This window comes from Nelumbo nucifera, chromosome 1 (genome assembly GCF_055504915.1).
Source record: "Nelumbo nucifera cultivar China Antique chromosome 1, China Antique-T2T, whole genome shotgun sequence".
Taxonomy (NCBI): domain Eukaryota; kingdom Viridiplantae; phylum Streptophyta; class Magnoliopsida; order Proteales; family Nelumbonaceae; genus Nelumbo; species Nelumbo nucifera.
In genome coordinates this window covers 175,877,005-176,021,183 of record NC_142649.1, presented here as the reverse complement: position 1 = coordinate 176,021,183, position 144,179 = coordinate 175,877,005, and the positions used below count along the sequence as shown (strand labels likewise).

Below are 144,179 nucleotides of genomic sequence, written 5' to 3'. Positions count from 1 at the left end.
TATGTGAGACACCTCTAAAGATTTCTGGCATGTTGGACACTGCTTGACAAGGCATCCCTGTTGTTCTGTCAAGATATGTCGGATACACATTGGACTCATGTAGACTAGTCTGCCTTCATTTACTTCTAAAATAAAATGTTGATAAAGCCATGCCACATGCAGTTTAATTGCAACATTATTTAAATTCGGCAAAAAATAATACAGTGCATAAGTGCATATGCATGTAGAAGCCTATTTACATATATGTGTGTATAACAATGCTTATAGTTCTAGATTTTGGAGCCTTCTTGTTTCTATGTCAAATGTGAGGCCTGTTTATTTCCACAAATCAGAGCAGAAATATTTCCACATTCGTTTTGATGACCTGGAAGCCCAAGATGGGCTCAAGGTGGTGAGTAAGAAAACAATGAATGAGTTTTCTATTATCAACCAGGAAATGACTGTGGTTGTGCTTTATGAAGGTAGGAAATTGGTGTGCAGCAAGAAGGGAGGGGCGGAGGGCACAGTTAAAGGTCTTAAGCATGATGAGAGGATGAGCAAGAGAAATGATGATATGATTAGGATGGAGAAAGGAGGGAAGAGAGAGGGAGAGTAGGGTCTTAGTTAAGTGAGAGGATGAGCAAGAGAAGTGATGGTGAGGTGGAATGGAGGAGAAATGGCTGCTTGAAGAAGTGAGGAAGGCTGGCCATTAACCCAAAGAGACCCTCAACCTTATTTTGGAGAAGGACAAATGCTCCAGATGGGATCAATATTCAACAACAAAAATGGTGGGAGAGGAAAGATGTGTTTCATTCCCCCATCATCACCTTCTAGTATAATTGCAAATTTTCTATGAGGCTTGTTATTCATTTGGTTGTTGAGTCACTTGAGTGTGGCCTTAGGTCCTGAAAATGAAGCAACTCTTCATTTTCAGGCTTTGGTTACAGAATGACCACTTACAGGGCAGGGCAGGTTGATGTTCATATTTGTCTTGGTTTGGGTCTTAACTGTAGTAGTAATTTTCTTTTTTTCTTTTTACTTTCTCTTTTCAATAAATTCATTCTTGTTATAAAGAGTACCCTAACAAAAGATAATTACTGTGTATCCAGTCCACAATCTCTGTTTTAAGTATGATATTTTTCATAAAATATATCTTTGGTTAATTGCTTTTTTTTTTGAAGCCCTGAGGCTAAATCCATTCAACAAGGAAAGCTACATTTCACTCCCCAATAGATTTGAAATAAAGGAAGGAGGGGAGGACCAAGAAATTGTACTGAGTACAGGAAAGAGCAAACTTGGCCGGTTTATGAACTTCATTATTACACCTTCTTGGACTGTAATGGATAACACAACCATTGAGCTGATGAATAAGACTGCTACAGATGGCAATCATGTGTCGAATCCACCATGGTGGCTCACTGTTGTCCACCAATGATAGACTTAGCATCATTTTCAAAGACTGCTGAGAAGTTTTGATTTATGGCCATCTTCAACCCTTCAAAGGGAGCCCAAACTTCCGCCAAAGCTGCTGGGAAGGGGTCAAGGGGAACCACTCTAGCAAACTGGCACTGACCCTTATAATGGCCATCGTCAACCCTTATCATCTCTTATGATAAATGATCCAACTGTTGAGAAACTGTCTTAGGCAAGAGGTGAGTCTGCATGGGATAAGTAGGTACTCTCTCTAAAGTAGAGTGGATGAGAACTGTCTTGGAAAGATTTCATGGATTTCTAGACACATCATATCCGAATAAAATATAAACAGAAGAAAACACAGATTTATAGAAAATTTAAGCAACTTCTTTAAAACTACATAACCGATTAAAGAAATCCCCTTTAGAGAGTGTTCAAATCTTTGGACCAATGGAGTGAAGTATTCAAATCAATACCAACTCCGTATGAGTAACAAGGGAAGATACCAGACAATAGTGTTGGAAATTCTAACCAGGCAGTTTTCATTTACACAAGAAACCCATGTCAAAATGTTCCTTCATCCTTCAAATTCATAAAATTGATACACATAAACTTCCAAGGGCCTGTTCGTTTTTTGGATTTTGAGAGGGGGAAAGTTGGTCAATGGGATTTTGGTTCCCATTGACCAAAATACCCATGTTCTTTTTACAGATTTATGTGGGGTCCGTGGAAAATTTATTTTCCCTGGGTATCACTTACCATCTTCCAGGTGGGTAAGTAAATTTCCCACCTAGGGGGAAAGTTGCCAACACTTGAATGGGATAAAATTGCCCCATTTAATAATGGTTTTTTCTGGCTAAAACGGTCATTGTCTTATTTACTTGGAAACTAAAAGAACATGGGTAAGTACACGTACTTGGGTAAGTATTTCCCAGGAAACACTTACCCTGTGATGCAGTACGGGATTCAGACAAACTGAGTAAACATTTACAAAGTTGGTTTTAGAAGACCCATCTTAGTATGCATAGGAGGAGGATGATGCAATACGGAAGAAAGATAATAAGTTCTATGCATGTTGGGACCACTCCAAGACACATAAGAAGCTAGGATGATGTTATTGATCCAACCGAGTAAACAATTACCAAGTTAGCGCTAGGATGGAATTTCTATCTTAGTTCGAATTTACCAAGTTAGTGTCAGTACGGAACTTATATCTTAGTTCGTAATTACCAAGTCAGCGTTAGATCGTGATCCCTGAATTTTTGTTCAATTAAGACTTTATTTTTGAGGAATTTTAGTAGGATTCTATTATGGAGTGTTTCCATAGATTATGAAACTTTCTTGTAGGAGCTATAAGGGTGTAAGTCTTTATAAAGAGTAGCTAGGGCAAAGCTAGGGGAGTTTATGTTGATTTTCTCTCAAGTATTTAGTTAAGAGTTGTTCATCCTGTTTATTTTGGCTTTTGCTTTTTTCCTTTGAAGCTTCTCTAAACATGGTTTGTTTCCGTATTGTGCCACCCTGCTAAGTAACTCCCCGAAAAGCGAATGGGGCCCCAATGTTTTCTTAATTGATAAAACAACTGCCCGGCTATCTTGGGCTCAAAAGCCAAAACGACCCCTTTGCCATTTTTGGTATTCTCACCAATATGGTAAAATTTCCCTTCTATTTTTGCTGTTCTCATTGTTCTAGAACTTGTGTGAACTTTACATCTAAAATACATCTCACTTAAAATTGCATTTAATGTTGCATAAAAATCTAAAATACTAGTGTGTATTTGACATAGGTTATATGGAAATTGGATTTGCTCCTCACAGAGTGCGCCTCACACCAACCTCACAGCACGTTGCAACCGTGCATTGGGAACATCTCCCCGTAAATGACAACTTACAAGTACAGAGATGTTTCTGATGTGCCACTCCAAGTGCTGTGAGGAGTAAATCTGGATTCAGTTATATGGGTCACAAAAAATGCAAACCAGGAAAATTGGATTGGAGGTATTTGAAGCTGAAAAACTAGGAAAATCATATTGTAGTTGCCCAAGACAAGTGAAAATATGATTCATCATCTGCACTCTAGATAGATTTTGTACGTTTCATTCACCTCCCAATTATCTGGAAGTCAAGTGTCAACCCAATCCTTTAATGGCCCATATAATACCAAAAAATGTAATTACATGAGAAATAGCTAAAGCATAAGATTTGACTCTTTCTTTGGGAAAAAGAATAGAAAATTGTCCTAAGTACATGCATCAGAACCTAAAGTCAAGATGATCTATGAAATGCAATCCTGTACTAGGGCAAAACATGCAGAGTATCAAAATAAGTAGGGATAAAACTTTCTTCCCCCTTTTTGACGAGTCTAGAGCTCCCACTTCACAAATTTGTGATCAACAATTTCCTCCCTGAAAGTAATATCTGCACCATATTGAGCAGCCCACAACCTAAATGTCAGAGTGCCCTCTAAAATATAAAAAGAAAAAGAAACAAAACTACATTATTTTGATGTTTCTTCCTTTTAATGAATTTTTGATGTTACAAATAGAAGGGACAAATTTAACACCTCAAATTGCAAGGGATGATCTGATTTACCTGAATATTAATATATGATTGGTTATTGGTGATGGATCTGTGATTAGTGATGTCTATCACGCAGTCAGGTGTTGTAAAGGAGCTGAGTTATCTGATGAGCATGGGTGCTACACTCTATAAAAGGAGTGTTGGTCGACCCAAAAACATAGACCATTGCACACAACACATCTCTCTCTTTGTTGAGTGTCGAGTTTCTGAGCATCATTCTTTGTGGTTCGCAGAGGTCTACTGAGCGATTGTTTTATCGTGTATATGCATGCTACACCAAATCATCTTGGTTTTGACCAGTTTGACTTTTGAATTTCAAATTAATTTTTAAATGTTTTCTTTTCTTATTTTGTGTTTCTTCTTCTTTGTGTCTCTTCGAATAGGTGCATAGTTCGGAAGAGACTTCTCTCTGAAAGGACACTTTTGTGTCCATTTGGGTGACTGAGAACACTCTATAAAAGGAGTGCTGGTCAACCCCAAAACACAGACTGTTGCACACAACACATCTCTCTCTCTCTCTCTATCGAGTGTCGAGTTTATGAGCATCATTCTTTGTGGTTTGCAGAGGTCTAGTAAGCGAGTGCACGCCTACCAGTGGTCTGTGGGCTGTTGCCGACTGATTTGCAATCACCCGGGTGCACCGTAGGGGCAAATGCGATTTTAAGGAGAGTGACTAAGTGGCATGACTCAAGCCTCCTCTCTACAAGTTCTCAGTTTCACAGTTTTGCAAGTTCTTGATTTAGAAAGTGATTACCGATAAATTTTATTCTGCTTTCTTTACTATTTTCCAACAAAGATAGTATGCTAGCTGTTGCCCGGCCCCATGTGGACATGAATGCTCATGAGGAAGAAAATTTTCTGCAAAATTTGGTCTACGCTTGTTTTGATGCTGGTGAGGTTGATAAATTGGTGAAGGATGAATAGGTGGACAAGAGAAGATTGGAGAGTTTGATCTGGGTCTGACTTTGGTGCATCCAAGAAGAGCCCTTCCTACGGCCTACCATGAAGAATGTCCTTCTGATGATGGAAGAGACTATAGAGATACCGGTTCCACCTAAATTTTCTTCTTTTGTAAATGTCTCCTAGGCCATCTCAGAGTTGGGCTGTCAAGCCTTTACTAATAAACAAAGAGATTATAATGGAAACTCCTCAATGGTTCCTTTTGTTCTCTTCTTGCCTTAATTATATCTAGTCCTTGTGGTTTTCATTAATATTGTTTCTGGGTATTTCGATTAATATTGTTTCTGGGTATTTCATTAATATTTTCATGTGTTAGTCATATATAAAATAATATTCTAGCCTTTCACCATATGTAGTATACACATGAATATATGGGATTGCAACTTCATGATCTTCTTAATTATTTCCTTTTTGGTTGTGTTGGTAGGAGCCACAGTAATGCCAGAAGTAAAGATTTATCGGAAATTAAACTAGTTTTGGTGGGTTTTAGCCCTATTGAGTTTCCACATGAACATGTCTTTAAGGTAAAAACTGACTTTTTGGTAGTTAGTAACTAGCCAGAATTTGGGGTGGCAAATGGGTGGATTGGGTGTGGGTTGAGCATCAAGCCACCTATATTGACCTACTAACCCATTTGTCACCCCATGTCAGTGGGTAAAAGCGGGTCACAAGTCACAACCCACTCTAACCTTGACCCACCCTAACCCACCCATTTGGCCCTCTAATTCAATTATTCAAAATTGACCTTTTTTTTTACATTTTCTCTTATTCTAATTGCTCGAACGCATAAAATTATATATTTAAACTATAAAAACCAAAAAACATAAAAAATCAATTTCTTTAAAATGAAAATAAATACATTAAACACAATAAATGGCAAAAAAATATATTTACCATAAAACATTAGAAAGTGCAGAAAAAACTTAGAAAATAATAAAAAATTTAAATAAAAATATAAAAGAGAAATTGTGAAAAACATAAAAAATTAAGAAAATACAAAAATGCATCAAAACTATAAAAATTGCAAGAAATGCAAAAAAAAAAAAACAAAAAAATGTACAATAAATGCCAAAAATTGTAGAAAATGCACAAATTGATAGAAATTACTAAAATAATAATAAAAAAATTCAAAAATATATTTTTAGACAAAATTAAAAATTGTAGAATAATAAATAAAACAATAAAAATCAAAATATTATGTATTTCAACTAAAAACAATAATCATAGGAAAAAGGCACAAAAACAATAACAAAATTTTCAGAAATTATATACCTCAGATAAAAATAAAAAATATAGAAAACACATAAAATGATAATTTTTTTTCAAAAAATATATGTTTCAGCCAAAGATTAGAATTAAAATAAAAGAAAACTTGCAGAAATAATCACAAAAAATTGAAAAAATAATAATAATCTTTTATTCATTATACATTTCAACTAAAACTGATATATCAAAGGACAAATTTCTTAAATTAGTAGCTAATTAACAAATTGTATCCTTATTGTTTAACTATTGCTTTGGCGTACCCCTAAGTTTTCTGACAATTGACTAACTCTGTCCTAACATCCATTAATGTTCCATCAAAATTCATACACATGTGACACCACGTACTTAACGTATAATTTTTTAAAACTCAATACTACCCTCATCCCTCTTCAACATTGTCTTCTTTGACAGCCACTCCACCGATAGCAACAACGACATCACCGTTGGTTCAACACTGAAAAAGAAAACTAAAAACAGAGTAAGGTTGTGCGTGTGTTAATCACCTGCGTCGTGGCCTCTCTCCCGCAATCAAACACATCAACTGATGTTTAAACCCTTCAGACGGCTTTTTTCAAAGAACTCAGCATACGAGTTCCACTTCCTTACGGATCATTTCTCATAACTTGGATGTCTCCGTTCGATGAATTGCACCCCAACAGGCCTTGTAACATGTGTTTGGTGACTGAAAACCGCTCTTCTCATTCTCATGCGCATGCTCTTCGTCGACTTGGTGTCTGTCTCCATAAATGAGTCAATTAGAGTAGATAAATCAGCATAGTTCAGCTTAGAATCAACAGAGTTCAACACTACCATGTCAACTTTGTCCCTTGAAAGGAACAAAAATTCGCTCCCTTCAAGGCTTCAAACTTCTCAAATGCACACAACTCAAGAAACTCAATGCCTCCTTTCAAACTATCAATTATATCTTAGAAGGACGGATTACTGACTTGAATCTTCTTGAATTTCTCCTCATGCTTAATTTGAAAGGAATACAAATGCAAATGTGCAGAGGAAGTTGCAGGTCAGTAATACAACAGGGGCATGAAATCGGTTTTAGCCGGAAGTTGCAGCAACACTTTCTTTGCTTCAGCTCAATCCACGTCTTTGCTTTTGTTGATGATTGCCTGCCAACTGGTTTTGGTTGGGTTGGTTCCACTAGCGACACATGCGGCACTTCTTGTAGGCGGTTTGGGCGCGTGATGCCACCGATGATTGCTTGTCGACTGGTTTTGGCGAGGCCGGTTCCACCAGCGACACAGGCGCCACTGCTTGTAGGGGGTTTGGGCGCATGATGCCTCTAATGTAACCGACCTAGCATTCCATCCTTCTTCTAGTGGTTCACAGCGTTCAGCTCTCGCAAGGCCTCTGATCCTTTTCTTTATCCGCCATCAAATCCGTATAGATCAAGGGATTTTCATTGTTGTTGTTTCATCCCTTTGCTTTCTCTGCCATCAACTTGACGGTGCTCATTGCTGCCAATGTTATAAAGGGGGTTAATGACGATGATAGACATGGAACAAGGAAGGAGTTGCCAATGTTTGAGGAAAGATGGATAGGATTTAATAGAAGGGTAAAAATTGACATTTCATCATAAAAATCTCAAAAAAAAGGCTATGACGGTGCTTCCCGGATCAGATGTCTGGTCTCACTCAACGCCATCTTCTACTATGTTCAATCACCATAATCCTCTCCTCTGCTCAATTGCTAGCATCAAGATCACACCAGGGTTGTTGATTTAAAGCTTGGAGAGAAGTTCTGTAACAACTTTGAGCAATGGTAAGAACGACATCATCGACTTGAGAGATCCCTAAACAGTGGCAGGGAGAATGGTTTCAACAACTTGTGGCGGCGACTTGAGAGAGCCCTAAACGGCGATTGAAAGAACAACGGGCAACAAAAATCTTGGTCGTTTTGAAGCTTGCTTCAACTGCAACCCTAACTGAAACAAGGGATAAGAAAACATCAAAAGAGAAAAAAATTTTGAACAGAGATAAAAATGGAAGGTCAATGGGTAATCGTCAAGCCAACTCCACCCTTACCCTAATGGGTCGAGCGGGCCCATCTTGACCCACTATTAGAATGGGTGGATATGGATGGGTGAATTCCGAAGTGGGTGAATGGGTGGGTTTCGAAGTGGGTGGGTCAAGTGGGTTGGGGTTAGAATTGCCAATCCTAACCAGAATTATTTCTTTTTGATAATATGCAACTACAGATCCTTCAAGGAATTTATATAAAAGGTTAATATGTACTGCTTGTTGGGGTCCTACCTAATAAACTGACTAATTAATTAAGGCATTAATATAATATAAATTGAAGATGTGTGGTTAATATCATCCAATAGAAACTCTTCCTAAGTATTTGATGATAGCTAGAAATACCTTTATACTACAATTTATTTATTTCCTTTGGTTCTAACCGGAAACACTATTAAAGTTAATGTTCAAATCATCGTTATTCTGGGATGATGTTTAACATCTTACTAGCGGAGGGGCCCCTACAACGCAGGGGCTCACTCATAAATTATCAAGCTTGAGCTCGATTCGAATTAGAGGCTTGAGCTTGAACTCGACTCGAGTAAAAAGCTTGAAAGTTCGAGCTTGGCTACCTTTGATTGTAGGTCTCCCTAGCAGTCAAGGTGCCGAACCGTGGTCTCCGTAGCAGCCAAGGTCTCCTTAGAAGTCGAGGTGCCGAGCCGAGGTCTCCCTAGCAGCCGAGGTGTCGAGCTGAAGTCTCCCTCAACTGCTTAAGTGTTCAGCTGAGGTTTCCCTAGAAGGCGAGGTGTTGAGCTTAGGTCTCCTTTAGTTGGCAAGGTGCCGAGCTAAGGTCTCCCTCAATTGTCGAGGTGCTAAGCTGAGGTCTCCCTCAGTGGCTGAGGTGCTGACCCGAGGTCTCCCTCAATGTCCGAGGTGTCAAGCTGAAATGGCACCCTATGTACACACTTGATCAGGCTCATGAAACCTTTGATTGCAAGTCTCCCTAGCAACCGAGGCACTAAGCCAAGGTGTCCCTCAATTCCCGAGGTGCCAAGCTGAGGACTCTCTTAGCTGCTGAAGTGTCGAGCTGATGTTTGCTTAACAGGCGTGGTGTTGAGCTGAGATCTCCCTTAGTTGATGAGGTGCCGAGATGAGGTCTCCTTAGTTGTCAAGAGATGCTGAGCTGAGGTCTCCCTTAGTGGCCGATGTGTCGTCGAGCTCGAGCTCGGCTTGAGTCAAAAGCTCGGAAGTTCGAGCTTGACTACCTTTTGATTGCAGGTCCCCTAGAAACCAAGATGCTAAGCCGAGGTCTTCCTCAATTGGAAGAGTGGCATTCTTATAATTTCTAAGAAAAAAAAGCAAACAAGAGAGAAAAAATCTTGTAATTTGTAAAGAAAAGAAACAAAAATTACTATTAGATTCAATTTCTTACATCCTGAGGCTTTCTTTTATACACATTCCAAATTAATATATTTATATTGATATTTCTATTTTTTTATATATGGCATAGGTGGGTAAAACTTTTTGAGACCGGATTTTCTGCGCCAAGGACTTAGTGTAAAACTCAATTACTTTCACATGTATTGCTCTTTACATTTTGACAAAGGAACACCTGCTACATAGTGATTGGTTAGTGCAGGAAATTAAAAAGAGTGCAAAAATCGGGGCTCCGTACTTAAAGAGGTTTTCAAGCTCAAATTGCATATGCTTTATCTAATAGCGTATATGACTGAAAGATTGACTCTTATTGCATGATCAGAAGCTATTTGCCAAAATAATTTAACACATAAGTTCACTTTGGTGCCCATTAGGAGTGCTTTCAAGTTACTGCTTTTGGCGTCCACCTGAAAAGCCTATAAACAATGTTTGATGAAAACTCCAGAGAGAACACAACGACTACTGTTCATCCACTTACATGGCTCTCAGTTGAAGCTTCTACCTCTTTATGAATTGGGCTCCGGTTTTGCTTTTGTCAAAATTTGAATGGGGTCGGCCCGAGAGCCCAAAACAGTGTAAAGTTGGGCTTTAAGCCCAGCCCATGAACAGGTGTAAGCTCAAGCAGTTCAAAAGTCTGAATCTTATCGGCTCTGAATTGGTTCTGGGTCTATATAAATGGTCAGAATGCGATCTAAGACGTCTTTTGACCCATTTATGGCCCATTAAACCTACTGCTTGGGCCATAATTCTCATTTTATTAAGGTGGGGGTATCAGGTATGTATGTGTTTACGCACATAATTCCCCTAACCTTGGTGAAGTCACGGCCCTTACCAATTGAACCAATTGGCACCTTCTAATTATGATAATATTTATGTGGACCAAATTAAAATTAAGGGTAGATATATAGAGCACATTTTAAAACTCTTCAAAGTTCAAACTCGTCCAACTGCTCAGACACAACAGAACCTGCCCGAGCCAGACAGGGACCAAATAGTATTGGGTTAAGCTCGGATTGGTTTTGAGTAAGTAAACTTGGGTCTTGGGCTTGACCATACCTGATACTAGGGGTGTCAATTGGATTGGATTTGGCCCAATCTGATTCAGTCTAATGTGGGTCCATTACAAATGGATCAGGTTCAATCCAATTATATGAATATTTTGAACCAGTTCAATTTAATGTCTGGAGTGTGCAATATGTTTAAATTTGTTTTAATTTAGATAAATTCTAACTCAAACCCACGCCATTGACACTTATATTCCTAACTTCTATTAGTGGACCAGAACCAGATATTTGGCTCAATCTCACCTAATATTCGGATGGACCAGGTCCAATCCAGTCCAATAAATACTTTGGATCATTAAGTCTGGACTGGTCCAATTCAGTATGTCTTGTTAGTCCATTCAATCCGTCCAAATTGATTTTGGTTTGGATAGGATCCAATCCAAAAATTAATCCATTCACACCCCTAGCTGACGCCTAGGGTAAGAATATATATACGATGATGATTGATGAATACTTGAATAGTAGTATTTCTAATAACCAAGTGGCTGAATAAGTGAATAGGCAATTCCCAATGCCCCAGCGAGGTCTTTCGAAGGTGAAACTTCAGGATGCATTCTCCCTCGGAAGCAGCCTAATTAGCTAGCTAGAACAACTCTTTTTGACTTTTCTTTTGCAAATTGGTAGTGGGTGGTTTGTTTTAAGTTGGTAGAGGCGTAGAAGAGCTACTCAAAGGGGTCAAAGTATTCCTTGTGGCCTATATGCATGAAAAGGACGGAGGTTTTAGTTTGTAGATGCGAGAGGATCAACACTCAAAAGCATCAACCTGCCTTTGAAGACGACTTCAATCCCTTATCATCTAACCATCCAAGTTACGTAGAGGAGGAACCACGCTAATATCCACGTCTTAATCAAACATCATTTATTTATAATTTTGCATCATAGCTGTACGACTATTGTTTTCAACTTTTAATAGTAAAGGGTAAGTTTTTTAAACCATTCTTATAATTTAGTTAATTGGCTAAGTGTAACTGTTTAAAAATTGACTGATGCTAATGTTAGTGTTCCTGACAATTGTCTAGTTCTATCCTTACATATGTGACATCACGTAACCATTTAAAATTTTTAAAACCCAATGCTACCCTCATCTCCTTCCTCTTCCAACCTTTCTCTATCTTCCTCCGCCAGTCTCCGTCAACACCAGATCACCATCGATTTTAAACCTTGCAAATCATGGCCCGACTCCAAACTCTCTTCGATCCAACAGCAGAAGCCATTGATGCGTAAGCAGCGCCATCGAAGAGATTGACGGCAGCGGAGTTCATGCCAATCTGGAACGAGATTTGACCTGCGTTCACTCCAATCTCAATAGTTTGCTTAAAATCCAACCGCTGAAGCCCGATGACAAAAGAATGGAGGTCATCCATTCAGATCTAATAGCTTCTTCAGACCATCCATATCTTCGGTGATAGCAGCTTTTTAAATCGTCCACATCAAAGATTCTAACAAACTGATAGCGCAGCTGCTACTTGAGGTTGTCACCGACTCGAAGTTGATCATGAATTCTTGTCTGCCCCAAAACACTGATGCTCGATATTTACTCTACCTTGAATTTGATGAAGATGAATTTGATTTATGATTCTTGAGTGAGCTCGAATCTAGAATGGACTCTATTTCTCTGATTAACTCTATGTTCTTCAATAAAAAAAAAGGTCATTTTTAGCGATTGGTTCAAGAACCCTAACTCAGAGATAGAGGCCTTGTTGTACAGGTACACTTAGTTTTTTTTGGAGTTTTTAGGGTTTATTTATGGTTCAGTTTTAACTAAAAATTTGGAGATTTTTGAAGGGAATCTACCAATCTGGTGTTTGAATCCGGGGAGGAATGGTGGTGAAAATGATGAAATGGAAGCCATGGCCGCCTCTGTTGCTGAAGTAATTTGAGGTGAAGCAGTTTTGTTAAGGATGGAGGGGTTTCAGGTTGGGAGAAGAAATAAAAAAAGGAGAAAAAGAAATATAGAGGAAAGAGAGAGGGAGAGATAAAAAAAGGTTAGAGGGCAAAGGGGTGTTAGACAGTTTTGTATGCCCTTAGTTCCAATCAGTTTTGATGTACTTTTGACATTTAGTATAAATAAATAAAGTACATGTTTGATTCATGTTGTGTGATATATTTCTGTATAAGACCCTTAAACTGGACACTTAATGAGACTCGTGTTAGTTTAGAACATTCACAGTCGTTGGATAAGTCTGGGGAGATTTATCCTACCAAGGCTGACACTGGTGTGCTGCCAAGTGTTGGGGTGGCTTGTCTAAGCCGCTAGGGTGAAACCCAAGGTACATGCAGTGTAGGATTAATTGAATCCTTGAATCGGACCAGATTTCCAGTATTGCCCTGGACCTTGGAGATTGATGGGCAAAACTGGAAAGTTACACCTGACCCCTAGACTCGATTATGATACTGCACTAGGTGTCGGATTGGGCTGCCTTTGATATGCCAATCAGTGAGATCCTTAGTGGGGGTCAAAACATGGGTATGTTGGAACAGCCTGAGAATTCATCTGAGTGGGTGATCATAGTGACAGGATTAGCCCCTTTGTCGGACAAAGGTAATGATCGGGGATGCACTCTCTCTGATGGAAACCAAACTGCCGGCAGTTGATTTCAATCGTTGGAATTTTGTTTTTGCAAAATTTATATATATACATATATGGTTTCAAAATGTCTGCAAATTGTTTTAATTCCCGGGATCCATGTGAGTAGAGAGAAACATTGTTCCTTGCAGCTGAGGGAGAGGTCCTCTCTTGTCGGGTAGTGTTTGAACATTATGGACTGAGAGGTTAAGTGTAAGACCATTGAGGGTAATACCTAATGGGCTAATCTTGCATCTGTCCACAGTCCTTGGGTTTTTATAAGATGGCTTGGCCCAGGGACCACTTACTGTAAGTGTTGGGCCCATAGAATCCATGTGATGGGCTCAAGGGGTTCACTGAGCTTTCTAGTTAATTTGGCTAGGCCTTGTAACAAAGGCTGGGTTGAACCCATGTGGCTGATATGTAGATCAATGCTTGGGTCCCACGCCATACAAAGAAGCCCAACTGTGCAACAGTTTGGAAACTTATTGAGCACTGATTACTTATTGGGCCTAAAGCCTATTTCGACCTGGGCTGATATGATCACCCACTTAAGGGGGCGTATCTGGGATTAGTGTTAGCTAAAGGATTAGGGCTCTAACCCTATCCACTCTTGGAGACCAAATTCAAATGTGATTTGAATCTAGTAACCTCCTGATAAGATTGGGAGTGGGTTGACCTAATCTGCAGATAGGATTAAGATTATCCCCTATCCAAATGCTGATTTGGATTGGGATAACTCCTAATAGGATTAGGAGGTTTCTTAATCACTAAGAAAGGAGGAAACCCTAATCTTGAATTACAAGAATTTGACCTAGGGTTTTGTAGTAACTACTTCTACAAGCTTGAGATAGGATCTCATCTTCTTAAGCTGAAAATCTGCATCCACGCCACTTTTAGCCTTAGGAACTCCTCCAACCGCCGCCACCTTACTGCTTGGTTCGAACTCCTCTGAAGGGACGATCAAGAAGCTGGTTCTTGAGATCAGTCTTTGTTGAAATACTGATTTGGTACGGTGCTCTAGGCCTCCAATGGATTCTTGCGAAGAGTTTGGTACGTAGGACGTACACTATTGGTTCTGCCCCACCGTCACTGTGTCATCTTTAACGGGAGCAGATCTTGGATCTTTTTTTGGGCGTGAACACCGACGTTGGGAGATCTTGATTCTCCGTATCAGGTATAACCCTTCCCTTGATCTTTGGTTCAGATCTGGTTTGGTTTGGTTCGAGTAGGTCCTTGAATAATTGATTCTAAAATAAGGGAATACGATTCCCAGTTGATTAAAGGGAGGAAAATTTTGAAATTCGCCCACCTGTTCCATTGTTTTCTTTGCGTCCATAAGATGGATTTCTCCCTCCTTTCAAGGGGGTGCTAGTGTTTAGTCACAACATCCAGAGGAAGGGGGTGATGAATAGTCCCCTTTTATTGGCTACGAGATTCAGAGAGGGCAAACTAAAAAGAACTTCAGAGAGACAACGATGGTCATCGTTGCTGCTATGCATGATTTCTTCAACTTGCAGGTCACCTCCTTGTATTGTTTCTTATCTTAACCCAGATGCTAGATTTGAGATTGGTTCGTTTTTCTCCTCAAGGCAGGTGGCTTATGCAGTGGAGGAGAAGGCAAGTGGCAATTTCTTCAATCATCGTTGCAAGCTCTCTCTTCTTTCTATTCTTTCCCCTTTGTTCGTCAACAGCGACGGTTTTGGCAATGTACCCAGAATGGAGATCATGAAGGAAGATTTGGAAAGCGTTGAGCAGATGGAAGACCTGATAGTAATGACGAACTAGGTAGAGAAGGAGAGAGAGAGAGAGAGAGAGGGGGGGGGGGAGACACAATGGTGGCGATAGTGACTTCATTGTGGAAGTGAAGAGAGAGAATGAGAGAGACAGAGGAGAGAGAACTGTTTGGATTTAACGGAAGGGTAAAATTGAATTTTCAGTCTTTCCATTAACCGTAATGGTAATTTTTTGAAACAATAGGGTAGTGTCAATAGTCAAATAGTAGGGGTATACTTAGTCAATTAGCTAAACTATAAGGGTAATTTAAGAAATTTATCCTTTTAAAAATTATAAAGATCCTTGTACTATGGGGCCTGTGACAAAGACCCCCTATACTTTGTTTAGAGACAAACACCACCTTGTACTATGACCGTGAAATCCACCGTTATAATATTTTTTAATCTCCATACTACCCTTACAGAAATGTTATTCATCTCCCCGACCTCACGACTGCAACGGTGGTATCCCTTTCTATGTGAGTGTTTTAATTCTTCCAGGCCCATCTGTTCACGACTGCTCTTGTGGTATATATGGTGATTCACAGGGTCTTTGCTCCGGTTCCAAGAATATCTGTAAGCCATGTGATGACCTACCGCCACCACTAGCTCTGCTGCTGCCGCCGCAGTCGAAAAAGACGAGCAAGGGTTTATTGGCTTTTGTCGTTATAGGATTAGTTGGGATCTTTTTGGGAGCATGTACTCTTATCTACAGCTTGTGGACTAGAATACGCTTTTTCCAGCAAAAGAAAGTCCATAATTTCGTTCAACCCACCATAACTGGAGGCAATGCTAATGCTGGCACGACAGAAAGCAGTGGTCCATTGAGCGCTCTATCGAGATCATCCACCATTAGGTGGTAGGGCTCCCGAGCGATTATGCGGCAGAGGAGTGGGACCTCTTTCAAGCACGCGGACAGGGCTGAGGAGTTCACCCTATCGGAGCTTGTAATGGCCACCAACGGCCAACTTAATTGCTGGTGATTCTCATGTTTGTGGTACTACAAACTCAAGTGGTGTTTTGATTTGCAGAGGGAGTAACAATTCTAGGCAGTTGGATGTTCCCTCAAGTTCACCATTTGAGTTTTCGAATCTGGCACTAGGATGAATCATAGTTATGCGCTTCGACAACTGAATAAATCGGTGGTTTGTTGGGGAGGAGGGGGAGAATTTTCTAACAACGTTACAGATGGCGTTTCTTTCGAGTTGATTGTCGTTGGTATAAAGTTTACTTGCGGTTTGGTGACGAGGAATTTTTCTCTGTTTGCTGGGGACCTGGATTGCTTGGCAACAGAAGTAATTCTGTCGTGGATCTTCCATTGCCAAATATTCTTCCGAGCTCGTGTGTTCAGGAATGCTCTGTGGTATATATGGTGATTCACAGGGCCTTTGCTCCGGTTCCGGGAATATTTGTAAGCCATGCGATGGTCTACTGCCACCACTAGCTCCGTTGCTGCCGCCGCCAAGGAGTTCACCCTATCGGAGCTTGTAGCGACCACCAACAACTTCTCGTCGGAGAATAAGATTGGAAAGGGTAGCTTCGGGATTGTGTACAGGGGGGAAGCTGGTGGATGGACGTGAAGCGGCAATTAAAAGGAGAGAGACGTCCCACAAGTTGAAGAAATTATAGGAGAAGGAAACCACATTCGATTCGGAACTAGCCTTCTTGTCCTGTCTTCACCACAAGCATCTAGCTGGTCTGGTGGGCTTCTACGAAGAAAGAGACGAGAGGCTTTTGGTGTACGAGTATATGAAGAATGGTGCACTCTACGATCATCTACATTCCAATAGCAATATAGAAAAGAGCAGCACTCGTGGAGGATGAGGATCAAAATTGCATAGACGCCACGAGGGGAATTGAGTATCTTCATGACTACGCCATGCCGCCGATAATTCACAGAGACATAAAATCGTCGAACATTTTGTTGGACGGAAATTAGATGGTCAGGGTTTTGGATTTTGGGTTATCGTTAATGGGGCCAGAGACGAATGGGGAGTATGTAGATGAAAGCAGTAGGAACGGTTGGGTACATTAACCCTGATTATTACAGTCTGAACATTCTGATGCCGAAGAGCAATGTGTATGGGATCAGAGTGGTGTTGCTGGAGCTGCTAACGGGGAAGACAACACTATTCAAGGAGGATGAGGGAGGACCGATTAGTTTGGTGGATGATGTGGTACCCATGGTTAACGGGGGAGAGTTGCAGATGGTGTTAGATAGGAGGGGGTCTTTGTCTCACGAATAGTTATTACAAGGGTAGTATGGGGATTAAAAAATATTATAACGGTGGATTTATGGGTAGCTAACAAAAGGGGTCTTTGTCTCATGATTATAGTACAGGGGTCTTTGTGGCAAAACAAAGTAAAGGGGGCCTTTGTCACAGACATAGTATGGAGGGTTTTTGTAATTTACCCAAACTATTTTTTCTAATTAATGATACAAGGTCAGCAACTGCTTATGCTATTACTTAGCATTGTAAAAATGATTGATTTTAGAAACCACTATCTAGATTATATCTTGCCATGTAGGATTTTGGACTTTCCACATAAGCTGTCACGTGTAACATTTTGTAAATTCATGCGATGTTAAACTCATCATCATTTTAGAAATTAAAGTCCCATATTGTGTACACGTGTAATTCTATATTCCGAATAAAGAGAACGTTGTCATTTGGGGGTCTAGTAGGCATGAGTGAGCACGTAATAGCTGTGTGACACATGTCCCAGTTAATGTGCTTTTCATTCAAACATTTTTGCTCCGTTAGACAGAAATTATCCATTATTTTATTATATTTATCAAAATAATTAAAAATAAAAACAATGAAAAAAGAAAACGTAAATGAGTCCCAACTCCCAACACATTTATGCTTTTCTTTTTCATCGTGTAATTCTATATTCCGAATAAAGAGAACGTTGTCATTTGGGGGTCTAGTAGGCACGATAGGTAAGCACAACGAGTGAGCACATAATAGTTGTGTGACACGTGTCCCAGTTAATGTGCTTTTCATTCAAACGTTTTTGCTCCGTTAGACAGAAATTATCCATTATTTTATTATCTTTATCAAAATAATTAAAAATAAAAACAATGAAAAAAGAAAACGTAAATGAATCCCAACTCCCAACACATTTATGCTTTTCTTTTTCATTGTTTTTATTTTTAATTATTTTGACAAAAATAATAAAATAATGAATAATTTCTGTCTAACGGAACAAAAATGTTTGGATGAAAAGCACATTAATTGGGACATGTGTTACATAGCAATTACATACTCATTGTGCTTACCTAATGTGCCTACTACATCCAGACCCGTCGTTTGGCTAGCTACTAGCTTTTGAACCTTGAAGCATAACAAAATCCAGATTTTTGGATTTTTGAGACTTGACTCATTCAACACTAGAAGTAGAAGCCAAGCAGTTGGTGCATGAAAGCCCTCCCAAATACGTACTAATTAAACGTGGGCTTTGTATTTTGGGCTTTAAAATTTTGAGTTTTCAATGAATTGGGTCTGGTTTGAAACAGGGTGGATTGGAGCATCCCAAATATAAATAGAAGCTAAACCAAATCAATTATTAATTGAGATAATCGGGTCGGATCCAATTAAATCTAATTGTCCCTTTTTTTATAAGATCAAATCCAATCTTGACATCCATAATCACGGATGATAATAACAACTTGAAACTTCAATTTGATAATATAACTTAATAAAAATGACACTAAACAGTTTACTGTTTGTATATGTTGATAAAACAAGTATTTTCTACCAAACCTATCTTTTATGCTGTCTATGAAATTTGTCCTTTTAGAAATAAAATGTAATAAAAATTAAAGGAAAATCAGGAGACATTTATGTAATATCAAATATATAATTGATTCAGGTCTAAATATAATCGGTTTAGAATAGCAAGAACCCGCCCCAATCCAATTATCAATCCGATACCGACTGCTTAACCCAAACCAATTTAAAGGGTTCGGTTCATGGGTTCTACCGAGTCAGCCCGTCCAATTAACAGCTCTATTTATATCACAACTGCTGCTAGTAATTCACGTGTTAAAAAATCTAGTTAGTAGTTACTAAAGGAGCTCACGTGTTGACTCAAACTACATATTCCTTTGAGAACAAGTTTTCAAGAATTTAAAATGACTTGTTTGTTAGGCTTGTAGGTTGGATGGATAGAATCTGGAATCTGTTACCCATCATCGTCAGAATCAAAGCTAATCTTTACGAAGAAAAGCAATCAGAAATCGCGTACGTAGACTATAAAAACATGGAAGAAATAAGCCGCAATTCGCATGCAAAGTCAAAACGTCAAATCGCCCACCTAACGAACCATCTATTTCAAAACTCAACAAATTAACAAAGGAAAACGATAGTTCTAATTGCGTAGTTCAACCCTGAAGTAATTGATATTTTTGTTTTCTTCCCCATATTTGGATCCATATCTCTGAATTGACGACTTGTCTTCGCCAGAACTGAAATTCAAAATCCATTTATTATATTGGGAACGAGGGTATCAAATGAGCTGGTAATTAGGTTGCTGCTGTCTCGACACCAAACTTGGTTCTGAGTCTTCTGACTAACTTAGGTCTAACACCTAATTTGGATTGATCAGCTACGCGGTTTTGGTGTTTGAAATTTGAATAACAGGATCTCTCAAACCATGTTTTTCTCAAACGATGGAAACAAGATTTCGAAAACTGGGGGCCATGTATGTGCTATATATAGGGTTGTAAGTGGAATGTTCAGTTCATCAATCATCATCAACTTTCATTAAAGCTTGAGCTTGGCACACGCCTTCTCTTCTTCTTCTTCTTCTTCTTCTTCTTCTTCTTCTTCTTCTTCTTCTTCTTCTTCTACTCATCTCTATCTCTTTCTTTCTTCTCTTCTTTGTAACATTCTTCTTCCGAGCGTTGAATTAAAGGTATGTTGTATGTATGGCAATCTGTCGCCTCTTGTTGCATGTCTTACACCTGCTCCCCCAGTCCGTGATACCAAAGACCAGACACGGCCGGGGAACAGATCCCCAATTCCTCAATCCTGATTAATTTGACCAAGTTCTGGCCAAGACAAAGAAAGTAGAACTGAAACATCACTGAAAGCTGGTTGAATTTTGATTCATTTTTATGTTCGTTCCAATGGCTTCCTGTCACGGGCAATGTGGTTCATTGTGGTCCATGAAATGAGTTCACATGAATTGAACTCTCTTGGGCTTATGTTTCTTTCATTTTTTTAGTTCATCCCTACTGACCAATTGAATTAATAATGTTGTTTCTTGACAGGTTAATTGCAGAGACAATTGATCAGGAGAGCAAGATAATGAGGATCATGATGAGTAAGTTGTTATTAGCTCTCATACCATTAATCGCCACACTTTGCTTCAAAGCTGTCCATGCGGCACAGACCCCTCCTTCAATAACCGAAGCAACTCTTTATCAAGTTGCTGCTTCTCTGCAAATGTTTGTGGACGAACTCCCTGAACTGCCGAAGCTGTATGGTTATTCCATGCGCTATCGATCTCCTCTCCCTGGTCGTCTCACCATCGGCATGTACCAGAAGAAATGGGTACGTCACGTACAACATATATAATATTGAAATGTATATTCATCACCTCTCAACAATCCTGCTCCGGTCGTTTTTGCATGCTAACGTGGAGAACTTATTGTTTCTATTCTTATGCAGAAATTCCACCGCGACTTGCCTCCCACCACAGTCTTTGCCTACGGGACGTCCCAACAGACCGCCACCGTACCTGGTCCCACAATTGAGACACTCCGAGGTGTACCTACCTACGTAACGTGGCAAAATTATCTACCTCAAAGTCACATACTCCCCTGGGACCCCACCGTCCCCACCGCCATCCCAAAGAACGGCGGTGTTCCCACAGTCGTCCATCTCCACGGTGGAGTCCACGAGCCACAGAGCGACGGCAGCGCCTTTGCCTGGTTCACTTCCAATTTCAAAGAAACCGGACCGGCCTGGTCTAAACAGACCTACACTTATCCCAATGTCCAACACTGGCAATCTCTGGTACCATGATCATGCACTCGGTTTGACACGTGCTAACCTCCTAGCTGGTCTGATTGGCGCCTACGTCATCCGTGATCCTAAATTGGATGCTTCCCTAAATCTCTCATCTGGACCCGAGTTTGACCGGCACTTGTTCGTCTTCGACAGAAGCTTTTCCACAGACGGATCCCTTTACATGAACTTTACCGGCAATAACCCGTCAATCCATCCTCAGTGGCAACCGGAATATTTCGGAGATGCCATCGTAGTTAACGGTAAGGCCTGGCCGTACCTTAGTGTCCAAAGAAGGAAATACCGTTTTCGGATCATCAACGCCTCGAATGCACGATATTTCCGGTTCTCGTTATCCAATGGTCTGCCGTTCGTCCAGGTGGCATCTGACTCATCATACCTCCCCTCCCCTGTTCACACACAAACTATACTCCTGGCCCCTTCGGAGATTGCGGATGTGATCGTTGACTTTTCCACGTCTACAACTAACGAGGCCATCTTGAAGAATGATGCCCCATACCCGTACCCGACTGGATTACCCGTGGACCAGCTAAATGGAAACGTGATGAAATTCATAATTGCACCAAAACGAGCAGGCCCACCGGATAGGTCAACAGTACCGGCAAGTCTAGTGAATTATCTACCGGCGACAACAGAAGGTGCAGTGCAGAAAAGGTACATCGTGATGTACGAGTACACGAGCAATGCAGGGACGCCCACACATCTCTACATCAACGGGAAACGATTGGAGGATCCGGCAACGGAGACACCAAAATCCGGCAGCACAGAGGTGTGGGAGGTGATTAACTTGACCGGAGACAATCACCCATTGCACCTGCACTTAGCTTCATTTCAGGCAGTGAAGGCGCAAGAGCTGGTGAATTTGGACGTGTTCAAGGCTTGCATGACAACCAAGAACGACGCCGTGGCGTGCAATGTGGCGAACCATGCAACAGGGAAGCTGGCTGATATCCCTGCTTATGAGAGAACATGGAAGAACTCTGTGAAGATAGATCCTGGATACCAAACTACAGTCGTCGTCAAATTTAATCTGGTTGACACCGGAGCTCCTTACCCGTTCGACGCTACTGCTGAACCTGGTTTCGTCTATCATTGCCATGTGAGTCTCTCTGTTATATTTGAGCAGATACCAGATAGATTAACCTTTTACTTTTAATTCAGATTGACTATGGAAAATGAATAAATGGGTTACAATTTTTCCTCTATTTTGTGCAGATTTTGGACCATGAGGACAATGCTATGATACGACCACTGAAGCTGGTTGCTTGAAGAGAGTTGCAGAAAGACGATAAGAGAACGTCTTCTTCTCCACAATTCTTGATGCTACAGTTCATTCATAAGTGTAAAAAATTTATATTAGTATATATGGTTGTTTTAGTATTTTAATTTTTTAAAGATGTATCTTTGAAGCCTGAAGATGTATTAAAAACTTTGTATTTTATTGCATTCATTCAAATTAAGGAATAAAGTTTTCTGATCCATTAAAACTCCAAGAATGGTATGATGGATTCCTCTTCTATTAAAACCCCAAAAGTGGGCCGATTATATGTAGCTGACACGGCGCATTGCGATTGGCCAATAATTCTAATGACCCTTGCACTCTTTTTCTTTTCGATTGCTTGGCTATTAGAAATGTTCAATTTATAAAGTTTACCCATTGATCACGGTATTTAATATACATTCTCTAATAAAATTTTTAATTTTTACCTTAATCTTTATTTTGATAAAAAATTGGCATTGAAAATAAAAAAAATTATTTTTATCTTTTATTTGAAAAGAATTAAATTAAACTCAGGAAAATGAGTAAGATCTGACAACGAGTTAAGATTTGCGTCCCACAATGTCCCACAACACATCTCAACCTTGTTTTGAGAACATCTCCTGATGATGTTTCATCATCTGTATTTGTTATTGAGAGATGCTCCCGGGGCATTTGTCAACTCGTTTAGATTAAGTTTTTTTTTTTTTTTTTTGTTAAAAGGAAAATAAAAAAGTCCATACTCCGATAAAAAAGTGCCATGTTGCCTGAGGACATTAAAAGAGAAAACTAACGAAACTGCAGTTCCACTAGTTTAGGCACTAATTATAAGAAAAAAAATACAATGAAACCTCTCTCACCTGATGAACAATCTCTTGTCTTTCCCTCTTCGCTCTCATTCAGGGTCTGGGTTTCAAGTGGTGGATTGTAATAAAGACAAAACGAAGAAAAAGTTAAAAAAGATAAAAAGGAAAATCAAGGAAAAGTGGCTTTTGTATTTTTTGGTTTGTCTTACAAGTTAATATATCTTTTGCTACCCAATGAATTGGGATAGCTCACTTATTAGTTGCTCACTCTAATAATTTTTTAAGAAATGGGTTTTGAGAAGAAGGTTTTGGGGAAGAAGAAAAAAGATTTACAAGGGCTGAAACGAAGAAGACAGATTTGTTTTTCAGCATCTCTTCTTGCTTCTTTAATGTACTTTCACTCTTGGTGGGAAACATCTTGTTTGCTAACCATTTTGTTGATGTCTTTGTTGTTAGAATCCAAGTGCCTTCTTGATGTTCATCATCTAGCTGTGATTAGATAGAAAAACATTGTATCCCATTTTAATTGTTGATAGTGGATTATTTGGATTTTGGTCCCGTGGTTTTTATCCTCACATTTAGGGTTTTTTCCCATAAATCTTGGTGTATACTATTGTTATTTGCCTTGTGTTTGATTGTTTGTTTCATTACTGTATATTTGCAATTTGTTGTTAAAATCTCATTGATTTACACAAGTAAAAACATAAGGATCATTCCCAACACTAACCTACCCTTCAACCGACCACTAACAATTACGTGGTCTTTACCTCCTGACTTCTTAAAGCCTATATTGGCTAATGATTTAATTCAATGATCTTCCCATGGGCTTTTTTCAAAAAAAAAAAAAAAACAAAACAAAACCCATCCATGGGCACTTCCCAATTCCCATGCTTCTTCGCATATGAGTTCATCAACTATGATTGTATTTGGTACCATTGCCACTTCCATCTATTAAGTGTTAGGTTAGTCAAAACAAATATTACGAGAATGTATTTGTTTTTAGACAAATGATTCGAGTTATCAATACAACATTTGGTACCATTGCCCATTCTTTAGTATAGTCAAATTTGATGTTTCTACGTGAACACTCAGTCCAATGACTATATTTTTTTCAGTGAAAGTGGTTAGCAGATGTGATATGACAAGACAATTTCTCAAAGTTTTGTAGTGATAAACTCCAACCGTTTCTTGTAGAAACAACAATAATACCAAATACAACCACATCTAACTCAAAAAAAAAACAGAGAATGTCCCAACAATTTTTACAACTGTGCCCTTCTTAATGGATGAGTGTATAAACTAGTGTGGGTGGGTGGGGGTAGCTCAGACCAAGCCTTGAAACGCCAAGGCCCCATTCGCTTTTCGTTAAATTACTTACCCGGGTAAAAGTAAATGCATTTACCTGGGTAAGGAAACATTTACCCGTGTTCTTTTTTTTCCTAGGTAAATAGGGTAATGACTGTTTTAGCCACAAAAATCCATTATTAAAAGGGACATTTTTGTCCTATTCAAGTGTTGACAACTTTCCCCCGGATGGAAAAGATATTTACCCACATAGGAGATGGGTACCAGAAAAATAAAAAGAAAGTTTCCCTACTCCCCACATAAATCTGAAAAAAGAACATTAATTTCTTGGTCAATGGAAACCAAAATCCCGTTGACTTTCTTTACCCCTCTCAAAATCCAAAAAAAGAACGCCCTATAAGACTATGTTCGGTTTGAAGGAAAAGGTAGGGAAACGAAGGGAAAGACAGGGAAACCTATACAGGGTTTGTAAAGGTTTCCCCACCTTTCCCCTCCTTTCCTTGCATTTTCCTTTAAACCAAACATAGCCTAAGTGTTTGCTTGTTCCTCCCATAGAGAATTATAGAAACAATCTAAGAAATACCGAAACAAATATACTGAGAATGAAAACTTTTAATCTTTCTATTAAAATATTATTTATAATTAAATGATAAGTGTACGGGTCATAGTTGAGCTGGTCTTGAGAGACACGTGGTCGCCTAGTCATCGCCTGGCCACGTTGGCATAGCTCAGTCGAGCTACGCTGTTATTGTGGCCCCCCATCTTATCTTTTCTGCCATGTTATCTACACGTCACACAGATGAGCACAATTGTGGATAAAGAGGTGAGAGGAAGACGACTCCATTGGGGAATGGGCTCTATCCCGAATACCTCGGCAGCTAACCCCATCCCGACAACCCCGAAAGCTCAATCCGACCAGGACATGGATCTTTGGCTATAAAAAGGTACTTTATGCTCAAGGTAAGGGATCCAACTTTTTACACCCGTACAACTACTTAGCTCGGACCAGCATCCTTAGAGCTCGACCCGACCATATACCGCCTCTTACTGACTTGGGCATCGGTGCAATTACCCAGGGATAACTCCTCAGGCCTCTGATTTCTCCTTTCTTGATCACAGGTCTTGAAGTGCGGCCTCATCCTTGTAGCTCGGCCCCACCCTACCAGCAAGGACTATCTGGTTGCTCCCCTCAGTTCGTGCACCACCTCGGATTGAACAACATCAGATTGGCACCGTCTGTGGGAAACACACAAAAAGCCTTTCTAGAAAATCCTTCCTTCCTCATCACACAATCAAGAAAGCAATCAAGATGCCCAAGAACCAGCCCGAATGATCAACAGGCCGATCTCCATCTCGGGAGTCTTGGCATCACAACCCTCCGCATCAAGAAATTCCATACCCTCCAGCCACGGTTGATCCTGTGCAGTTCCGTGCAATGCAAGAGAAGGTTGAAAAGATCTTTGAAATGATGCAGAACCTAGGATCAGCGGTATTGCCCAACAAGACCGTCCCCTTCATGCCCCGACGCGCACGAAGGATGATCCCTGCCTCGAGTACCCCAATGTGCGCCGTGCGGAAAAGGGTATAGCGCGGTCCAACCAAGAAAAGCAAGACACATTAAAAAGGTTGGCCCCCTCCGCCAACTCTCACCGCAGGATGCACCAAACCACATGGATCCCCGCCAAGGAAAGACTCGGTAGACGAACGCCACCTCACATGATCTTCGTCACCGAGTCATGCTCCGTGAAAGACTGGCCGCGCGCCCCAAGGAAATGGCAATGCACACCGCAATCCAGACCATAGGGATAACAAGATTCAGGAACTCCGACAACGCTTGGAAGAGCGAGAGTGCAGCCAAGGCCAGAGAAGCACGTCACTAGTTGTAGATCAGCCCGCGGAACCAGCTACCCCAACCGCCATGGAACCACCTTTCACCCAAGAGATTGTAGATGAGGTACCTCCCACAAGATGGCACTGATCCTGCTGACTACATTGAGGCACTGAAGACTCAGTTAATGTTGCACAGATCTTCTGAGGGCTACTGGAAAATCAATTGTGTCATGGGAGCAGCTGGAAACTCAGTTCCGTGCACAGTTCATAGCAAGTCAAAAGCATTGGAAGACCTCGGCCAGCCACTAGGACTACCTCGCGAGATTCAACAAAGAGGCACTACAGGTTAGAAACTTGAACAAGTCCGTGACTATCACCGCTATTCAACACCGCCTCCGCCCATCACCATTCAACTTCTCAATCTCTAAGAACCTCCTGCAAACCATGGTTGCACTGATGAGCCATGTGTAGAAGTACATCAATGCAGAAGAAGCGCAAACACAACTGTGGGACAAGGAAGGAAGGTCTGACAAGAAAAGGAGAGATACTAAGGAGCGGAAGTCAGAAAGATCAGACTGGGACCATAAGAGGCAAGACCACCGACCTGATGATAGACCACGGACACCCCCGTCGACCTATCGAAACTCAACGCAGCTCAATATGCTGCGGTCTGAAGTCTTGATGCAAATCCATGACCAAAATTACGTTCGTTGGTTTGAGAAGATGAAAACACAAAGCAACAAAAGGAACCACGACAAGTATTGCGAGTTCCATAGAGATCATGGCAACAACATAGAGAACTGCTTCGACCTGTGTAACCACATCGAAGACCTAATCAGGCGCGAATATCCTAGTGGATTTGTCGACAAGAGCAAGAAGTCGACAAAGGAGAAACAGCGCACGGAGAATGCTCGAACACCTCCCAGAGCCCCTCTTGCTAGTGTGATCCATGTCATATCAGGAGGAATCGCCGTAGGAGGGGAGAGTAGCTCAGGGCACAAGAAGTATGCATGATTGTGCGAGACCGACAATCGGGTCACAAAAAGAAGCGCGACCAATCTATTACATTCACCGACGATGACCACCGGTGGATTCAGACCCCGCATGATGATGCTTGGTAATCATAGTCAAGGTTGCCACTTCGAGATACGGCGGATTTTGGTTGATACAGGCAACTCCACTGATGTACTCTTTGAGGACACATTTGAGAAGCTCTGCATCGACAAAGAGCGTCCCACCCCCATCAACACTCCCCTGATGTGCTTCTCTGGGGAGTCCCTCCTACCCACTAGGAAAGTAATCCTTCCCTACTAATCAGACATGGTGACATTACTGTGACGACCATGGTGGACGTCATTGTAGTGTGTTGCCCCTCTTCATACAACGCCATTCTCGTTAGGCCGACCCTTAATGCTCTGCAGGCTATGGTCTCCACATTCCACCTCGCCATGAAGTTCCCCACCGCATATGGCATTGGGGTAGCATGTGGGGACCAAAGAATTATGCGGTAGTGTTACCTGTTCTCCTATTGAGGACCATTCTTAGCTGCGGAAACATTGATGGCCGAAGCTTATGATCGAAGGGACGAGGTGTGAGCACAATGCAGCCAACCTGTCGAAGATCTCATCCAGGTGCCGCTCAACGAAGAAGACCCCGAGAGGATGGTCTAGATCGGCTCTCTCCTAAATGACCGCCTCTGGAAAGAGCTTGTGTAGCTGCTCAGGGACCATGCCGACGTGTTCGCCTAGTCGGCGGTAGATATGTCGAGGATCAACCCCGAAATCATTATGCACTGTCTGAACGCCGACCCCCACTACCGACCTATCAAGCAGAAGAAGAGGAGTTTCGTAATAGAACGATGACAAGTGATCACAGACGAAGTGCAAAAGTTGCTTAACGCCGGCTTCATTTGGGAGGTCAAATACCCCGACTGGCTGGCCAACGTGGTAATGGTGAGAAAGCCCATGGAAAGTGGAGGATATGCAACGACTTCATTGATAAACAAAGCCTGCCCCAAAAATAGCTTTCCTCTACTGAGGTTCGACCAACTCATTGACGCAACAGTAGGCCATGAACTCCTGAGCTTTATTGATGCCTTTTCAGGGTACAATCAGATTCGAATGCACCCCGATGACTAGGAGAAAACAACTTTCATCATTGACTATGGCTTATATTGCTACAAGGTGATTCCCTTTGGCCTCAAGAACACCGATGCCACTTACCAACGGTTGGCAAATGAGGTGTTCAAGGATCAGCTCAATCAAAATGTGGAAGCATACGTCGACGACATGGTTGTGAAGAGCAAAAAGGCCGAGCACCACCTTACCGACTTAAAATAAGTCTTCGGTACCCTCAGGAAGTATAAGATGAAGCTGAACCCAACCAAATGCGCTTTTGGGATTGGATCGGGAAAATTCCTGGGGTTCATGGTGACACAAAGGGGGATTGAGGCAAATCCAGAGAACATATAGGCCATCCACGACATGCAATCACCCCAAACTCACAATGATGTACAATGACTCACTGGTATAGTAGCCGCCCTTAGCAGATTCATGTCCAAATCTGTAGACCGGTGTCTACCCTTCTTCAAAGCCCTCAAGCAACCGATGGACTTCCAGTGGATCGAGGAATATGAACGGTCCTTTTAAGAACTGAAGTGGTGCCTGAGCTCGCTGCCTCTCCTCATCAAGCTGAGTGCAGGGAATGTATTATTGCTTTGCCTCTCGGCTAGGGATGAGGTCGTCAGATCAGATCTTGTAAAGGAGGAAAGTCGGGTACAAAGGCCGATCTACTACACCAGAAAGGTCCTTAGTGGCGTGGAAACCCGGTACTCCAACTTGGAAAAAATGGCACTGTCGTTGGTCACCTCGGCCAGAAAGCTCAAGCCATACTTTCAGGTCCACAGTATTCGAGTGCTCACTGAGCAGCCGCTCAAACAACTCCTCCATAGGTCGGAAGCATCAGGCCGCTTGATCAAAGCGTAGAGCTAAGCGAGTTTGACATCAAATACGAACCCCAACCCGCAATCAAAGCTCAGTCCCTAGCCAACTTCATTGCCGAGTGCACATTCATCGCCGAGGATCCTGCCCCACCGCCGCAACCATGGACCCTACATGTGGATGGCTCATCAAATCAGCAAGGCAGTGGGGTAGGCCTCATTTTCATCGGCCCGGAAGACATGGTGTTAGAGCATGCTCTTAGGTTCGAGTTTAAAGCATCCAACAACAAGGTTAAGTATGAGGTCTTGATCGCCGGACTACACCTCGCCTTAGACCTGGGAGCTCGAAGAATAAAAGCCTTTAGTGCTTATCAGCTAGTAGTCAACCAGATTCCTCAAGCCGAGAACATACGAGCCGATGTGCTATCCAAGTTAGCTAGCTCTCCAAAAACCGACCTCGGCAAGACAACACGGTTGGAAAAGCTGGCCCAACCGAGCATTTCACCGACATCTCTCCTCATCCTCCTGGAACAGCAAGGTCCATCCTGGATGGACCCCATCACACAGTACCTCCTAGAAGGTACACTTCCAGAAGATCAGGCAGAAGTGAAGAGACTCCAGCATAGATCAACCTGGTACTACCTTATCCAAGGTCAACTCAACGCTGCTCAAACACTCTACCCCACCTGAAATGCCTCTCTCCATCAGAGGCAAACTACGTCCTCTGGGAGATCCATGAAGGTATCTATAGGGATCATCCCGACGCACGCACCCTGTCACACAAGGCACTCCGGCAAGGTTATTTCTGGCTGACGATGAAGCAAGACACAGCCTAGTTAGTTCGGAAATGCGACAGTTATCAACGACACTCCAATCTCCATCTTCAACCTACAGTCCCTCTGAAGTTGATCACCAGCCCATGGCCATTCGCATAGTGAGGGATGGACATCCTCGACCCCTTCCCCACTACGGTTGCTCAGAAAAAGTTCCTCCTGGTGGTAGTGGATTACTTCACCAAATGGGTGAAAGTCGAATTCTGGCACGCATTACTACGCGCAATGCCCAAAACTTGTTTTGGCAAAGTATTGTCTGTCGATTCAGTACTCTGTGCGTTCTCATCACAGACAACAAGACACAGCTCACCGACCAAAAGTTTGAGGCCCTCTGCTCCGACCTGAAGATCAATCATCGGACCACCGTTGTACACCGACCCCAGAGCAATGGGCAGACCAAGGTAACCATCCGAACCTTATTGCATGACCTGAAGACTCGATTAGACCAGGCCAAGGGGAGGTGGGCTGAGGAACTACCGAGCATACTCTGGGCATACAGGACTACTTCGTGGACAGCCACAGGAGAGACACCCTTCAACCTGACCAACAGAGCCGAAGCTATGGTACTTGTAGAGATTGGCTCTCCAAACCTTTAGACCGAGCTCTTCTATGAGGACCAGAATGACGAGGACCTGTGCGTAGAGTTAGACGTGATCGAGGAAGCTCGGGATCGAGCACATGTCATGATGGTAGCACAGTAGTAGAGGATGGCGAAATACTACGACACCAAAGTCAGAAGACGTGAGTTCATGGCAAGTGACATCGTCCTCCGCAAAGTCATAGTCTTTGTGCCCGGGGAAGGCAAGCTTGGGCCAAATTGGGAAGGGCCATATAGAGTCACCAAAGTTCTTGGTCAGGGCACCTACAAGCTCGAAGACCTTGATGGCCAACTAATATTGAGGAGTTGGAACACAAGAAACCTTCAGATGTACTATCAATGATTCGATGATAATAAAGAGCACCTTGTTCAAGAAAAGTGTTGATTGCCCGACACACCACGCACCACACAACACACACACACACCCCATTGCACGAGCACCGCACTACACGATCGAGCTACACAATCGCGCTACACAATTGAGCTACACGACCAAGCTACATGACCGAGCTATGCGATTGAGCTACACAACTGCGCTACAAAACTGAGCTACATGACCGCGCTATACGACTGTGCTACATGACCGCACAACACATGTGTAGCTTAGTACGACTCACTAACTCAGCTGAGCCCACAATGCATAGCTCGACAGCATATTGTCGACCAACTTGACTCGGTTTCCCACGGCGTGTGCCTAAAGCGGAGAAGAACGCCCCTACCCATCAAGGCCTGAGGATGGTCAGTCAAACTCCGCTCACTTATCGACTAAGTTGCTTAGAGATAGTAGAGTAACGGCTAGCCCTCGAAGGCCCCAAAGGCTTCCGACACTAGAAACTGAGCTTTCCAAAGATGAGAGCGTTGAATACACTTCTGCTTCACCACTCGGAGGTTGAAGATCTTGGCCAACTCAAACCTCGGCCAAGGCAAGGCCGAGGAACCCAAAGAAAAAAAGAAGAAAAAAATGATTGCACACAAGTTCAGAACCAGAAAATTTCATTAAGTTAATATAGCCAATACAACAAGTGAAAGCTTGGCATACTGAGCCATTACAGGAACAAAAAAAAAAAAAAGATAAAGATAAAGGAACTTGCAGCATTTCAATCCGCGGAAGGGAGATTAGCAGCCTCATCACCACCATCTTCATCATCATCACCGCCTTAGCCCTCCTCATCAACAACTTCATCTGATGCCTAGGGTGTTTTGTCATCATAGACCTCCCAAGTCTGCGTAACATTGGCTAGCTCGGGACAGTGGCGTAGTGCTCTCCGTCGAAAGACGTTGAACCCAACCTCGAAGGAAGCTAAAGCATATTGATCCATGTCTTGTCGAAGCTTCACTGAACCCTTGTACCGCACCACTGCCTCCTCGATGGCCTCTTGCTTCATCTGTTCCCTCTTTGCCCTTTGCTCGGTAATCTCGTGCTTCAAGCCACGGACCAACTCCATTTGCTCGGCTAACCGTGCCTTCAGCTCAGCCACCTCCTTCTCCAGTGCAGCGGATCGCTCCCCAGCCACTTGAAGCTCGGTCAGTTGGGCCTTCACCTATAGGTACTCGGAGTGCTCCTTCTCGTACCATCGTCGCAACTCACGAAGGCGATCAACCACAGCAATGGCTGAGCATGCATTCTATGGACACAAGAAGCATTGTTAGTACGAGGAAACATGCTTAAAACAACGTAGGCAGGTAGAAACTTACCTGAGCCGCTACCAAAATAAGTGAGCACTCTAAGGTGTTGCTCCCAGCCTGTTCGGTGATGTAGAACGTCATCATTCCACGGAGCAGCTACTCAGGAACCCTGGGGGTCTATAGCCCATCCCAGCAAAGGACCGTCCAACGCGGCACATGAATACTAGAGCTGCTATTCCCCACCTCAACTCGCGAAGGGAAGGCAACCTGGCGAGCTTCCCTGGGATCCATGACCACAATTTCCTCGTTGTCATTCCCCTACCGCTGATCTCTTTTTTGGTGACGAGATGCCCTCTCAGAAGCCCTCGGAGGAGGAACTACTTCGGGATGGACCTGCGGTGGTGCACCAGCCTAGTTCTGCCTTTGGCGGTTCTTCTTCATCCAGCATACGATTTCCTCCTCCCTTGCCATTTCTACACCTATACCACGAAAGCACGACAGTGAGTACAAGATAAAAAAAAAGCAAAGAAAGTACGAGCAAACAAAGCAATGAAAAGGATGGACCAGCCACCCTATGCATACGTAGCTTCGTCTATCTCGTGAATCATGTTCAGAGCCGACCTTTCCTTCCAAGTTGGTGAGACCATTGAGGTTGGGGCACTCTCATTCTCCACTTTTGTAGCACGGCCGAGAAGGGAAGGTCCCTGGGATAGTGCACGAAGAAGATAGTTTCCTTCCAGTACTTCACAGAAGAGGGGGCCCTGACTAGCGCTCTGATGTTCTTCCTAGTCGAGAAATAGTAGTAGCCATGCTGGTGATGTTTAAGTTGAAGAAGGAAGCTTACCATACCAGGGCCAACTCGATATCACGAATGGCGTAGTAAGACAGAAGTCCGACCAAAAGCCTAAAGGAGTTCGGCATCAGCTACACTGGCAGTACTCGGTATCATGCAAGTACCTCGGCAACCCCTTCGCTCATAGGAAACCTCAGACCGACTTCTAAACTCTTCTCGTACACACAAATTTTCTCAGGCCGAGCATCGATTGTCATCTCACTGCGCTGCGGGCACCTCATTCGGAATTCCTCAAGGATGTCGTACATAGCTCAGATCTGAGCCATGTCCTCGAGGTTCAACACACAATGCGTGGTTCCAAACTGGCGACCAGCCCACAAAGGAAGCTTGGCTTCTACCCTTGAGGGACCAACCACGACCTCGTCAACCTCGTCTTCCTCAACCTCAACATCCTCGAAAGCCCCAACATTAGACTAATAATCAGACTCACTAGAACCAGAAGAGATAGAAGTTGATGAAATGCCGAGAAAAGCTAACAACACCTTGCCGAGCTATCCAAGCAACTCTCGCAAATGGAAAAGGGGAAATGCCCATCCACCCCTTCTTATAACCCACAGGAACGCGAATCGGCGCTAGATCTACGGTGAGGATCAAGCGCCGCCCTGAAAAAGCTCGAGAAGAGCAATCGACGCGATTATTATCGCATGCGCAAGGCCTTGGGAACTGAAGCGGTGACCTTGACAAGCAATGGTCAGGGCATTAATTTCCGTGGTCCACCCTGTAGTAGCGGTACAACCAACAACATAGATGCTCGAGGTTCGCCCAGGCCCACTGGGTCAATTAGTTCTTCTAGCATCTTTGAGATGCCCAACAGCAAATACCGACTAAAGGAGGCCTTACTGTGCCTCAGAAGAGCACCCCACTCTTCGACTTCAAAACTGAAAGAGTGGTGCTCAGATTCCGAAATTTCAAGTACAAGTTCCTCAGCCAAAGAGCAGAGACCCCGACTTTGTAGCTCGACGCACTATAGCCGAGCATCACAATAGCTCGACACCTCCAAGGCCCCCAACTTTGAAACTTGGCATACCATAGCCGAGCACCATAATAGCTCAACACCTCCAAGGCCCCCAATTTCAAAGCTCGGCATACCATGGCCAAGCATCACAATAGCCTCTACTCCATAGATCGGCACCGCTAAGGTCCCCGACTTTGTAGCTCGGTGCACCGTGGCCGAGCATCACAATGACCTCAACTCCGAAGCTCGGTCTCCCACTGGCAGAAGAAAGCCCTTCCTTGGCACCCAGCCAAGCTAAGTCTTGACTTTGGAGCTTGACACATTATGGCTGAGCATCACAGTGACCTCAACGCTGGAGCTTGACTTCCCCTGGGAATCAGAGAGCCGTTCTTTGGCCCCACCTAGAAGACGGACCTCAAAGCTCAGTTCAACACCATAGTGCTCTATCGAGCTATGTGATCGTGCAACATTCGGACCGAGCACTACCCCTCCTCGGCTCCAGAACTAGGGGAGTGGTATTCGGATTCCAAAGTTAGAGCTCTTGGAGTTGTATAGCTGAAGATGGAAAGATTCATTGACCACGTTCAATATTGCCCGGATCCCAAGATTACGACAGGCGTCGAGGAACACCAAAGGGACTGGATGCTCAACTAGACATCAACTTGGAAGTTCCTCAACTGAGGAATGAATTGGGACTACTTCATTCCTCGACTTTAGAAATAGGGCAGTGGTGTTTGGGTCATGGCTAAGCTGGTCCTAAGAGACACGTGGCCACCCAGTCATCGCCCAGCCACGTCGGTATAGCTCGGCCGAGCTACGCTACTATTGTGGCCCTCCATCTTATCATTTCATCCATGTCAGCTACACGTCACACGGATGAGCACAACTGTGGATAAAGAGGAGAGAGGAAGATGACTCTGTTGGGGAATGGGCTCTATCCCAAATACCTCGGCGACTAACCTCATCCTGACATCCCTTGAAGCCCAATCTAACTAGGACACGGATCTTCGGCTATAAAAAGCTATTTCATGCTCAAGATAAGGAATCCAACTTCTGACACCAGTACTACTACTTAGTTTGGACAAGCATCCTTCTAACTCGTCCCGACCATCTACTGCCTCTTACTAACTTGAGCGTCGGAGTACTTACTCGGGGATAACTCCTTGGGCCTCTGACTTCTTCTTTCTTGATCATAGGTCTTGAAGTGCAACTTCGTCCTTGTAGCTCGGCCCCTCCCTGCCAGCAAGGATTATTTGGTTGCGTGTGTACTACCTCGAATTGAGCAGCATCAATAAGATGTATAATTAATTATTAAAGTTTATTACTTTGCTTTTATTGTCTTATTATATTATTTAAATGCAGGCCCGTAAAGAACCTAAATGGGATCATGCAATGTTTAAAGAAGCTCACTGTTATTTAACTAATGGTTCCATCTTGTCCCATTGGATTGCAGAAACTTACTCCCGTTTCAAGTAATAAGGTAGCTAATGGTTCCATCATTGGTTTCAAGCGTTTTAATTCTAACGCACGTCTCTACTACCAAGCAAAGTGGCTGATATATTCACCAAACCTCTCTGTTATGCGTAGTTTCTTGACCTTTCTCAGAAGCTCACGGTTGGCCCACACCCGCTGAGCTTGAGGGGCGATGTTAGGGATTAGCCACGTCACCCAACCTGACAGGGTGAAAATAGGGACATGGATTAATAGGTATCTCTGATCGGGGTCAGGGAAGGGGATTGAGGTCCCCGCCTCACCCTAACCCCGATTCTATATATATATATATATATATAAATGTTTTTTATATTAAATATATGTGTTGTAATATTATTTCTATATATCAAAATATATTTAAAACATTATTTATAATTAAAGTTATTTATTTATTTTAAATAAATTTATTTTTCAAAAAAATACTATTATCTAAAAAAATTCAGGGATTTGGGTCCCCACGGGGAATCTATTCCCGTTGGGGATCAGGGATGGAGGACAAATTTTATCCCTAACGGGGATCAAGAACGGGAATAAGATTAATTTCAGAATCAAGATCGAAAACGGATATATGATCCCCACCCCAAACCCATCCTTTGCCATTCCTAATTAACAAAAATATGAATAAAAATCAACCAATTTATAAAACTGGGATTCTTCTTGACCAGTTATATGATCGGTTTTTGTTACCACAAACTTTTGGAGTCTAACCGAGCCGGCAGTGAACACAGACTGCCACCCAACGTCTCCTTGTGCTTCTATCCAAATTGACCGTCCACCCAATAATTAGTCAAAAATTTTGATAATGAAGAAAATTCTATATATATAAAAATGCATAAAGTAATTTAATTTCTTTGTTATGGTTATAATTAATGATTATGGAACACAGACTTATCTGATCAACACAACTACACAAGTTTTGGATTGGAGATTGGATAGCTCTAAGAAAGGGGGTTGAAGCAACAGGAAGCTAATGATTAAGAATGGTTTGAATTTGAGTTGGTTGCGCTCTAGCTTTGTTTTTTCTTTGAAAGGGATTGTTCATGGTTGGTAGGTGGTGGATGACTTGATGAAGGAGTAGCCAGATTGGAACCCACACGTCATGTCGCCCAGGTGGCAGGTTTTTCAACGGGATTACTTCGATTTTGTGCGTTTCGTATGCACAGATGGTAGACCTCATATATGTATGATTGTATTCTAGTGGACAAAGAAACCGGTTTCAGTAAGATACCATCAAAGGAATGTGTGGTATCCTTCTATTCGGACCTTCTATTCTTTGAATATATCCTTTAATTTAATGCAAGTTTGATCTTTTAGTTTGGTATTGGGAATCTTCTTCCCTCTAGCAGCCCGTACGCCGTAGTGTGTGGTAGTATTGGGCTACCAAACCAGACAGAGAGAGAAATAGTATCAGCTCAAAAAATCGTTTGAAATTGAGCTGCACTTTCCTAATGAGATGCATTTTCAAGACAACCAATGAGATGCAATTTTTTCTCCTAAACTACCTCCCTCACTTTCTCTAGAATTATCTAGAATTTCTATTTATCTTCTAAATTAGCTCTAATTCCTATTTATCTCCACAATTATCTCTAATTTAGTAGAGAGTTTCTCTCCCAAATTATCACTAATTCCTATTTATCCTCTCCCTACTTTTTTATCAATATCTATCTAAAGAAAGTTTGGATTGAAAAATTTAAGAATTATTTAAATATTCTAACAAAATTATATAATAACTTTAAAATATTTATTAAAAGCACAAAAAAATAATTTTATATTTTTACCAAATACATCAGGAAATTATGTACTAACAATTTAAATTATTATTTTTTGGATTATCAATTTAAATCCTTTTCAAATATTTAATAATTTGTAATAGATTTAAATAAATAAAATTCAAATAACAAAAAAATTAATTGTTTTGTAGATCATTTAAATATTTAAATAACTAAATATTTATCATAACTATATTTTAAATAGTTAAAATAATAAAATTATCTAATAAAAAATTTTATATTTTTACAAAATATATGATGAAATTATGTACTATATATATATAGATTAAAACAAAGTGGTCAAGAAATTTTCTCCTTTTTTTGAATTTTTTATTTTTTTATTCCATGTCATTTTTAAAACAACCAATGAGATGCACTTTCCCATAACCTAAATAATCTATTCTCCTAAAATTTCTCCTAAAATACTTCCCCCACTCTCCAAAATTATCTCTAATTCCTATTTATCTTCTAAATTATCTCCAGAATTATCTCTAATTTAGTAGAGAGTTTCTCTCCTAAATTATCTCTAATCCCTATTTATCCTCACCCCAACTTTTTATAAATATCTATCTGGAAGCAACGGTTCCAAACAAAAATAAAGGCACCATTTTCTGAGAAAACGGTGCTCCAAGCCACACATCAGTAGCACCGTCTTCTGAGAAAACGCGTTGTAACTACAACATCAATGCCAAACATATATTTAAATTCTGTTTTTCTGGATCATCAATTTAAATGTTATTCAAATAGCATTTCTATTTGAATATATTCATAGTGCAATTTATCCTAAACTAATGAGATGTACTTTTTATTCCATGTCATTTTTGGAACAACCAATGAGATGTACTTTCCCATCACCTAAATAATCTCTTTTCCTAAAATTTATCCTAAACTACCTCCCCCACTATCCCCCCACTTTCTCTAAAATTATCTCTAATTCCTATTTATCTCCAAAATTTTCTCTAATTTAGTATAGAGTTTCTCTCTTAAATTATCTTTAATTCCTATTTATCCTCTCCCCTACTTTTTTATCTATATCTATCTAAAGAAAGTTTGAATTAAAAATTTTAAGAATTATTTAAATATTCTAACAAAATTATATAATAACTTTAAAATATTTATTAAAAACACAAAAAAAATATTTTTATATTTTTATATAATATATCACGAAATTATGTACTAACAATTTCAATTATGTTTTTCATGATTATCAATTTAAATGTTTTTCAAATATTTAATAATATGTAATAGCTTTAAATAAATAAAATTCAAATAACAAAAACATTTAAATATTTTATAGATTATTTAAATATTTATCATAACTAGATTTTAAATAGTTAAAATAATGGAATTATGTAATAAATTTAAAAAATTTCTTCAAAGTAGAAAAATAATTATAACATAATATTGAAATTAATAATAATTTAATATATTACAAAACTAATAGTGAAATTATGTAATAATAGTATAAATTATGATTTCATGGGTAATTAAATTCAATAAATAATTAATATGTTAAAATTTAAATATTTTATATATTATTTAAGTATTTAATTAACTAAAGAAATTATGTAGTAAATTTAAAAAAATTCTGAAAAGTAGAAAAATAATTATAACATAATATTGTAAATAACTAATTTCACTTATATCATGTAATAATTCGAGAAAATAAATTTAAAAAAAATTAATATTTATTAATAATAATTTTAAACTCTTAATCTATATTTATTATATAATTATATATACTAAAATTAATATTTATTGTATTTCAGTAATTATTTATTGTTTTTTGTGATAAATATATTTTTAACGATTGCATATAAATTTATTTTGTTTTTTGTTTAATAAAAAAATTTCTAAAACTTTTGGAGATTAAACTACTATTATTGAATTTTTTAAAATTTATATTGTACTTATTGCATTTATTATATTTTTGTTATAACTTATTGATTAATTAATATTTTTAGAGATTAAACTATAATTTGAGATTAGACTATTTATAGTTAATATGTTTTTAGTACTTATTGTATTTTTGTAATTGTTGTAATTGTTGTATTTTTTTTTCATTATCAATATATTTTCAATAATTGTGTATTTTTGTTAGAAATTTTCAATAGTTATTGAAAATTAAACTATTGTTATTTATCAGAGATAAGACTAATAATTTAGCTAAAATTATGAGCATTCACGAGTTGGTTTGGTCTAGACGTAGGCTATTTGGCCAACCAAATTGACCTAGTTAGGTTGGGGAGTTTGTCAGCTGAAATCGGCTGACCTTTTTTGAAAATCAACACACTCAAATTGTTTTGGTTTGGGTCTATTTTCACAAAAGGTTAGTCGATTCAAATGATTTAAACTTAAAAATTAAATTAAATTTTAAAAATTTCAATGCAATTATTAAAAAATTAGATTTATGAAATAAAACATTTTAAACTAAAAAATATGAGAAATTTCTCACTTTTCATATTAAAAATTATATATATCTAACTTATCCAACTTGGTCGACTTGGGAATTTTTTGAACCAAAGCTGACATAAAATATTGAGTTGATCGGGTTGGTTAGTTTCATAAGTTTGATGAATAAAGCTAACTGAAATTAATTATTATTATTTTTGTATTATAAAAAATTTATTAAAAGTACTATATAAAATATGAATAATTATTAATTATTTAAAAAGATGAAAATATAAAACAATTGCATATTCTTATGTGTTTCTATTAGGGTCATTTATTAGAACAGACCTTATAATTTTACATATTTACTTAAACCTACCTTATAGTTTTTATTTAATAAAAAATCTCATATATTTCACAACTTATTTACTTAATCAACCTTTCATTAAGGAGTATTTGTTTTGCCTTTAGTCTCATGATTTTTTATTCCAAAAATACCCTTAGCACTTTTTATATAGAAAACAAAATTAGCCAAATATAGCCAATAAAATGGTTGTGTGTGTCTTATTAAGGGCAAAAATAGTATTTTATTTATATTTTCTTTTGATTAAATTTATTTAAATGAATATTAGGATCAACTCTGTCATTTTCTAGTATCATCTAATGAAAGATTAATTAAATCCGTTGCAAATTATAAGTAGTGTTTTAGTAAAATGCTAACTATATGATAGATTTTAGTAAATCCATAAAACTATAAGAGTATTTTAATAAATGACCCTTTCTATTATTTATCTTTTGTTTAATAAATCCCATGCATCGCACGGACCCCCACTAGGCACATTCAAATCAAATCTACGCCTCACAAATGTCCCACATTCATATTTCACCCTGCATTGGGAACATTTCCTGAATTTGTCGGAGGGAGATGTTCCCAGTGCACGGCCAGATGTGTATGTTGAGAATTCAGATCTATGATTCACAGGGGACGCCGTATAACATCTCCCGCTGATAGTACTAAAACCGATGTTGTCGATACACGGCGGGATATTGTCGGGCGCAAGTGTGAACTCGTGTCTCGTGCGTTTGTGAACTGGAGAAAAGTTTGGCTGCATGGAAGAAAATGGTTTCACCCTTAAACACGTGTTGTCTTAGTCAAGAGTACGATTTTTGTCGTTTCTTGCTTCCAGCGTGGTCCATTAACGATTTTTGGTCAACGATCCCAAAATAATAACACACATCGTCAACCTATTGACGTGCATGGAGATTTGAACCGGTAACACGTGTCATGCATTAGCATGTCACTTGAGTCAGTACTATTTCAGATTAATTCCGGTGAGGCCATGTTTTTGGGCCGGGTAGGCAAAGGCCGAGGGCTGAGCTATGGGCGATTATGCCAATGGTTCATCCAATTCGAGTCAACCACTGGTTGAAAATATTGGTTTGGAAAGGGGTGACCCGACACAATGTAAAGTCAGGCCCAAAGGCCAGCCGGTGAACAGGTATAGTCCCAACCCCCTGGATTGGACTGGAGTCTGTTACTCACTGAGCGCACCTCACACCGATCTTACATTATGTTCTGGGTGTACATCGAGAATTCAGAATACTTGTATTTATTATTTATTCAGAGATATTCTCAATATAGGACGGGATGTAGATGTAAGGTTGGTGTGAGGCGCGCCCTACGAGGAGCAGATCCTAATTCAATACATGACTGGATAGGCTGAATACGTGACAGAATGAGAAAAATTTGCACTGATGCAAAACTATGACAGTACAAATGATTTGAGTGTAAATTCTGACCTATTTTTGTTTCAAATTTTAGCTTATTTTATTTGATTGCTATACAAATGAAGTAAATTAAAACATGAAACAGAATAAAGTAAAATCCCAAACAAAATTAAACAAGAATTTGCATTTTTTACATTTGCACTTCCATGCATTTGTACTAGTGCAAATAAATTTGCACTGCAACCAAACACAGCCTAAGGCTCAGTTTGGAAGGTGTACAAATACAAATTTAAAGTACAAAAACTTGTATTTTGTATGTATTTGCACAGTATATAATTGTATTTGTATTCCCCAAATTGAGCCTAAATGCCAGTCCTACCTAGTACAAAATTGGATTTGATCCTCAGTTCCGTCCTTACATTGTCCTCACAGTCCCTTGCTACCATACACTGGGAATATCTTCCCATGAAAAAAAATACAAGTATGGAGATATTATCCATGCACAGATCAAATTTGGTCCTCACAAAACGGTGCTCATACCGTTCACAACACGAGATCTAATATATTATATCTAGTTTTTCATTACAATTCTAATCAAGTCGGATGTTGGATAGATATTCAAATTTGAATTTGAATCATACTCTTAAAAATCCAATGAATTCTTGTCGGATTCGAGTTGATCAGATTTCTTGTCCTATCTGATCTACTTGCAGCCCTATTTGATATGTTATTATACATGGTAGGGGTTCAGTTTGTTTGATTTACAGGAATAAGAGTTTGGAATTAGAATAGAAATGGGCCATTTAGATTTTCGACTTCAGCCATTTTTGACAGAATAGAATTTTGATTCTCATATTCATGGTGGAATAACATTTCCCTATTTGAGGAAATGGCCATTACTAGCTCTTCCCTTAGGTCAAGTGACTTAAATCTATTTTTGTTTACAGGATGCCAACCTTCATTGAGGGTTGGAGTTTGACTCCACTTCCTGTCTAAAAGAAATAGACAGGGAATAAGTAATTCCAGTCAAATATACTTTCTATCTAATATTAAAGTCAAACCGCACATGTAACATTTACATGAGTTAATGAAATTTCATGATACCAAACACCTACTCAATTAACATTTTCACTCAATCCCAAGTGTTGGATCCAAACCCAAACAATTTATAGAGCCTTCGCTAGTAATGTTGTGATGTGCATATTCTCTCACTAAATTATCATTATTTGGGAAAAGTGGACTTGAATACATTATTAAACTTGATATATCTATGAGTAGGGACCAATAATAGAAAAATACATTATACACTATTCACATGCTTATAAGGGGTTGGGTGTGGGTGTGTACACGTGTCACACCATATCATTTTAATCACATTTTGATAGTTTGCTTAAACCGTTTGAATTTTATTTTTTATTTTTGAACATTTTCAATTTTTATGTTTTGTGTCTCTTTGAATAGGTGGCTTGCCATTGTTTTGAAGGGATATATCTCTCCGTAAAACACCTCTATGTCCATTCGAATGACTAAAAGTACTTTATAAATAGAGTGTTGATCAACCCCGTGAAATAGAGAAACACACAAACACATTCTTCTTTGTTCATTGTCATTCAACATCCTTGGGCATCTCCCATTGGTAATTCACGGAGTATGATAAGCAATTGCATGTTTACCAAAAGCCTGTGGGCAGTTTCAACTTGAAAACCATTTTGCATGGATCTAGGTGCTGATAGGGGGCAAATGCATTTTTATGGAGATTGACCAAGTGGCATGATCCAACACATCTAGGTTTGCAATTTTCTTAGTCCACAACCTGCATCTTCATAAGTGGTTCTGCAACATTGTTGTATTCCGGGTCAAAAACAATAGAATGATGATTTCCATTTTCCCTTCTCATTACTATTTTTACAACACTTGTTGCTTATCTTGGCAGATTTCTTGACTTAAAATTTGCAAAGTCCCATTATTCCATTTGTACTCGTTTCCAATTCTACTTAGCTTTGGCTCTTAGGCTGCGTTTGGAAATGATGCAAATATGTGTGAACGCAAATATGTAGAGTGTAAAACGGTTCATATAAATTACAAAGTTTGATTAATTTTGCATTGACAAATTTACCTTTTTACCAAATTGACTTTTAGTTGTAATGGCTGAAAACACGAATTCCAATAAAACATATGCTTTTTTTTTATCAAAAGCCCACTTGGATGCAAATTTACATCTTTTTTATTGATATACTTTTACATCTTATTATCAATGTAAATATGCATTGGTCTGTCATTTGTCAATATAAAAGTATAATATTGCCAAACACAAACAAAAGTGAACCAGAGTGCAAATTTACCCTGAACCGGGATTTATCGTTTCCAAACGCAACCTTAGAGACTAGATTTGCTAACCAGAAGACATTGATCACATGACACTAAGGAAGCATTCTACAATGTGAATTGTTCTTCTTGTTTATTTTCCAAGAACAAATCAAAACCAACTTGTTTGAAAACAAGTTGTTTCTCAAAACAAGAACAAAAGAAACATGTTTTTGGTTGTGTATGTGTTTTTTGTTTTCAAAATTAAAACTAAAGACATGTTATTGAATTTGGTTTCAGAAAAATATTTTCATTTGATTATTCAACATCATGTTCCATAAATCATATAATTTTTATATTAGCATAACTGTTTTTGTTTTAAAAACCAATATTTTATTGGTTCCAAAAACATGTATTGTTTTTTATAACAAAACTAACTCGGTTTTGAGTTGGACCCTATTCAAATCAAAATCAATTTGGATGGATTGAATGGACCAATAAGATATATTGAATTGTACCAGTACAGACTTAACGATCTAAAGTATTTATTGGATTGGATTGAATCTGATCCATTTATAATGGATTTATATTGAATTGATTCAAATTGAACCAATATCTGGTCCATTCATAAAAGATAATAATACAGGTGTTAATGAATCAGGTTTGAATTGAAAACAATCTAAATTAAAATCAATTGGAATAGATTGGGCCGTCCAAACATTAAGTTAAACCGATCCAAAATGGTCCGAAGTATTCACGGGATTGGAGTTTAGATAGTAGATCTAATTGTCTAAGCTTTAGAAATGGTTGGTCGATGGTGGACGGTGGAGTTGGCCTCCTTGGTGATGGGCTGGGTACTTGTATCTCCTTCTTCTCTCTTCTTTTTCTTTTTAATAAAAATTTTTATTTATTTTCAGAAAAATTATATTAATTTTTCAAATTTCTGAATGAGGGGCCGGGTGAGCTTCGAGAGATAAAAAGTGAAATTCCACAAACGGCCTTCTGGAAGGAAGATGTTACTCGACGTGTGGTTTCAAGTCTTGAATGTGTGTCTCTATTCCTTGATTAGCTGCAATCCAAAAGAACCACGTCAAATGGATCAAAAGCCACAATTTTTTTTTTTCATTTTTATAAGCAAGATCATGTCCACATCTAAAGAACTACATCCACATCCACATCGACTTTCTTCTTCTTTCCCTTTCTCAAAAAAAAAAAGGATGGCTTAACCTAAACGAGTCAATTCTATCTGATGACCAATCCAAACTCGGTAATAGATGTGCTCATAACTTCACTCGGAGGTTTCCGTTTCACAATCCAAGAGTCAATGTTGTCTGCAGACTGATAGAGAACCTTTTGGGTTATGGGTTCAACGGTTCAACGGTTCAACGCTTTATTTTTTTAAGATAAAAAATTTATTAGAGATTGCAAGGGAACTTAGAATTATGGGCCAATTGCAATGCGCCATGTCAGCTACATATACTCGGCCCATTTTATTTTAAATCACAAATGTTTGTTTTACAAGAAGGTACCATATGAGATTATTTTTAACCATTTGAATTCTTTTTGTACATTTAATAGAAAATGAAACCATCGTTCTAGGAGTTTTAATGGATCAGAAAACTTTATACCTTAATTTGAATCAATGCAATGAAATACATAGTTTTGAGTGCATCTTCAGGCTTCAAAGATACATTTCTTAAAAATTAAAATACTAAAACAACCATATACTAATACAGTTTTACACTTATGAATGAATTGTAAAATCAACAATTGAGAAGTAGGCGTTCTCTTAACCGGCCTCCTTTTGCAAGACTCTCCAAGCAACCAGCTTCAGTGGTCGTATCATAGCATTGTCCTCAAGGTCCAAAATCTGCACAAATGGAGGAAAAATTGTAACCCATTTATTCATTTTCCGTTGATTTAATTTGTTATAGTCAAGCTGAATTAAAAGTAAAAGGTTAATCTATCTGGTATCTGCTCAAATATAACAGAGAGACTCACATGGCAATGATAGACGAAACCAGGTTCAGCAGTAGCGTCGAACGGGTAAGGAGCTCCGGTGTCAACCAGATTAAATTTGACGACGACCGTAGTTTGGTATCCAGGATCTATCTTCACAGAGTTCTTCCATGTTCTCTCATAAGCAGGGATATCAGCCAGCTTCCTTGTTGCATGGTTCGCCACATTGCACGCCACGGCGTCGTTCTTGGTTGTCATGCAAGCCTTGAACACGTCCAAATTCACCAGCTCTTGCGCCTTCACTGCCTGAAATGAAGCTAAGTGCAGGTGCAATGGGTGATTGTCTCCGGTCAAGTTAATCACCTCCCACACCTCTGTGCTGCCGGATTTTGGTGTCTCCGTTGCCGGATCCTCCAATCGTTTCCCGTTGATGTAGAGATGTGTGGGCGTCCCTGCATTGCTCGTGTGCTCGTACATCACGATGTACCTTTTCTGCACTGCACCTTCTGTTGTCGCCGGTAGATAATTCACTAGACTTGCCGGTACTGTTGACCTATCCGGTGGGCCTGCTCGTTTTGGTGCAATTATGAATTTCATCACGCTTCCATTTAGCTGGTCCACGGGTGATCCAGTCGGGTACGGGTATGGGGCATCATTCTTCAAGATGGCCTCGTTAGTTGTAGACGTGGAAAAGTCAACGATCACATCCGCAATCTCCGAAGGGGCCAGGAGTACAGTTTGTGTGTGAACAGGGGAGGGGAGGTATGATGAGTCAGATGCCACCTAGTCGAACGGCAAACCATTGGATAAGGAGAACCGGAAATATCGTGCATTCAGGCGTTGATGAACCAAAAACAGCATTTCGCTCTTTGGACACTAGGGAGAAGTCAGAGGCCCGAGGAGTTATCCTCGGGTAAGTATTCCGACGTTCAAGTCAGTAAGAAGCAGTAGACAGTCGAGTCAAGCTATAAGGATGCTGGTCCGAGCTAAGTAGCATTTCGGGTGTCAAAAGTTGGATCATTTATCTTGAGCATGGAGTACCTTTTTGTAGCCAAAGATCCATGTCCTAGTCGGATTGGGCTTTTAGGGTTGTCAGGATTAGGTTAGCGGCCGAGGTATTCGGGATAGAGCCCATTCCCCAATGGAATCGTCTTCCTCTCTCCTCTTTATCCATAGTTGTACTCATCCGTGTGACGTGTAGTTAACGTGGCTGAAAGGATATGATGGGGGCCACAGTAATAGCGTAGTTCGGCCAAGCTATGCCGACGTGGCTAGGCGTTGACTGGGCGGCCACGTGTCTCTCAGGACCAGCTCAGCCATGACCCCAACACTTATCATAAAATTATAAATAATATTTTAACAGAGAGATTAAATGTTTTCGTTCCTGACATATTTGTTTCGGTATTTCTTAAATTGTTTCTATAATTCTCTATGGGAGGAACAGGAAAACACTTAAGCTATGTTTGGTTTGAAGGAAAATGTAGGGAAAGGAGGGGAAGCCTTTACAAACCTTGCATAGGCTTCCCTATCTTTCCCTTCTTTACCCTATCTTTTCCTTCAAACCAAACATAGTCTTATAAGGTATTCTTTTTTTGGATTTTGAGAGGGGGTAAAGCAATTCAATGGGATTTTGGTTTCCATTGACTAAGAAATTAATGTCCTTTTTTTCAGACTTATGTGGGGACTAGGAAAACTTTATTTTTATTTTCCTGGTACCCATCTCCTATGTGGGTAAATATCTTTTCCATCTGGGGGAAAGTTGTCAACACTTGAACGGGACAAAAAAATGTCCCTTTTAATAATGGATTTTTGTGGCTAAAATAGTCATTACCCTATTTACATAGGAAATAAAAGAACATGGGTAAATGCATTGACTCAGGTAAATGTTTATATCCAGGTAAACGCATTTACATTTACCCGGGTAAGTAATTTAACGAGAAGCGCATAGGGCCTTGGCATTTCAAGGCTTGGTCTAAGCTACCCCCACCCACCCACACTAGTTTATACACTAATCCATTAAGAAGAGCACAATTGTAAAAATAGTTGGGACATTCTCCATTTTTTTGGAGTTAGATGTGGTTGTATTTGGTATTAATGTTGTTTCTAAAAGAAACGATTGGAGTTTATCACTACAAAAATTTGAGAAATGGTCTTGTCATATCACATCAACTAACCACTTTCATTGAAAATAATATAGGCATTGGATTGAGTGTTTGCACAGAAACATCAAATTTGACTGTACAAAGAAGTGACAATGGTACCAAATGTTGTATTGGTAAGTCAAATCATTTGTCTAAAAACAAATATATTCTCATAAAATTTGTTTTGACTAACCTAAAATTTAACAGATGGAAGTGGCAATGGTACCAAATACAGTCATAGTTGATGAACTCATGCAAAGAAGCATGGGAATTGAGAAGTGCCCATGGATGGATTTTGTTTTTTGAAAAAAGCCCATGGGCAGATCATTGCATTAAATCATTAGCGAGTATAGGCTTTAGGAAGTTAGGAGGAAAAGACCACGTAATTGTTAGTGGTTGGCTGAAGGGTAGGTTAGTGTTGGAAATGATCCTTATGATTTTTCCTTGTATAAATCAAAGAGATTTTAACAACAAATTGCAAATATGCAGTAGTGAAACAAATAATCAAACACAAGGCAAATAACAATAGTATACACCAAGATTTATGTGAAAAAACCCTAAATGTGAGGATAAAAACCACGTGACCAAAATCCAAATCATCCACTATCAACAATTAAAATGGAATACATTGTTTTTCTATCTAACCACAGATAGATGATGAACATCAAGAAGGTTTTTGGATTCCAACAACAAAGACATCAACAAAATGGATAGAAAACTATATGTTTCCCACCAAGAGTGGAAATACATTAAAGAAGCAAGAAGAGATACTGAAAAACGAATTTGTCTTTTTCATTTCAGCCCTTATAAATCTTTTTTCTTCTTCCCCAAAACCTTCTTCTCAAAACCCTTTTCTTTCTCTAAATATTTTTCTTAAAAAGTTATTAGAGTGAGCAACTAATAAGTGAACTATCCCAATTCATTGGGTAGCAAAAGATATATTAACTTGCAAGACAAACCAAAAAATACACAAGACACTTTTCCTTGATTTTCTTTTTTATCCTTTTTCACTTTTTCTTCATTTTGTCTTTATTACAATCCACCACTTGAAACCCAGACCCTGAATGAGAGCGAGAGGGAAAGACAAGAGATTGTTCATCCAGTGAGAGAGGTTCCATTGTATTTTTCTTTTATAATTAGTGCCTAAACTAGTGGAACTGCTTCGTTAGTTTTCTCTTTTAATGTCCTTAGGCGACATGGCACTTTGTTATCGGATAATACAATATCCTCTGGAACGCTATAGGATGTGAGAGTATCGACTTTTTAATTTTCCTTTTATCAAAAAAAAAAACAAAAGATTGACTTAATCTAAACGAGTCAATTCCTCCTTATAACTAATCCACACTCGTTGGTTGATATACGTTCACGGCTTCACTCGGAAGTTTCCTTTTCATGATCCTACAATCTTATTAAGTTCAAATCAGCCTCGCACAAGATTTTCCCCCACAATGTCACACAGCACATTCCCACTGGGTATTGAGAACATCTCTCCGTGATAATATCATCATTTCTGATATCCAATAGACAGTGGGTATGTGCTGTGAGACATTCCGGAAACATCTATCAATGACAAATTCAGAGATAATGAAACATTATTAGGAGATGTTCTCAATATAAAGGTGAGATGTGCTGTGGGACATTGTGGGGGGCAGATCTTAAGTCGTTGTCAGACTGATAAAGAACCATTTTTCTATGAGTTCAACGGCTCAACTAATTAATCTTTAATTCTTTTTAAATAAAAGATAAAAATAAAATTTAAAGCCAATTTTTTATCAAAATAAAGATTAAGATAAAAATTAAAAATTTTATTAGAGAATGTATATTAAATACCGTGATCAATGGGTAAACTTTATAAATTGAACATTTCTAATAGCCAAGCAATCGAAAAGAAAAAGACTGCAAGGGTCATTAGAATTATGGGCCAATCGCAATGCGCCATGTCAGCTACATATAATCGACCCATTTTTGGAGTTTTAATAGAAGAGGAATCCATCATACCATTCTTGGAGTTTTAATGGATCAGAAAACTTTATTCCTTAATTTGAATGAATGCAATAAAATACAAAGTTTTTAATACATCTTCAGGCTTCAAAGATACATCTTTAAAAAATTAAAATACTAAAACAACCATATATACTAATATAAAATTTTTACACTTATGAATGAACTGTAACATCAAGAATTGTGGAGAAGAAGACGTTCTCTTATCGTCTTTCTGCAACTCTCTTCAAGCAACCAGCTTCAGTGGTCGTATCATAGCATTGTCCTCATGGTCCAAAATCTGCACAAAATGGAGGAAAAATTGTAACCCATTTATTCATTTTCCATAGTCAATCTGAATTAAAAGTAAAAGGTTAATCTATCTGGTATCTGCTCAAATATAACAGAGAGACTCACATGGCAATGATAGACGAAACCAGGTTCAGCAGTAGCGTCGAACGGGTAAGGAGCTCCAGTGTCAACCAGATTAAATTTGACGACGACTGTAGTTTGGTATCCAGGATCTATCTTCACAGAGTTCTTCCATGTTCTCTCATAAGCAGGGATATCAGCCAGCTTCCCTGTTGCATGGTTCGCCACATTGCACGCCACGGCGTCGTTCTTGGTTGTCATGCAAGCCTTGAACACGTCCAAATTCACCAGCTCTTGCGCCTTCACTGCCTGAAATGAAGCTAAGTGCAGGTGCAATGGGTGATTGTCTCCGGTCAAGTTAATCACCTCCCACACCTCTGTGCTGCCGGATTTTGGTGTCTCCGTTGCCGGATCCTCCAATCGTTTCCCGTTGATGTAGAGATGTGTGGGCGTCCCTGCATTGCTCGTGTACTCGTACATCACGATGTACCTTTTCTGCACTGCACCTTCTGTTGTCGCCGGTAGATAATTCACTAGACTTGCCGGTACTGTTGACCTATCCGGTGGGCCTGCTCGTTTTGGTGCAATTATGAATTTCATCACGTTTCCATTTAGCTGGTCCACGGGTAATCCAGTCGGGTACGGGTATGGGGCATCATTCTTCAAGATGGCCTCGTTAGTTGTAGACGTGGAAAAGTCAACGATCACATCCGCAATCTCCGAAGGGGCCAGGAGTATAGTTTGTGTGTGAACAGGGGAGGGGAGGTATGATGAGTCAGATGCCACCTGGACGAACGGCAGACCATTGGATAACGAGAACCGGAAATATCGTGCATTCGAGGCGTTGATGATCCGAAAACGGTATTTCCTTCTTTGGACACTAAGGTACGGCCAGGCCTTACCGTTAACTACGATGGCATCTCCGAAATATTCCGGTTGCCACTGAGGATGGATTGACGGGTTATTGCCGGTAAAGTTCATGTAAAGGGATCCGTCTGTGGAAAAGCTTCTGTCGAAGACGAACAAGTGCCGGTCAAACTCGGGTCCAGATGGGAGATTTAGGGAAGCATCCAATTTAGGATCACGGATGACGTAGGCGCCAATCAAACCAGCTAGGAGGTTAGCACGTGTCAAACCGAGTGCATGATCATGGTACCAGAGATTGCCAGAGTGTTGGACATTGGGATAAGTGTAGGTCTGTTTAGACCAGGCCGGTCCGGTTTCTTTGAAATTGGAAGTGAACCAGGCAAAGGCGCTGCCGTCGCTCTGTGGCTCGTGGACTCCACCGTGGAGATGGACGACTGTGGGAACACCGCCGTTCTTTGGGATGGCTGTGGGGACGGTTGGGTCCCAGGGGAGTATGTGACTTTGAGGTAGATAATTTTGCCACGTTACGTAGGTAGGTACACCTCGGAGTGTCTCAATTGTGGGACCAGGTACGGTGGCGGTCTGTTGGGACGTCCCGTAGGCAAAGACTGTGGTGGGAGGCAAGTCGCGGTGGAATTTCTGCACAAGAATAGAAACAATAAGTTCTCCACGTCAGCATGCAAAAACATCCGGAGCAGGATTGTTGAGAGGTGATGAATATATATTTCAATATTATATATGTTGTACGTGACGTACCCATTTCTTCTGGTATATGCCGATGGTGAGACGACCAGGGAGAGGAGATCGATAGCGCATGGAATAACCATACAGCTTCGGCAGTTCAGGGAGTTCGTCCACAAACATTTGCAGAGAAGCAGCAACTTGATAAAGAGTTGCTTCGGTTATTGGAGGAGGAGTCTGTGCCGCATGGACAGCTTTGAAGCAAAGTGTGGCGATTAATGGTATGAGAGCTAATAACAACTTACTCATCATGATCCTCATTATCTTGCTCTCCTGATCAATTGTCTCTGCAATTAACCTGTCAAGAAACAACATTATTAATTCAATTGGTCAGTAGGGATGAACTAAAAAAATGAAAGAAACATAAGCCCAAGAGAGTTCAGTTCATGTGAACTCATTTCATGGACCAGAATGAACCACATTGCCCGTGACAGGAAGCCATTGGAACGAACATAAAAATGAATCAAAATTCAACCAGCTTTCAGTGATGTTTCAGTTCTACTTTCTTTGTCTTGGCCAGAACTTGGTCAAATTAATCAGGATTGAGGAATTGGGGATCTGTTCCCCGGCCGTGTCTGGTCTTTGGTATCACGGACTGGGGGAGCAGGTGTAAGACATGCAACAAGAGGCGACAGATTGCCATACATACAACATACCTTTAATTCAACGTACGGAAGAAGAATGTTACAAAGAAGAGAAGAAAGAAAGAGATAGAGAAGAGTAGAAGAAGAAGAAGAAGAAGAAGAAGAGAAGGCGTGTGCCAAGCTCAAGCTTTAATGAAAGTTGATGATGATTGATGAACTGAACATTCCACTTACAACCCTATATATAGCACATACATGGCCCCCAGTTTTCGAAATCTTGTTTCCATCGTTTGAGAAAAGCATGGTTTGAGAGATCCTGTTTTTCAAATTTCACACACCAAAACCGCGTAGCTGATCAATCCAAATTAGGTGTTAGACCAAAGTTAGTCAGAACCAAGTTTGGTATCGAGACGAATTGAACACGAAGCAGAAAACCAAACAACTCATTTGATGCCCTCGTTGTCAATATAATAAATGGATTTAAATATTCTTTTCAGGTGATGACAAGTTCTCAATTCAGATATATCGGTCAAAGAAGGGGAAGAAAGCAAAAACAAAAAGAAAAGAAATCAGTTACTACTAATTCAGATTTGAACTACGAAATGAGAATTGAGAACCATCGCTTTCCCTTGCTGAGTTGATAAATAGATGGTCGGTTAGGTGGCCGATTTGACGTTTTGACTTTGCAAGTTGCGTCTAATTTCTCCGTTTTCCAATACAAAACGAATGTCTTAGAAGCAACTTGAATTCTGTCTCGAAGCCCAAACACTATCGACCGATAACGGGTTCGAGTATTGAATCGACGACCCATTTCTTTCTAAGGATAATCTCTGATTCTGATGGTGATGGATAACAGATTCCTATACTTTTCTTCATCCAACCCACAAGCCTACCAAACAAGTCATTTTAAATTCCTGAAAACCATTTACCAAAATGAATTGTTGAAAACTTTGTTTTCAAATGAATAGTTTCTTCCTTTCAGTCAACACCTGATCTCCTGATATTTTTATAACCATTAGTAGATATATTTTTCAACACGTCAAAAATTCGCTTTGGCTCCCCGCATAGGCGCTCTAGATGCTAGAAATATATAATATTATATTTTAAATAATAATAATAATAATATATTATATATTATAAATATATATTTATATATAGAATGCATATTTATTAATTTATAATATATAAGAAATATATAATATATATATATATATATATATATATATATATATATAAATATATGTATTCAGGTCGATATCTTCAGTATGTAGCAACCGCTCTGTGGAGAGCTAATCCGGGGTAATTAGTTTCTAGCAAACTCATTCCACGTATAATTTGGAATTAGTGCCTGTTTGGGACATTTTTCATGCATGGGCTTCTTACTAAGGTGGGTCTCATATGGAAAACTTTATTTATATTAGGTGAAAAAACCGGGAAACTCAGCACATTGGGTGTAGGGCCTGTAGGCTGAGTCGTATCATAGCATTGCAAGGTGGGTCTCATATGGACATTTTTGGGCCCAAGCACAGCCCACAAAGCCCTAAAATCCAAACCTAACCCACTAGGCTGGGTCGGTGTAGGCTTGGGTTGGACCACCCAAATTGCACTCCTACTCTCTCAGGTGGTCGGGTTATCTGAGATGGAAACCGAAACTGATCCAGTGTTAAGCAAAACCGACCTAGTCGATTTGAGTCAGGTTGAGTCGGTTAGGGTCGGTTTCGGCTCTAAGTTCATCCATGCCCCCTATAGCCACCTAGTTTTCTGGAAATATATTTAAAACTGAAATATGTATTTTAGAAATATATATATAATATATAAACAAAAATATACATACAGATATATTGGAATATATATTTTCTGGAAATATATATCTAACATATTTCATAATATATATTTTTTAGATATAGATATTGGAATATATATTTTCAGATATTTCAGTTTTTAGTTAAGTAGGAACTAAATCGGCTCAGTTCGACTCGATTTTGATTTTCATACAAGAAAACCGAAACCGACCTGAACCATCGGTTTATGAATTTGTACAACCTGAAACCGTCCGGTACTGATGAAAACCCAGCCGACTCTGGTTGGATCGGTCCGGGTTGGTCGATTTGGTCGGGTTGGACCTTCTTATGAACTGCCCTACTATATGTGTACTGAATACTCTATTGTAGACATGATTTTAGAAAAGAATGGCGACATGTCTACAGCCAGCAAGGTGCTGGTCCAACAAGGATCATCTCCCCAGTGTTGGAATTTAATTTGAATGTAATTGGATTCATGTTTGGACTTTCGACCAATATTTCAAAAACCAATTTAAAATCCAAAACGGTTTGGCCCTTGGTTTTTCGGTCAATGGCTTGACCATCTGGCCACGTGTCAATGAATCTATTTGACATATTTTGATGTCGGAACAGTTGATTCTTTGGATGTGGATTGATTCACTTTTCCATGTCAATAGGGTCAGTGGATCCACCGTTTGGATTTTCGGATCGTTGATAAAACAAACATTTTTTTTGCAATGTAAGGGTTTGATGTTAAGAGTCTGGATCTGTTAAGAGTCTGGATCTGTTCCTCACACCAACCTTACGATGCCTCCTAGTTATACATTGGGAATATCTCCTGTATTTTGTGTTGTTATTAAAAGGGAGATGTTTTCAATACATAGTGGGATAGGGTTGTGAAGTCTTAATGGGATTTTCTATTTATTCTTTCTACCCATACTCTATCCATCTTGAATCACAGCCATACATCCCTATCTTGTATTGTGAGATGTGCAGCTGCAGTGCATTAGAGTTTACATTTCCACCCCACAAAGAGCTGCCCCACAATGCCCCACAGCACATTCCCACTGTATATTGAGAACATCTCCCGATGATAGTATCAATCCTGATGATGACATTATTGAGAGATGTTCCCTATATACAACGGGGATGTGATGTGATCTCCAATGCACTACAGGTAAGGTGCGGGTAGAGAAAGTAAATAGGAAATCTGGGTTTGTAAGGTCTGTATGAGGTATACTCCATAAGAAGCAAATTTCCAGCAAGACAACAAAAATGAGTTAGGATCTGCTCCTCGCACCAATCTCACAACATGTACCAGTCATGCATTGAAATATTTCCTATAATTTATATGAATGTGTGTAGGTGTGAGGAACCAGTCGAGATTTCTTACCCACTCTCATTATAGAAAAATTGAATAGGAAATCTGCGTGAGGAAGGCTCTGGGGAGCAGATCTCAATTCCTCGTCATTCTCTCCATCGGGATACACGTGTTAAAGGTAAACTATTTATTACAAACAGACAAACTTTTCTTGCCAATTTTGAACGTGACATCCAAGATCGTCAGCGAAAAAGTGTTCCACAACATGAATGGTCCAATTTATCCTGACCACGTTACATGAGTCAAATTTCAAAGAGCCACTTTTACTACTATCTCTATAACTAAAAGTCTCAGCAACTTTATAAATAACAAGGGCATTGGTTAGATGATAAAAGAGATATTCTTAATGCATAATTCTAATATTTTGTGGGTAAAGATGTGAAACAGCTTATGAGTGTAGCAGATTCGTTGGCCAGTAAGCCCAATACTATTAATGCCCCAGAGTATCAGATAAGGTTAATCGGTCCAACCGGTGAAATTAAACCATGAATCGGTTCACTGCCGGTTCGGTTAGACTCCAAAAGTTTGTGGTAACAAAAACCGATCATATAACTGGTCAAGAAGAATCCCAGTTTTATAAAATTGGTTGATTTTTATTCAAATTTTTGTTAATTAGGAATGACAAAGGGTGGATTCGGGGTGGGGATCATATATCCGTTTTTGATCTTGATTCTGAAATTAACCTTATTCCCGTCCTTGATCCCCGTTAGGGATAAAATTTGTCCTCCATCCCTGATCCCCAACGGGAATAGATTCCCCGCGAGGACCCAAATCCCTGAATCTTTTTAGATAATAGTATTTTTTTTGAAAAATAAATTTATTTAAAATAAATAAATAACTTTAATTATAAATAATGTTTTAAATATATTTTGATATATAGAAATAATATTACAACACATATATTTAATATAAATAACATTTATATATATATAGAATCGGGGTTAGGGTAAGGCGGGGATCTCAATCCCCTTCCCTGACCCCGATCAGAGATACCTATTAATCCATGTCCCTATTTCCACCCCGCCAAAACAATCCCCATCTCCAACTCTATCGAATCGAAGAAGTTGGATCCTATCGGGGATGGGAAAAATTGTCATCTCTATTATTAACATCCAAAGAGCAAAAATTTTGCACTTAATTGTGATAGACATCATATTTCCAACTAAAATTCTCTAAGCAGTCACCTTTAAGATCCCCAGTAGTAAACTAAAACCGAACTTTCATTAAAAAAACTGAACCAACTAAATGGTTTCGCACCTTCTATTCCATATCTATCTAGCTCGTTTTATTTTTCTTTCAAAGATCATAAAAATATTAAATGATAAAATATATGCATGGATATGGAATAGAAGGTCCGAAAACAAGGATACCACTCGTTTGATTTGATGATATCTAATGAAGCTGGTTCGATTGTCCATTATTTAGAATTTCAAGACGAGGCCCTAGCCTAGTAGTATTAATTTGTGCATACTAGATTGATTGGAAGCGCAGAGAATCGAAGTAATCCCGTTGAAAACCCGGCCCCCTAGCTTAGAACCTTAGCCAAGTGGAAATTCAGTTCTGTCGTCAAGTCATCCACCACCTACCAACAAGGCAACAATGAACAATTCCCTTTCAAAGCAAAGACATACTAGAGCGGAACGAACTTTAATTAAAACCATATATTCTTAATCATTAATTAACTTCCCTTGTCGCTAGCTTCCAATTATTTTTTGTTTGCTTTTCCCCTTTCTTTCAGCTATATATATCTAATAATCCAAAACTTGTGTTCAACAGATAAGTCGCTGTTTCATAATCATTTATTATAACCATAACTAATTAAGCAATTAATTTTTTATATGGATTTTTCTTCATTATCAAAATGTTTGACTGAAAGTGGGTAGAGGGTCAATTTGGATAGAAGCACAAGATGACGTCGTTGGTGTTTTGAATTTGAAAACACTATTTCTGTTTTTTTTTTTTATCTTTCTTTCTTAGAGGGAAATTGAAACGAGGGAAGCCCGTTTCGTAAACCTGAGGCCATGTTTGTGCTCTCTCTCTCTATCTATGTATATATAGGGCGATGGCTGTAACCTTTTGACATCATTCATTCCTAAATCCTAATTAATCTTGTGCTCGCCACACGCCTCTTCTCTTCTCTCCTCTTGGTCACACAATTTATTGCGCGCGATACGATTGATCAGTACGACCCAGCTGGAAATGATGAAGATTGATCATCATCAATTGTTGTTCGTCCCTTTAGTACTGTTGATGATTGCAGCAAATTTCTTCAAAGTCCAGGCACAGCAGGGTCCCATAAGTGAAGCAGCAACTCTACGTCAAGTGGCTTCCTCTCTGCAAATGTTCGTGGATGAACTCCCTCAAATGCCCAAAGTCTTTGGTTTTTCAATGCGACACCGCTCACCCGTTCCAGCCCATCTCACCATTGGCATGTTCCAGAAGAAATGGGTACGTATTTTAGCTACTACCATGGTTTTTAAAATCGGACCGGACCAGAGAAAAATCAGAAACCGGTCATGACTGATTCAATTTTGCCTCAGAACAGTAATTTTGGCCAAAAACTATTGATTTGGTCAGCAAATCGCTGACCTAGGTGATTAAACCATTTAAATCATTTAACGGTTTTTGGCCTTTTTTATTTTTTAATTTTTTTGTCAAAACAGTTCATCCATTCGATTTGAATGGTCAGACCATAAAACCACCTGAAAACCGAACCCATGAACCATTCATTATCCCATTCGGTTTTAAAAACCTTGACTACTATTTCCTTTATATATATATATATATATATGATCCAACCATGTGGTTTAATGGGGTGGACCATGGGATATTCATGACTTTCTTACTTGTTCTCAATTCATCAATAAATAATCCTATATATGCATGCATATATTATTGTTAATTAACATTTTCTTCTGGGTTTGTGCAGAAATTCCACCGAGACTTGCCTCCCGCCACAGTTTTTGCTTATGGAAAATCTAAGAAGACCGCCACTGTACCCGGTCCCACTATTGAGACTCTCCAAGGCGTCCCTACTTACGTCACGTGGCAAAATCACCTCCCTCAAAGACACATACTCCCTTGGGATCCAACCGTCCCCACTGCCATTCCCAACAACGGCGGTGTCCCCGCTGTCGTCCATCTCCATGGTGGCGTCCATGAACCACAAAGCGATGGTAGTGCCTTTGCCTGGTTCACCTCCAACTTCAACGAGACCGGACCGGCCTGGTCCAAACCAACCTACACCTACCCTAATGTCCAACACTCCGGAAACCTCTGGTACCATGATCATGCTCTCGGATTGACACGTGCCAATCTCCTAGCAGGCCTGATTGGCGCCTACGTCATCCGTGATCCAAAACTAGATGCCAAACTAAACCTCCCATCCGGACCCGAATTTGACCGACACTTGTTCGTTTTCGATAGGAGCTTTGCAACTGATGGATCCCTTTACATGAACCACACCGGCAATAACCCGTCGATCCACCCTCAGTGGCAGCCAGAGTACTACGGTGATGCCATCGTAGTTAACGGTAAGGCCTGGCCATTCCTCAAGGTTCAGCGGAGGAAGTACCGGTTCAGGATCATCAATGCCTCCAATGCACGATACTTCCGGTTCTCTTTATCGAACCGGCTCGCATTTGTCCAGGTGGGATCCGACTCATCCTACCTACCCTCACCCGTGCGCACACAGAACATATTCTTATCACCATCCGAGATTGCTGACGTTGTAATTGATTTTTCCATTTCAACCACCAACGAGGCCATTTTAACCAATGATGCTCCATACCCATACCCGATCGGTTCGCCCGTGGATGATCTGTGCGGAAACATCATGAAGTTCGTCATTGAACCGGGAAGCCCTAGCCAACCGGACAGATCAAAGATCCCGGCAACTCTAGTAAAGTATCAACCAGCCAGAACAGCCGGTGCAGCGAAAAGAAGGTACATAGTAATGCACGAGTACAGCAGCAACGCCGGCACGCCGACCCATCTCTACATAAACGGCAAAAGATTGGAAGATCCGGCGACGGAGACACCAAAATCCGGCACTACAGAGGTGTGGGAGGTGATCAACCTGACCCCCGATAATCACCCGTTGCACCTTCATTTGGCAATGTTCCAAGCAGTGAAGGTGCAGGAGCTGGTGAACTTGGATGCATTCAAAGCTTGCATGACAACCAAGAACGACGCAGTAGCATGCAATGTGAAGGCCCATGCGACCGGAAAGTTGGTGAAGATACCGGAAAACGAAAGAACATGGAAGAACGCGGTGAAGATAGAGCCTGGATACAAAACAACCATCGTCGTCAAGTTTAATCTAGTGGAAACCGGTGCGCCGTATCCGTTCGACGCTACTGCTCAACCCGGTTTCGTCTACCATTGTCACGTAAGCAAACCGCCTCTTTGATGTTTGATCCTAATTTATGTTGCTCATATTTCATTGATTTCTTTACAAATTAGCGGCCATGGCTCTGTTTCTACATTATCTGATCAGTTATGTTCTCACTTTGTGTGTTCTGCTTTTCTTTTACTTAATTGTTGCAGATCTTGGACCATGAGGATAACGCTATGATACGGCCACTGATGTTGGTTAAGTAATCAATTCGTAGAGTTGGCATGGAGAATACAATATAGAACGTCTAATATGTCTGTTAATTCTATTCCTTGGTTGAAAAATGAAAATTATATTATGTATATATAGAAATTGCAATAAGTGCATAATAATCTAAGTGCACGAGTTTAATTGTATTAATGTTAAAGATGTAAGTTTGGTGTCTGAAGGGGCATCCATATATACTTGTATATTCTATTTGTATTGTATTCATTAAAAGTGGAAATAAAATTCCATTTAATATTGCCGAGGTCATCAACTGTTTAAGAAGTAAGAAACCATAGCCCTGACCGATTAATTATATCACATGTATAATTATAGATGTCAGGTTTAATCGCTTTAAATCTGGCCTATTTTATAAGACTGATTAATATTGGAACTGGTCCATGATGTCCCCTAAACCAGACCTGACCATTGAAGGCTCCAAAGAGTCATATTTGAGACATTCCAAGGTGGTGATCGGATCGGCTGCCCAATGTTCCTCAATACATGCAGGGATGGGCTGTGAATTCACATCTGCGCTCAATTACTACAAGAAAAACAACCAAAGCATGACCGCCGCTAGAGTGATGTCTGAAGATATTTAGACACTGATGCGGCGGTCTAACATAATATACTCGGCGGATTTTGTATTTAGACCAGATTTAAATCGGTATAATCTTACAACGAACCGCTCTAAATGAGAAATGCGGGAAATAAAAAAACTCCCATCTCCCGCGCGGATGCCTGCTTCCTGTTCGACAAGACAAAATGTTCCTGCAAACAGAACCTTGCTATAGAGAAATTTTGACGAAGACGATGATCCTTTTTCTCGAACAAAAAAAAATTAGAGGGATAATCATTGTTCGAATAGATATTGGGAAAGAAATCTAGGGTTACAAGTGGTACCACTTGTCCATTCTTCGCTTTGTTCATTCTTCGCTTGAGGAGGGTTACAAATAGTCAATGGGAAAGAAATCTAGGGTTACAAATAGTCACCGGTGTGTGACTCTATAGTAGCAAACTTTGTTCATTCTTCGCTTGAGGAGGGGGGAAGATACCTTTTGATGAAGGGTGATTTGGCCCGACCTAGCGAAAAGGGGACACGTGGACACGACCTTATCAAGAGATGACAGCTCAGCCTAGCATGATTAGTTCGCAACGATTGAGCTCGGGTATTTGATCACCTCGGTACAGGGTCACCTCGGGACAGTCGCCCTAGCAACGAGGCACCTCGGCATTCAACCTAGTTCGAAACTAAAGAACCGAAGTACCAGCTCGAGACTAACAACCCGAATCGCCACGTAATCGCCTCCCACGTAACCAACTCCAGAGGTCTCTCCAACGGATACCGACTTTTCTGAGATCATGATAAGGACTCATACCGACTCCGCTAGAGTCGGAAGTGGGACGATAAGCCTTATCCATATAGTACTCCTTCGGAAGCGGAACGAACTCTATCTCCACATCCCGGAGATCCTAGAGCTCTTTCGTAAGTCCCACGACTACTCGAGTATATAAAGGCACCTACCCCAACGACACAAGGTACGTGTGATTTTTTTGCTTTCTAGCTCTCTAAATTCCATAAGCTTTTCAGCTCGCATCAGTTTACTAACTTAAGCATCGGAGTGACCTCACCGGGTTAGCCACCCCGGGTTCTCTGATACTTTCTTGTAGATTCACCTAGCTCATCGCCCGATTGGAAGCTAGATCATCCTCCAGCAGGGAGCAGTCAGATCGCACTACATCAATTGGCACCATCAGTGGGAACACGATAAAAAAATCATCCCTTTTACAAGTTATCAACTTTCTGAATCAATGGAGTCTTCCAGTTACGCCACACAGAGCAGCGAGATGAACGTCTCCGAGGGGCAACCTCAACTTCCTTCAGTGTGCATTGGCTAGTTCACCATTCCGCTTAGTGCGGCTGGGGTTCCAACACTGACCATGCCACCAAATACCACACAAGTGAAATAGTGAATGCCCCACTTCCCCTAGTGGTAGGCGCAACCTTCTCTGAGTCGTCTGTAGTTCCCCCCGGAGTTGGACAGTCATAGTTCGACGACCTGGGGCAGTGTGAGTGGGCCATCCAGGTCCAAATGCAGCAGGTCCAGCAGTACCAGCAATACATGCTCTACCAGCAGTACTAGCAGCACTTCCCCTCACTGTCGTAGAGCCAACAGCCGGTTCCACCTCGGCACCCGGAGGCCCAACAAAATTAGAATAGACCACCTCGCGTGAACCAGAGCATTCGATCTCCCCATCGAGGCGAAGAAACCTCCCAAGTCCCAGTTCCTCTTAGGAGTCAGGTCTCACCTTGCGGGAGGGGAGACAGTCAAGTCACTCCACTTGCCTCGCAAGGGAACCTCGGAAACAGATATGGAGATACCCAACCTAACAGGGCCAATCTTCCTCGGCAGTTGTAGCAAGGTGGAGGTGGGTCCCTCGCAGGTAGCCGGTTCGGAGTTCTGTGTACGAACTCAAAGCAAGACCTCTCCATCCGTGACAACCAGCCCTAGAATTCCACGAGGAACCAGGAGTTACCTCGCGGCAGAACAGTACCAGAGCATACTGAGATCAGTAGCACTAGTGTCGAGCCGATCAAGAAGCAACAACAAAGGCATCGCAAGGCACGCCATACTTCAGCCCAAAACAACCAACCAGTGAGACCAAACCAACAAGAACAGGCTAAGGTTTAGGAGGAGGCAAGCTCGGTAGCTACAAAGGTGGACCCTCCCCTACTTTCCGAGTCGTCTCCCCTATCTCCTGAGCTCTTGGCGACCCCGATGCCTAAAGATTTTAAAATGCCTCCCTTGGACATGTATGACAGGTCTTTTGACCCTAATGGCCATGTGGATTCCTTCCAGTCCCAGATGCACCTAGCTGGGGCTAACAAGTCCTGCATGTGCGTAGCTTTCCCCACTACTTTCAAGGGAGTAGTTTGGACATGGTATTAGAACCTCGCATCGGGATCGATCAAGAGCTGGTTACAGTTCATGGAGTTATTTACCTCGCACATCCTCACCAGCAAGAAGTGCCCGAAGCCGCATGAGAGTCTCCTCAGCGTAGTTCAGAGAGAAGGGGAGTCAATTAGAAGCTACATCAAACGCTTCAACGACACCTGCCTGGAGATTCCCGACCTAGACCCGGCGGTAAGACTCACAGCAGCCAAGAAAGGTGATGGAGGGTGATTTGGCCCGACCTCGCAGCACGGGTACAATTGAGCGTGAAATTGCTCAAACAGTGACTCAGCGCAACTGACATAACTGCAACTCGGGGGGAGCGTCTCACCGAGTTGAGCTCGGCAACTGGGCGGATAAACTACTCGCCAGAAGCCGTCTTGCATGCATCTCCTCCCTGGGGTAAAGGCACTTCGGGGTGCCCCGAGGTCGGGGTACCCTGACCTTTCTCGATACCCGAGCTCCTCCCGATGGACTTTGGGCCACTCCCCGACGGGAGCTCACCGACCCACCTCTAGACACCCTAGGGTGAAAACACTTCGGGCCAGATAGCTCGGCATAGCTTGCCACAGGCAGCTCGCCGCCTAAGGGATAGCTCGGCACAGGGTAACTCGCGAAAGGGTAGTTCGGCGTACCGCCAAAAGATCTCCTGCCCGACCACTGTACCCGACAAACCTGGGGACAACAGCCATGTCCCTCGTCAGACATCGTCGCACCCGCCACCTTTAAAAGGTGCCTTACACCTGACAGGCATGTACCCTACGACGACCGCCCCGCGCGTGCCACCTCAGCTTTGCCTGTAATGGCTGTGGCAGACTGACAGTGGCGGTTATACCTACCCTGTCAGAAGCCAGAGAGCCTGATACAACAGAATTTTGTTATAAGGGGCTTATTCTCAAGGAACAAGGTATCTTCGAACCACTTGCGCAATCTGCACTCTTAGCCTTTGTCTTTCCTTTGCTTCTCACACAGAATACTGACTTAATCGTCAGAGCGTTCCCGCCGGGCAAACCCCTCGGGAATTCTTCTTCTTCCTCCTCGTTTCAGGTACCTCTCAGGAGCCACGTGAGTGCTAGCTAGGAGTGACCGGATCACGCGACATCAATTGGCACCGTTTGTGGGAAGCGCTTTGAAAAGCCTTTCTCCAAACTTTCACGTCTCTTTACTCTCCAGAAACTCAACACTCATGGCTTCCTCTAGCTACATTGGACGAAGCACAGAGATGGATAACTCCAGGGAACAACCCCAGTTTCCTACTGTCCTCATTGGATAGTTCACCGTCCCTCTCTCGGCGAATGGAATCCCCAGCTTGAATGTGCCTCTTGCAGTGGCACCTGTCGTCGCGCCGCTCTGGAGGACTTGATGCAGTGCATGCGGACCATGAAGGCCCAAATGCAATAGTTCCAACAATTTCAGCTCTATCAACAACATGTGCTGCACCAGGTCTCCCACTATCAATATCAGCAGCACTTTCCCCAGTTACCTCAACCTCAGCTTCAGCAATCGCAGCTTCCCCCTTGGCACGCAGTCTCGCAGCGAGCTAGGTCTCACCGTCAGGAGGAGCACCCATCTCGCCAAGGAGAGGCCCCCCAGAACCCTCCAAGGAGCCAGGCCTCCTCCCGTGGTAGACAAGAAAGATCGGCCGCTCCGACCTCACCATGGGCACTCAGGTCGGGAGGACCTCAGCTCGCCAGGCCCACGCCGCCTCAGCCCTCAAGGCCTGGTACCCCGTTCATGGAAAACCGATTTGAAATCCTGGGTACAAGCTCCAAGCAGGAGCTCTCTGTCCGTAGCCATCACCGGCGGCCTGAGCTGCTTCCTGCACACACCATTCCTGACAGTACAGAAGTGAGCAGCACAAATGCCGAGCCTGCCAAGAAGCAGATACGCCGCCGCCGAGCTCGCCGATCTGCCACCCACGACCTACCCAAGCTCAGAGGCAAAGAAGAGGTAAGCTCAGGCGAGGTCAAGGCACCCATCCTTTCAGTTCAATCCCCCTATCTCCCGAGCTCCCAGCAGTCCCAATGCCTAAAGATTTCAAACTCCCCCTCTTGATAAGTACGACGGGTCATTCGACCCAAATGATCACATAGATGCCTTCCAGTCGCAGATGCACCTAGCAAGAGCAAGTGAGTCGTGCATGTGCATAGCCTTCTCCACCACTTTCAAAGGAGTAGCCCGCACATGGTACCGGAACCTAGCGCCCGGATCAATAAGAAGTTGGGTGCAGTTCGCGCAGGCTTTCACGTCCCACTTTGTTACTAGTAAGCAGTGCCCGCGAACTGAAGAAAGCCTCCTCAACATAGTGCAGAGAGAAGGAGAATCCATCTGGGGCTACGTCAAGCGGTTCAACGATGCTTGCATGCAGATACCACGCCTGAACCCCGCCATGCGCCTCACAGCAGCTGAAAGGCATGACGCACAAAGAGTTCAAATGGCACATGGTCGTTAACCAATTAGCGACCATAACTGACTTTCTTAAACTCACGGACAAGTTCATAGCCACCGAAGAGGAGATCAACCAGAAGGGCGAGAGCGTGCCCAAAAAGAGGAAGAGGGAAGGAGAGTCTTCCAGCCAAGGGGACAGCCGAAAGAAAAAGGATGCAGCTCGGGGGGCAAAGCCAGGTCAGTTGTTTCGAGCTCCTGCTGCGGACCGAACTGATTACACCCCACTGAACACGAAGCGGGCCGAAATCCTGATGGCAATCAAGGACGCTCCGTATGTGAAGTGGCCACCCCATTTGAGGGTAAATCCCAATGAGAAAAATAAGAATCTATATTGTAGCTTTCACAAAGATCACGGTCATAGTACCGAAAATTGTAAAAATCTCCGCGACGAGATTGAAGAACTCATCTGTCGTGGATATTTAAGAAAATTTGTACAAAACAAAAACAATAATAATAAAGCAGGTCGGCAAGGGAAGCACGGTAAGGATGCTCCAGAGTTCAGCAGCAGGCCGGCCGAGCAGTCATAGAGGTAGCCTCCGGAAGAGACGCAGGTCCGGGGCACCATCCACGTTATAGTGGGAGGTTCGATCGTCGTGGGTTGCACTTCAGCAGCAGCTCAGACGTCAGTTCATGAAGCCGCCCAGGAAGAACGGAATCCTCCGAAGCGGCCGAGGACAGAAGAGCCAATTTTCTTCACAGAAGATGATGCGCGAGGGGTCCACTACCCCCACGATGACGCACTTGTGATAAAGCTGAGGATCAATGACTTTGAGGTCAGGCACATACTCGTTGACTCAGGCAGCTCGACAGATATCCTCTTCAAAGCTGCGTTCGACCAGCGTCAGTTGCTGAAAAGTGACTTGAAACTTGCGGACACTCCTTTTGGTGGGCTTCAGCGGAGATGAAGTCCGGCCCCTTGGAAAAATAACAGTACCTGTGAAAGTTGGCACATGGCCCTACGTAGTCAGGCTCAACCACGACTTCTTGGTGGTCACGACCCCCTCCTCATACAATGTCATAATAGCTCGGCCGATCACCCATATCCTACGGGCAGTGGTCTCCACTTACCATTTGGCAATGAAGTTCCCTACAGACTTCGGTGTGGGGGTAGCGTGGGGCGACCAGCTCGAGTCCCGCAAGTGCTATGTCATCGCCCTGAAGGGAAAGACCAAGGTGGCTGACGACCTCAAACTGGAGCGGCCTACGGAGCAAGGCGAAGAACGAGCCGCGCCCACGGAAGAAACAGTCGCAGTTCCGACCTCGGCAGCAGACCCAACTCGGACGCTTTAGATCGGTGCTTCTGTCCAAGAACATTTATGATCCAAACTAGAAAGTTTCTTACTTCAAAATTTGGATATTTTTGCATGGTCCACGGTAGAGATGCCCGGTATAGTCCCCGACCTTATAACACACAAGCTGAATACTGATCTTGTAGTTAGGCCCGTTAGACAGAAGAAACGCAACCTAGCCCCAGAGCGGTGGAAAGCGGTCGACGAGGAGGTCGAGAAGCTCCTCGCAGCTGACTTCATAAGAGAAGTCCATTACCCGAGCTAGGTAGCCAACCCCGTCCTGGTAAGGAAGGCCAACGGCAAGTGGCGCATGTGCGTCGACTACACCGACCTAAACCGGGCTTGCCCAAAAGACTACTTCCCGCTCCCCAGAATTGACCGCTTGGTGGACGCAACCTCAGGGCACAAGTTGCTAAGTTTCTTAGACGCCTATTCGGGTTATAACCAAATCAAGATGGACCTGGCGGACGAAGAGAAGGATGCCTTCATCACGGAGTTCGGTCTATACTGTTACAAGGTTATGCCCTTCGGGTTGAAAAACGCAGGGGCAACCTTTCAAAGGCTTGTAAATAAGTTGTTTGCGCCATTAATTGGTAGAAAAGTAGAATGCTATGTAGACGACATGGTCGTCAAAACTCAATTCTCACATGAATTAATACAAGATTTGCGTTCTGTTTTTGAAATTCTGTGTAAGTTTAATATGAGACTAAACCCAAACAAGTGTGTATTCGGTGTGACCTCGGACAAGTTCCTAGGATACATCGTCAACCGACGCGGCATTGAGGCCAACCCGGGCAAAGTTAAGGCCATCTTAGATATGAGACCACCCCGGAAGTTGAAGGAGGTTCATAGGTTGAGTGGCCGCATAACCGCCCTGAGCCGCTTCATGTCCAAATTGGCGGACCGCTGTCTGCCGCTCTTTAAGGCAATCAAGAGCAAAGGGATCGAATGGACCCAAGACTGTCAGCTCGCATTTGGCGAGCTCAAGAAATACCTCGCTAGTGTGCCGATCTTATCCCGGCCCGAAGTGGGCGATATTTTAGAACTGTACCTCTCGGAAAGCAACGAAGTAATCAATCTGGTACTAATGAAAGAAGTAGATCGGGTTCAACGACTCATCTATTATGTTAGTAAAGTATTGCAGAGGGCAGAGAAGAGAATACCTGGTAATTGCTGCTCGGAAGCTCCGCCCGTACTTCCAGGCTCACACTGTTATTGTTCTCACCGATAAACCTCTGAGGCAAGTCTTACTTAAGCCCGAGGTCTCTGGTCGGCTGACGAAGTGGGCCGTTGAGCAAAACAAGTATGACCTCCACTACAAGCCGCGAACTGCCATTAAGGCCCAAGCCTTAGCAGATTTCATCGCTGAGTGCACATTCAGCTCCGAAGTCCCCAGGCCGGTTGAAAACAAGGCTCCTAGCTCGGGTGAACCCGAAGCTCCTAAGCCAATCGAGTCCAAGCCCCGTGAGGTAGTAGCCAGTGTGGCATCTCTCCTAGTTCGGCCAAATGCGAGCTGGGATGAAGAGCCCTGGATCCTTCACGTAGATGGCTCCTCGAACCAACAGGGCAGTGGAGCCGGAATAGTTCTGCACGGCCCAAGTGGCATGAAACTGGAGTACGTGCTACGCTTCGCGTTCGTGACATCTAACAATGAAGCGGAGTACAAGGCATTGATAGCTGGACTAGCTCTAGCTAGAGAAGTAAAAGCCAAGCACATCGTTATCTGCAGCGACTCCCAGCTCGTGGTCAACCAGGTCATTGGCGAGTACGAAGCGCGCGAGCCAACCATGATTGCCTACTTGACCAAAGTCAGGGAGGCCCTGCTCAACTTCCAGTCACACTTCATCAGGCAAATCCCAAGGTCGGAGAACGCTGAGGACGACGCTAGGGTTGTTCATAAGAATGCCCAACCCGACCAAACCGACCAACCCGAACCGACCCAACCCGAGTCGGTCGGGTTTTCATCCGTACCGGTCGGTTTTGGGTTGGGCACATACATAAACCGAAATCTCGGGTCAGTTTCGGTTTTCTTGCGTGAAAACCGAAACCAACCCGACCCGAACCGAACTAGTATTCTACTAGTTTGGTAGTTCCTACTTCCTAGCTTGAGTAGTTTCCTAATTCCTACTAGTCTTCTACTTTTAGACTTCTACTAGAACTAGAACTCTAGAAGGCCCATTAGGCAATTACAATTAGAATTCAGTTAGGTGTCCTTCTTTAGTTTTTTACCTAGATTAGAATTTAGAAGGTTTCTAAATTTTTATTTTATTGATTTACCTACCTAGATTTACCTAGTTTTTTACTCTAGAAGGCCCATTATTGACACTTGTTTTTACATGAAGAATTTTTTGATTTTATTCTTTACCTGAATTAAATTTAGATTTATTTTGGACTCTTGAATATCAAATTATCAACTAATTTAGATTTTATTTGGTTTTGTACAGGAGCAAAACCGAAACCGACCCAAACCGACCCAACCCGACTCAAACCGACCAGGTCGGTTTGGCCTGTTAGTGGGTCGGTTTCGGTTCCCACCTTAGCTAACCTGACCAGGTCGGGTCGGTTGGGAAAATCCCAAGAAACTGACCCAACCCGACCCGTGAACACCCCTAGCCGACGCCCTGTCTAGACTCGCCAGCGCCAGCGACATCACCATGATTACCGTGTATATAGAGGACTTGTCTCGGCCTAGCATTCTCGGGGGGGCAGAGGAGGTCGCTCCCGTCGTTCAAGCAGAGCCAAGCTGGATTGACCCACTCGCGAGCTTCCTGCTACACGGGACCCTCCCTGCAGATCGCAATGCAGCCAGAAGGGTGCAGCCCCAGGCAGCCAAATACGTCATGGTAGACGAACGGTTGTAGAGGAGATCCTACACACTCCCCTATCTGCATTGCTTGCGACCTACCGGAGCCGAGTTCGTACTCCGCAACACTCATGAGGGGTTATGCGGCGGGCCCTTAGGGGCATGGCCCTCGCCCAGAAGGCACTCCGACAAGGATATTATTGGCCAACAATGAAGACAGACGCTATTGAGCTCGTTAGAAAATGTGACAAATGCCAGAGACATGCCAATATTCACCACCAACCCGCTACCGACCTCAAGTATCTCACCAGCCCATGGCCCTTTGCACAGTGGGACATCGATCTACTCGGGCCATTCCCGCCAACAATGGGTGGAAGGAAGTTCTTAGTAGTAGCAGTGGACTACTTTACCAAGTGGGTGGAAGTCGAACCCCTCGTAACGATCACAACCCGAAATGTTCAAAACTTCTTTTGGAAGAACATCGTGTGCCGCTTCGGATTACCTCGGGTATTGATTTCTGACAATGGCAAGCAGTTCGAGGACATCAAATTTCAAGACTGGTGCCAAGACATGGGAATCCGACAGAATTTTACTTCAGTCGCACACCCTCAAGCAAACGGTTAGGCAGAAGTCACGAACAGAGCCATCCTCCGCGGACTAAAGGCACGGTTGGACCGAGCTAAAGGATTGTGGGCAGATGAGCTACCCAGTGTTCTATGGGCCTACCGGACCACGGAGAAGACCGCCATGGGAGAAACACCCTTCAATCTCACCTACGACACCGAAGCAGTGATCCCCGCAGAGATCGAAGTACCTACGCTGTGACTAGAAGCATACAGTGATCAAACAAACGAAGATGAGCTACGTACCAACCTCGATCTACTCGACGAAGTAAGGGACTTCGCGTACATCAGGACCGCAGCCTACCAGCAGAGAGTAGCTCGGTACTATAACGCTGGGGTCAAGAGGCGGAACCTCCGCGTTGGCGACCTGATCCTTCGTAAAGTTATGGTACCTGAATCCGGCGCTGGCAAGCTTGAGTCCAACTAGGAAGGTCCCTACCAAGTGAAGCGAGTGCTTGGGGAAGGAACATACGAGCTCGAGACCCTCGAAGGGAAACAAGTACCTCGGGCATGGAATATTGTCAACCTAAGACAATACTATCTGTAAGAATTAAGTAGGCCACGAGCCACTCCCAAAGCCTAAGGGTCAGAATACCGAGCTAATATGACCTCGACACAACAGGACCCAGTCGCCTCTATGGCATGGGCAGACTCCGAGGGTGGGCCACGAGCCACTCCTCCGGCCTAAGGGCTGAAACGCCGAGCTAATGGAGAAACCTTGGCAGCATACAAAACTAAGTTGCCCCATCAGCATGAACTAAGTGCTTGTAGCGCCTGGGGTGCAGGTGGCTTGGGCACGAACCTTACAACAAATAGCCCACCCTGGCATGCAAAGGGTTGGACCCGTTAAGAACAATAGACGGCAACCTACCTCAGGTGCAGATAGGTCGGGCACACGCCCTACTATGTCCCTCACCCCGGCTTACACAAGGCTACCCCTACTAAAAAGTTTGGGGCCACAATGGCCGTTAAGGAGCACCCACTTCGAAAGTTCAACTCGATAGGTTAACAGCTTGGGGAGAGATAACCATTTCGACAAAAATGAATTGCACAAACTTTTGACAAAGAGAAAAAATCTCTTCATTGCAGAAGATTCATTTCATAAATTCCATTAAGAACGTCTTGATTACAAGAAAGAAAAAGGGAGAAGATTAAGTTTACAAATACAAGGAGCAAACTACTTCGGAACCTCGTTGCCTCTGTTAGGGAACTCCTCGGGGGCAATAACTGGGCCAGCATCCTCTGTTTCATCTTCGGCGCCCTCATCTTCAGAATCTGAATCATCTTTTGACTGATGCACGATGTCGTCAGTGATCCGTGAAGTGGTGATGGCGCTCGTATTCAGGTCGGGGTAGAGGTGCCTGATTAGCCACAGACTGAGCTTGAAGCCCTTGCGGTAGGCCTCGGTCATCACGTCGTCAAACCTCGAAGAGTTGACATAGTCGATGATGGCCTGAGTCTTGGCCTCCTTGAGAGCACCCTCGAAGATCATGGTCTTCTCTCTTATATCTTCTTGGAGGTACTCCACCTCGTGCTCCAGCTTCCCCTTTGCCTCCTTGAGGCCTTTAATCTCAAGCTTCAGGGCATCCCGCTCGGCCTTGAGGCTGTTCACCTCAAGCCCTAAGGCCTCTTGACCGACCTTGAGCCCGTTTACCTCAGCCCTCAGCTTATCTTTGTCTCGGGCCAGCTCCCCCTTCTCTGCCATTAACACCTCGATGAAGCTCTTCTAAGCCGAGGCGTCACTCTCCAGGTGGTTGACCTGACAACGAGCTGCCCTCAACTCAGTATGAGCTGCACGGGATGACTTCTCAACCTCCAGAGCCCGCTTCAGGTGCCGATCTGATTGAAGGGTCAAGGTGCGAATGGCGGAGTTCACCTGCAAAAGGGAAACCAGTCAAGAGAGAAACCAATAAAAAAAAAGAAAGAGAAGGGGGAAGAAAGAGACTCACCACCATAGTATGGGTGGCAGCTCGGGCACCGAGCTGACCAGGAGTGAGATCAGCCCACTCACTGACCTCCCCCGGGTATGCAGCCAGCTTGCTCTTCTTCAGGTTGTACTAGGGGTTCAGGACGGTTTGACCTCCCTGACCCTTCGAGCTAGACACCGTCATCTCTACATCATGAGTGGAACTCTCAGAGGCCTCGGCGGCAGCTTCGGCAAGATGAGCCTCGACAATAGCCCCTGCAGCACAAGCCTCGGCAACGCTCTCAGCAGCAGGTTCAGTGGGCTTGGCAGCAGGTTCGGTGGGCCTAACGGCAGGCTCCGCTACCACCTCGGGCCTCTGAGGCACCGCCCCTCCTTCCAAGACGATGACAGGCTCCGCTACCACCTCGGGCCCCAGAGCTGAAGTCTGTGGAGGTTGGGCCTCGGCAGAGGCTTGCGGGGACTCAACGCGTGCCTTCTTGGCTATGCATTTCTTTCTCTTCATCTAGTGGAAGAGTTTTTGGTTATCTATTCTCTCCACCTCCATGGGACTTGCAACAAGACACGGCATTAGCAATCCGAAGTAAGCATACGTGCAAAAGGCCGAAGTAAAGCAAAACCTACCCGAGCTCAAGTCGACCTGGATGAGCTTCTCTTCGGATGTGAAGTCTTTATAATTTAACCCGAGCTGAGCCAACATCTGAAGTGCCTTCTTGGTCTTCCCATCTAAGATGACACCGGGGTCTTGAACAGCCACCCTCCATTCAGTAGGGAAGGGCCACCTCGTGCTGCTTCGAACCACAAAGTAGTCTCGCTTCCAGGCCGGGACTTTACTCGGGAGTCTGTGCATAAGCTTGAACCCCGGGCGGGGAGACAGGTAGTAAGACCGTCTGTGCCCGGGGAGAGTGCCTGAAGCACTCTTCTTTATGGCCAAAATGGTGCTAAGGATGTCCAGGTCAATAGGAAGAGAACGATCGAAGCAAAGAGAAATGGTCCCAACTATATTCCGTATGGAATTCGGGTGAAGTTGGTCCAAGGTTATGTTGAAGTTCACCAGCACCTCAGAAATTAAGTGGTGGAGAGGAAGTTGGAGCCCGACTACTAATTGTTCCCTGAAGACCATGATCTCATCAGGACCGTGCTCCCATGGGAAACTGCCGGTAGGATGACTGTAAGAGTACTCCCCAAGAAGATGGAACTTCTGTATGAGGTCTTGGAGTCTCTCCATAGTCATGGTGGAAGGGCCTAACTGATCTGGCACCCGACCTCGGTGGGAAGTGGATACCAGATGACCTGAAGCCACCTGTACATCGGATGGTTGGGTGGCAGAAGAGACACCCCGAGCCGAGGTACCCACCTCGGGCTCATCGATGAGGCTGTCTACGCTAGATGACATAGCGGACTGAAGGAAAAGAAACAAACCAGAAGGGAATGCTCGGGAGGACTCACCAAAGGAACGCAACCGGACTGGGAGAATGGGATGAACTGGAAGACCCAAGCTAAGAGACCTCTGGCGCGAGCTCAAACGCTAACGACGAAAGCTTTGTGGCGAAGAAAATGGCCAAGGGTCCCCCTATTTATAGCCACAGTTACGGGTTCATCGAGGCGAAAACGGTTTAGTGCGTTTTTTACGTCCGCGAAGTCCAAGTCGCGTGATGTCCGTGTGTGATCTGGACGTGACTCGGGACTTTTATCGATCGAACCGGGCGCTAGACCGATCCAACTGGATGGAGCGCGTGACAAAGCGGCATAAATACCGACGCCAAATCCAACCCGGTGCGTCATGACCTCCCCGCGCTGCACGGGTACACATGGGTGTGACCTTGCTCAAATAGTGACTCAGCGCGACAGCGCAACTGACATAACTGCAACTCGGGGGGAGGGTCCCACCGAATTGAGCTTGGCAACTGGGCGGATAAACTACTCGCCAGAAGCCTTCTTGCCTGCATCTCCTCCCCGGGGTTAAGGCACTTCGGGGTGCCCCGAGGTCAGGGTACCCTGACCTTTCTCGATACCCGAGCTCCTCCCGATGGACTTCGGGCCACTCCCCGACGGGAGCTCACCGACCCACCTCTAGATACCCCGGGGTGAAAACACTTCGAACCAGACAGTTCAGCATAGCTTGCCACAAGCAGCTCGCCACCTATGGGATAGCCCGGCACAGGGTAACTTGCGAAAGGGTAGTTCAGCGTACCGCCGAAAGATCTCCTGCCTGACCCCTGTACCCAACAAACCTGGGGACAACAGCCATGTCCCTCGTCAGACATCGTCGCGCCCGCCACCTTTAGAAGGTGCCTTACACCTGACAGGCACGTACCCTACGACAACGACCCCATGCATGCCACCTCAGCCTTGCTTGTAACGGCTGTGGCAGACTGACAGTGACGGTTATACCTGCCCTATAAGAAACCAGAGGGCCTGATGCAACGGAATTCTGTTATAAGGGGCTTATTCTCAAGGAATAAGGTATTTTCGAACCTTTTGCGCAATCTGCACTCTTAGCCTTCGTCTTCCCTTTGCTTCTCACACAGAATACTAACTTAATCGTCGGAGCGTTCCCGCCGAGTAAACCCCCCAGGAATTCTTCTTCTTCCTCCTCGTTTTAGGTACCTCTCAGGAGCCACATGAGTTTCAGCTAGGAGTGACCGGATCGCGCGACATCAAAAGGCATAACGCACAGAGAGTTCAAGTGGCATGTGGTGGCCAGTAAACCTAAAGACATCACAGAGTTCCTCAAGCAAGCTGACCAGTTCATCGGAACCGAAGAAGAGATGAACCAGAAGACTGACAACCCGACGGAAAAAAGAAAAAGAGGTAGTGACAACACAGGTAATGGTGAACAGAAAAGAAAAAAGAGTAAGTCCCCGAGCAATGGAGGAAACAAGTCTGGGAGCTGATCTCCCTCGCGATCTCGCAAGTCAGGTCGGCGCTCCAGAACTCCACCTGTTGAAAGGACGAACTATACACCTCTCAACGCTAAGCGATGAGAAATCCTGATGGCCATCAAGGACGACTCCTTTGTCAAGTGGCCTCCTAGGTTAAGGGGAGATCCCACAACGAGAAACTGGAACGTCTACTATCACTTCCACAGAGATCACGGGCATAGTACGGAGAACTGCAGAAACCTCCGAGAGGAGATAGAGGAGCTCATCCGTCGTGGGTACTTGAAGAACTTTGTACAGTGGGAAGAAAGAAGCCAGACGGATCGCCAAACAGATCGACAGGGGGACCAGAGAAGGAATGTCCCCAAGTCTAGCAGCAGGTAGAATGAGCAACAGTCACGGTAGTTGCCCGAGGAGAGACCGATCCGCGGAGTAATCAATATAACTACTGGCGGGCCCATCAACGCGGGGTGTAATTTGGCAGCAGGACGAAATTCAGTCCACGAACTTGAAAACGAGGAGCAGAACCCGCCAAAGCGACCTCGACTTGAAGAGTCAATTTACTTCAAGGAGGGTGATGTGCGCGGGATCCAGTATCCTCATGACGACACTCTGGTGAAAAAGCTGAGGCTCAACGACTTCGAAGTCAAGCGCATCCTAGTGGACTCGGGTAGCTCGGCAGATATATTATTCAAGGACACCTTCGATAAGCTGCAACTCCAAAAAAGTGACCTAAAGCTAACAGATACTCCCCTGGTAGGCTTCAGCTGCGAAGAGGTCAAACCTCTAGGATGAGTTTCAGTACCCGTAGAGGTCGGCACGTGGCAGAATATCATGAGGTTCGAGCACACATTTCTAGCGGTCGTAACTCCCTCTCCTTACAATGCCATAGTAGGTCGGCCCATTACGCACGCCCTACGTGCGGTAGTCTCCACTTACTACCTGGCAATGAAGTTCCCAACGTACTGTGGAGTAGGGGTTGTGCGAGGTGAACAGCTCGAATCTCACAAATGCTATGTAGCCGCCCTCAAGGGGAAAGCCAAACAAGCGGTTGACATCGACCTCGAACGACCAACGGAGTATGCCGATGAGCGAGCTGCACTAACAGAGGAGACAATCCACATCCCAGTCTCAACCGATAACCCAGCTAAGACTCTCTAGATCGGCGCTTCGATCAAGGAGCCACTTTGCTCTCAGATGGTAAGCTTTTTATTAAGAAATTTAGATATATTTGCTTGGTCCACGACAGAGATGCCCGGAATAGACTCTAAGATTTTAACTCATAAGTTAAATACCGATTCCTTAGTCAGGTCAGTTGACAGAAAATGCGCAACCTCATCCCGGAATGCTGGAGGATAGTCGATGAAGAGGTCGGGAAGCTCTTAGCGGCAGACTTCATTAGGGAAGTCCATTACCCGAGCTGGGTAGCTAACCTTGTTCTGGTAAAAAAGGCAAATGGCAAATGGTGGATGTGCGTCGATTACACCGACCTGAACAGAGCATGCCCAAAAGACTACTTCCCGCTGCCCAAGATCGACCGCCTAGTGGACGTGACCTCAGGGCATGAGTTGCTGAGTTTCCTCGATGCCTATTCTGGTTACAACCAGATTAGGATGGACCCCGCTGATGAAGACAAGACTGCCTTTGTAACTAAGCTCGGGCTGTATTGCTACAAGGTCTTGCACTTCGGACTAAAAAACGCTGGAGCGACCTTTCAAAGACTTGTAAACAAAATTTTTGAGCCGTTAATTGGCAACAAAGTCGAATGCTATGTTGATGACATGGTCGTGAAGACCCAGTATTCAATTTTTTTTATTAGAAGATTTGCAAAGAATTTTTCAAATCTTACGAAAATATAATATGAAATTAAATCCTAACAAGTGTATCTTCGGTGTCACCTCGGGTAAATTTTTGGGCTATATAGTCAACCGACTTGGCATCGAAGCCAACCCGGAAAAATAAAGGCCATCTTAGATATGAGACCACCCCACAAATTAAAGGAGGTTCAGAGGTTGAATGACCGAATAGCCACCCTAAGCCGCTTTATGTCCAAGTCGGCAGATCGCTGCCCAGCCTTTTTTAAAGCTATAAAAAGACTAGAGACATCGAATGGACTGCAGAGTGTCAGCTCGCCTTCGAAGAGATAAAAAGATACTTAGATAGCACCCTGGTTCTGACCCGACCCGAGGAAGGGGATGTTTTAAAGTTGTACCTCTCCGCAAGTGATGAGGTAGTCAGCTCGGTACTGATCAAAGAGGTAGATCGGGTTGAACGATCCATCTACTATGTTAGCAAAGTTTTGCAGGATGCCGAAACAAGGTACCCGAAGATCGAGAAACTGGCGTACATGCTAATCATAGCAGCTCGCAAGCTTCGTCCGTACTTCCAAGCCCACACCATCGTCGTCCTCACCAATAAGCCTCTGAGACAGATCCTACTCAAGCCCGAGGTGACTAGCAAATTGACGAAGTGGGCTATTGAACTAAGTGAGTACGACATCCGGTATGAACCTCGGACAGCTATCAAAGCCCAAGCCTTGGATGACTTTGTGGTAGAATGTACATTCAGTACCGCAACTCCCGAGCTGGCCGAGATCGAGCAGGCGATGGAATCATCAACCAGTGCGGCACTGGTCCCAGTCAAAGCAGGTCTAACCTAGGACAAGGAGCCTTGGATTCTTCACGTTGACGGCTCGTCCAACCAACAAGGAAGCGGTGCAGGAATAACTCTGTACGGCCCAAGCGAGGTGAAGCTAGAATGCACACTCCGGTTTGGGTTCGCGGCATTGAATAACGAAGCAGAGTACGAAGCATTGGTTGTCGGAATCACCCTAGCAAGAGAAATGAAGGCAAAGCACCTCGTTATATGTTGTGATTCTGAGCTCGTAGTCAACCATGTCAGCGGTGAGTATGAAGCTCGCGATCCCACCATGGCTGCTTACTTGGCCAAAGTTAGGGACATCCTGCACGGCTTCATTTCTTACTTCATAAGGCAGATCCCAAGATCCGAGAACGCTGAGGCTGACGCCTTGTCCCGATTAGCCAACACAAGCAGTAACACCATGCGGACCATGTATATAGAGGACTTACTTCGGCCTAGCATTCTCGGGGGGGCAGGAGAGGTCACTCCTGTAGACAAACAGAACCGAGCTAGATCGATCCACTCACGAGTTACCTACTTCACAGGGCCCTCCTTGCAAAACGCAATGCAGCCCGAAGGGTAGAGTTCTAGTCGGCTAAGTACGCCATTATAGACGTACAACTGTACAAAAGGTCATTCACTCTCTCCTACTTGCGCTGCTTGCGACCCTTAGAGGCCGAGTATGTACTCCACAACACCCATGAAGGCTTGTGTGGCGGACAGTTAGAGGGCAGGGCTCTCGCACAGAAGGCGTTACGACAGGGCTACTACTGGCCCACGATGAAAGTAGACGCACTCGAGCTCGTCAAGAAGTGCGATAAGTGTCAGAGGCACACTAACATCCACCACCGACCTGCTGCCGATCTGAAATACCTCTAGCCCGTGGCCCTTCGCACAGTGGGGAATTGACATACTTGGCCCATTCCCGCCAGCGACAGGACAGAGGAAGTTTCTGGTCGTAGCAGTAGACTATTTTATGAAGTGGGTGGAAGCTGAACCTCTAGCAACAATCACAACCCACAACATATAAAACTTCTTTTGAAAGAATATAGTGTGTCGCTTCGAGCTACCTCAGGTACTCATCTCCGACAATGGGAAGCAATTCGAGGATATCAAGTTCTAGAATCGGTGTATCAAAATGGGAATTCAGCAGAACTTCACCTCGGTGGCACACCCCCAAGCGAACGGGCAAGTGGAAGTCACAAACAGAGCTATACTTTGCGGGCTAAAAGCTCGCTTAGCTCGAGCCAAAGGATTGTGGGTAGACGAACTGCCCAATGTACTCTGGGCCTACCGGACTGCCATCAAGACTGCCACAGGTGAGACTCCTTTTAACCTCACTTACGGCACAAAAGCGGTGATCCCCACAGAAATCAAGGTGCCTACACTACGATTGGAGGCTTACGACGGAGAGACAAATGATGACGAGCTCCGTACCAACCTAGACCTGGTGGAAGAAGTACGAGACATGGCATACATCCGGACTGCGGCTTACCAACAGAGAGTAGCTCGGTAATATAACGCTCGGGTCAAGAAGCGACACTTCTGCATCGGCGACCTGGTTCTTCGGAAGGTTATGGTACCTGAGCCTGGTGTCAGTAAGATTGGACCAAATTGGGAAGGTCTGTACCGAATAAGACGGGTATATGGGGAAGGTACATACAAGCTCGAGACGCTGGAAGGGAAGCAAGTACCTCGAGCGTGGAATGTCGACAACCTAAGAAGATACTACTTGTGATCATCGAACTAGAGAGAGGATTGCGAATCACTCCCAAAAGCCTAAGGGCCATGATGGCAAGCTGATATAAGACCTCGGCACTACGATAAGTCCCAGCCGCCTCTTCGGCATGGGTGAACAAGTCCCAGTCGCCTCCTCGTCATGGGCGGACAAGTCCTAATCTTCTCTTCGACATAGACAAATCAATTCCCGTGCCTAAGGCATAAACAGTTCGGGTACAAACCAGCCAACCTCGGCATATAACAACGGGTTAATCCCATTTGGAGTCAGGCCCGACAGCTTGACACTGAGGGATAATCGACACCTAAGTAGCTCGTACGCAGATAGGTCGAGTATATACCCTACAATGTTCGCCCACCTCGGCATACAACGATGCGAAGTTACCCTTACTTGAAGTCCAGCTCATTAGCTCGACAGTTGGGGGTAACCAACACTTAGAAAAAATTCTCCTATTTGGTCTAGTTCGCCAATTCGGGAATCATTTACACTTAGAAAGTTTTTTGCACAGAAATGGCCAAAATACTTGTATTTCATTAATGTGAAGTTTTGAGTACACACACAAAAAAAGAGGCACGAATCACGCGTCCGAACTACCAGGCAGATTAATCTCCATGTGATCTCAGGAGTGAGGTCAGACATGGAAATGACTTCGAGGTCTAGTTCAGGGAACTTCTGCCGCATCAGCCATTTGCACAGCTTGAAGCCAGACCGGTAAGAGCTCGATCCGTACTCGACCTGGAGATTATGGAACTCCATAGATTCATTGAAGCCTTCGGTGGCACACTCTCTCTCCTCATCTCGCGCCTCTTGAATGGCGGTCTCGAAGATCTCGATGCGCTCTTTGATCATCGCATCGAGATTCTTGTTCTCGCGTTGGAGCTTCTCCTTCTCCTCAGTTAGCACCAGGATCAGCTCCTATTGACTCCGAGCTCCCTTCTTAGCCTGAAGAACCTCACCCCGAGCTAAGTCCAGCTCGCGGTAAAGTTTCCGAGCGTTCTCCTTGGCTTCCCGACCTCTCTTCAGGCGGACCTCGGACTGGTAGACCAACGAGTGAATGGCAGAGTAGTGGCAGCCCGACCTCTAAGCTGGCTTATGGGCATATCAGCCCACTCTGCGACTTCGGCGGGAAATACGACGTCCTTACTCTTGAGGAGCCCGACTTGAGGGGTCATTATGCTCTCCTTCGAGAGCTGAGGCTCGGGCACAGAAGCACTTTCCAGTTCATGAGGCGGAGCTCCTTCATCTTGGTCCTCGTCCAGGTCCACGATAAGAGGTTGGGGACGAACCTCCTCCTCCGGAAGCTCGGCTGAGATCGGCTCCGGCACAGCGACCTCGGGCAGGATGGGGGCAGAAGGATCAACCTCCCGACGAGACTTCTTTGAGGCCTTCCTCTTTTTCCCCCTCTGGAAGCTCCTCAGAAGGTTCTCCGCATCGACCTCCGACATGGCTACTACAAGAGAAAAAGAAAAGGTTAATCGCGAACTAAAGAAAATTCCAAATAAAAAAGAAGAATATGAGCACCGAGGTAGAGGCCTACCAGGAGGACTCAGCCCAGCTCGCACAAGCTTCTCCTTGGCCAAGAAATCTCTCATTTCCAAGCCGAGGTCCCTCCAGGAGTTAACGACTGCCCTGGTCTCTGCATCTAGCCTCACTCCGGGGTCTTTAATAGCCACTCGCCAGTGAGTTGGAAAGGGCCACCCCTCAGGGTTCCAGACAAAAAAGTATCTCCTCTTCCAGGCTGGTATTTTGTTCGGGCTGCCGAACAGGATTTTGAACCCGGGGCAAGGAGAGATGTAGTAACTCCGTCGGATGTCCCCGCGCAGGCAAGCGGAGTTCTTTTTTATTGAGCAGATCGTGCTAAAAAATGTCTAAGAACAGAGGTTAGTTATATTCGTGGAATAGGGAGATTGTACCTACTATAGTTCAGATGGAGTTCGGGTGTAATTGGTCGATGGTAATATCAAAGAACTTAATTATTTCTATAATAAATGGGTGGAGCGGGAAGTGCATCCCAGCTACTAGCTGCTCTTCGAAAACCGTGAGCTCATGGTGATCACGACCCCGACCCAAAGGAATACTGAAAACTAGGTTATCGGGAAGATGATAACGAGCTACCAAGGACAGTAGCATGTCTGAGGTCATAGTGGATGGCCCGAAGTCATCTGGATCTCGAACCCAAGAAGAAGACGGGACCTCCTTTCTGGAGGTTGGTTCCTCCTCCCAAGCTACACGTTCCTCAGGTCGAGATGGCCCGACTTCGGGTAAGGAGGTTTCTCCTAAGGGGCAAGGGGGAGAACCACCTAGCGAGGAGCTGACCTCGCCAACAGGAGCTGACCTCGCCAGCAGGAGCTGACCTCGCCAGCAGGAGCTGAGGATTGCACCTCGGCACCCTCAAGCCCACTAGAATCACTAAGAATCCTATCTATGTTAGCACAAGACATATTGAAACAGGAATAGGAAAGGAGAACAAACTAAGGAAGAAAAAGACGAACTCACCAAAAAGATGAAAATGACCTCAGAACACAGGGGAAGAAGTGGCGAGCTGAAGGACACCGATGCAACCTCGGGAGAGCTCAATCACAAGATTTTTGGCAAAGAAGAGGGGCCCCTCGACCCCCTATTTATAGCTCACCGCGTGGCGATCAACGACTGAGACCTACTCGATCCAACGGCTCTCATGAAAACCGGTTGCACGACACCCGAGGACGAAATCGGTTGAGCGCGCTCTTCGACGTCCGCGGAGTCTGTAAACAGCCTGACGTCCGCGTGTACACCTGACGCGACCTGGGTTATTCCTGGTTGAGCCAAGCGGCCGAGATGGTCCGACCAATGGTTCGCTCGTCAAACCGCCTAGACCTCGTACCAAATCCACCTGGACTTGTCATGAACTCCTCGCACCGGGTTGAGACCCCTAGCTCGGGGAGTGGGGGGCAATTGATGAAGGGTGATTTGGCCCGACCTAGCGAAAAGGGGACACGTGGACATGGCCTTATCAAGAGATGACAACTCAGCCTGGCAAGATTAGTTCGCAATGAGCTCGGGTATCTGATCACCTCGGGACAGTCGCCCTGGCAATGAGGCACCTTGGCATTCAATCCAGTTCGGAACTAAAGAACCGAAGTACCAACTCGAGACTAACAGCCCGAATCGCCATGTAACCGCCTCCCGCGTAACCAACTCCAGAGGTTCTCCAACGGATCCCGACTTTTCCGAGATCACGATGAGGACTCATACCGACTCCGCCAGAGTCGGAAGTGGGACAATAAGCCTTATCCATATACAACTCCTTCGAAAGCGGAGCGAACTCTATCTCCACATCCCGGAGATGCCGGAGCTCTTTTGTAAGTCCCACGACTACTAGAGTATATAAAGGCACCTACCCAACGACACAAGGTACGCGTGATTTTTCTGCTCTCTAGCTCTCTAAATTCCAAAAGCTTTTCAGCTCGCATCAGAGCGACCTCGCCGGGTTAGCCACCCCGGATTCTCTGATACTTTCTTGCAAATTCACCTAACTTGTCGCCCGACTGGAAGCCAGATCATCCTCCAGCAGGGAGCAGTCAAATCGTGCTACATCACCTTTTTTTTCGATTGGGCAATATCTAAGCCAAGATCGACCTGCTGATGTAGGTTGAGGATCTTTGTTTTGCTTTTTTTTTTTCTATTTTAATGCTGTTATGTATTTATCACTCTTTTGATTTCAAGGCCCCCATCAAGGGAGAGTTCGTAATAGTAGAATTGCCTCGCAATGTTTTCCTAGTATGTATTTGGTTCCAGTTTTAAGGTGCTTTCGTTTCCTTTGTCTCGCTAATCACAACCCAAAAGTTCATTTTGCTTGTTTGAGCAATTAACATGTCTTTTGCTACTACAACACTTTACGATAGATATAGAATACTGAGTCGTGGTAAATGGTAGAGAAATAAAACTGCTTGTTAGAAATTGTATTATTCTCTGTTTTTATGCAATTGAATTAACAGTCAAGTTTCTATTTAGTAACTTAATCCCTAGGAAGGATGAGATTTGGCTTCCCTCTTGACAGACTCTTAATTATATGACTATATTACACAAGTAGCAAGAGATTGTGCAAGCCCTTAAAACTACAATGCCATTGTATGACAAGTTAGATCCCAACTTGATTTTTTTGTACCCGATATGTAAACTGTTTCTGACCTGCTCTACGTGTTTGTCAATAACAAATTTTCCACCAAACTTGGGTCACCTTTTGGCATTTTTAGTTATATCATTTTCTATGTTGTATACAAGGATGTATAACTATCCCTAGAAAATTTCTCAAGAAAGTTCCGATATTGTGTTCATGACATGGCACTGAAAATATTTCCTTTCTTCAAATATGTTAGACATTAACTTATTGGTTACAATGTCCAGTTTTATTGGTCTTCTTTATTCTAAATCTATGTGGGCTAGTAATTTTCATAAACTCTGAGCTTGTCTTGCTACAGGACACTTAATAAGAACATTTTCCACTTGTTTAGTGGTTGTGGCATCTTTTTCTAGGTCCCCTGCTTTCTTAAAAGCATTTGAACATTCGTCCTTGTTGCCCTTTTTGGAAAGAAGATGATCCATATTCATCATCGAATTTCATTATTTTTTTTATTCTGAGACTTTGATCATTCCTAAGGCGAAGATTGTACCTGAGAAAAAAAATTGATTATGCCTTAAAAATTTGTTAGGTGTTTTCCTCAGCCATAAGAGGTGGCCAAACTGGGCCTCCTCCCTCTAGAAAGAATTTTCAGAGTAGAAGAAAAGAAGGGAGTGAATGCATTGAAAATAATTTGTGGTTTCTTTAACTAAGATACTTTATTTCAAAGTGTTTAATGCACTGAAATATGTTTTCTATTTTCTCTTGTCCTTGGTTTGTATTGGAACCTGAGATTTCCTTCAGCATGTTAAGAGAAAGCACGTGTTTATTATTTTCCTTTGACTATAGCTTATGGGTATGCTCCTGCCAGCATTTACAGGCGCACTAATATGATTTCTAATCATAAACAAGTATGTGCCATGTGAAGTGGGGAATCCTTCCTGAAGGAGGAAGGAGACATCAATTTTTATCTCACCACAGAGGCACTAGAATTGTACAGACTGTGGCAGTTCCAGTTCAACCACCTACAGTAGACAGTGCAGAGCAAAGAAAGCATCTAGCTGAAAGTTATGGCTTTACCCAAATTGGAGAACCACTGCTTGAAAATGTTACATTGAAGGATATCATTGGCACCCTTCCAAAGAACCTTAATGGAGTGATAAAAGCGAGACATATTTAGGTTAGGGTTAAGGAAGCCTCATATTCATACTTCTGCCAATTCACCATGCCATACACATGGTGTATTTGTTGAAGAACCACATATTATGTTTGCTCAGCTACCCCATATTTATGCTTATGCACTATATTGAAACTAATTTGAACCATTCAACCATGATAATTTATTTTTACAGATGCAAACTTTTCAGTCAAGTGCGGTGGTCTAGCTATGGCATCTCCTACTGGTCGAATTTTTGAGAGTGAAAATGAAACTCTTGCTCCAGCATCGTATTATGTAACAAATACCAAAAAATGGGGAGTTAGCAATGTTGGATTGTTTAATGATAGAAAGGCACCTAGTTATTTCCAGAACACATTGTCACAAATTGCAGGCACAGGTATTTTAACCACTGAGTTCTTCCAAAACAACTTTGAGAAATTTGGTTAGATCGGTAGTGCTTTATATTTGGCATATCTCCCAAGTCCCAAGTGCATAATCATTAGTATATATGATGGCACTGAAAATATTTTTTCATTTTATTTTTCTGTTTTTGTATAAAGGCAGAGTACATTTTCATATATCTTTTATATTTATTTATTTAATAATTTATTCATTTGGTTTTCCGACAAAATGGTTCTGGAGAGGTAAGTTCCCATGGAAAAAAGTAGCAACTGTCCCGAAAGAGGCTACAAGTCAAAATTTCCTATTTAATGGAAGATACTTTCATTTGACATCCTTTAACTTACCATGGTTATGTTTGTTGGTTGTTCTAAGCATTGCATTCAAATGTATCATGTTTGCTAGATATAAGCCCTCTTGCAATTAGGAGTTAATGGATTGTTGTGGATGCACACCCAAAATATTGTAATTGGGAGCTGAACCCTAAAATAATGTTCAAATGAAGCTTAATTTTTAACTACTGACAACCACCTCTTTATTAATTATTTCCCTAACTAAATGCCTAAAACTATATACATGTGGGTATATTCCAATCAACTGACCTACCCTCATATTTAATTACCCAAAAATTAAAAAAAAAAAGAAAAGAAAAGCTACTCTAATATTTTGACCCAAATTAACCATTATATTTCCTAGGCAAGCTTGGGGTTGAGGGGGCTACTCTTTAAATAAACCCCCCCCCCCCCCCCCCCCCCCCCCCCCCCCAGCCTTCACCCCCCTAAGTTTATATGGGATCAGACCCACATGATCACTTCCATTTTCAAGCTAAACTTCTTCACCAAAAAACCTTTTCCCCATCTATGACCCAAAGTCACAAACTCATATTTTGGAATTCATATTCTGGAATTCTTATGGTGGCCATTAGTTTTTTATTTTTTGGTTAGTTATGGTGGCCGGCCATTCTTATTATGGAATTCATAAATCTAGAAGCCGCAGACTTCAAGACTTCCATTACTTTTATATTGGTATTTGAAGCAACTTCTTGCTCTCACCTTTGATCAGCTTTCTTTCATCTGTTATTGCATTGATCATGTCTTTAAATCCTTGTGCTTTGAAATAAATAATGTGGCTGTGGACATGTGTTTAGCATCTGTATTTACTTAGTAGTCATTTGTTCATAATAGATGAAATGATACTTAACCTTTCTAAGGGAGGAAATAGAGGAGCAGGAGTTGCTGCTAGAATTTCTTTTGCAGCTACAGCAAAGGAAACAAGAAGTTGTTGATAAGTTGCATGATACCATCTGTTATCTGTCTTTGACATTGAAGAAGTTCTGAAGCAACAAAAGATGCTTAAGAAAAAAAGGAGGTTTATACCTAGATCTGAACAAGGATGTTTGCAGCTGCAGGCTATGAAAAAAATCCCTTTGTTTTTCTTTCTTTTACTTTTGAACCTTCTAAACTAGCTGCTTCATTTTCTTTCCATTCTTAGTATGCCTTTATGGATGCTATAGAATATTTTGATGCTCCCGGTGCACGCTGAGATATGTTGTGGGGCGCAGATGCGAACTCATGGGCTATGGGGCACGCTCTGTGGGCAGCCAATGCCATCTCTCCAAGGTGTACCAATTTATGTCAACACGACCAAATTACCTCCTTAAAACATGTAAATTGATTAGTCTCATAAGAGATGTGATTTCGAGCCCCGACTCTCATCCTCTTTGGAGCAGAGTTATTAGATTGTTGCTGAAAAAGTGTTGTATTATGTTCAAGAAAAATAAATTACAACCTTTATGGGAGTACAAGGCATGTGATTCAATAACAAGAAAAAGAGTAATGAACAAATTCAATTTAACAATGTAAAGTCCATCATTAATAACTTATAGGATGTCCATGTAGGATTCACCGTGGAAAGCTAGAAGCCAATGTGCTTAACACCTTCTAAATGGGTATTCATGCTGCAACTTTTGGGTTTGTGAGATAAGCCCCATGGGAACAGTCCATAAGGCTGTGTTTGCAAGCAATGTAAAAGTTTATGCCGGTTCGGTTTTGTCGGCATTTGGATGGAGGGTAAATGAAGATCGATGTTAAACTCCACTCCAGTTTAGATTTGTTGGCATTTGGATGGAGTGGAGTTATACATCGTGAATCAATGTAAAACCTCATCAAACGTAATGTTTTACATCAACTATCGATGTAAATACTATATCGATAAAATCAATGTAAAAATCGATGTAAAATTTTACACTTTTATACCAATGACGTTTTACACCGATTCCAAATGTAGCCTAAGCAATGCTTGGTGAAAATTCCTAAAAGACCATATTTTCTTCCATTCAGCAAAAAAAAAAAAAAGAAAAAAAAACACTTTGTAGGGAAGCTTGTTTTCATACCTTGTTCAATGTTGTTTAGTGCCCACTTGGGAGGGCGGAACAACAAATCTGAGCTTTCTAGGTTTTTCACCAAACATTGCTTATGAATTGTCTAGGCAGGGGATATTTTGCAAAGCCAAACACCTCCATGGAAAAGCTCTTTGGAGTGGGGTACAAAGTCTTAAAAAGCCATCACCATGGACAATATATGACAAAGAAGACTGCTCTATATATGAGGTCAATGTGAGAGAGAGATTAGTGTTCGGAAACCGATGCTGTTTTCTTGAAAAAAAAGTGCCACTACCACATTATCACTATGTATGAAATTGTTAGCCAACCAACCCAATAAGGACGATTAGTGTTTGAGATAACCACTTGTTGTAGTTGTAGATAACATCATTATCTCCGTATCTCTGTCTTTATCTTCTCTATATCTTATCTCCTGTAATCTGCAACTGCTTTTATCCTTCTTGATGTATACATACCTTTGTCAATTCAATGAATTATTATTATTCATTCGACCAACTCTTTTATGGTATCATAGCTTAGGCTATCAAACCTTCACCGACCATGTCTTCCTTCATCAATTCTCAACTCGGCCTTCAATCTCAATCCCAAAACAGCAATCCAACAACCCCATGCCCTATTAATCTCTGCTTCAATGTCACCCAATTGATATCAGTCAAACTGGATTGCCACAACTACCTACTGTGGCAATCTCATATCTATCCTGTACTGTCTGGGCATGAGCTACTCAATTATATTGATGGATCATATCTATGCCCAGCCAGACTTTCACCAGCAACACCATCATCTACAATTCCAACTGAAAACCCAAACTACAAAACATGGTGGATCCAAGATCAGCTTCTCCTAAGTTGACTCCTTTCATCTTTCACAGAGCATGTACTAGCCCAGATTGTGGGTTGTACTACTTCTAGACAAGTGTGGTCAATGCTCGAGACTCTGTATGCTCCAAAATCAAAGGCTCGCATCATGCACCTTCTATTCAAACTCAATGACCTCAAGAAATGAGCAATGACTATGGGTGATTATCTTCTAAAGATCAAGAATATCTTAGATGCACTGGCTACGGCTGAAGAACCCCTGTTTGAATCTGATCTCATATATCAAACATTGGAGGGATTTCCAAGTGACTTTGAGCACTTCACTATTGTTGTACTTACCATACCTGATGGTTTCTCAAATGATGAACTGCAAAGCCTGCTACTCCAACAAGAAATCAAAATGCTAAGAGCACACAAGAAGGTTACAGACTTCAGCCTTGATGCTTCAGCCCACCTTACTTCCAAGGGTCGAACATTCAAGAAAAATAATCAGCCTGTTCGACTGCCTTTCAGCGATAAAGATAGTGAGTACAAAGACAAATCACCTCACAAGAACACTATAAGATACAAAGGGAGCCCATGCCAAATCTGTAATCGTCCTAATCATTCAGCTCTCACCTGTAAGAGTCGTTTTGATGCCTCCATTAAGTATACACCTCAAAAACCTTCAGCCTATATGTTAGAAACTGCAACCTCACCTCCCTCAGCAAATCACTCATGGTATGTTGATTCCGATGCTAGTCACCATGTCACTAATGATCTCAACTATCTGAAACTTCACAATGAATATACAGGACCTGAACAACTGCGAATAGGTAATGGTATAGGGTGGAATATACATCATATTGGCACCACTTCTCTCTCAAGTTCTCATAAAAATCTAGTTCTGCATGACACTCTTCATGTGCTGAATATCACTAAAAATCGTCTCTTTGTTGCACGCTTCACATTTGATAATGATGTGTTTCTTGAATTTCACCCTTCTCATGTGCTTGTAAAGGATTGGAAGTCAAAAAAGGTTCTTCTTCAAGGTAGTCTTGATCGTGGGCTCTACAGATTCAGTCATGATGAACCGCTTCCCTAGGCATACATTAGTGAAAAGGCAGCTCTCAGCACTTGGCATCATAGGTTGGGCCACCCCAACAACAACATCATGAAACACATCATTGAAAACAATAATATTCCAGTTGCATTCAACAAAACGCCTCTCTTTTGTTCTACTTGTCAACTTGGAAAGGGGCATCGCCTACCTTTTGTTCCTAGTTCATTTCAGGCCTCAGGCCCATTAGACATTGTTTATTCAGATTTATGGAGACGAGCCCTAGTAGTTTCTCATTTTGGCTATCATTATTATGTAAGTTTCATTGACTCCTTCAATAGATTTACATGGATATTTCCAATTGTTTATAAGAGTGATGTGCCTAGTATTCATTATGTTTTCTCAATCAAGTTGAGTGTTTACTCAATCGCAAACTTAAAGTCTTTCAAACCGATGGAGGGACTGAATACAAACGCCTAAAACCATTCTTTGACATGCATGGAATTGCCCATTGGACCTTCTACCTACACACTCCTGAACAGAATGGATCTGCTGAACTCAAGCACAGACATATTGTTGAAACTATATTGGCTTTATTGGCTCATGCATTTGTTCCCAAAACATACTAGTATGAAGCATTTCACACGGCAGTTCACCTAATCAATCGAATGCCAACAAAAGTTCTTCATCTTCAATCCCCATTGGAACGCATCTTCCAGTGGAAGCCAAATTTTCTCTCACTTAAGACTTTCGAGTGTGAATGTTTTTCCTACACCCGACCTTACACTTCTCATAAATTCGAGTTCAGAAGCACTCCCTGTGTCTTCCTTGGATACTGTGGCAACTTCAAAGGATTCAAGTGCCTTCATATTCCCACCGGTAAGCTTTACATATCTCGACATGTTGTTTTTAATGAAGAAAATTTTCCATTTGCACATGCTTCATCCCCTACCCCACTCACTACACCACACTCACTGCCCCACTCTTTCATTGGACCACTACCTCTAGTGTCTTGTTCTATTCGACATGATACTTCATCTGAACCACCATCGTCTAAATCTTTACCTACCCCTCTTCATACACCTTTCTCTCCCTCATCTACTCCTTCACCATCATCATCCTCATCTGACCCATCACCTTCCTCTTCCTAATCCCAAAACTCGATCCATTGCTGACCTCCTTGCCGCCACTCAACCCCTTACCCCTCAAACCTTTGACCAAATTGCACCACCCCCTCGTCGTCACCACATGGTAACCCGCTCTCAAGCCAACCATGTCTCTCCTCATCTTCATCTTACAACAAAATACCCATTGTCTCTCGATGAGACAGAACCCAGGTCAGTCTCTCAAGCCATGTGTCACCCTCGCTAGCTAGCTGCTATGCAGCATGAACTTGCTTCACTTCATGCCAATCAAATCTGGACCTTGTGCCCCTCTCCCCCTAATGTCAATCAAGTTGGTTGCAAATGGATTTTTCGTTTAAAACAAAAAGCCAATGGGACTATAGACAAGTACAAAGCTCGCTTTTTAGCCAAAGGATATATGCAACGAGAAGGTGTAGACTTTACAGATACTTTTAGTTCAGTTTTGAAGCTACTTACTCTTCGGGTTGTACTTCATCTTGCTCTTGCTAATGGGTGGTCCCTTCGCTACTTAGATGTGAATACGACATTCCTGCATGGTGAACTACATGAAACAGTCTACATGACCCAACCACCAGGCTTCATTGATCCATCCAAACCCACATATGTCTGTTGCTGGCATAAAGCACTATACAGGCTTAAACAAGCTCCAAGGGCTTGGCATCATAAACTCTGTGGTTTTCTACTACAATCTGGTTTCCATTACTCAGTGGCTGATTCATCGTTATTTATCAAGCATTATTCTCATGGCATTCTCTTGGTACTTGTTTTTGTTAATGATATAATAATCACTGACTCACACTCTCCTGAGGTCACAAAGCTTATATCTAAATTGGGGAAGGCTTTCTCTATCAAGGACCTGGGTCCTTTGCACTATTTCCTTGGCATAGAGGTTACACACACTCAGTCAGCTCTTCATCTCTCTCAACGCAAGTACATAGTGGATCTTCTTCACAAGTCAAACATGGCTGATGCTAAGCCCATCAACACCCCCATGTCTACTCCCTCCTCTTTATCCAATAACTCTAGTGCTCCACTCTCAAATCTCTCGGATTACAAAAAACTTGTTGGAGCTCTCCAATATGCCACACTGACATGTCCAAAGATTGCATCATTGTCAACAAGCTCTATCAATTTCTTCATCAGTCCACTGAAGAATACCTTGCTATGTTGAAACATGTTTTATGCTACCTCAAAGGAACCTTAGATTATGGGTTGGTGTTCCATAAATCCACTTCCTTAGAGTTGCATTCTTACTCAGATGTCAATTGGGCTGGCTGCCCTGATGATTGGCGCTCTCACGGTGGCTTTTGCATTTTTCTTAGGTCCAATTTAATCTCTTGGCTGTCCAAGAAACATGCCACTATGTCCCGGTCCAGTGCGGAGTCTGAATATAGAAGCCTTGCTATTGCCACCTCTGAATTACTTTGGCTTCGCTCTCTCTTCATTGAGCTAAAAATTACTTCACCCTGTCCGCCTATTCTTTGGTGTGACAATATTGGTGCGACCTATTTAATGGTCAATCATTTGTTTCACGCATGAACAAAGCACATTGAGATAGACTTTCACTTCGTTCGTGAACAGGTTTCTCGTCGTCAGCTTCAGGTTCATTACATCAGCACCACTGATCAGTCGGCTGACATGGTTTAGTTCCCAAAGAAATTAAATAAGAGCAAGGGATGTACCTGTTATAGCTGGTTGTGCTACATCAATACATTGCTTGTCGCCTCCCCCCTTTCATAACTTTTGAAATATAAAACTCATCAAAGTTTGAAGTATAAAAGTCAGGTAAGAATGCACCCTTCAACCTATATAGCCGTATTCATAATTTGATCTTATTTTTCAAAGATGTATATAAAACAATAAACATCTTAAGGTTGTGTTCCGAAAGGAGGAAGCTAGCTTTCATCCTTAACAATGAAGAAAAGGAAAACACTCCATCAGTCGAAAGGAACCGGTTAGGTTCAGAGACCAGAACATCTTCATGTTACTTCCACAAAAACTCCTTCAAAAACAAAAAACAAATTCAAGATCTAGGGAAAGAAAAGCTTGTGAAAATTGTCAAGCATGGGTTTCTAGCAAAAAAGGGCAATTTGTTGCACTGAATATCAATAAAAATAATATTTTTATAAAATAAGTAAAGTAAAGTAACTTTTTTTTTTTAAATATCAAGAAGGACAACCACACTGTTCATTGTCCTCCTCTTCCTCTGCCCCTGTGATTATTTGAAAAATAGCATCGAAGCTTCAAAAGTTTCAAGTCCCTTATCTCTCTTATGAAGCTTCAAAAGTTTCATAAAGATCCAGGAAGCTTCGAGCTCTCAAAAGTCCCACATCGGGTTTGAGGTCATCTCGAGCGGGTCTCGTCTGTCATGGCATCGCGTGCTGAAGCTTCCTGATTAATAAAGATCTCGCGTGCTGAAACTTCCTGAATCAGAAATTGGAAAACTCGAAGCTTCCTGGATCTGGAAACCAACTTGCATTCTTTACACCACGCGTGCTGTAAGATCTGTTTTTCCTCTTCAGTCTTCCCCTCTACAACAACATCGAATCCAGGGAGAAACGAAAAGAGAGAGATAACCTCAAACTCGATGCAATGCTCAGCTTCAAGAGAACGGTGTCACCACGATTCCGGAATAGTAACCGTGAAGAAGAATGTGCCTGTGCCCTGCTCCGCCTCTCGCATGAACAGTGTATTCGGATGATATAAAAAAATGTCATTGCCCTTTTTTTATATATTTCTTTAAAAAGTTATTCTATTTTAGTTATTTTATAAAAATATTACTTTTTATTGATATTCAAGACAAAAAATTGCGGAAGAGACTCATAAAAAATCGGGAAAAGTACAGAAACATAAAATGCAGAATTCTGAATTCCAGCCCCCCTCTGCAACTAACCCTCTCCTCCCTTATAAATCACATCATGCCTGTGAATTTGGCATCAATTCACGATCAAGATGTATTTCCCCTGTACTTTAGGCCTAGTAAATTCTGATCTGGGTTGATTGGTACTTCTCCCTAAAAAATTTGGACTTCTTTACATTTTTTTGTAAAAATTTGTTTTAATTTGTTTGATATAGGTACATATCATTCAGATTCTCTTGAATACTGGTCATCAATACATATTATAGATCCATTTTACATATTTCACATGAACAAGTTCCATAACTCTCTAAGGGGGTTGTTTTTGGAACTTAGTTGTTAAAACTTGGAGTTGAGCTGAGTCGCAGAGCAAGAGAGAGAGAGATTTCAAGGGACAAGATGTTTTTGGTTGTGCCTGGCAGTTGATTCCTTGCCGCTGCCGGTATTTCATGTCACAAACGCGAGTTTGCAGTGAGGTCTGCGGCGGGATGCTCATTGGAGAAGAGAAGCAAATGGGAGGGACTTTGAAATGGGATGCTCAACGGAGAAGAGGAGAAAATGGGAGGGACTTCGAAAATCTCAAATGACCAAAGGAAATGAAATTTTGTCCTTTTCTGTCCGATTCAACCGGAATTCTTCAACTAACGTGCAAATTCCCGTTAAGTTGATAATTTTCTAAGTTGCAGATGTGTTCATCTGATTGGTGGGTTCACGCTTCCGGTGAATCCATAGGTTCACAGAATGCGAATTCTTCCAAGTTAGGTCTCCAATAATGGTTGCTTTTCAAACACAAAAATTACCCCACCACTATCATCCTCATCATCTATGCCTTGTGCTTACTATAGTGATCGGTTACATGAATCCAGTTTCACTGTTTTACTTAGTATCATATATCCTTCCTTGAATTATGAGAGCTTAAATCATTCCTCGTAACTTTTAACGAAGTCCGTTTTACGTCTGTTCCTAACTACTTTGGCCTCTTCAATTTCTAACGGATCATATTTTTTTTTCAAATAAGTATGATAAATGGTCTTCAAACCATCTACCTACCTTTATCATTTTATCACCCTTTTTGAGCTATTCTTAGTTATTTTGTATGACTGCATTTTACAATTGTTCTTTTTATTATCACCACCATGGTTTTCAAAACCGGCCGAACAGAAAAACTTGACCCCAAAACTGTTTTTTTGGCCAAAACGATTGATTTGATCAATAACCTGCCGATGTCCCAGAACGATTCCTGTCTAGTTCGATTTAAAAAAAAAAAAACTTCGTCACCACATACCTATTAAGCATTCTTATTTCTACCATGGACACAAAAATGATGCTTTAAGAGTTAAAAATTCTTGATTTTTCGTTATCTAAAATTCATTCAAAATGGAAGGCTATTTGGGATAATAAAAATGGAAAATGTACTGAAATCTTAATATAAAAATCATTTAAAGAATAGATTTCAGTCCAATCCAGCCCTACTAATTGATTTTTTCTATATAATGACAAAAAGCATCTTTATAGATACAGTGAGTTGTGCTGTATGTGTACATTATCTGTTTCTGCTACACCTTATCATTTGTTTATATGCTATCATTCATAATAAATATGTATTTAAAGAACGTTTTATGTTTCCGTTTCAGGATTGTATCAAATCCGAAGAACAGTGAACAGTGAGGGAGCAGTGACGATGGTCGAACGGTGGTGGAGGGCTTTTAGGGTTATCAGGTGGGGAGGAAGGAACCATAGAAAGAGAAGGCATGGTCCAGGTATTATTTCTCCCCCCTTCATCGTCTTCTTCGGACCCTCTCTCTCTCTCTCTCTCTCCCCCGACTGCGGCGTCCGTTCTCTCTTCCTGATTTGCTATCTCCTCCGTCCTCCCTGAAGCTTCCATCCGACGAACTAGCAACAAATTAGGACGCTGGAGTGGTAGCTGGGGTGGAGATCCAAAACTATCCGAACTTTGACCAGCTTAATGCGGAGCGCTCTCTCACTGTTAATTTTTCAAATATTTTCACCTCTACAATGACCTCACTGTTTCTCTATTTATTTTTGTAGGTAATTGACACTAAAGTTCAAGGACCAGCGAAGTTGGCACCTTGTCTTTATTTTTATTGCTTTATATGTTTGCAATCAGACCCCATTACAGACTGGAGCTCCGTTCCATTGCCTTGTCGATCTGAAGCAGCCAGGCCTCACTTTCAATTCGCCATCCCAAGTACGTTTTTGTTGGCCTTTTCCTGCTCTTTTTGGTGGAGTTTGAACCTTTCTTTTGTTTTTACTTTTTGAAGATACTGATTTGTTCATGCGCACTTTGATAATTTAAGTCCTTTTTGGTCTTTTCTGCACCTTTTCTCTTTGCAGAGAAATGGGATCTGCTCCTATTTTTTGAGGGTGCATTTGGAAGGTTAGTGTGACTAATGAAGATCAAATTGGTTTTTTCTGTAATTTTTATTTTTTAGATTTTAATTGCGTTTGTTATGTTAAATTGATGGATTAAGCTTGCGGGAGTAACTTTTCTGGGTTGGACCTTGAAATGTTGGTTACTGCTTAGAGTGCAGTGATTAGTAGGAGTAAAAGATTAAGCTATTCTGAATATTGTTCTTCTCTTTGGTTTAGCTTAAAAGACTATAGCCGATTATTGTACTGAATTTTGTTATTCTGTAAACATGAAGCATGGAAATGTTGATTCTTTTACTCTTTAAGATATTCATTCCCTATGTTCTGTCTTGTGGTACATTTGTGTAAAAGCCTAATTATTGTATAACTCTGATGAACGACCTCAATTGAGGTCAGGTTCCTTTTGTGATCTGTCGGGAAAATATCTTTTTAATTATACCATGCCACCATGCCATGTAGAATTGGTGTGTGAACGTGATGTCCATGCCACATTTAGATATTCTGTGCCTGTCTTGTCACATGATACTTGTATCTATGTCCAGAAATTATAGCTGCAATATTTTCTTCCTTTTACATTTAGCTACATGCAAAACACAAATGGGAATTGCGAAATAGGATACCATTGAATAGGGCTATCAATGGACTGGATTTTGGTCCAATCTGATCCAATCCAAATATGAATCCAATATAAACAATCTGGATCAAATCCGATCCAAACTCAATAAAAAGAGAATGCAATCCAATTTAATTTAAAACAAATGGTTCGGATGGGATCCATTCCATCTGACTGAAATAAAAAAGATTTTACTCTTAGATTTAATATAACTAGTTTAATAAAGCATTTGGCTGTTTAATACTTTGCATGATCCTTTTTTTTGGTATGCCGTACATTGCATTATCTTTACTATATAATGCTGATACTTGCCTTGGCTTCATGTGCTGACCACCATTGGAAAAATCTAATTCATTTATTCCTCCCCGCCACCCCCACCCCAAATTTGATTTCCTTCCATGGAAGTCTAATTCTTCTCCCTTCTCTCTCCTCTCACATGCTACTTAGCTAGTAATTAAAAAGCAAGAAAGCTAACAGTTTTTTTATGTTTGAAATGGTGACATCAGCTTTCCTTTAAAGTAGGCCATGATACCTCCTATATGTTTATATTTTCCTCTATTGTTTCTGGTGGGAAAAAAATAAAAAACTCAAATGTTACTTCTAGTAACATTTTCTTAGACATCAACTCATCAAGGGCGTAGAGTTTTTTAAACCTCTGTATGAGATTGGCTTTTTTATTGGATTGGTTTTTTAATGGATCCAAACAGATATAGATCCAATCCAATCTGATAAGAAAATGGATTATTAAGCATGGTCCAATCCAATTGGATATTAATAATGGTTGTCCAAATCCAGTTTATTTGGATTTGATTAAATCTAGTCCATTGGCAGACATACCATAGAATGAAGGTTCCTCTTTTGAGCTGAAGGTTTCATATTATACATTTTATTTATAGAGACCAGCCTTTGCCTTTTGAGGGTTAGGATGCCTCAGATTTATATGTTTCATCGAGTATGAAGATTTGTATGCACTCTTTTGATCATCCTTACATATCATACAATAGTTTTCTGTTGCCCATCAAAATTAAAACCTATGGGATGTTTCCTCTTTTGAGCTGAAGGTTTCATATTATACATTTTATTTATAGAGACCAGCCTTTTGAGGGTCAGGATGCCTCAGATTTATATGTTTCATCGAGTATGAAGATTTGTATGCACTCTTCTGATCATCCTTACATATCATACAATAATTTTCTGTTGCCCATCAGAATTAAAACCTATGGGATGTTTCCACACCTTATTTCTGCACTGATTTGCATGTTGTTAGAATTTAGACGCTACTAGCATCTATTGTTGTGCTAGTGGCATAGATTGTATGGGTAATCTTTACTTTAGTATAACATGATTCATCCTGTGGATTAAGTCCTTGAAGAGGTATGTTCTCTTTTGAATGCTTCATTTGTTTGGTAAGTTGCTTCTAGTAATTGTAGAAAGGACAAACTGGAAATCACCAAAAAAAAGAAAAGAAAAAGTAAAGGAAAAAATATTGAGCAATCAACAGGAAAACAATGAAGCATTGTTAATCCCGATCAAAAGAAGGAAAAAAGTATAAAGAAAAACTTTGCTAAAACATTCTACCCTGATCAGCTAACATGCCAATCTGACAATAACTCAATGTATGTTTTTTACATCTCTCAAATATGAATTACTAAGAAGCCCCTGGTGGAGCTCAATCTGCCTTAGCACTTGAAGATAGGGCTTGCAGTTATTTCTTATCTTTTATATTAATGTACACATTTCCCCATTGTCAATGACAATATTGTTCTGAATAAAGGGATAGAAGTGCATCCGCTGCTCCTTTAAATAATTAAAAATTTAACATGGTAAATGTTTGCCTTTGTTCCCACTTTTTTTCTAGTTAGCATACAATAAGAAAGGAATTATTAATCAATTCACCAGTTCTTTGTGATAATCTCATCCCATTACCCAAAGAAATCAAATCTAGTTCTTTGTTCCCACCTTACTGAATTTATTAATCAATTCACTGCGAACAAAGAAATCAAATCTATTTTTATCTTGTAGTGTCACTGCAGAGCTCTGGGCTTGGCTTCTATCTTTGTTTGGGTCTAGTTGGGATATGCCAGTAGAAGTAAGCACAATCTTTAACCCTTCTTTCTTCTCTTGGCCCCATAAAAGAGGAAGGAAAATGTGGAGATGCTTACGAGCAGCATTGGTTAAAGGAATGCCAGAATCTTCCAAGAAAAAGGAAGAAGCAGTCAAACCTTAAAGGACTGCATTTTGTCCAGGTCTTTACATTGGTTAAAGACTCTAGAATTATTTAACCATTTTACTTTTGCTGATTGTTGGAAGGATTGGAAGTTGGTAGCAAGCTGTTCCTCCTACAAGGGAAGGGCAGTGACTAGCTGGGTCCCCCCTCCTCTTGGTTCTTTGAAGCTGAATTTTGATGGGAGTAGCCAGGGTAACCCGGGTCTCTCTGGGATGGGAGGTGTATTGAGGAATGAGGCTGGAGAGGTTGTCTTAATCTACTCTGGCCCTTTAGGAGTTGGGAACTCTATCCAGGCAGAACTGCTAGCTGCAATACAAGGAATACTTCTTGCAAAAGAAGTGGGCGTGGAGCAGCTTCTGATTGAAGGAGACTCTAAGACAGTGGTGGACTGGTTAAATAATCCGGAGGATGTCACTTGGGGCTACAAAATTGAGTTAAAGAAATTCAAATGGCTGACAAGAAATATGTCTATAACAGTACAATGGGTTGGGAGATCAGCTAATGCTTTTGCTGATGTCTTGGCAAAACAAGGGATAAATAGGGAAACATTGTTCTGGGCACAATTGTAACTATTGTTTTAATTTCAGCATTCATGTTTTCTCTGTTGTAGTTTGTGTATTTGTTGTTTGGAGAGGCTGCTCCTCACGCCTCTAAGGGGATCTTCTTGTATCTATTCATTATTTTAATGGAATTGATGTTATTTATCAAAAAAAAAAATCAAATCTGGTGTTGTCAGAATTTTTTGATATTGTGACTAAGCATGATTTGAATTTCTTGCCAAAATTCACGAAGGTTTTTTGTCCTGGTTCAGCACATTCAACTATGTCTAACCAAACCAGAAAATGAAGGAAATAGCACGACAAGAATAGAAAAGTATGCAATAAAGATAATGCCAAATTTCTTGAAAATCAATTAGTGGAGAGTTTTCAGGGTTAAGAATATGTGTGTGTGTGTGTGTGTGTGTGTGTGATAAATTCAGCAGGAGAAAGAAGTCGTAGGGCGAGTGACCCATTCTAATCATTTATATACTTTTTAGATCAAATAGTACAACACGACAACAATGCTCCCAGTAAGTGAATAACAGAAATTATTAGAGAACAACTCACACTCTCTAAAGTCCCCTTAATAGGGTATGGATTTTCTATTCCACTCCCCACTCAAGATGTTCTCCCAATGAGGAAGAAATACATGTACATGGAAATAGAAAGATAACCAAACTCCATCTACACTTTTTGAGTCTTGAAATGAAAAATTAAAAAGGGATTTTATTTAAGATCTCCCTCTCTCTCTCTTTCTCTCTCTCTTGTTTGGTTGCTTGTAGCTTGCTTCCCTCTACTGCCTAATCTGTATATTTTCTTTACCCTTCAGTAGTCTCACTCCCCTTCCTTGAGACCCTCTCTATTCACCAATACCCTTCCCTATTTGGTACTTAGTGCACCCAGTTACTTCTTATCAGAACTCATAACCCAAGATTCAAAGTGGCTATTGGAAGGTTTAAAGCACTGAATCTTGAGGCATGGACTCCGGAAACAGGTAATTATTCTCCAGAATTATTGTTGAAGGTAAACCATTGCTCTTAATCTTAAATAAACAATGCTTAACTCATTACTGTACCTATCCGTACCCATTTCATTCTCTTTTAATTGTCTGCAGTAATTCCTGTATACAAATTTTTTGACAGAATAGTAAATGAACATGTTTGGTACTTTGATTGCTCTGTTTTCTTCTGTCTTGTAACCCTGTTGGTTTATCCACATTCCTCCTTGTTTCTCATCCAAATCTTTGTTTGTTAGACAACTAATAGTAAATTATTTATTTCCTAACTAATTGTTTTTTAATGACATTCTAACTCATTGATTACAAAATAGAGCGATTGGGTCACATACATAAATGTAAAAACAAGCATTCATGCTTTCATTCTGTTTCGCTTTCTCTTGTCTCTCTTCCACTTGCTTGATAGACCTGAAGCATTGAACATGTTTTTTAACGAGAAGAATAATGTACTTACAGTGATAATATTGACACAACATAATAGATGTACTTATTTAGCATTCATGTAAAAAGTAGACGTTCAGGACTGCTATCAGTCTTGAATTCAGGTTCGAAAATAGAAGAAAAAGTATAGAGAAGAGAGGAGAAAGAGAGAAGAGAAAGCAGTAGAACACAAGAGTTGAAAGGAGGAACAAAAACTTAATATTCTGCCGCTACCACTTTATTTAGTATTTATAGGTTATGCTCATTACATGGAAAGGACAGATCTGCCCTTTGTATTTACATAACAAATAGAACAAAATAAGACTGAAATAACTAATTGACCACCAGCTAACCCTAGAAAGACTAGAACACCTTCTACCCTACGAACACAGTGGGACCGTAGCTGTGGGGCCCACATCAGTGTTCTCTACACTCCCACTCAAGTTGGGAATAAATGTTTATCATTCCCAACTTGGATAGATCCGCCTCTAGCTTCTTCCTTGGTACAGCTTTGGTGAGGATATCTGCTAGCTGCATGTTGGAGGTGATGTACGGGAGACACACTTCTTGTGATGAGACCCTCTCTCGTACAAAATGTCGATCAACTTCAATATGTTTAGTCTTGTCATGCTGCACCGGATTGTGTGCTATATTAATAGCCACTTGATTATCACAATCCAGCATCAGGGGCTTCTCATACTCAATACCCAACTCCTCAAGTAGTCATCTCAGCCATAGAATTTCAGCCACTCCGTCAGCCATTGACCTGTATTCAGCTTCAGCACTAGATCGGGAGACAACACTCTGTTTTTTACTCCTTCAAGAGACAAGGTTACCTCCCACAATGGCACAATATCCAGAGGTAGACCTTCTATCATCAACACTCCCAGCCCAATCGGCATCCGTATAGACCTCCACCTTCATGTGATCATTGTTCTTGAATAGTATACCTCTACCCGGACATCTCTTCAAGTATGCTAATATTCTTTCTGCTGCAAGAAGGTGCGTGGTTCTAGAAGAATGCATGTACTGACTGACAACACTAACTGCATAACTGATATCTGGCCGAGTAAGGCAGAGATATAGGAGCTTTCCCACTAATTGCTGGAACATAACTTTGTCTTCAAGAGGCTCCCCACTCTCTGCACTAATCCTGTGGTTCTATTCAATGGGTGTATCCGCAGGCTTGACACTTAACTTTCCAGTTTCCGCCAACAGATCTAGAACATATTTCCTCTAAGAGACAAAGATCCCCTGTTTAGATCTAGCAACCTCAATACCCAAAAAATACCGTAGTGCACCAAGATCTTTCACCTCAAACTCTTGATGAAAGAGCTATTTGAGGGACTCAATTTCATGGCTGTCATTTCCTGTCACCACAATATCATCAACATTTACTGCAAGTAGTGTTAGAGAGGACTCCACCCTCTTGATGAACAGTGTATGATCTGACTGGGCCTGTACATAACCGAACTTCCCAAGGGCTAGTTTGAATCTATCGAACCAAGCTCTAGGTGACTGCTTCAAACCATATAATGCCTTATTGAGTCGGCAAACCTTCTTACCTGTCTCTGTATCATAGAATCCAGGAGGCAACTGCATGTAAACCTCTTCCTGCAGGTCTCCATTCAGAAAAGCATTTTTAACGTCCATTTGGTACAAAAGCCAAGTGTGGTTTGCTACAAGAGATAATAGAACTTGAATGGTGGTCATCTTGGCTACTGGGGCAAATGTCTCCAAGTAATCTATACCATAAGTCTGGGTGAACCCTTTTGCAACTAGTCGAGCTTTGTACCTCTCAATGGAGCCATCCGCATTGTGCTTCACAGTAAATACCCATTTGCATCCAACTGGTTTCTTTCCTTTGGGCAGATCAACTAGCTCCTAGGTATTATTTTTCAACAGGGCATCCATTTCAACTTGCATTGCACCTCCCCACTCCGAGACTGATAGGACTTCTTGCATTGTTCTTGGAATAGGGACATTAGCAACGAAAGTAAGATAGGACCTGTAGGAGGGAGATAGGCGATCATAGGATAAAAACTGGGAAATGCCGTAGGCTGTAGATGTGGTGCAATGCAGTTTTCCTTTACGGATAGCAATGGGAAGGTCAAGGTCGTCTGCAGGGGGTGAAGTGGCAACAATGGAAGGAGTCTCTGTGGGCCCTGGGACTGTAATACCTGGACTTGGAGCCGTAGAAGAGGTTGGAGCTGGCCTGGACTGCTGATGACCAGGATCAACCTGCCTGCATCGCCTGTGATAGACTCTCAACTCCTGATCCCTCTGACCACCCTCACTACTGCAGCCCTCATCACCCAATGGAATAGGTAAAGGAACAGCCCCAAAAGTATTAACCCTGCCCTCACTGCGTTCCCCCTGAAGAAAAGGACCCAAATCCCCACTCTCACTGCTCTCCCCCTAAGGAGAAACCCGAGAATAGTAGGGTATCTCCTCAAAGAAAGTGACATCCATGGAGACAAACTTCTTCCTTGAGACAGAATCATAGCAGCAATAACCCTTTTGAGTTTGTGCATAACCAAGAAAGATGCATTTGGAGGCCTTGGGTTCGAACTTGGAGTGATGGGGTCCGAGAAGCTGAACAAAACAGGTACAACCAAATGTTTTAAGGGGAACAGTAAACAACTCCTCATTTGGGTATAGAAGGGAAAAATGAGGTTTCATATCAAGAACCCGGGAAGGAACCCGATTAATAAGATATACCGCTGTGAGGATAGCATCACCCCAGAAGTGAATAGGGACATTGGAGGTAAACATAATACTTCTAGCCACCTCCAAGATGTGCCTATTCTTCCTTTCTGCAACCCCATTCTGCTGAGGTGTATGAGGGCAAGTGCTCTAGTGGATAACCCCATGATTAAGAAGGTAAGATGCCAATGGCTTAGCAAAGTATTCCTTTGCATTATCAAATCTAAGAACTTTGATCTTGGCATCAAACTGGGTTAGGATCATTTGGTGGAAGTTTTGGGTCAGGACGGGAACCTCATCTCGTGAACGCATAAGATAAACCCAAGAAAACCGAGTATGGTCATCAACAAATAACAAAAAATATCTGTACCCACCCATAGAAGGGATGTGATACGGCCCCCAAACATCAGTATGCACAATATCAAAAGAACTATTACTACTTTTATTACTCAATGAATAAGAGTTTCTACAATGTTTAGCAAACTCACAACTTTCACATTTCAATTGGGACAACTCAACAGACTCAAACAAAGTAGGGAACAGACTCTTTAAGGACCGAAAAGACAAATGACCTAATCGGTTATGCTTTAGCATAACTGGACTCACAATCTGAGAAACAAGTGACTTCTTATCCACTGACTCTTGCCGACGAGAACTCTCCCCGAGCAGATAGATCCCATTCGTCTCACGGCCAGTCCCAACACCTTCTTCGTCTCCAGGTCCTGAAAAACACATCGGTCAGGGAAGAAAGTTACTGAGCAGTTCATATGTTTGGTAATACTACTAACTGAAAGAATGTTAGTATCAAGTTTAGGAACATGCAAGACAGAAGACAAGGAGATAGTATCCGACAGTTTGATGTCACCTTTGCTAGAAATGGGGACAAGAGAGCCATCAGCAATAGATACTTTATCCTTACCAGAAAATAAATGATAAGTGGTAAACAATGAAGGCAAGCTATTCATATGGTCGGATGCACTTGAGCTGAGGCATGGTAGGCTGAGGCTCAAGTACCTAAATGTGCGAAAGCAGATGTGGTAGGAGCTAATGGTGACTGCGGTGATTGAGCTGAGTTGCCAAGTTCCTTTTCCAACTGTATTAGAACAGCCCGAACTGCAGCTAAGGTCTCTAAGGGTGTGCCTCTTGTGCCAGACGAGAATGTTGAATCAGACCAAATGAGGATGTTGTGCCAGACCAAATGAGGATGCAGCTTCCAACATGTTTCTTTTGTGTGTTTAGGTTTCTTACAATGCTCACATACCACATCCCTTTTATCTTCCTTCTTCCTGTCCCTCTCTGAATCACCCCCTGATTTGGGTTTAACAGCTACAAAGGCCGGTGTAAGAGGCTGAGGTTGCATCATGACTTTCCTCCTAGTCTCTTCACTATGCACTAAGGAGTATGCCTGAGAGAGGGTCACACTATCTCTGGTCAAAATTTGTTGCCGCACAATATCATACTCTGAATTCAGGCCTGCCAAAAACTCAAACACCCTGTTTGTCTCGATGTGCTTTTTATGGGTCTGTGCATCTTTGGGACTCTCCCACTCAAGAGTCTCTAAGTGATCAATCTTATGCCATAGGGACTTCAAGGTAGAGAAATAGACCGAAACCGGTTTCTCTCTTTGTTTAAGGGTATTCACTTCACATTTCAATTCATATGCTTTGGCAACATTAAGGGGTTGGGAGTAAGTTTCTTTCATAATATTCCATATCTCCTTGGTTGTCTTTGCCCACAAGTAATTTCAGTTGATATGAGGCTGCATAGAATTACACAGCCATGTCATATCCAAGTAGTTTTCTTGGACCCACTTGGTATACATGGGGTCTCCCTTGGAGGGTTCTTTCACATCTCCCAAGAGATACCCTACTTTACCCCTTCCCCCAATAGCCATCATGGCTGATTGGGCCCATTCCAAATAGTTTGATCCATCAAATCTTATGGTTGTAATTTGAAAACCTGTCTCAGAAACACCACCATAACTGCTGTTCCCAAAACTGCCTTCTGCCTGATTCTTAAACTCCATTTCGGTCAAAAACCAGTAGTCTCAAAATTAGGGTTACTACAGTCAAAACAGCACTTGGACTATCAACCACAATCACAAAATCGGTATAGAACCAATCTGTATTCACGGTAGATGTGCATGAAACAGGTCTAAGTCTGATTTGAAACCAATTAGCAAACACAACAGCAACAGTCCGTATAATTTTCACCCCTTAGAAGAGTTCGAAGCCCCCCCAAAAAAATCTGAAAACAGCTTGGAGAATAATCTGATATGCTGAAGCAGAATTAGGGTTTTAACAGTCCTTAAAAGCAAATTCTCAGCCGCACATTCTAGACAGTACCGTATGGATAAGACTTGTAGTAGGGTTAATATGAAACCCTAAAACTGATCAATGTTGAGGAGAGAACTTAAGAAAAGTTTCATAGGTAGATCACAAGGTTCAGCCCAGTATTAGGGTTTGCCACAAGGTTAAAACAAAACCCTAGAGAATAGAAGGAAGAAAACCCTAGAGCGGTTCGGCCGCCCTTTCTAGATAGGTCCAACCTATCTTCTCTGATAGTACTTCTCTCAGAAAATAAAAAACTTACAAGAGAATGCTGTTCGCTGCCTTCCAAGGTTACCCGAACCCTAGCCTTCTCTGATTCTTCCTGATCACCAACACTCTACAACTGTGGCAAATCTTCAAAAAGCTGTTAAACCCTCTGGCGATCTCCAAGAATCAATCAACGAACTCTACTTTCTCAGCTTCCAGCCTTAGATGGTTCTCATGTGGTCGGCTGGACTAGACTCACATGAGAAACCCTAGCTCTGATACCAAGTAGACGTTCAGGACTGCTATCAGTCTTGAACCCTAATGGATTTCAAGTTCGAAAATAGAAGAAAAAGTATAGAGAAGAGAGGAGAAAGAGAGAAGAGAAAGCAGTAGAACACAAGAGTTGAAAGGAGGAACAGAAGCTTAATATTCTGCCGTCGCCACTTTATTTAGTATTTATAGGTTATGCTCATTACATGGAAAGGACAGATCTGCCCTTAGTATTTACATAACAAATAGAACAAAATAAGACTGAAATAAATAACAACTGAAATAACTAACTGACCACCTTCTACCCTACGAACACAGTGGGACCGTAGCTGTGGGGCCCACATCAGTGTTCTCTACATAAAATAATCAAATATTATAGTAATGAAGGATTTTGGTCTTTTATGTGCAAATGGCATGTTTCAGATTAGTGAGCTGACTGCCTCACTGCCTAAACTTTATTGTAGATGGTAACTTTTGGGGAACTTGCTTCAGTGATATATTAGCTACACTTGAAAGCAAGGGCATGGCATCAGCGTGTATGACAGGATACTTGTATAGAGCATTTTTTGGGTCTTATTTTCCATGTTTTCATGCACACATTTATTTGATAGTTATTTTGTTCTGATTGTTATCTTACTCTGAGCAGTTACTGTTATTTCTGAAGGTTGTTATTAAGTTAAAGTATGGTAAGGTGCTGGAAAGTTGGAAACATATTGGACTCTTCTGCTTATTTATGTATATGTATATACAGCACTTAGTAATTACTTTTTTAATCGGTCTTTTATACTCATAGAAGGAATGGAAAACCAAGCCACACCAAATGGTGACCGTCCTAGAACCAAGTGGACATCAGTAATGGACCGGTATTTTATTGACATTATGATAGAAGAAGTTCATAAAGGGAATAAGATTCGGAATACATTTCGGAAAAAAGCATGGGAGGACATGGTCTCTTTGTTCAATACAAAATTTGGATTACAATTGGACAAGGAGATATTACGGAATCGATCTAAAAAATTGAGGCTCAAGTGTAATGCTGTGAAGACTCTTCTTGCCCATAATGGATTTCATTGGGATGACTCACGAAAAATGGTCAAAGCAGATGATCATGTCTGGGACGAATATCTCAAGGTATGTTTCTTACAAACCTTTTTCCATTTATATTCACCATTTACAGATGTCACTCTTACATACTATATGCATAGGCACACCCTGAGGCACAATCATACAGAACCAAAACTGTGTTGAATTACAATGATTTGTGCGTGATATATGGAAAAGAAGCAACTGATGGAACAAATGACAGTTCTGGTCATAATATAAAGGCTGCTGACAATATCTCAGGAATGGAGATTGTTGCACTGTCTGAAGATCCACAACCTCTGGCACTGTCTGCAGGTCATGAAGATCTTTGTTTGGTAAGGTACAACAGAAGCTGACATGCTGTCTCTGCCTTTTTCTTTTCCTATTTTGCTACAGGCGTAGGATAATGTCACAAACGTACATCTGAGCATGTTTTCTTGATTAGTTATGAACTGCCTTTTTTCCCTTTTTATAGGTGTCCTGAAAAGATAGAAGGAACGGACATCCAAGTTCCTACCAGTAGTGAGCGCTCACGAACAAACTGGACTCCAACAATGGACCGTTATTTCATTGACATTATGATAGAACAGGTTCATAAAGGGCATAAGAATGGTAATATATTTCGAAAAAGGGCATGGGAGGAGATGGTAGCATCGTTCAATGCAAAATTTGGATTAAATTTGGATAAGGAAGTCTTGAAGAACCGCCACAAAAAATTGAGGCTTCAATACAATGCTATGAAGATTCTTCTTGGCCATGGTGGGTTTCACTGGGATGAAACAAGACAAATGGTAACAGCGGACAACAATGTTTGGGATGATCATCTCAAGGTATATTTCATGTTCTTCATTTTGTCTTAACCTACCATGGAAAATTTTTTATGTGAGTAGCTTACACATGATAAATGTAGGCTTACCCTGAAGCGCGATCATATAGGACCAAAACTGTCCCAAATTATAAAGATATGTGTGTGATATACCGAAATGAAACTGCTTACAATGGCTCAGCTGATGATGTAAACCTTGCCGGCAACACTCCTAAAACTAAGATAACTGGAGTCTCAGGAGCTTCACAATCTCTGTCTGTGTCTGCTGTCCCTGGTGATCCAGGTGTACTAAGGTGACACCAAAATGAAAAAACTCTGAGGCTGTTGCTCTGTTATTTTTTTACTTATATTGTTATTTTTTAGTGATTTTTTCCAGGACAAATGTGATTAAAGGATATTTGCTGATACAGTGACATGATTAATGTATGCTTGTTGGTGTGTGTAATTTGATGTTTTCTTTTACTGATATAGGTCTTCTCAATTTGTTGAAGGAATGGATAATCAAGACCCTCCAAATATTGATCACTCGAAAACCTGGACTCCACCTATGGACCGTTATTTCATGGATATTATGTTGGAACAGGTAAACAATCGATTCAAAGTTGGTAATGCATTTTGCAAAGAAGCATGGACAAATATGCTTGCATTGTTCAATTCAAAATTCGGATTAGAACTGGACAAGGAGGCTCTGAGGAACCAGCACAGGAAATTGAGGATGCAATACAACGCAATGAAGACTCTTCTGGACAATAATGGGTTTTATTGGGATGAAACACGCCAAATGGTGGCAGCTGCAGATAATATTTGGGATGATTATCTCAAGGTTCACATGGTTCATAATTGAGATTCTTTTTATTTTTATCAAGTTTCTTTGATGGGCATATGGGAATAAAATAATCAGTTGCTAGTATCTTACATAGGGTACTTCATACTTGCAGGTACATCCAGAAGCACGATTGTACAGAGCTAAAGCAATGCCAAACTATAATGACTTGTGTGTGATATACGGAAACCCAATTGTTGATGGAAGATATAGCTGTTCGGGGCATGATGTAGTCCTTGAAGACACACCAGAGGTGAAGATCGAAGTAGAGGGGCCACATTCTCCAACCTCTGCTGCCCATGGAGATCCAATCATTGCTACACAAGAGTCTTCATCACATTCAGCTGGGGATGTGGATACATCCAATCAACAGAGCAAGCGTCCATTCGCAGCACCTTCGACGTTTGAACATTCTAGAAAACGGCTGAGGACTATTGATGAATGTATGGTTGAGGCTCTTCGTCAAATGGCACTTGCAGTTACATCATTAGCAAATAAAAAGAAAGAGAATGAGAATGAGACCCCTGCTACGCTAGAAAAGGTGGTTAATGCACTTCAAGCTATACCTGATATTGATGAAGATCTCTTTCTGGATGCTTGCGATCTTCTGGAGGATGAACAGAAAGCAAAGATGTTTCTTGCACTGGATGCAACAATCCGGAAGAAGTGGTTGATGAGGAAGCTTAGACCATAGTCACCTGTATTAGTGTCTCGAAGCTTTTCTAATCCTTACTTTTTAAATCTCCTTTGTTGTAATGTATTCCACTTGTTCATGTTATTTAACAATTATTATCCAGTCTTTTATCTTGTGTTAAATCTCTTGTAGTCTTAATTAGACTGGTTAACATTAACAGCAGATATGTGAACTGGTGTACATTCTAGTAGTGCTAAGGATTTATCTTGATTTGCGTACAGTTGGCCAGACTAGGCACTAGCAATAGTTAGACCCAAAATGGTACTTAACTAGATTTGGACATGAACATCATTTCCTTCCACTAATTTTGCTTTTTTGGCCAAGGTTTTTTTAGGTATTTGGTGTCACACTAATAACCCTTCCTCCTTTTCCCCAAATTAATGGTTGCAAGAATGAATTCTGCATCAATGCTGACCAGCCAACATATCAGAGTCACCCCTTGGTTGATTTGGCCATGATATCTTGAGTACTAGTATGAGGTATGAACAAGTTGAACTTCCTTTTCCATCAACTGCTGAATAACAATTTTATCTGTATTCTAACGTTGGGAACTTGGAATTTGATTCTTGTTACTGTTATAGGAAGAGAAGTGTGTGTGTGTCTTAATCTTTTCGGGCTTGGGCCTAGGTTGTGTGGAGTCCATGCCATGTATGAGGATCAAGGTTTTGACTGTATGGTTTTAGTGAACAAGTGGATGGTTTAAATAGATGTTCAAAATTGGATGTTTTCTGCTTAAAGCTATTACCCGAGCATCATAGAGAAAGGAAGGGAAAGGTAGGGAAACATATACAAGATTTGTAAACATTTCTCTACTTTTTTCTTCCTTTCCCTACTTTTTCCTTAAAACCAAGGCAATGATCATCACCTTTCCCTTCACACTTTAGATTGGATCAAAGCTATAGGCCTATAGTCTATAGATGTTCTTGGTTATAAACTCACATTAGCTATGGCTGTTCTTTCTAAAAAGGGAAAATTCCATTTTAGTACCATGAATTTTGGGGTAGTGTCAAGTTAGTATCTACTGCAGCACTTAAACTTTCAAAAAATGTCAAGTTGGTCTCTGACAGTAACCGACGAACAGTTTATTTGTTGAAAATATCAAAACTATCCTTCAAAAAAAGACATTGTTCATTGTCTTCTACCTTGAGACTGAACCGGTGAAGGTGTTTGAGATTCTAGAGTCATTATCTTCTACCTTTAGATCTAAAATACATTATTCTTTAATTATTTCTTTGCTTTTAATTATTGTTTCTCTCATTCATATTTTATGTTTTTTTTTTCTTTTTTTTTCTTTAAAGATAACTAGTTCAGTCCCAAGGTAAAAAATAATAAACAGCGTCTTCTTTTAAAAAATAGCTTTTACATTTTTAACAAATAATTGATGGTTGATTAGATTAACGGCAGAAGGTAAAAAACAATAACTAACGGTTGATTAATAGCAAACTTGACACTTTTTTGAAAATTTAGATACTGTATTGACGTCTTAAAGTTGGGTACCAACTTGACACAAAGTTCAAGGTTAAAGTGGCAATTTCCCTTCTAAAAAAATTACTAGTTACCTCTGATGCCTGAAGAGTGATGACTGATGAGTGGGTTTTACCCACCGACTCGCCGTGACCAAGCCGCCGATGAACCTTCTACCAATTCCGATTTTTCCATGGTTCCTTATTCCTTGCCTTCTCCCCAAGAAACAAAGACGAAACAAGAGAAAAAATATAACAAGGCCAAGGTCAATAAAGGCGAGGCGAAAAGCAAGAGTGGTGCCCAAGGAATCGGTTCGACGGTTCTTATAAGTGTAACTCAACGTTTCACTCGTTCGTCAGTCCCAAAACAGGATGGCTCTTCCTCAGCTCCTCGGTCCACCGGAAATCTATCTATCTACCTCTGCCGATAAACCTACTCCGGCCACATCCGGTGACCCCTTTATTGATTTACTGGTCGCTAACTTCAATTATACTGATCTACCCGTCAAACCACCCGTGGGCTACACGGAGAACTTGTCTAGGACCTTCTTGTCCACCGGAAACCCCTGTCTGGACTTCTTTTTCCATGTAGTTCCTGATACCCCACTGGACAATCTTACCCGCCGGCTAGAACTGGCTTGGGCGCACAATCCATTAACCACACTCAAGCTAATCTGCAACCTGAGAGGTGTTAGAGGCACCGGGAAATCAGACAAGGAGGGGTTCTATGCTGCGGCTCTGTGGCTCTACAAGAACCACCCTAAAACCTTGGCTTGTAACGTGAGGTGGTTTGCCGAATTTGGGTACTTCAAAGACTTGCCGGAAATTCTTTTCCGGCTGCTTGAAGGTCTCGACGTCCGGAAAAATGTAAAGGATGAGAGAATGGGAAGAGGGGTATTGAGAATTAAAGGTGGAAGACGTGCTAGATTTCCGAGAAGAAGATTGAAATTCCAGAAGCAGAAGTGCAAAAACAAGTTCTCGGTGCCAAGAGAGGAGAGGGTTAAGATAGAGATGGCTAAGGCTAAGATTGCGAAGGAGAAAGCGAGAGAGATGAGAAAAGAGAGGAATGCTTCCAAGGCGAGAAAAGCACTCGAAAGATACAGCAGGGATCCTGATTATAGATTTTTACACGATCGGATATCTGATGTCTTTGCTGAGCTCTTGGTTCAAGACCTCAAGTTCTTGAATTCAGGGGAGATCAGTAAAATCAGTCTTGCCGCGAAGTGGTGTCCGTCTTTGGATTCATCGTTCGATCGATCAACCCTTCTCTGTGAAAGCATTGCAAGGAGAGTCTTCCCGTGCGATTGCGACCCAGAATACGAGGGAATCGAGGAAGCTCACTATGCTTACAGAGTCCGCGATCGTCTGAGGAAACAAGTCCTTGTTCGTCTACGTAAAGCTCTTGAACTCCCGGAGGTTTACATGAGTTCGAACAGATGGGACACGCTTCCGTACAACAGAGTGGCTTCTGTCGCCATGAAAAACTACAAAGAGCTCTTCATGAAACACGACTCAGAACGGTTCCAAAAGCATCTCGAGAGCGTAAAGCGGGGAGAAGCGAAGATTGCAGCAGGGGCATTGCTTCCGCACGAAATTATAGCCTCCTTGGAGGACCCCTTCGGTGGTGAAGTTGCAGAGCTCCAATGGAGGAGAATGGTGGACGATCTTACAAAGAAGGGGAAACTCAAGAACTGCCTCGCCGTCTGCGACGTTTCAGGTAGCATGCACGGGATCCCAATGGAGGTCTGCGTGGCTCTTGGACTCCTAATCTCAGAACTAAGCGAAGACCCATGGAAGGGGAAGGTGATCACTTTCAGCGAGAACCCCCAGCTTCACAAGATCGAAGGAGACAATCTGAGATCGAAAACAGAGTTCGTGAGAAAGATGGATTGGGGGATGAATACAGATTTCCAGAAGGTGTTTGACCTGATATTGAGAGTCGCCGTTAATGGAAAACTGAGCGAAGAACAGATGATCAAAAGAGTTTTTGTGTTCAGTGACATGGAGTTCGACCAAGCTTCAGAGAACCCTTGGGAAACAGATTACGAGGCGATCAGAAGGAAGTTTCGGGAGAATGGGTATGCATGTGTGCCGGAGATCGTATTCTGGAACCTAAGGAATTCGTTGGCGACTCCGGTGGCAGCGCAGCAGGAAGCGGTGGCTCTGGTGAGTGGGTTCTCGAAGAACTTGATGACTGTGTTTCTGGAGAAAGGTGGGGTTTTGAACCCAGAAACGGTGATGGAGCTAGCCATCTCTGGCGAAGAATATAAGCCTCTCGTTGTACTTGATTAACGGAATTATAAGCAAAAATTAAATAATAATAATAATAATAATAATAGATTTCTCTTCCATTAATTAATTTTACTTCTCTGTGGAATCAACATTATCCCTAGCTTCACACTTTTCAGAGTCACAGACCGAGCTTGTGAGTTAAGAACTTAAACTTGGCGCCCCACACGCACATCTCGACGTGCACAGGAACATCTCTTAATATTATGGGGAGATGATGTTCCCACTACACGGCTGGGATGAGTTGTCAGGCGTGTGGGGTGAGCTTTGTGGGGCGCCCGTTACTTTCGACATGCATGCACGATACGAATTCACATCTCCACCCCATAATACATTCCCGCCGGGAACATTTCCCGATGATAGTATCAGAATCGATGATCATCAGAAAATGTCTTAATACACGGCCTAAAGTTTTATATCTCCCTTCCATGTTCCATCTTTGTTTCAGTAATGAATTTAGCCTTTAAAGTTATGAGATTACCTTTATAATTTATTAAGGTATCTTTCAATATAATTTAAATACCAGGTTTGTCCTTCTAAACTTTAATAGACTTAACATTTTTATAGAATAAAATTATTTTTATTCTTTTCAATCTAACTTAGAGAGTTTTTTAATTGAAAGTGAAAAATGTTTTTATGGGCGTTTTAATAAATTTTCACCTAAATTGATAGATAAAGGGTAAAATTGATACTTTTGAGAAACTAATGCATCATGTCAATATTTTCTATCCATGGCAATAAAAAAATGAGGTAATTGTAGGTTTTTCCAATATTACAGCAGAGGTTTTTATGATTGCCAGAAACTTTAAGGGAGTTTTTTTATATTTTACCCTAATGTTTTATTCATTTTATGGTATTAATAAATCTTATGGAAAAATAATAATTAATGAGTGACTCATTTATTTAGGGAAAGTAATACTCTCCTCATATTTGGATAAATTATTTACTTATACCCATCGAAAATCACTAATACATGATGGGATAATATTTGTCACTTTAATAATGTCTCTTTTTTAGATAAATCAATCACTGTACATCTTTACCTAAGGAATAAAAGAACAGTGATAAGTGTTCTTATCGAGATAAGACCCAAATAAGTGCATTTATCTAAATAAGTCATTTACCAAGATAGGAATGAGGCCCAAATTCAAAAACATTGAATAAAAAAGTATTGATATGATATGCCCGACAAAAATATTGCGAATTTGGGGATTTTAATAGATTCTAACAAACCTATTTTCAAAATAATTAATTGAAATAAAAATTAAAACAAAGGGAATATCGAGCAATCAATATACAATGTACTCAATTGTTTTGGTATTTACATGTCAATCTTTGGTTTGAATACCAAACATCACTTAAGCATTATATTTTGTTGGTATCTGATAAATCATATAAGGAACCTTATCTGAATCCATTCATCATGGGTGTTGTGTTTTTTTTATCAGTGGTGTAGTATTTATTTTTTCTACTTTTTTTGGAAATTGTCTAAAACTCACCATCAGTTTTCAACATTTCTCTTAAATTCACCATACCTTTTTAAAATGTCCAAGAAACCCCATGTCTAGGGATGGATTGGAGCCAAGCCGAGCTTGAATAGCTAGTTATTCGAGCTCAGCTCGCTAGAAAGCATGATGCTTGAGCTTGGATCAGCTCAAGCTCGATTGGGAGTCATATGTTTTATAAAAACAAAAATTTATATATAAAAAATATTTTTTATTTGGTATTTAAAAAATTAAGAATTATAACAATTAGTTATTATTATTATATATATATATATCTAGCCGAGCTTTATTAGGCTCGAGCTCGACATGAAACTCTGTTTAAATCGAGCCATTAGAACATCATAATAATCATTGGCAGAAGTTGTCCACGTTAGCATGAATGCAATTTTCATGACCACACTGCCCCTGAATGGTGAGTGTTTGAAGAAAAACTCCCCAAGTAGGTATTTGAGCTTCCTTTCCATTTTATTTCTAATCAGCATGCTTGTAGAACAACCAGATCAAAAATAGTGTGGAATGGCCAAAGCTTCAAGAGCGTCCCTATGTTGACATCCGAGAATGGGACAAAAAATTTCAGCAACTTCTGGAGTAACGACGAAAGATAACTTCACTTACTCCCTAGAGCAAAATTCTTCTCCTCCGTCGTTTTGGGTGTTGGACTCTGAAGGAAACATCATGCAATACAAGTTCTACAACTGGACCGACAAGTATGATACTACGATAGTTTCAGGATTCTGTGCCAACCCATCTACCCTACAACAACTCCAAAGAAGAAAGGGTGTGTGGAGCAAAAGGTACCAGAGTGCATGAGAGGTGAGTTGTTTTATTCCAAACAGGAATATATGGATGAACTCAGAGACTCATAGATTGTGTAAACATGCTGGAACAGAGATTTTACCTTTCGAGAATCATTCCCTAGGGTTCTATTCCTATTTATATTCTGGGTTTCTTTCTTAATCAACAATTGAGAGCCAATAATAAGCACCAAGGATAGGGGTTTCTTTCTTAATCAACATGCTGCGTTTGGAAACGATGCAAGCATTTAGAATATAAAATGGTCCATATAAATTGCAAAGTTGTGTTAGTTTTGCACTAACAAATTTATCTTCTTACCAAACAAACTTTTAGCTGTAGTGATGCAAAAACAAATGCCAATAAAGCATATGCCTTCTTTTTATCAAAAGCCCACTTGAATGCAAATTTACTTATTTTATATTGATGTACTTGTAAGCGACAACGTACTTGCCATGCACGTATCCGGTGCATGGCACATGCACCCAAGACTCCTACTTCATCCTGTAAACTCTTATTCCCTCTTATCTTGTAAATACCTTTCCCATTGTACTTCTCCTTCTTGTAGACAACCCCTATCCTATACTTCTCCTTCTTGTAGATAACCCCTATCCTCTACACTTGTAAATTGTCTTTGTAAAGGATAAACCCATCCTAGTAAGATAAGTGATGGAGGTAGATTTGGCCCGACCTCTTGGCCACCCGACACATGGAAGCAACTGAGGGTGACCTGGCAGGAATGACAGCTCGGCACGGCAGTGCTCAAGGCGCGAGCTCCGAGAAGAGGAGCCCCAAGCTCCCCCAAGAGGAACCCGGGACCCAAGCTCCCCAAAAGGAGCCCGAACTCTCCCTTTGACCTTGAGCCTTACGAAGAGCGCAAAGGGCAACAACCCGAACTGGCCCACCCTAGGGCAGTTCGAGCCACACTTCTATCCGAACTCAAGACTTCACCTCGCACACCACTCCGGCACTTCGTCTCCAAGCTGCCAAACTGACTTAGGATTTGACGCTTGACAGCCGTACTTCAATGGCCACCTGCCACCGCCACCTCCAGTTACAGAGACGGCTCCGACAAAGAGAGCAGTGGCGGTTGTCAACCCCAGCAGAGGTGACGATACCCGAACTGGCAAAAGTGCAGAGGTAATGATACCCAACCTGACAGGAGCTTGGGAGTGAGTGCGCGAAGGGGTTATAAAAGGCCCTCTTCCCCCCAAGAATGGAGGTACGTGATAACTTTGCGCATCTGGTTTTTTATCTTGCCTTTGAGAAAATACTAACTTGAGCTTCGGAGCACTCTCACCGGGTTCCTCCCTGGAGACTACTTGCTTTCTTCCCCATTTGAGACACCTTTTGCTCCAATCAGAGGCAAGATCGTTGACATCTAGGACTGACCGGATTGCGCTACATCATTTGGCGCCGTCTGTGGGAAACGCTTCTAAAAGCCTCCCTCTAAAACTTTCATAGCACATTTTTTCCAAGAAACCCCAGCACCCATGGCTTCTTCCAACAATGTCGGACGTAGCACGGAGATGAACGCCACCGGGGAACAACTTCATGTTCCCGTGGTGGGCATCAGACAGTTCACCATCCCCCTTTTGGTGGATGAGATCCCCAGCCTGAATGCGCCACGAACAGTGATGCCCGTGAATCTTCCCACCGTGAACGTCCCCCTTCCTCCCTCTGTTGGAACCACCTTTGTTGAACCAACCATTGTTCCCCCGGCAACTAGCCAGAACCAATTTGATGACCTGGTGCATGGCATGTGGGCCATCCAAGCCCAGATGCAGCAGCTTCAACAACATCAAATCCACCAGCAACAGATGTTGCACCATGTCTCCCAGTACCACTACCAGCAGCAGTTCCCCCACCGTTAGGCGAGCCAAGCCCTCCCCTCAAGGCGGGCGCCCCCACCAGAAGGCTTCCCAAGCTCGGGCCTCCCAGGCTCGGAGCCCTTCTAGGAGCCAGGCCTCATCCCCTGGCAGGAGAGAGAGAGCGACTGCCCCCGCCTCGCCACGTGCTGGCAAATCAGGAACCCGATCTGTCAAGTCAGCATCACCTCGGCGCTCTCAGGACGGGTTCCTGCACACCGAAAACCGATTCAGCGCCTTAATCGCGGACTACCTCCAGCAGTCTAGGCCCATTGAGCTCGGGAACACCGAGGCAAGCAGTGCCAGCACCGGGCCTTCCAAGCAGTAGAGGCGCCGCTGGCGAAGTCGTCGAACTACAACCCGCGTCCTGCCCAAGCTCCGAGGTAAAGAAGAAGCGAGCTCGGACGAGGTAAAAGTTGCCCCTATCCTCTCAGTCCCTTCCCCCCTGTCATCAGAACTCCTTGCAGTTCCTATGCCCAGAGACTTCAAACTCCCCCCACTTGACAAGTATGATGGGTCCTTTGACCCCAGCGACCATGTCGATGCCTTCCAGTCCCAGATGCACCTGGCGAGGGCCAGTGAGTCCTGTATGTGCGTGGCCTTCACTACCACCTTCAGAGGAGTGGCTCGCACCTGGTACAGGAACCTGGCCCCCGGGTCAATAAGGAGATGGGCCCAGTTCGTGCAGGTCTTCACCGCACACTTCATCACCAGCAAATGGTGCCCTCGAACCGAGGAGAGCCTCCTCGGCGTGGTCCAGAAGAAAGGGGAGCCCATCCACAGTACCCGTCGACTCAGGCAGCTCGGCAAACATTCTATTCAAATCAGCGTTTGACCAGCTTCAGCTGCGGGGAAGTGACTTGAAGCCCGCGAACACTCCCTTGGTGGGCTTTAATGGGGAAGAAGTCAGGCCCCTTGGGAAAGTAACAGTACCCGTCGAGGTCAGCACGTGGCCCTGTGTGGTCAGACTCAACCACGACTTCCTAGTGGTCGCGACCCCCTCCCCGTACAACGCCATAATAAGGCGGCCAATCACCCATGTCTTACGAGCGGTGGTCTCCACCTACTATTTGGCGATGAAGTTCCCCACGGACTTCGGTGTGAGAGTAGCGCGGGGCGACCAACTCGAGTCCCGCAAATGCTATGTGGCCGCCTTGAAGGGAAAAACCAAGGTGGCCAGCAAACTCGAACTGGAGTGCCCTACGAAGCAAGGCGAAGAGCGAGCTGCGCCCACAGAAGAAACGGTCACGGTCCCGACTTCCATCCATGAACCTCTACAATCCAAACTGGTAAGTTTCTTACTTCAAAATTTAGATATTTTTTCTTGGTCCACAGCAGAAATGCTTAGCATAGACCCTGTGCTCATAACTCACAAGTTCAATACTGACCCTGTAGTCAGACCCATTAGACAGAAGAAACGCAACCTAGCCCCAGAACGCTGGAGGGTGGTCGATGAAGAGGTCGAGAAGCTCCTCGAAGCAGACTTCATAAGGGAAGTTCATTACCCGAGCTGGGTAGCCAACCCAGTTCTGGTAAAAAAGGCAAACGGCAAGTGGCACATGTGCATCGACTACACCGACCTGAACCGAGCTTGCCCGAAAGATTGCTTCCCCCTCCCCAGGATTGACCGCCTAGTGGACGCGACCTCGGGACACGAGTTGCTAAGCTTCCTAGACGCCTACTCGGGCTACAACCAAATCAGGATGGACCCGACCGACGAGGAAAAAACCACCTTCATAGCCGAGTTCGGCCTGTACTGCTACAAGGTCATGCCCTTCAGACTGAAAAATGCTGGGGCGACCTTCCAAAGACTCGTGAATAAGCTGTTTCAGCCCTTAATTAGCACGAAGATAGAATGTTATGTATACGACATGGTCGTCAAGACACAATTTTCGCATGAATTAATACAAGACTTGCATTCTGTCTTCCAAATTCTCCATCAATTTAGCATGAAACTAAACCCAAACAAGTGTGTCTTCGGTGTCACCTCGGGTAAATTCCTAGGGTACACCATCAACCGGCGTGGTATTGAGGCCAACCCGGACAAAATAAAGGCCATCCTAGATATGAGACCACCACGAAAAGTAAAAGAGGTTCAGAGGCTAAACGGCAGGATAACCGCTCTGAGTCGTTTCATGTCTAAATCAGTAGACCGCTGCCTTCCCTTCTTCAAGGCAATAAAAGGCAAAGGGTTCGAGTGGAACCTGAACTGCCAGCTCGCATTTGACGAGCTCAAGAGATACCTCGCTAGCATCCCAGTGTTGACCCGGCCCGAAGAGGGCGACGTTTTAGAACTGTACCTCTCGGCAAGCGACGAAGTGGTCAGTTCGGTAATGATAAAGGAAGCATATCGGGTCCAACGACCCATCTACTATGTTAGTAAAATATTGTAGGGAGCAGAAACAAGATATCCAGAGATAGAAAAGCTAGCCTATGCACTGGTCATCGCGGCCCGCAAACTCCGCCCGTATTTCCAAGCTCATACCATCATTGTCCTCACCGACAAACCCTTGAGGCAAGTATTACTTATACCCAATGTCTCTGGACGGTTGACGAAGTGGGCCATCGAACTCAGTGAATATGACCTCCAGTACAAGCCCCGAACTGCCATCAAAGCCCAAGCCTTGGCAGACTTTGTTGCAGAATGCACGTTCAGCTACGAGACCCCTGGCCCGGTCGAGCACGAAGCTCCCAGTTCGGGTGAGCTCGATGCTTCCAGGCAAGTCGAGTCCGAGCACCGTGAGGTCACACCCAGTTTGGTATCTCTCCTGGTTAGGCCAAGTGCGAACTGGGATGAGGAGCCCTGGATCCTTCACATAGATGGCTCCTCAAATCAGTAGGGCAGCGGAGCCGGTGTAGTTCTTCGCGGCCTGAGTGGCATAAAACTGGAGTACACACTATGCTTTGCGTTCGCGGCATCCAACAATGAGGCAGAATACGAAGCATTGATAGCTAGGCTAGCCCTAGCACAAGAAGTAAGAGCGAAGCACATAGTCGTCTGTAGTGATTCCCAGCTCGTGGTCAACCAGGTCACCGGCGAATATGAAGCTCGCGAGTCAACCATGATCGCCTACTTAGTAAAGGTAAAGGAGGCTCTCCTCAACTTCCAGTCACACTTCATCAGGCAGATCCCGAGGTCAGAGAACACTGAGGCCGATGCCCTGTCTCGGTTAGCTAGCACCAGTGACAACACCATGAGAACCGGGTATATAGAGGACTTACCTCGGCCTAGTATTCTCAGGGGGCAGAGGAGGTCGCTCCCGTCCTTGAAGCAGAGCCGAGCTGGATTGACCCACTCGCGAGCTTCCTGCTACACGGAACCCTCCCTGCAGATCGCAACGCAGCCAGAAGGGTGCAGTGCCAGGCAGCCAAGTATGTCATAATAGACGGGCGGTTGTACCGATGATCCTACACGCTCCCCTATCTGCGTTGCATGCGACCTACCGAGGCCGAGTTCGTACTACGCGACACCCATGAGGGTCTGTGCGGCGGACACTTAGGGGGCAGGGATCTCGCCCAGAAGGCACTTCAACAAGGGTACTACTGACCAACGATGAAGGTAAGGCCATCGAGCTCGTTAGAAAATGCGGCAAGTGCCAGAGGCACGCCAATATTCACCATCAGCCTGCCGCCGACCTCAAGTACCTCACTAGTCCGTGGCCCTTTGCACAATGGGGCACCGACATACTAGGACCATTCCAGCCAACAATAGGTGGGAGGAAGTTCCTAGTAGTGGTGGTGGATTACTTCACAAAGTGGGTAGAAGTCGAACCTCTCGCGACAATCACAGTTTGAAACGTCCAGAACTTCTTTTGGAAGAGCATAGTATGTCACTTCGGGTTACCTCAGGTACTGATATCCAACAATTGCAAGCAGTTCGAAGACATCAAATTTCAGGAATGGTGCCAAGATATGGGGATTCGGCAGAACTTCACATCGGTCGCGCACCCGCAGGAAAACGGTCAAGCAGAAGTTATGAACAGAACTATCCTCCGCGTGCTGAAAGCGCGACTAGACCGAGCTAAAGGGTTATGGGCGGACGAGCTACCAAGTGTTCTATGGGCTCACCGAACTACGAAAAAAACCGCCACGGGAGAGACCCCCTTTAACCTCACCTACGTCAGCGAAGCAGTAATACCGGCGGAGATCGAAGTACCCACACTACGACTAGAAGCATACAACGATCAGACAAACGGAGATGAGCTACGTACCAACCTCGATCTACTCGACGAGGTAAGAGACCTCGCGTACATCCGGACCGTAGCTTACCAGTAAAGAGTAACTCGGTACTACAATGCTAGAGTAAAAACGCTGAACTTCCGCATCGGCGACCTGGTTCTCCGTAAGATCATGGCACCCGAGCACGATGTTGGCAAACTTGGACCGAACTGGGAAGGGCCTTACCGAGTAAAGAGAGCGCTCGGGGGAGCATACGAGCTCGAAACCTTGGAGGGCAAACAAGTACCCCGGGCATGGAACGTCGTCAACTTAAGACGATACTACCTATAAATCACTAATCGAAGTGGACTAGGAGTCGCTACCAGAGCCTAAGGGCTAAAATGTCGAGCTAACAATAAGACTTTGTCACCTCTTCGTCATGGGCAAACAAAGGCAAAATGCTAACACCAAGCTGACAGGCAAAGTGCTAACAGCGAGCTGATAAGGACCTCGGCATCTCATCATCAGAGGCCAAGTGTTGATGCCAAAAGCGGCAGCACGAGTATGGTTCTCGACAGAACAATATAGTCAGTTCGGGCATATAGCCTTATTTTGTTAATCCGCCCTAGGTCCTAATCCTAGCAGTTCGACAATATAATCAGTTCGGCAAAGAAGGAGAAGACGACATAACACTTAACCAAAAGAACATTTCATTACAAAATACTCTGTTTACATTCCAAAAAACAAAAACAAACAACAACAGAAGCGAGCTCACAGGCCCGGAGGTACATCTTCCTCACCATAGGATGGCACTTCAACGATAACCAAGGGTCCTGCCTCGTCCTCAGAATCCGATTCACTGTCAGCTGCATTGGCCATCTCCTGAGTAATACGCGAAGTGGTTATGGCGCTGATATCGAGCTCGGGGTACGTGTTCCTGATCATCCACCGGCTTAGTTTAAAACCCCTCCTGTAAGAGTTCACCATCAGGTCGTCAAAGCGCGGCGAGGCGATATAGTCATCGACAGCCTTCTTCTTGGCATCCTCGATGCCCTGAGAAAAGATCTCAGTCCTCTCCCTAATATCCTCCAGAAAGTATTCGACCTGATGCTACAAGTCCAGCCTCAGGTCCGTCATGTGCTTCACCACCACTCCCATGGCCTCGGTGTCTCTCTGAGACATCGCCAGCCTGGCCTGTGCAGTGCGAGAAGCCGCTTCGGCAGCGCGGGAAGCCTCTTCGACAGCCGCGCCTGCCTCGAGCTCCTTTCCGCTTGGACCGTTAAAGCATGGATGGAGGAGTTCACCTGCCAAAAGGAAAAATAACGACAATGTTAAAAGAGTAATAACGAGAAGGGTAATGACAAGGAGCCCGACAAGAAGTCGTTGACTTACCACCATGGCATAAGAGGCAACACGCCCGGCTACGTGGTTCAAAGGAAGCTCGGCCCACGCCGCGACCTCCTCAGGGTAAACAACCTCCTTACTTTTTTGAAGAGCGTGGTTCGGCGACAGCACGCTCCTGAACTCGCCGTGGCCTCCCGAGCCTGAAGGCCCAGCCCGGGTATAAGTAGCCTCAGCATAATAAGCAGCCTCGGCGTAAGGGGCCCCTGTCGCTTCTTGTACCGGAGGGGCCATCTCGGGCTCCCTGGGCGGAGAGCTCGGTACCTCGAGCTCCGCATCTCGGGGCGGTTCGGCACAAACCCGTTTGGCAACAAGCTTCCTTCTCTTCATGACATGAAACAGGTTCCCACCGCGAGTCTTTTTTGCATCCATCACACCTGCAAAAACAACTTAGCATCAGGAAAACAAAAGAATGGAAAGCAAAAACAAAGGCAAGCCTCTGAGCGAGGAACCTACCCGAACTCGGGCCGGCTTGGATGAGCTTGGCCTCCGTCAGATAATGGTGGCATTTTAGCCCGAGCTAGGCCCAGTCCGGGAGGCCCTTCGCCGTCTCCCTATCTAGCGTAACACTAGGGTCAGGGGCAGTCAATCCCCACCCGGTTGGGAACGGCCACCCCGTTGCACTTCGTACCACGAAGTAGTCCCGTTTCCACGCCGGGACCTTGTTGGGAAGATCGTGTAAAAGCTTGAACCCCGGGCAAGGAGACAGGTAGTACGCCCGCCTACGCCCGGGAAGGGGACCCGCTTGCTTCTTAAGCATGAGAATAGAAGAGAACATCTCTAGGTCTAAAGGCAAAATGTGCTCGCAAAAGAGGGAGATAGTCCCAACAAAGTTACGGATAGAGTTCGGGTGGAGCTGACCAACGGTGATGCCAAAGTGGTTCATGACCTCGACGATAAGAGGGTAGAAAGGTAAGCGCAGCCCGGCGACGAGCTGCTCCCGGAATATCACGAGCTCGTCCAGACCGTTTTCCCAAGGGAAATCGCCCAAGGGTATAGAGTAAGTATACTCCCCGGGCAAGTTGAACTGGGTGATAAGGGAGTAAAGCCCCTTAGGCGTCATGGTTGAGGACCCGAACTTGTCTAACGTCCGACCTCGACGGGAGGAGGACGCCAAACTACCCGAGGCGACTCGGCCTACGGGTTCAAACTCTTCCTCGAGCTCTCCCTTGAGCCCTACCTCAGGCTCTGCCTCGGGCTCACTTAGGTTGTCGGGGGCCGCAGCTCGGTTCATGGAACCAACATCTGACCCCCTCGAGAAGTTGTCTGAGCTGTCCGAGCTAGATATAGGGAGGAAAAGAAAACCAGGAAGAAAGCACTGACTCACCCCGGAAAAAGCTAACGGAAGGTTGACGAAAGCTCAAGAAGTGAACGCAGGAGAATGGCGATGGAAAGCGACTAGGGGTCCCCCACTATTTATACCCACAGTGACCGAAAACCGACGGCTCTGATCGAGGCAAATCCAACGGCTCACGATCAAGCTGACCGCATGCCTCCTAAGACCAAGACGTGATTGGCCGCACATCTTTGGAAAGTGAAGCGGCGCCGACGCACGTCTCCCAGCATTGAAGGCAGCAATGGCACTTTTTTTTGAATTTGAAATAACGCCCACCGCCACGTCTCCCAGCATTAAAGGCAGAAGTGGCGCATTTTTTGAATTTGAAATAACGCCCGCCGTCACGTCTCCCAGCATTTAAAGGCGGATTGGCGCGTTTTCAGACTTTTTGGCACTCGAGGAATCCGAAAATCTCCTGACATACGCACACTTCACGCCATCAGTCAACCGGTTTGAAGTACGGGTCAAATCCACCCGTCACCTCGCGAACTCCCCGCACTAGAGCAAAAACCCTTAGCGCGAGGAGTGAGGGGCAATTGTGGGAGGTAGATTTGGCCCGACCTCTTGGCCACCCGACACGTGGAAGCAACGGAGGGTGACCTAGCAGGAACGAAAGCTCGACACGGCAGTGCTCAAGGTGCGAGCTCCGAGAAGAGGAGCCCCGAGCTCCCCCAAGAGGAACTCGGGACCCAAGCTCCCCAAAAGGAGCCCGAACTCTCCCTTTGTCCCCGAGCCTTGCGAGGAGCACAAAGGGCAACAACCCGAACTGGCCCACCCTAGGGCAGTTCGAGCCACACTTCTATCCGAACTCAAGACTTCACCTCGCACACCACTCTGGCACTTCATCTCCAGGCCGCCGAACTGAACAACCGTACCTGACACCAAAGGACACTGACTTAGGATCTGACGCTTGACAGCCGCACTTCAATGGCTACCTGCCACCGCCACCTCCAGTTACAGAGATGGCTCCGACAAAGAGAGCAGTGGCGGTTGTCTGCCCCAGTAGAGGTGACGACACCCGAACTAGCAGAAGTGCAGAGGTAATGATACCCGACCTGATATGAGCTTGGGAGTGAGTGCGCGAAATGGTTATAAAAGGCCCTCTTCCCCCCAAGAATGGAGGTACGTGATAACTTTGTGCCATCTGGTTTTTTATCTTGCCTTTGAGAAAATACTAACTTGAGCTTCGGAGCACTCTCACCGGGTTCCTCCCCGGAGACTACTCACTTTCTTCTCCATTTCAGGCACCTTTTGCTCCAGCCAGAGGCAAGATCGTTGACAACTAGGACCGACCGGATTGCGCTACATCAATAAGGATTATCCTAATTAGGATTGCATCTAACCTATCTTATTTCTGATAGAACTTCTTGTACTCTATATATATCATCAAAGAAAGGAGAATAGATATTCGACCATTATTATCAATTATCTCTCTCTCTCTCTCTCTCTTATTGCTCTCATATGGTATCAAAGCCATAGACAGTTCCTTTCTTTTCTTCTTTTCGAGCAGTTTCTTCTTCAAGTTTTCGTCATGTCTTCCAGCATGTCTACCAACTATATAGTCTAGCATTTTTAGGTTGAGAATGCCCTTCTGAGCCATGAGCTCTTCGGATATGTCGATGGGACAAACCCTTGTCCATCTCACTCGCTGATTGAACCCTATACACAATGGCTTAAATAGGATCATTATATTTTCAACTGGCTGTTGTCTTCTCTGACAGAAACAACATTAGCGCAGGTCGTGGGAAGCAAAACCAACAAGATGTTTAGGAAACACTTGAGAGTCTTTATTCTCCGCGAGGAATAGACAGTGCAGTTGGACTCAGAAACGAACTCGGAGCTCTACGCAAGAATGATCTCGCCATGTTAGACTATCTACAAAAACTAAAGGTACTTAGTGACAAACTAGTTGCAATTGGTGAGCCCCTGACAAATTTGTAGTTAATTCATCATGCCCTCAATGGTCTTGGTCTAGACTATGATGCCTTCTCTACAGCAATCATTACCCAGATAGATGAATTATCATTTGCTAGCTTGCAAGGTATGCTTCTCACTCATGAAAATCGTTTACTTCATTCAGTAACCGCCTCTACACAGGCTAACTCTCCTTTTGCGAATCTTGCCTCTAAGGGCAAGGATTCCAAGAAATATAACAAATTTGATTCCTCCCAAATGGGTAATGGTTCTACTAAGCCCTCCAAATATAGCAATAATCCCTATCAAATTTGTGGAGGACGAAATCATTCTGCCAGATACTATCGGAAACTCATTGCACACATTGAGAGTTTAAAGAACCCTAAACGACCATAACCCGTGGTGTTTACGGCTACATCAAGACGTGACAAGCAGAATACAGATGTTTGGTTCCCAGATTCTGGGGCGACACATCACCTCACTTTAGATCTAAATAAACTGCAAATACATTCTGATTATGATGGATCTGATCGTGCATCTATGGGTGACGGTTCAAGTTTTCCGATTGCTCATTTTGGCTCTTTTACTGTTTTTGCTTTTATCTTCCTGATCACTGATTATGAATAATATTCTACACGTTCCCTGGATCAACTTCAATTTGTTATCTGTGGCTCGGTTTTTCATTAATAATGATGTCTATTTTGAATTTCACCCTCATGAATTTTTTGTGAAGGATCGACGCATCGGGATGATACTTCTTCAAGGGCCGAATAGGGATGGTTTGTATCAGTTTCGTCTCCCACTCAAGATATCAGCTTTGTCCCCTTCTGCATTTGTAGGTATGCATGCCAGCCCTGCAATTTGGCACCATCGATTGGGTCACCCTGCTCTTAGAGTGACTCAACAACTTATTTCTTCTCAGCACTTACCAATAATAGTACCTAGTAGTGATTTAACTTTTTGTTCAACTTGCTCTTTGGCCAAAAGTCATGTACTTCCCTTTTTCAGAAATCATGCCATTAGTAATTCTCCCTTAGAATTAATTCATTGTGATTTATGGGGACCCTCTCCAGTGACATCTGCTTCTGGCTATCATTACTATATTATGTTTGTTGAAGATTTTAGTCGTTATAGTTGGATTTTTCCTCTTACTTACAAATCTGAGGCATTTAATGTGTTCTTAAAATTCAAAGCCAATGTTGAATTGTTGTTTGACACTAAAAATTAAATATTTTCAAAGTGATGGTGGCTCTGAATTTAATACCTTTGAAAACTATTTTCATCATGTGGGCATCTCTCGTCGTACATCATGTCCGCACACATAGGCACAGAATGGGTGAGTTGAATGCAAACTTCGCCATATTGTTGAAACTGTTCTTGCTCTTATGACTCATGCCAGGATTCCTCAAAAATATTGGTTTGAGTCCTTCTCCACTATAGTCTATCTTATTAATCGGCTTCCTACTTCAGTTCTTAGATCGTGTTCTCCCTTTGAGAAATTATTTGGTCGTCCTCCGGACTACCTCAAACTCCATGCCTTTGGATTTGAGTGCTTTCCACATGTTCAGCCGTATAATAAGCACAAGTTATAGCCTCGCTCTCTTTCATGTGTATTTCTTGGCTATTCTAATTCTCACAAAGGATATGTTTGCCTGCATTAATCTACAGGATGGATTTTTATCTCTCGGGATGTCATTTTTAATGACGATTCCTATCCCTTCCTTACTATGACTGCTGCTACATCTTCTCCATCATCGATTTCACCGCCTCTAGTTGGGGATCCTCCCCTTGTTGCTGCTTCTGACACTACATTGCCAGGTGAGGTTTCATCTTCTTCATCTACACCTCAGGATGTTGTGCTCCCTTCAACTGCAGTATCTACTAATTCTGCCCCGCCGCCTACCTCTTCCTTGCATCCCATGATCACTCGGGCTAGACATGGTATATTCAAGCCTAATCCGAGGTATGCCCTTCTTGCTAGTCCTCTTCCGGAATCCGAACCTACTTGTTATTCCCAAGCTCACAAGGATCCTCGCTGAGTCATTGCTATGACTGATGAATATAGGGCTTTAATTCAAAATAACACTTGGACTCTTGTCCCGGCACTCCCTAATAGAAATATTATTGGCAACAAATGGGTTTTTAAAATCAAACGTAAGCCTGATGGTGTGGTTGAATGCTTCAAAGCCTGTCTTGTTGCCAAGGGCTACTCTCAGGAAGCTGGTCTTGATTATGATGAGACATTCAACCATTTGGTTAAATCGGCTATGATTCGCATAATATTATCTCTTGCAGTTTCTTTTAACTAAGATCTTCGCCGCCACATTTCAGAGGAGATATATATGAAGCAACCTGTTGGATTTGTTGATCCCAGATTCCCAACACATATTTACCGCTTCAATCGCTCTCTCTATGGTTTGAAACAGGCACCTCGTGCATGGTTTACACGGCTGCGTGATTTTCTTCTTTCTCTAGGGTTTCTCGAATCTCGAGCAGATGCCTCTCTATTTATTTCTCATTCTAGATCTGATATTATTTTAGTTCTTATTTATGTTGATGACATCATCATTACAGGATCTAGAATAATATCAGAAGATGCCTCTCTATTTAGTTGTTATTTTAGTTCTGCATCGAGCATAGCTTCACGATGCCAAACCCCTCTCTACTCCCATGTTTGCCTCTACTCGGCTCACCAAATCGGAAGGGGAACCTCTCGCTAATCCAACCTTTTTTCGCAATATTGTTGGTGCTCTCAAGTACATAACTATTACACGTCCAGAAATAGCCTTTGCTATGAATAAGATTTGTCAGTTCAAGCAAACCCCTACTACTGTTCATTGGGCAGCTGCAAAGAGGATTCTTCGATACCTCAAAGGGACGATCATGTATGGTTTGCTTCTTCGACCATGCCGTACGTTCTCTCTTGTTGCTTACTCTAGTGCTGATTGGGGTAGTTGTCTTATGTATCGTCGTTCTCAGAGTGGTTATTGTGTGTTTCTTGGTTCTAATTTAATTTCTTGGAGCTCCAAAAAGCAACCCATGATGGCTCGTTCCAGTACTAAGTCAGAATATCGCAGCTTAGCTTCCGCGACTGCTGAGGTTTTGTGGCTTCATATGCTCCTCCAAGAATTGGGTATCTCTCTCTCTGTCGCTCCTTTGATATGGTGTGACAACATGGGCGTTAAATTTCTTGCTAATAATCCTGCAGTTCATTCTTGTTCTAAACGCATCGAGTTGGATATTCACTTCATACGGAAAAATGTTGCAGCGAAGCTTCCTGATGTTCGGTACATACCCTCGGCTGATCAATTCGCAAACATCCTTATCAAGCCTCTCAGTCTTCAGCAATTCGAGGTCCTTCGTCACAAGCTCACCGTTTCTCCCCTAGCTGCACTTGAGGGGGGGTGTAACTGACAACATACTAATGTGCATGGCACATGCACCCAAGACTCCTACTTCATCTTGTAAACTCCTCTTCCCTCTAATCATGTAAATACCTTTCACATTGTAATTCTCCTTATTGTAGATAACCCCTATCCTATACTTCTCCTTCTTGTAGATAACCCCTATCCTATATACTTGTGGATTATCTTTGTAAAGGATAAACCTATCCTAGTAAGATAAGGATTATCCTAATTAGGATTGCATCTAACCTATCCTATTTCAGATAGAACTTCTTGTACTCTATATATATCACCAAAGAAAGGAGAATAGATATTCGACCATTATTATCAATTATCTCTCTCTCTTATTGCCCTCATAGTACTTTTTTCTCAGTTTGGAAAAAGTACAAATACAAATATATACAGTGCAAATGCATACAAAATAATACAAAAATACATGGATTTGCAGTCTACGTATTTGTATTTGTACTCCTTCCAAACTGAGCCTTTATATCTTATTATCAATGTAAACATTGCATTAGAAAATATATTTTTTATCATTTGTCAATGCATAAATGTAATATTGCCAAATACATACAAAAGTGAACTAGAGTAAAAATTGGTTTTGGGCATCTTTTGTTGCTTGAAGAAAAGTCTCGTGTCGAGAGAAAACCTCTCACAGTCAACCTAAAAGTTGAAAAGAAAATAGTTTCTATCAATTAAAAGACGAGCAACGGAGCAAGATCTTATGTTTCTCACTTTCTCTATATTCAGCAGAACAAAATGAAAGAGAAATTATTACTTGAAATTGAAAACGGGAAGGAAAATCGTAAATTAAAACTACTCAGAAAAGTCTATCCGCCACAGACAACTTTTCATCAGAAAATAAACTTGGTCTGGGCGGATTTGAACCTATTTACCAGGTAAGCTCCTCTAGTCCTCTGAACTCAGTCGCCAGCCTCCTGCACTTCCATTCGGCCCGTAGTGTCTCACAACATTCATACATGTCGGAATTATTTTGAAATAGTAGAGAATTCTTCTTATTGATCCTAATCTACAAAACCCTATTTTAGATAGAATTCTGGACCGAGTTATAGAAAACTCCAAACCCACTACAACCCTGATTCCAGCAAAAAGTCGATTGAGCATCAATGAAATCTGGACAATAAGAGAAATAGAAAAGAGTATTTCTGGAATATTGTAAAGTTTTAAACATTAACAAAGGTAAAATGGTAATTTGATAATATCTGTTACTCTATTTAACGCTAAGTTACTAACATGAGTTCACTAAATATTTTGAAAAGTTATGATAAATTTAAGATAAATGCTGAAAAGTTATGATAATTTATAGAGAATTTCCCTTTTAATATTTTGGTAATATGCCGAAATTCTAGATAGCGCTGTTCAAATCGCACAGCACCGTAATAATAATCCCCTCCTCCTCAAGGCTGATGATTGCAAGAACCAATCCACGCCTCTGCTCAAACAAACCAGCCAATAATACTGAACCACCTAAGTTGGCTTGTGTTGTATTTGTTTGATAACCATATGCTTATTTGATTGAAATCAGAAACCGGTTACTGATTAATAAATCGTTGATTTGATTAATAAATTATTAATTTGGACAATGAAATCGTCTTAATCATTCAACAGTTTTGGCTGTTTTTGTTGATAATTTCTTCTTTAACCAGATGTACCATTTTTCTAGGATTTCCGTCTTCGCGTCTTCTTCTATTTGTTCAATCAGGAAAATGACATTCAAAAAATCCCAAATGGCTACAATTCTTCTATCCTTAAATCGCAAGGCACATTCAACCGCTTCAGATATTAAACAATCCACATTTGTTACAGTGCTGAAACAACTAAATCAAAGCATTTCATGGCCCCACCGTAAATTAGTTCGAGTGACTTCTTGGTAGAATCCTGTGCTATGACAAGTTACAGTTCAAATAGGACAAAAAACAGCAGAAGACTCAAACACGACACAATCAGCACCAGCTGATTGTAGAAGATTTGGCAGCACCATCGAAAATTCAACTGTAATGCCATACATCACAAAACGCTCAAATTTCCTTAATTGTTTGGGTTTAGTAGTGAAAGGGCCCGTGCAGAATACAAGTAGGTAAAGGATAATTCATCTCTAAACCCACTAGGCCACTACACATTTTCTAAATCCATAGGTTTTCTTTGATTGATTCCTTACGTGCTTCATTATGCCAGAATTAAAGATCCATTTGGTTCGTAATCGAAATCAAAATCAGAATAGAAATGTTCCATTCTTATAGTCTGTTTTAGTTTAACAAGAATCGGAATGGAAATTAAAATCAATAAAAATGGAATTCCATTCCCAAGAAAAAAAGCAAAGAATGGCTATTCCCTCAAATGAAAAAATGTCATTCCAATAGGAATGAAAATAAGATTTCAATTCTGCCCAACCAAACAGTTGAAATGGAAATAACCCATTCTGATTCCAGACCCCTATTCATATAAACAAACGGACCTAAGAATGGTTCAAGAATTATGGTTAATCATCGTCACCATTTGGTCTATGATATCATCACCTTAATACTAGGTCCTCATTTTAAAAATTCAGAAATAAAAAAAAATACTAGGTCCTCATTAATATACTGTTGAATAAATCCTGGTTGAAGGGGTCCGAAATTTTATATAATATATAATTAGTCAAATACGCATATATTATTTCGATAATCTATGTATCCCCAGTATAACACAAAACAAATTAAACAAAAAGAATTAAAAAAAAAAAAAAAACAATATCTCCAACCCACGGCTATAAGCAGTTCCACCTTATTAGTCCTTCCAGGGCTTTAGTCTAGCATCACAACTCTTCGAAAGAACGGCCGCATCCACTGATAGTTTATTCACCGTTATATCGCAATGAACCTTAACGGTAATCGTCCAAGTCTTAACGGAGCCAACCTTAACCCTAACGGGAACCTTCAGATACAGCCCTAACGGAATTTTGCCCAACTTCTGTTCCTGCGTCAGCGTCGCGTGCACTTGACTCGACAGTCTCAAGTCCGACCCCTTTAACTCCGTTGCAAAGACCGTTACATTTTTACTGGGCTGAAAGAAAGCAGGCAAGGCGCCGTTACATAATTTGACGTCCGTATACGACACGGCGACATAGCTTCCTGTCTCGTAATAGATGCCTATCTTCTTGTTTGGGTTTTCGGCTCTCACGGTAACGTTGAACACCGGCGAGATCGTCGGATCCGTTAAAGTCAGGTTGAAGCCCTTGATGGAGACGTCCTCGACGGAGTAACTTGGGATTTTCGGCCGGACGACGAGGTAGAAAACGCCGGCGGCAATGGCAATAAGAAAGATAAGGAGAGCTAAAAGGCCGAGTGACCAGCAGAAGCAGCAGCAGCAGCGGTTCCGGCGGTTTTTGCGCTGGCTGTAGAGTTTGTACTTGCGGTCATTTTCCGGTGGTGGGACCCGGTAGATTTGATCCTTGGGGATTTGGACGACGTAGGTCCCGGGCGGAGGAACTGGTTTCTCTGGAACTGATAGGGGCAGTTTCGGAGGAGATTCGGGCTTTTCCGGTGCTTGTTGGGCAGTTCTATCCATGGGTGGGGAGTCTCTGGGGTGGACTCGATCGGCCATCGGCAGAAACGGAGCTCAACGGAGGACCTGTCGAGGAAATGAAGAGTAGATTAGATATCATATTAAAATCGTAAAATCGAAGTGAGAAAGAACTATTCCTGTTAAACTTGAGCAGCTTTTTAAAAGAAAAAAAAAATCTTCAATTAAAACGTGAGCGGCGCAGAAAATCAAAAGCGTGATTGGATAAGAACTAACAACATGACCAACCTGTGTATGGTAGATTAATTAATTTTCATGGATTTCACTAATATGCATTGGAGTCTGGAGAGGAGCAGGGCATCGGAGAAGAAAATTATGAACTATACATCTTAAACCCCAGCGCAAGTTAGGTTTCAACAGTTTCTCTTCTCTCTAGCATGAAACAGAGCGAAGCAGGGCATCCAAGATAGTGAGGTCTTAAGTTCACAAACTCTGTTTCAAATCCCAAAACCCTATTTGAAAAGCCACACAAAGATGAATAGAGGGGAAGAGGAAAGAATGAGAGATTTCTAAAATTTTCTGAAAGAGACAGATTTCGATCTACATGATAGAAATAGGACATGCAGATTGCGGATTGCTAATTTATGCAACCCAAAGACATGCTGAACGCTCATACATTGAAGCTCATCAAGAAAAATAAAATACCCATCAAGCCAAAAGACTTCAGAAAGAAGAAGTAACATACCTCAAATGATTCGAGTTCACTTCAGATGATTGATGAACGCTCCTACTTTGTTTCTCGGACTCCACAGAACAGAACAATCAACACTAGAAGAATCCTCTTATCTTTACTCTGTTTTCTTGGTAGGTGAGACTCACCTCTGGAACGAGTCGCAGAAGACGAAGCGTGTATATATTGAAAATTTCCACACTTCTGAAAGGAGGGAATACTCCTTTTGACAGCAGATAAAAAAGCCACGTTACCGCGCTTAAGATTTTCTGAAACTTTTACTGATACCATGATGACGCGGCTTTGTTATCCGCCATTGGATGAAGAATGCATTATTGGAAAGATGGATTGAAACGGTAAAATGGTGCACAGAGACAGACCATACATGGCTGTCCAGCCCAGAGAGCAAGCACGCGGCGAAATGGTCAGAGAAGCTTCTCTCTATATTCTCCAGACGCGCAAGGCTCACGCGTAGGTAATGTCCGTTTTGTTGACTTTTGTTATTTTTCGGGGGGAAAGAAATGTTTTGATAATAAAATAAAGGGAAAATACCACTTTTATGAATTATGATACCGTTGGATGATTGATTATACCAAAAACAATAAGTTTTCTGGTATCATCATGGTCGAATAGTACGAAATCCATCAGGATTTTTTGGTGATTCTGTAAGGGGATTGATTGAAGATGCCAGCTGGCGGTCCCAATATGCTACAAACAAGAATTTAGCAAATTCCAACGCCGTATATAACCAACGGGTCCGGATCTACTCGCTCCATACACCAACTATACAACACCTCTCAGCCGCCTTCTCACACCGACCTCAGAGGCACATGCTACGATGTCGAAACAAGGTTTTAAAAAGTGAGGCGGAGGCGAGGTGGTTAGGTGTGAAAGGGGCGAGGCCTAACCTTAAAGGCGTTTTGAGGCGAAAGCCTTGAATAATAAAAAAACAAAAATTATGTATTTATGTTTATTAGAAAAAAAATGAAAAAAAAAGATAATTTATTTTCTAGATTTACATTACCCAATCCAATTTGAAGTTGACCTAATCTAGGGACCAAGCTAATAAATTTTTTTATTAAAAAATAATCATATATCGCAAGTGTCAAATTTATTTTTTTGTATTTTATATTTTCTCTAATACTTTTTTTCTTTGGAGTTTTCTTTCCCATTATTGATAAAAAAATTGCTTTATAGTTCCACTAGGTTGTTTTAGACTTTTAATTTTACCTACATAATCCATAAAAAAATTATTTGGATGACATAACTTAGGTCATTTGATAATAGCTGAATATGTTGAATTGGAAAAGCTTATTGCTTTATCTTTTAGTGAATAAGTTCTTATTGAGGTTGTGGACTCCTTAATGACATAAGCTGAAGTTGGATAGATTACCATAACCTTGAATTTATCATTTAATTATTTTAACAACTAATATATATATATATATATATATATATAATTTAATAGTAATTCCCATTAACAATATTTTCAAAAAATGTCATTATTTAAGCCTTAGGCATTGCACTTCAGAAGGTTAAAGGCTTAAAGACATAGGCCTCTAACAACTCAAGGTTAAGCCTTGGCAATGGAGAGTAAAGGCTATTGAGGCCAGGCCTTTTTAGTCAGCCTCTCCTTGAAGTTTAGGCCTTTGGCCTCGCCTCAATAGCCTTTTAAAACCATGATTAAAAACCACTCCAGATTGCTACTCACAAAATGTTCTCACATCTATACTCACCAAACACCATTCTATGAATGAAAAGGGAGATATTTCCAATGCACAGTTGTTATGTACCATGTGTAGGGATGTGGCAGCAACTAATGCGTAGTAGATCCAAGTCCATTGGAAACATTTCCCCTACTTCTGTGTTATTATTCATGAGAGATGTTCTCAATACACAATGGGATATGATTATGAAGTTAGTGAGGTGCGAGGTGCAGATCCCAATTCCCATATATATTAATTATTAAGAGATGTCTCCAATACATTGTAGGATGTGCTTGTGAGAATCCTCACAAAGCGCTCCTTGCATCAACCTTACAATGCCTCCCCGTCTTACATTGGAAACTTCTCATGTACTTTATGTTGCTATTCTTAGGAGATGTTTCTAATACACAGTGAGTCCAAATCTGCTCTGTGTGCTCTTCAGCGCATTTCACACCGACCTCATAGTATGTCTTGGCCGCACATCATGAACATCTCCCATATTTGTATTTATTATTCATGGGAAGATATTCTAATATAAGGTGGGATATTACTGTGAATATAAGATCCACTCTGTGAGGAACATATCCCAATTCATACATTGTAGGATAGGGCTATGAGATTGGTGTAAGGTGCGCTTTTGTATGGAACAAATTCCGATACATAACCAACCGCATGTAACACGTTAGTGTTGGCTTGGGAGAGTATACAAAAATGTTTACATTAGTCATTTTTCTAAGATTAATATATACACTATGTTTTATTAAATTATTCAAATATGCTTTATGTTTTTCAGAATTACTTAAACATAACTTGTTAAAGTATTCACCGTTAACGTTGACGAAAGGACAAAACTGCTCCTGCGATCACGACTTCGAAGCATGTCTCTATCGCCAAATGCGTCAACACCTAATAAGTTTTGAAGTGGTATATTAAATTTTACTAATCCATAATAAGGAGTTTTTTACTCATTTTGACTGCTGGAATCTTATTATATATATATATTGATTGGGATGCTCTCTCCGTGCAATATAAATAACAGTATTTACTGTTATTAATTACAATAACAGTAATTACTATTATTAATTACTGTTATTAAATTATTGTTATTAATAATAATAGTAATTACTGATTATTACAGTAACTTAATAAATATTAGTGATTATAATTAATAATTATTGTTATTATAAATATTGCTAATAACTAGATATTTACTTTAAAATTATAAATACTGTTATTAAAAAAATACTGTCAATTAATTATTGATTATTACAGTAATTTAAGATATTTGCTTTAATTTTACTTTAAATTAAAATTATAAATATTGTTATTAATAAATACTGTTAACAAATTTAGTAATTATTGTTATAATTAGTGATTATTACAGTAATTATAATTAATTTTACTGTTAATAAATAAATATTTACTTTAAATTAAAATTATAAAGATTGTTATTAATAAATACTGTTAATAAATTTAGTAACTATTGTTATATTAAAAATAATTAAAAAAGTTATTAAAAGTATTTTTATTGATTATTTAATAAAATATTATAATTACTATTACTGATAAATACTGTTAATTTAATTTAATTTTGGTAATTATTAATTTAATGAATATTGTTAATAAATCCTATTCATAAATTTAATATTTACTGTTATATTAAAAATAACTAAATAATATTATTAAAACTATCATTAATGATTATTTAATTAAATAGCATAATTACTTAGTATTATTGATAAATGTTGTTAATAACATTCTAACAACCAACAGTTCGACCATCCAGTTCAAACGGATGGCCTGTTCTAACAACAAAAATTACAAGCAAAAAATTACGGAACCGTTCTGGCCACCGGTTTTCGGGTCGACAATTCGATCATCCGGTTCGAACGGACAGTCCGTTTTGACAACGAAAATTTGAGTTTGCGAGGTCCATTAAATAGTATCATATGTGTAATGTCATTCGAGCGTGTGACTCATAAGACCTGAAAATATAACCGTTATGGAAATTGGTTTTTGGGTTGACGGTTCGATCGTTCAGTTCGAACGAACGGCCCCGTTCTAACAACAAAAAAAAATTATGGAACCATTCTGGCCACCGGTTTTCAGGTCGACGGTTCAATCGTTCGGTTCGAACGAATGACCCATTCTGACAACAAAGATTACAGGCAAAAAATTGAGTGTGTGAGGTTCATTAAGCAGTATCATACATGTTATGTCATTCGAGCATGTAACTCATACGACCCAAAAATAAAACCGTTCTGGCCATCGGTTTTCAGGTTGACAGTTTGATCTTCCGGTTTGAACGGGCGGCCCATTCTGACAACAAAAATTTAAAAAAAAAATGGTCAAAAACCATTGAATGGGTCAATGGGTTAACGGTTCGACCACTCGGGCAATGGGTCCTTGACTGATTCAATGGTTTTTGGCTAGGGACTAGGATTGGGGTAAAACGGAACTAGTTGCCTAAACGTAGGGGTGCATCTTTTCCAGGTTAAGGTTGGGATTTTGTCAAAATTTCAATGGGCCCAACCCGAAGCCCAAGAACGAAACAGTGTAAACTGTTAACTCGGGCCAACCCAACTTGCACCCCTACTTGGACGGTACCCAATTAAAAAAAATGGACGACTCGTCCTGACAAAAAAAAATTACAAGCAAAAAATTTAGTGTTTGAGGTCCATTAAGCAGTACCATACAAGTTATGTCATTCGAGCGTGTGACTCGTACAACCTAAAGACGGAACCATTCTAGCCACCGATTTTCGAGTTGACGGTTTGACTGTTCGATTCGAATGGATGGCCTGTTCTAATAACAAAAATTAAAAAAAAAAAAACAAAAACCATTGAATGGATCAACGGTTTGACCGCCTGGGTCAATGGCTCATTGACTGATTCAACGATTTTTGGATAGGGACCGAGATTAGGATAAAGTGGAACCAGTTGCTTGGATGGTTCCCATTGAAAAAATAAATAAAAAAAACGGCCAAAAACCATTGAATGGGTCAACGGTTTGACCGTTTGAATCAATGAATCATTAACCGATTCAACGGTTTTTGGCCAAAAACCGGAGCAACGGTCAATGGGTCGACAGTTCCATTCCAACCCCTAAAAAGAAGGGTCCCTCCGCTAGTGTTTTTTATTTTCTTAAGAGTTAGCATGCATCTATTAGTTCACATTTCAAACAATTACGTTAAAAATTTTTTTATGCTTTAGGAGATGTAATTAACATCCCGTTCAATAATTATAACTTTTGCTGCAGGGAAACATCACTTTCGGGCTCAAATAGTCCGATCATCACTTTCTGGGTCAAAAATTAATAGAAATAGCTAAAACCATTGCTCACGTCAACATGTGAATAGTTCGACTGCCCGATCAATGGGTCATTGACCAAATTAATGGTTTTAAGTTGAAATGGAACCAGTTATCTGACTAGTCAATTGGTCCGACTGTCCAGTCCAATCCAGTCCATTTCAAAACTATGGCTTGAAATGCTTGAACCAGGAATTCCCCTTTCAATGGCCATGAAAGAGCACCGTCACTGTTTGAACTCTAATCACCAGGAATTTGTGATTCAAATCCTTCATTCCTTCAGACTCAGTTTAGGAGGAATACAAATACAAATATGTAGAATGCAAAACTATGTATTTTATATTATTTTGTATGTATTTGTATTCCTTCCAACTCTAGCAATATGTATGCTTTAAACACACTTAAAAGGCTCAGTTTGGAAGGAGTATAAATGCAACTATCTAGAGTGCAAAACCTTATGTTTTGTATTATTTTGTATAGATTTGCACTATACATATTTGCATTTTTACTCTTTCCAAACTGAACCTAAGTTAAATATTGACATCATAAGAATCATGAATAGGAGATTTGTTCAACTTAATTACGTTCTCAGCGTTAAAAACTTAAAATATATTTAAATTGTGAAGGCATTTAAAAGTTGAAACTAGCCTCTTGTTTGTTGATCGAAATAACCCTAACAAGGGTAATTCGTCTCCAAACCCATAACCCCACAACCCAAATTTGCACATGCGCCCCATAAAGTGTGCCGAATCCGACCCAATCCAATCCGAAAAAAGCAAGATTAGGGTCTCATATTTAACTACCTGAATTTTAGAATGATTCGACCCGACTAAACCCAAAAAAAAAAATCGGGTTGGGATGTGATGCTGTGCAATCTAGCTGCTCCTAGCTGGTGGTGGCTTAGCTTCCGGTAGACGACGGACGTGGAGAATCTGCACAGAAAGAATCAGAGAACCCGGGGGTGTTTACCCGGCGAGGTCGCTCCGATGCTTAAGTCAGTATGTGCGAGTTGAGAATAATTAGAGAGCAAGAGAGCTAGTAAGCAGTAAAATGCGCGTACCTTGGACCCCGGGAAGGAAGCCTTTATATAATGGAGTCCTCGCGGGCTTTACAGAGTAGTTCCGAGATCATTGCCATGATAGAATTTGTTTTCGCGTTATCTGGAGATAACGTTATCAGTTGATAAGGCTAATCACTTCCGCCCGGATCGGACGAGAAGATAAAGCTTAGCTGTTACGAGGCATGATCCCACGGAAATCGGGAACCGTTGGAGTGCCTTTTGGGATTATATTGAGGGAAGATCGGCATGCCCGAGCTGGTTTCCCCTCGAACAGATGTTCTCGAGCTAAGGTTCGTACACCTCGAACTAAACTAGGTATTGGTGTCGCGACCTGGTACCGAGGTGCCCTTAGCTCAGGGTGATCTTAGCTCGAAGAATTTTAGTTCGAGGTAGTGGAGTATCACTTTGTAGCGAGCTGGCCATGCCGAGTTGGTACCTATGTCAAGTCATGTCCACGTGTCCCCTTATTATGAGTTCGGGCCAAATCACCCTCCATCAATTGCCCTCCACTCCCAGAGCCAGTGGTCCTGACCTAGTGTGGGGAGTTCACGACATGACGGGTGGATTTGGCTCGAAGTCTAGGCCGTCCAGTCGGATAGTTCATCGGTCAAACAAGTTCACTACTCGGCTCAATCAAGGATAACTCGGGTTGCATACGGTTTATGCGCGGACGCCAAATAACGCGCTAAATTGATTTCAACCTCGAGGGTCGCACAGCCGGTTTTCTTGAAAGCCGTTGGATCGCCTTGATCTTGACCATTGATTCTCCGATATAGCAGCTATAAATAGGGGGGACCCGAGACATTTTTCTTCGCCATAAGTTCACCAGCCTTCGCTCAGAGGTCGCGCTTAGATTCCTTAGCTCGAGATTCCCAGTTTGGTCATTTTTCTGGGTGAGTCTATCCTAGCCTCTTTTTCAATTTAGTTCAGTTCGTAGTTATGTCCAACCTTAGTTTTGATAGTCTTTTAGATGAGCCCGAGGAAGGTACCTCGGCTCAAGTCGGTCCTCCCGAGGTGGAGTCATCCTGGGAGGCGTGAGAGGCCACGGATAACCCGGTGTCCACTTCTCATTGAGGTCAGGCACCAGACAGGTTCGGTCCCTCGACGCTGACTGTGGATAGACTTAGGGCTTTAATAGGTCAATACCACCTCCCGGATGAGTACACCTATAGTCTCCCCGTAACTAACTTCCCTTAGGAACACGATCATAATGAGATCGTAATTTTCGAAGAGCAGCTCGTGTGGCTGGTCTTCGCTCACCTTTGCACCCCTTGATCATATAGGTCCTCAAGTTCTTCAACATCACCATAGACCAATTACACCCGAACTCCATCCAAAATGTGGTCGGGACCATCTCTCTTTTTTATGAGTACTGTCTACCTCTTGACCTCGCTATTTTCTCTTCTATCTTGTCAATCAAGAGGAACTCTTCCTGCGTCCTTCCCGAGCATAGGCGGACCTACTATCTATCTCCTCGCCCGGGCTATAAGCTTTTGCACGAACTACCCAATAGGATCCCGACCTGGAAATGGAGTTATTTCATAGTTCGTAATCCCGCAGGGTGGCCTTTTCCTACCCATTGGAGGGCTGCCATTCAGGATTCTGGTGTTAGGCTAGACCTGAAGACAAGGGAGACGCTCCATTCTTGGGCGGAGCTCGGCTTCCACTATAAGGACTACCTTGCCGAAGATAAGCTCGTGCAGGTCGGCTTGAGTCCTGGTAGGTCGTCTTGGATTTATTCTGACAGCTGGTACTCTACTCTTGTTGATGTCGCTAACGCTAAGTTTTGTTGCAGCTCCCATGAATCTCAGCCCGGACAAGCTTCTTGGGCGGATGAAAGGAAAGAAGAAGAAGCGAGCTACTAAAAGAGCTCGTACCGAGTCTCCGGAGCCCGCCATTCCTGAGCCCGAATAGCCTTCCAATACGGCTCCGGTGATTAATTTGGAGTCGGAGAAGGCCCTGCCTTGTGCGCATGAGACATCTTCGGGACCCACCCCTACGACAACCGTTGCTTCTTCGGGGAGCGAAGGATCAGCTCAGAGTAACCTGACCCCGCAGTGCAGCCTCCATAAGAGCAAAGGAGATGTATATGCTGAAGAAGTCTCAAGTTGGGCTGAACTATCTTGCCTACTCAGCTTGGGGCTCGAGCAGTTACCCACTTCATGGTGGTAAGTCTTGTTCTACTTTGATTTTCGTATTTGTAGCTTTGTTGGAACTAATTTTATACTCTTGGCAGGTGAACTCCGCCGTGCACGCCTTGACTTACCAATCCGAGCAGCACTTGAAGCGGGCTCTAGCTGCTGAGAGTTCGTCTCGTGAGGCTCATACTGAGCTGAACTTAGCTCGCAGCAACATCAGTCAACTGGAGAACAGTGCGCGAGCTCAGAAAGAGCTTATCGAGTCACTGATGTCGGAGAAGGCAGTTCTGAAGCGCCAGGTGGAGAACCTCGAGGCCGACGTCAAGGAGCGAAGTGAGATTCTTCTCAAGGCCATAGAGGAAGCCAAGGTTAAGGCCATCGAGGATTATAAGAGCTCGGAAGAGTTCGAGGGAGAGCTGATCGAGGTCGGGTCGGAGGGCTACCGTAAACGATTCAAGCTCAGTAGGTGGCTGACCAAGCGCGAGTTCCCGCAGCTCGATATGAGTGCAATCACTACTTCGCGGGTTACGAATGAGATGGCCCTTGAAGTCGCTGGAGACCCGGACACCGAGGCAGAGAGTGATGGCGAGCCACTTGACATTGAGGAGGTCGTCGCTGACGACAAGGCTGGTTGTTCCGCCGAGACTTCGGGTGAGGACGATGAGTGCCCTTAAAAGTTCTTTGTACTTCGAGCCTGCGAGCTCAACATCTGTTCTTTTTCTCTCCCTTTTGTAACGGACTTTTTATAATGAAATACGTTTTTTGCTAAGTGTTGTGCAATTAAACCTTTCTAACCATAGTGATTTTTTTTTCAAACTGTTGAGCTATCGAGCTAGATACCCAAAATGGGGGGGTTCCCCACTTGTCGTTGCCCCGAATTGTCGCCTAGTACTTGGGGCAGTCTTATGGTGTACGCCGAGGTGAGTGACATGGTAGGGTATACGCCCGACTTGTCTACACACAGGCTACTTAAAAATACTTTGCCTATGTCGATGAGGCAACTAGGTCTTATACGGTGTCAAGGTCTTTCATGACCTCGGCGCTTTTAGCCCTTAGGCTGAGGGAGCGATTCATAGTCCACACTCCTTTGGAGTTCGCCCATGGCGAGGAGTCGACTGGATCTTATGTTGTTGAGGTCTTTTTGTTAGCTCAGCGTCTTGACCCTTAGGCCTTGAGGGGGGCGACTCGCATTCCACTCCCTAGTTCAACAATTATAGATAATATTGCCTCAGGTTGACGATGTTCCATGCCCGAGGTACCTGTTTCCCTTCTAAGGTTTTGACCTCGTACATGCCTTCCCCGAGCTGCCACTTTACCCAATAGGGTCCTTCCCAATTCGTTCTGAGATAACCAATACTGGTCTCAGGCACCATAACTTTGCGAAGAACCAGGTCTCCAACGTGGAGATTCCGCTTCTTGACTCTGGCGTTATAGTACCAAGTTACTCTCTGCTAGTAGGCGTTGTCCTAATGTATGCGAGGTTCCGTACCTCTCCAAGTAGGTTGAGGTTGGTACGGAGCTCACTCCCATTCGCTTCTTCGTTGTGTGCCTCCAGGCGTAGCATAGTCACCTCAACCTTGGCTGGGATCACTGCCTCCATGCCATAGGTGAGGTTGAAGGGGGTCTCACCCGTGGCGGTCTTCACAGTGGTCCGATATGTCCAAAGTACGCTAGGTAGCTCGTCAACCCATAATCCTTTAGCTCAGGCTAAGCATGCCTTCAGTCCGCAGAGGATGACCTTATTCGTGACTTCCGCTTGGCCGTTGGCTTGAGGGTGCGCCACCAATGTGAAATTTTGTTGTATCCCTATGTCTTTGCACCAGTTTTGGAACTTTATGTCTTCGAACTGCTTGCCATTGTTAGAGATGAGCACTTGAGGTAGTCCGCAATGACAAACTATATTCCTCCAAAAGAAGTTTTGTACGCTTTGTGCTGTGATCGTCGCGAGAGGTTCAGCCTCCACCCACTTCGTGAAGTGGTCCACTATTACCACAAGGAATCTCCTTTGTCCTATCGCCGGCGAGAATGGTCCAAGTATGTTGATTCCCCACTGTGCGAAGGGCCATGGGCTGGTGAGGTACT

At 42.3% G+C, this 144,179-nt stretch overlaps 6 protein-coding genes, 2 long non-coding RNA genes and 2 pseudogenes across 16 annotated transcripts in view; 7 read left to right on the top strand and 3 right to left on the bottom strand.

The window, feature by feature from the left end:
- LOC104587281 (uncharacterized) overlaps positions 1-5,136 on the top strand; it is a 16,915-nt gene extending 11,779 nt beyond the window's left edge. The window contains exon 3 of the long non-coding RNA XR_733568.3: positions 4,534-5,136. This is a non-coding gene — a long non-coding RNA (uncharacterized LOC104587281). The remainder of the gene's footprint in view (positions 1-4,533) is intronic.
- Positions 5,137-15,667: 10,531 nt separating this feature from the next.
- On the top strand, positions 15,668-17,639 carry LOC109114002 (putative serine/threonine-protein kinase-like protein CCR3; annotated as a pseudogene).
- Positions 17,640-19,946: 2,307 nt separating this feature from the next.
- Positions 19,947-22,540, top strand: LOC148804190 (multicopper oxidase LPR1 homolog 1-like; annotated as a pseudogene). Its single transcript, XR_016085478.1, has 3 exons — positions 19,947-20,570; positions 20,688-22,146; positions 22,263-22,540. The product of XR_016085478.1 is annotated as a multicopper oxidase LPR1 homolog 1-like (transcript).
- Positions 22,541-45,521: 22,981 nt separating this feature from the next.
- LOC104587295 (multicopper oxidase LPR1 homolog 1-like) lies at positions 45,522-46,288 on the bottom strand. Its single transcript, XM_010244842.1, has 2 exons — positions 45,734-46,288; positions 45,522-45,602 (listed from the first exon to the last, which is right to left on the bottom strand). Exons 1-2 carry the CDS (start codon positions 46,286-46,288, stop codon positions 45,522-45,524), a joined length of 636 nt encoding a protein of 211 aa, XP_010243144.1.
- Positions 46,289-49,849: 3,561 nt separating this feature from the next.
- Positions 49,850-52,600, bottom strand: LOC104587296 (multicopper oxidase LPR1 homolog 1-like). The gene is made up of 4 exons (XM_088903094.1): positions 52,449-52,600; positions 51,808-52,090; positions 50,230-51,690; positions 49,850-50,113 (listed from the first exon to the last, which is right to left on the bottom strand). Exons 2-4 carry the CDS (start codon positions 52,051-52,053, stop codon positions 50,060-50,062), a joined length of 1,761 nt encoding a protein of 586 aa, XP_088759220.1. The 5' UTR covers positions 52,054-52,090; positions 52,449-52,600; the 3' UTR covers positions 49,850-50,059.
- Positions 52,601-57,645: 5,045 nt separating this feature from the next.
- LOC104587283 (multicopper oxidase LPR1 homolog 1-like) lies at positions 57,646-60,140 on the top strand. The gene is made up of 3 exons (XM_010244827.2): positions 57,646-57,986; positions 58,468-59,928; positions 60,087-60,140. Exons 1-3 carry the CDS (start codon positions 57,738-57,740, stop codon positions 60,138-60,140), a joined length of 1,764 nt encoding a protein of 587 aa, XP_010243129.1. The 5' UTR covers positions 57,646-57,737.
- Positions 60,141-92,761: 32,621 nt separating this feature from the next.
- Positions 92,762-109,720, top strand: LOC104587285 (uncharacterized). Of its 7 annotated transcripts, XM_088895366.1 has the most exons (11): positions 92,762-93,211; positions 94,991-95,116; positions 95,406-95,565; positions 95,712-95,754; positions 100,044-100,120; positions 106,868-107,205; positions 107,280-107,497; positions 107,633-107,987; positions 108,068-108,276; positions 108,455-108,806; positions 108,922-109,720. In XM_088895366.1, the coding sequence occupies exons 2-11, from the start codon at positions 95,108-95,110 to the stop codon at positions 109,498-109,500; spliced, it is 2,340 nt and encodes a 779-aa protein (XP_088751492.1). In that variant the 5' UTR covers positions 92,762-93,211; positions 94,991-95,107; the 3' UTR covers positions 109,501-109,720. The 7 variants fall into 7 exon arrangements, with proteins under 7 accessions (XP_088751492.1, XP_088751494.1, XP_010243132.1 ...); XM_088895368.1 differs by lacking the exon at positions 100,044-100,120 and having other exon boundaries at positions 92,764-93,211; positions 107,419-107,492; XM_010244830.3 differs by lacking the exon at positions 92,762-93,211 and having other exon boundaries at positions 94,938-95,116; positions 108,455-108,566.
- Positions 109,721-109,876: 156 nt separating this feature from the next.
- Positions 109,877-113,327, top strand: LOC104587286 (uncharacterized). Its single transcript, XM_010244831.3, has one exon. It carries the CDS (start codon positions 111,336-111,338, stop codon positions 113,253-113,255), a length of 1,920 nt encoding a protein of 639 aa, XP_010243133.2. The 5' UTR covers positions 109,877-111,335; the 3' UTR covers positions 113,256-113,327.
- Positions 113,328-129,986: 16,659 nt separating this feature from the next.
- On the top strand, positions 129,987-132,384 carry LOC148804189 (uncharacterized). The gene is made up of 2 exons (XR_016080698.1): positions 129,987-132,181; positions 132,222-132,384. It is a non-coding gene; the product is annotated as an uncharacterized LOC148804189 (long non-coding RNA).
- Positions 132,271-134,060, bottom strand: LOC104587287 (NDR1/HIN1-like protein 13). Of its 2 annotated transcripts, XM_088895365.1 has the most exons (3): positions 133,901-134,048; positions 133,444-133,667; positions 132,271-133,263 (listed from the first exon to the last, which is right to left on the bottom strand). In XM_088895365.1, the coding sequence occupies exon 3, from the start codon at positions 133,234-133,236 to the stop codon at positions 132,421-132,423; it is 816 nt and encodes a 271-aa protein (XP_088751491.1). In that variant the 5' UTR covers positions 133,237-133,263; positions 133,444-133,667; positions 133,901-134,048; the 3' UTR covers positions 132,271-132,420. The 2 variants fall into 2 exon arrangements, with proteins under 2 accessions (XP_088751491.1, XP_010243135.1); XM_010244833.3 differs by lacking the exon at positions 133,444-133,667 and having other exon boundaries at positions 133,901-134,060.
- Positions 134,061-144,179: the final 10,119 nt, after the last annotated feature.

Excerpts from the sequence above, each read along its gene's own strand:
- LOC104587286 (XM_010244831.3), top strand. The coding sequence starts at position 111,336 with ATGGCTCTTCCTCAGCTCCTCGGTCCACCGGAAATCTATCTATCTACC.
- LOC104587287 (XM_010244833.3), bottom strand. The coding sequence starts at position 133,236 with ATGGCCGATCGAGTCCACCCCAGAGACTCCCCACCCATGGATAGAACT.
- LOC104587285 (XM_088895366.1), top strand. Across the intron at positions 95,566-95,711 it reads CTTTCAATTCGCCATCCCAA|AGAAATGGGATCTGCTCCTA; the intron begins GTACGTTTTTGT and ends TTCTCTTTGCAG. Across the intron at positions 107,498-107,632 it reads GAAGATCTTTGTTTGGTAAG|GTGTCCTGAAAAGATAGAAG; the intron begins GTACAACAGAAG and ends CCCTTTTTATAG.
- LOC104587283 (XM_010244827.2), top strand. The coding sequence starts at position 57,738 with ATGATGAAGATTGATCATCATCAATTGTTGTTCGTCCCTTTAGTACTG. Across the intron at positions 57,987-58,467 it reads GCATGTTCCAGAAGAAATGG|AAATTCCACCGAGACTTGCC; the intron begins GTACGTATTTTA and ends GGGTTTGTGCAG. Across the intron at positions 59,929-60,086 it reads GTTTCGTCTACCATTGTCAC|ATCTTGGACCATGAGGATAA; the intron begins GTAAGCAAACCG and ends TAATTGTTGCAG.
- LOC104587296 (XM_088903094.1), bottom strand. The coding sequence starts at position 52,053 with ATGAGGATCATGATGAGTAAGTTGTTATTAGCTCTCATACCATTAATC. Across the intron at positions 51,691-51,807 it reads GCATATACCAGAAGAAATGG|AAATTCCACCGCGACTTGCC; the intron begins GTACGTCACGTA and ends ATTCTTGTGCAG. Across the intron at positions 50,114-50,229 it reads GTTTCGTCTATCATTGCCAT|ATTTTGGACCATGAGGACAA; the intron begins GTGAGTCTCTCT and ends CATTTTGTGCAG.
- LOC104587295 (XM_010244842.1), bottom strand. The coding sequence starts at position 46,288 with ATGAAATTCATAATTGCACCAAAACGAGCAGGCCCACCGGATAGGTCA. Across the intron at positions 45,603-45,733 it reads GTTTCGTCTATCATTGCCAT|ATTTTGGACCTTGAGGACAA; the intron begins GTGAGTCTCTCT and ends CCATTTGTGCAG.